The following is a 144,179-nucleotide window of genomic DNA, read 5'->3' on the forward strand; positions in this document are numbered from 1 at the left end:
CTGGGTCAAAGGCAGGCGCCAAACTGTTGTGCCACCCAGGGATCCCCTAAGGATTTTCTTTTACTTTCTTTCTTTAACGCCTTATTTAATCAGTAACCAGAATTTGCCAACGTGTGACTCTTCCCTAAGCCTCATCCGTGCAGGGCATCTATCCTATATTCTCCATCCCGACTACCATTACTCCAGTTGGGGCCTTGTCATCAGGCTAGAATTGCTGTTTAGCCCCCTACGTTAACTGCCCTTTTCCAGTTTTGTTCTCTTCAAATTTACCCTTCATGCTACCTCCAGACAGATCCTTTTAACATACAAATATGACCACACCATCTCTCTGCTTAAAACGGTTCATTTGTTCTCCGCAAATATAGATCAAACGCATTAGTAGGGCATGGGATGCCCTAGATAAGCTGGCTCTTGTGTAATTCTCCAGCCTCACTGCTTGACACGGACTCAAGTCCTAAATCTAGTAATACCAACTGCGTTGACTTCCCAGTACCACCTGTTGGGTACCGTCGCACGCCCTCCTAGTGTCTAGGCTCATTCTGTTGCACAGAGGTGTGGACCCAGGACTCCTCCACCACACTTCCCCTGCACACCTCCTTCACTTTCTCTAAGAGGCAACTCGGTCCCTCTTTCTCCACGGCCTTTCTTCATATCTAAGTTTGATGAACTAGAGAGCCTTTCAGCGATCATTGTATCCCGAGCATAAATCTAACGGAATGTTCATCTAAATAAATACAGATAGAAATCAAATTATATGAAATACATAAATGAATAGATTTAGCCCATAGGACTATATGCGTGAAATATATGAATAAATACGAATATAAGGCATGGTTCAAACGTCCTAGTTCTATCATGATTTACAGAATGTATTCATATCCATCATCTACTTCGAGCTTTATTTTTTTGTTTTTTTTTTTTAATTTTTATTTATTTATGATAGTCACAGAGAGAGAGAGACAGAGACATAGGCAGAGGGAGAAGCAGGCTTCATGCACCAGGAGCCCAATGTGGGATTCGATCCCGGGTCTCCAGGATCGCGCCCTGGGACAAAGGCCGGCGCCAAACCGCTGCACCACCCAGGGATCCCTCGAGCTTTATTTTGTGAGGAAATTTAAACAGGTATCATTTGTTTTCCCTTGCAGAATGATGAGATCTCAGACGGATTTCTGAAAACTACGAAGTAAGCAAGTGGCAGATAGGAGTCCAAAGTTTAGAAGAAGTGATCCAAGTCTAGTGCACAACACAATGTGCGGCACGCGATGGGCATCCAGGAACTGGCCGGGGCCATTATCATTCTTACTGAGGTCTTGACACTCCATCACCATCACCACCCCCACCACCGTCACCTACCCGCCCTCTCCCCAGCGCTCATGTGCTCGGCCAGCAAACCACTTGGCTTGTCTTGGGGATGAACGACCAGTCCGGTCTTCTATGGAACAGACTTACGCACCAGAACTGACTCGAAATCAAGCCCACTGTTAGAAGAAAGGGTGGGAGATGATTGTTTTAGGGCCACATACTCTTACCCTAGTTTCTCCAGGAGGCATTTGATCTTCTCATCATTATTCTATCTTGTTAATAATCACTGGGCTGGCGCTCTACGACTGGCATGGTTCCCTGCCCTCCTGCTTTTTAATTTTTTTCTTCATGATTGGCTTATTTGCGAGTGTTTTATGGGATACGAAGGAGCGTACCAGGCAGGCACGCAGTTTGTGGGAGGGGACCTAGCCTGATTGAGCTGCTGGGGGGGGCGAGGAGATGTGACGCAGAGGGTGGTGGGGTAGGGGGTGTTGGGATGTGTGCCTGGAAATGCAAGTAGGAGGCAGATCTTGGCTTGGGATAGACCCGTGATGAGATGGTATTGAGTCAAAGCTTCCCACGTGAGAAGAGGCAGCACCTGACCCTGAGCTCTGTCTGCAGCTCTCGCCTCCTCCAATCACTGTGCCTAACTAATGCAATTCTGGGAGAAGGTCCAATGCAAATCCTACCCTCCCTGGCCATTCTGTTACCCAAGTCTTAAGCCAAGACCGGCATTCTTTGAAAGTGGCTCAACAGTTGCTATTAATCTCCTCCAATATTTAGATTGAAATCCATTCTTTGGCATTCGTGTTAAAAAACCTGATCCAAATTATTAAGGCTATTTCTTAAAAGCCCAGCTATTTTAAGGGCAACTTTCTAGAGTCTGTGGTGTATTTGCATTCAGCAGTCATATTTTCATGAACTAAGTATCGAGACTTGTAAACTGACCCCCACTTTTTAAAAAAAAATGTATAAGTTTATTCATTTTTATTAGATAAGGGGAGAGTAAACTTAGCCTTTGTCGACCGACTGCTACGGCGGATACCTTCCATGACCCACCCAACATCTTCCTTGCCCTGGCCCCATTTCCTTTTATTACTTGACTGATAGAACACTATCGATTCAGAGGTCTGGCAAAGATCTCTTTTTTCTCACATAGGCTAGACCCCTCCTTGCTGCAGCCCAGCTGACAAATCACGGTAATTTTATTAACCTTGACCATTGATTGGCCTAACGGGGAAGATGTGACCCAGTTCTGGCCAACGATCTATAAAAGGGTACTTTGGTAGCAGAGGGTTCTATTTCTGAATACAAAGACTAAATCTCCTGAAGAGAAGACTTTTAAATTCTTCTTCTTTTTCTTTTTTTCCTTCTTCCTTCTTGAAACTGAAGTCCGAAGGTACAGAAGTCATCGTGTGATCATGAGGTAACAACTTCAGAGGATGAAAGGGAATGTGTGAGGCTGCTAGAAAGAAGTGAGAATCTGAGCTTATGCCATCATTACTCATCTAATGTCGGCAATTATATTTCTTGGCATTTTGTTTTCAGAAAAAAAAAAAAGAGAACCCTATTTGTTTAAGTCACTGTGTATGTGTGTTGGCCCCCTGTTACGTGCTACTGAAAACATTCTTATATGATAATTTTACTAACTGACAGGTATTTTACAGACTATTAAATCCTTTGGACACTTAATCCTCACAATACCCATTTGACACAGATACTTCTATCTTCATTTAACAAATGGAAACTGAGTCTTAGAGGAAGTGCCAACGTTCACACAACCAGAGAATGATAGCGGAGACATTTGGACCCAATCCTGTGTGAATTCAAAAATTCAAGCCCTCCCCATTACAAAATTTTGCTTAGTGATAAGCATAAAGTCAAGCTTATTTTTAATCACACAGTCAAAAAAAATCTTATTTATCTAGAATCATTAACTTATATGAAAGCTGAATTACACTGAAATAAAAAATGATTTTATTAGTACGATGGGGGAAAGCTGTTGCTTCAGAGGGGAAAATAAATACCTTAACAAAAAAAGAAACCAAAATATGATCTGGACAGTGCATGATCTTGGGTCAGGTCAGGTGGGTCTGTGTGAGCACACGTTGATGAAAAAGACTCCAACCTGATCAGGGCATCCCGTACCCACTACTCTCCAGCCCCCGAGCGGGGAACGTCATCTATAACATAGCATGAGATTCTCATGACAACCCTCTGAGGACGTGGAAAGATCATGTCCATGCTTCTGCTGAGGAAACGGAGGCTTAGTGACCCTAAAAATAACCCCTCAAGGTCATGCAAGTGTTTAGGGAGGTATTTAAAGCAGAGGGTTGAGTCCAGAGTGCACACTCTCCTCCTCTGTGCACCAGAACCTCCACGTGCACCATCACCTTCCTTCCCAGGAGCCTTGGTCAAATGACCCGAGACGCCCAATCATCTCCTCAGCCTACCTCTTGGTGTTTGCCAACGTCCAGGGTAGCAGGAAGCAAGATAAACTGCATAGGCGTCACGAGCTATAGTGAAAAAAAAATCAGCTTTAAAAAATTAATAATAATTAATAATAATAATAATAAAACATCAGCTTTAGGACAAAAACCAAACAAAGAAAACGTTGGTTTGAGTCTTGACACCGTCACTCATTACCTGTGTGACAGTGGGTAGTCCTCTGGGTCCCCCCATCTGGACGTCGGGCTAACAGCGCTGCAGCGCGGAGCTGTCTTGGGATTCTAAGAAGCTCATCTCCTAAGTCGGTCTCTCCCGCCGTATTCTCTGCATTTGCTGCGGCCGCTGCGTCACTTCGGCGGGATCGAGATGCTAGAACTCACTCTTGAACGCTTAAGAATTAGGAAGCACTTACAAGCCTGGACCCGGCTCATATTTTTCCCTGAGGGTAGTTCTGTAACCTACATTCTCTTCAGTTTTTGCTGCTTATTTATTCCCCGGAGGATCATAGAGTCTATTTCATTTGAACAGATTATATTGGGGCTGTGGGATCCGCAGCGGCCAAGAGCAGCGCCGGTGGTAAATGAAGGGTGAGCCGCAGGCTCGGCAACCCCACAGGTTGGACACGGCTTCTTGCACAGCGGGCCCACCCGGCTGAATACATCACAGAAGGCCACACATAGGCGTCTTGGTGGCCCAAAGCTATGGTCTTTAAATAGCCATGACTTGATTGCACAAAAATCACCCGAAAATGCGTGAAAAATACAGATTCAAAATATTCAGATTATTTTGATTTACTAGTTTCAAATCTAGATGATATTTATTTCTAACAAGTGTATGATATAAATTACTATCCAGACATATTTTGGAGACACTGGCTTAAATTATTATTTTTTAAAAGATTTTTATTTATTTATTCATGAGAGATACAGAGAGAGAGAGAGAGAGAGGCAGAGACACAGGCAGAGGGAGAAGCAGCCCCATGCAGGGAGCCTGACATAGGACTCGATCCCGGCTCTCCAGGATCACGCCCTGGGCCGAAGGCAGGTGCTAAACCCCTGAGCCACCCAGGGATCCCCACTGGCTTAAATTATAATGTGCCTTTTATCTTGCCCCTTTCCTCCTTGTTTTTTTTTTTCTTTTTTTTTCCTCTTTTTTTATCCCTCCTTGTTTTGATGCGAGCATTAATGTATCCTCGAATAAAATGGTTTCCCCTTTCCCCACTTCCTTCCACCAGAAAGGGTGGTATAAGGAGAGCAAATAGCATCACATAAGTGAAAACACTTATAAAATATCAGGGATCAATAAGACAAATGCCAAACAGGCCAGTGAATTGACTAATTACCCCATGTTCCCAATAAACAAATGACCCCTGGACGCAGTATCTAACTCAAAGGCCTACACATTTCTTGCCTTCTCCAGGGCCTTGGGAGTAATCGTGTATGACCTTTTCACGAGCAGACAGCTGTGTTTATCTCTCATTTGGGTTTTCTCCATGAAAACATTATCAGAAGCAGAATCACTGCTACACACACACACACACACAAAAAAAAAAATTTCACCTTGGCAACCAGCAGGAGCACGAGCTGCGATGGGAACAATAAAGACCCCCCATTTCAGCAAAACCCACCAAGATTCCCAAATCCTTGACCTCTTCCTTTTATATTAGTTCAGTTGCAGCCAAATTCCATTTGGCCGTAGGACCTTTGGTGAAAATGGACTATCACACGGAATCCCGATAGACACAACGTGAAACTGTGAAGCAACGGGGAGGCCACAAAACCCGCCTCTTCCCCTCAAGACACCTGCACGGACACTCAGCCTTGGCAGTGACTCCCATCGTTTCACGGTATGAGGACAACTGTGGTGAGCCCAGCCCGGCCTGTCTTCATTCCCTCCAACCGGAAGGAGATTTCGCATCCAAAGACAGTGTCCCCGACGTCTAGGATTTTTCCGCTCCTGAGACCGTCGTAAGCGAGGATCCATCCGTGCCCTCTATTTTTCTATTTCCCTTCTCATGCTCCCAAACCTTGGTTAGTAACATTGCAGGCTTGTTAATTTATCCCATTAAAAATGTACAGTTCCCCGTGCTGCTCGGTTCTGAAAACAATTTGACGACTTCTTTCCCGAGCTTGGAGACCCTTTCCCTGCCCTTTTACTGACGCATCCGACCTTGGCCACACCACCAAGGCCGCACGTCAACCAGTCCCTAAATCAAAGGCCCTCAAAGTGTGGTCCCCAGACCAGCAGCATCAGCACCAGGCGTTGAAAAGCAAATGCTCGGGCTGCCCCCTAGACCTATTGAGTCTCGAGCTCTGAGGGAGGGACCCGGCCCTCGGTGGTGACTGGGGTGCACCCTGACGTTTAGGGACCACTGCTCGGAGTCACTGTCAACACATCCCTATCACGTCTCACTGGGAAAGCAGTTGCTCAGGACGCCTGGAGGCTCCGCGGTGGAGCATCTGCCTGCGGCTCAGTGTGTGACCCTGGGGTCCTGGAATCGAGTCCCGCGGGGAGCCTGCTTCTCCCTCTGCCTGTGTCTCTGCCTCTCTCTGTGTCTCTCATGAATAAATGAATAACATCTTTAAAAAAAAAAAAAAGCCAAAAGCAGATGCTCTTTCAGCACCGTCAGCAGAACTCGTCACTGTGCTTGTCACCAGGGTCCAATCTGCCATTTCGGCGTTAGCCTTTCTCCCTCGCCGCTAGATCCCTGGGGATGGGGACAGTATCCTGCTTACCTTCGCCCTCATACTCCCAGGGCCCGGTACAGTGCTTAGCACATAGTAGTTGCTCGATAGATATGTTCAAATAAACTAGACCGCTTTGTGGCCGTTAAAGGTCACTTCCTCTCAGGTCTCAGGCCCTTCCTGTAGAACGAGGAGGGTCCACCAAAACCTAGCGTGTGCCCTCTACGGGATTCCAGCAACCATCAAAGCTAGTCGGAATCACATTGGAGACTCCCAAGGGGCTAACCCTGCGTGGAAACAGACCGTCCTTGTCCTTGCTTGACTATGTCACGGAGAGATGGCGCGGCCTGACTAAGCACATCGGCGCGTGTGCACGTGTCCGTGTGTAGGTCTGTGCGCCACCATTTCTGTAAAACTGGAAGGACAACTGGACACAATGTGGTCATGTCATCCAACGCCTGTCTTTGTTCTTGGAATCCTGCTTCCTGTGCACTTGATGGGTCAGGGGAGGGTCTAGACGCACATTTCTAGAGTTCTCCCCCCGCAAAACTGCTGTAGGCTTTGTAGCAGGAATGAAGACTAAGACGCGGCGGTCTCCTCTGGGTGGGCCCGACGTGTGCCGTATCTGGTGTCCGGAACGAGCCCCCACAGTAACGCCCAGTGGGAAGTGTGTGAGACTCGTGTCCCCTTGAAACACGGAGGAAACACTCACCTCTGGGGGCTGGGGTGGGGCACGGAGAGGGTGCTGAGCAGCCGGGGGTGCGGGGTGGGCACAGCCCCTGGGTGGTGCACAGAACAGCCCTGGGAGCCACCGGGTCACCGCTCGCCACCGCGCCTCCTCCTCCTTGGGGCTGGTGCTGCCATGGGCGCTGCTTTCCCCAATGCCCTTGGCCTCTCTGGTGCTGGCGGAGCTCAGGGGGCTGCGGCATCAAGGCCACCTGACGCCAGCAACTGGGAGCCATTGCATGTGCGCCTGCTTAGGGACCTGGGGGCTGGCTGCACGCCTGCTTAGGGACCCGGGGGCTGCACACCTGCTTAGGGACCCGGGGGCTGCGCACCTGCTTAGGGACCTGGGGGCTGCACGCTTGCTTAGGGATCGGGGGTGGGGGGCTGCCCGCATGCTTAGGGACCTGAGGGCCTGCATGCCTGCTTAGGGACCTGCGGGGGTGGTGCGTGCCTGCTTAGGGACCCAGAGGCTGCGTGCCTACTTAGGGACCTGGAGGCTGTGGGCCCCAAAGGCCATGGCCACACCTGTGCCCCAAAAGCCACGGCCTCACCTGCAACCCAAAGGCCATGGCCTCACCTGCGACCCGAAGGCCACAGCCGCACCTGCGCACCACACCTGCAGTGGCACCCCTTCCACAGCGTGCACGTCGGGAGCGCGCTCCATGGAGGGCCCCATGGGAGCGCAGGCTGGCCCTGTGCTGACACAGCACAGCCTGTGGCCCCTCTCGGGGACTCGGTGCTCGACAGCAGGACTTTGGAACCACGTGGCAATGGTGTCTGATGACCTTGAGAGTGGCGCTCAGGTCGCTTGGACCAGAACTGTTCCTCCGCCTTAGTTTTTCCCCTTCCCCTTAATTTGAAGTCCTGCTTCTTCTATTCGCCCCAAGAAAGCCGGGCAGAGAATGTCGGGGCCATGACCATGCGGACCGACTCCACATTCTGGCACAGACTGGGGACATGTGGCAGGTGTAGGTGACTTCTAGGCCTCACCATCCCCGGGGACGGACACAGATGACACTGCAAGGTCCGTGGGGCTCCAGGCCGAGGTGAGGCCTCACAGTCCTCAGCGAGGAGCAGGAACCCTACAGGGATGGCTCCTTTCTCATCCCCTCCTCTTCGACAGCGATTTCACCCATTAGGGATCCATTTGACTAAAAGACATCTATGTAAAAAATTTCAGTGATCCTGGGAAGAGTGAAAGAACTCCCTTATTGGAATGACCCTGCACCATCCCCCCACCCTTGCCTGTTTCTTTTCTTAAAACTGAGCTATAGGGGATCCCTGGGTGGCGCAGGGGTTTGGCGCCTGCCTTTGGCCCAGGGCGCGATCCTGGAGACCCGGGATCGAGTCCCACGTCGGGCTCCCGGTGCATGGAGCCTGCTTCTCCCTCTGCCTGTGTCTCTGCCTCTCTCTCTCTCTCTCCCTCTCTCTCTCTCCCTCTGTGACTATCATAAATAAATAAAAAAAATAAAAATAAAAATAAATAAAACTGAGCTATAATAAGTGTGCAGAGTTACACTAATTTCCATGATTACAATGATTCAACAATTCTGACCCTTCCTCAGTGCCCTTCAGGATGAGGTGCTCTCAACCCCTTCACATGCGTCATGCATCCCCCACCCAAGCCCCTTGGCGATCTCCAGTTTGTTCTATTTAAGAGTGTGGGTTTTTACTTTTTCCATTTTCATTGGTTCTGTTGCTTAAATTTCATGTATGAGTGAAATCACGATCTTTGTCTTCCTCGGACTTACTTGGCTTAGCGCCATACCCCCCTCCCGTGCACCCACAGTGCTGCTAATGGCAAGATCCCAGGGCTGGAAAACACACAACATTCGTGGGTCGCATATGTCCCACGTCTTCCTTGCCCGTTCATCACCTATTCCTGTAGCCACGGGGTTGCTTCCATGTCTTGGCTGCTGTAGATTATGCTGCTTTTTGAATTAGTGTTTTCAGTTCTTTTGGGTAAATGCCCAGCGGTGGAATTACTGGATCAATCACATCGTAAGTCTATTTTTATTTTCTTTGAGGAACCTCTATGCTGTCTTCCCGGGTGCCTGCACCAGCCTGCTTTCCCGTAAGAGCACGCGGGCGTTCCTTTCCTCCACATCCTTGCCAACGCTTGGTCCTCCTGAGGTCTCTGATTTTAGCCATTCTGACATACATAAATGATGTCTCTTTGTGGTTTTATTTTGCATTTCTCTGATGATTAGTGATGTCGAGTATCTATGTGTCTGTTGGCCATCTGTATGTTTTCCTTAGGAAAAAATGGCCATTTAGGTCTCCTGCCCATTTTGTATTTGGATTATTTGTGGGTTTTTTTGATGTTGAGTTATAAAAGTCTTTATATGTCTTGGATTTTAACTGCTTATCAGATATATCCTTTGCAAATATATATATTTTTAAATATATTCAGTAGGTTGTCTTTTTATTTTATTGGTTGTTCCCTTTGCTGTGCAAAACCTTATCTTGGTGTAGTCCCACTAGTTTAATATTACTTTTCTTCCCCTTGCCTAAGGAAACATATTTAGGAAAATCTTTCTACAGCTTATGTCAAGGAGGTTACTGCCTCGGTTTTCTCCTAGGAATTTTAAGGTTACAAATATCACATTTAGATCGTTAATCCATTTTTGTATATGGTGTAAGTAATTGGTCCAGTTTCATTCTTCTGCGTGTAGCTGTTCAGTTTTCCCAGCACCGTCTGTTGAAAAGACTTTCTTTTCCCCGTTGGATATTCTTGTCTCTTTTGTCCTAGATGAATTGACCACATAAGTGTGGGTTTATTTCTGGGCTCTCTGTTCTGTTCTAGTGACCTATGTGTCCATTTTTGTGCCAGGACCACACTGCTTTAATTATTACAGTTTTGTGGTAGACCTTGAAATTTAGAATTGTGATACCTCCAGCTTCATTCTTTTTTTTTTTCCCCATGATTGTGTTGGCTATTTGGGATCTTTTGTGACTCCATATACATTTTAGGATTGTTTGTTCTAATTCTGTGAAAAATTGCTGTTGGTATTTTGACAGGAGTTGCATTGAATCTTTTGATTGCTCTGGGTAGTATGGACATTCTAACAATATTGGTCCTTTCAATATGTGAGCCCGGAATAAATTCATTTATGTTGTCTTCAGTTTCTTTCCTCAGTGTCTTATAGTTTTCAGAGTATAGGTCTTTAACCTTTGGTTAGATTTATGCCTAGGCATCTTATTATTTTTGGTGCAATTGTAAATGTGATTGTTTTCTTAATTTCTCTTTCTACCTCTTCATTGTTACTGTATACAAATGTAAGAGATTTCTGTATATTTTGTATTCTGCAATTTTACTGAATTTATTTATCAGTTCTAGCAGGTTTTTTTGTGGAGTCTTTAAGGTTTTCTATATATAGTAATCTTTGCATGTCATCTGCAAAGAGTTTAACTTCTTCCTTACAAATTAGGATGCCTTTTATTTATTTTTCTTGTCTGATTGCTATGGCTGAGGCTTCCAGTACTATGTTGAATAAAGGTAGGGAGAGTGTACATCCTTCTCTTGTTCTTGATTTTAGGGAGAAAAGCTCTCAGTTTTTAACCATCGAATGTGATGTTAGCAGTGAGGTTTTCTATATGGTCTTTATTATGCTGACGTATGTTCTCTCTAAACCTGCTTTGTTGAGTTTTTATCATAAATGGACGTTTTATTTTATTTTTTCATAAATGGACGTTTTACTTTGTCAAATGCTTTTTCTGCATCTATTGAGATGATCACATGGTTTTTATCCTTTCTCTTGGTTACTGTGTTATATGACATTGATTGATTTGCAAATATTGAAGCACCCTTGCATCCCTGGAATACATCCTATGATGAATGCTTTTCCCAATGTATTGTTGGATTTGGTTGGATAACAATTCATTGAGAATTTCTGCATCTGTAATTGCCAGAGATATTGGTGTGTAGTTTTCTTTTCTGTAGTGTCTTTATCTGGTTTGGTATCAGAGTAATGCTGGTCTTGTGGGGTGAATCTGGAAGCCCTCATTCCTCTTCTATCTGTTGGGATAGTTTGAGTAAATGGGTGTCAACTCAAAAGGTTTGGTAGAATTTGGCTGTGAAGCCACCTGGTCCTGGACTTTTGTTTGGTGGGAGTTTTTTTTTTTTTTTTAATACTGATTCTGTTTCAATGCTAGTAACCAGTCTGTTCAAATTTTCTGTTTCTTCCTGATTCAGTTTCAGAAGATTATATGTGTCTAGGAATTCATCCATTTCTTCTACGTTGTCCAAGTTGTTGCCATATACTTTTTCATAATATTCTCTTATAATCCTTTGTATTTTTGTGATGTCAGTTGTTATTTCTCTTCTGTTGCTCCTGATTTTATTTGAGTTTTCTCTCTTTTTTAAAATGAATTTGGTTAAAGATTTACCTATTTTATTGATCTTTTCAAAGAACCAGCTCCTGGTTTCATTGATTTTTTTTTTTTTTACTTTATTTCTGCTTTAACCTTTAGCATTTCCTTCCTTCTGCTGACTTTGTGCTTTGTTCTTTTTTCCTCCTCACTTCTTTAGTAAGGTTAGGTTGTTTATTTGATATCTTTCTCGCTTCTTGAGGTGACCTGTATCCTGCTATAATCTTCACTCTTAGAACAGCTTTGGGTGCCCCACAAAGATTTTACTTGAACCACTGTGTTTTCATTTTCACTTGTCTCCCTGTATTTTTTTTTTATCTCCTCTTCAATTTACTAGTTGAGACATTCATTGATAAGTAGCATGTTATTTAGCCTCCATGTATTTGTGTTATTCTCAGACATTTTCCTATGATTGATTTCTGATTTCATACCATTATGGTCATAATAGATACATGATATGATTTTAATCTTTGTTATTTTAAAGATTTTATTTATTCATGAGACACACAGAGTGAGAGGCAGAGACACAGACAGAGAGAGAAGCAGGCTCTCTGCGGGGAGCTCAGTGCAGGACTTGATCCCAGGACCCTGGGATTATGATCTGAGCCAAAGGCAGATGATCTACCACTGAACCAACCAGGTGTCCCTTAATCTTTGATTTGTTGAGACACGGGGCACCTGGGTGACTCAGTAGTTGAGTATCTGCCTTTGGCTCAGGCTGTGACCCCGGGGTCCTGGGATCAAGTCCCATGTCAGGCTCCCAGCAGGGAACGTGCTTCTCCCTCTGCTTGTGTCTCTGACTCTCTCTCTGTGTCTCTCATGAATAAATAAATAAATGTTTTTAAAAATAATAATTTGTTAAGGCTCATTTTGTGGTCTAACTTGTGATCTGTCTGGAGAATGTTCCATATCCACTCAAAAATAATGCATATTCTGCTGAGTTTGGATGGAATATTCCGAATATATGTTAGATCCATTTAGCCCAATGCATCATTCGAAACCACTGCTTCTTTGTTGATGTTCTGTCTGGATGATCTATCCATTGATGTACGTGGTGTGTTAAACTCCTCTATTATTATTGTATTACTGTCAATTTCTTCCTTTATATTTATTAAGAACTGTTTGTGTATTAAGGTGCTCCCATGGGGGATGCATAAATATTTACAATTGCTATATCTTCTTATTAGATGGTTCCCTTTCTCATTATGTAGTGTCCATCTTTGTCTCTTATTGTAGTGTTTGTTTTAAAACCTATTTTATATGAAATAATTATTGCTACCCTACGTTTATTTTCATTCCCATTTGCATGGTGAAGTTTTTCCCATCCCTTCACTTTCAATCTGCATGTGTCTTTAGGTCTGAAATGAGTCTCTTATAGGCAGTATAGAGACAGTTCTTAGTTTTTTAATCATTTGGCATCCTGTTTGATTGCAGCGTCTAGTCCACTTACTCTTCAAAGTAATTACTGATAGGTATATATTGCCATTTTGTTACTTTTTATTACAGCTGTTTCCATAGTTCTTCTCTGTTCCTTTCTTGCTTTGCTGCTCTCTTCCTTTGTGGGTTGATGACTTTCTTTAGTGATATCCAAAATGAAGAGAAAGGTATCCCAGCATATCTCTTACAGGTTTTTGATTTGTGATTACCATTAGGTTCATATTTAACATCCTAGGCATATAGCAGTAAGCCCATTTGAAAAACACTACATATTTACTCCCCTACCACCATGGTTTATGTGTATGATATCATACATCCTTTTGTGAGTCCTTTGACTGATGTATATATGAATTGACTTTACTGTTTTAAATGCTTACCCTCCTTAATGGTTTTATGAATAGTTAATCTACTTTTATTATGTTTATGTTTACCTGCAATATTTTTTCTCTTTCATAATTTTCTTACTCCTACTTATGGCCTTTTGTTTCCACTCATAAAATGTTCTTTCATGATTCTATGAGCTTTATTTAGTGGTGATGAGGTCCTTTGACTCTTGTTTGTTTGGGAAACTCTTCATTTCTCCTTCTATTCTGAATGATAGCTTTGCTGGATAGAGTACTCTTGATTGCAAGTTTTTTTCCTTTCAGTACTTTGAATATATCATGACACTCTCCTCTAGCCTGCAAAGCTCCTGCTGGAAACTCAGCTGATAGCATTATGGGGTTTTCCTGGCATATAAGTTTTCTTTTCTATTGCTGCTTTTAAAATTCTCTCTTTATCACTACCTTTTGCCATTTTAATTATTATGTGTCTTGTTGTGGACCTGCTTGGATTGATTTTGTCAGCTTTCTGTACCTTCTAGACCTGGATATCTGTTTCCTTTCCCATATTGGGAAGTTTTCAGCTATTATATTTTTCAAATAAATTTTCTATTCCCTCTCCTCTCTCCCCCTTCTAGGATCCCTATAATGCAAATATTATTATGTTTGATGATGTCACTGAATTACCTTAACCTATTCTCATTTTTTATTTTTCTTTTCTTTTTGCTGTTTAGCTTGGTTGCTTTCCATCACTTTGCCTTCCAGATCACTGATCCATTCTTCTGCCCCCTCCAATCTGTTACTGATTCCCTCTAGTGGTTGTTTTTGTTTTGTTTGTTTGTTATTTCAGTTACTGGGTTTTTCATTTCTGATTGGCTCTTTTTTATCTTTTCTAACTTCTAACTTTTTGCTGAAAGTCTCACTGAGATCCCCTTCCTTTTTTTTTTTTTTTCTCTCAAGTCCAGTAAGTATCTTTATGTCCATTACTTTTAAGTTCTCTTCAGGCATATTATTTATCTCCATTTCACTTAGCTATTTTTATTTGGTTTTGTCCTGTCCTTTCATTTGGGACATACTCCTCTGTCTCATCATTTTATCTAACTCTCTGTGTTTGTTTTTATGTATTAGGAAAGTCGGCTACATCTTCTGATCTAGAAAGTAGTAGCCTTATGAAGAAGTTGTTCTGTAGTGCCATGTAGTGTAATGTCTCCTGTTCACCAGAACTAGGTACCTCAGGAATGTCTCCTCTGTGGGTTGCATGAACCCTACTGTTGTGACTGAGCAATTTTTGCCTCCAACCCATATGGCTGCCAGTGGTCCACTTTGCCTGTTGTGGACAGAGTTTGTGCCCTGTGCTGTTAGGGACCACTCTGGAGCTTCTGTGGGCTTGTAGTTGGGCAATATCAGTAGCCAAACCAAGTGCCTACCTCCAGTCCAGGACTTGGGGCTGCAGTGGTACTGCACAACCACACAGGATACTCTCCTTGCCTTGTTCCCAGAGAAACTGTAGTTGGTTGACAGGGAGAGGGGTCAGATTAGATGCCTGCCCCCAATATATCTGCTGGGGATGCAGTGACCCTGCACTACAAGGCTCTCTCCTTGTGCTGCCCCTTAAAAGATTGTGATTGGTGTGTAGGGCCAGAAACTAATTAGATGTCTGACCTCAGTCCATCTGCAGTCAAACTGATTTGTGTGGTTGGTTACCTTCCCCTCTCCTCAGGGCAGGAGTCACTTTAGAAGGGTGCCAGTCCCTGCAGGGGCTGTTTGTAAGATGTCGCCTGCAGGGGCTGCTTTGAAGGGACTCCTGTGGAGTGGGGTGGGTTGGATGGGGCAGATGGAAGGAGAAGAAGCAGGCAGGGTACATGGCAGGGCACGTGGTGTTAGCAAGATGGGTGGAGTGTGTTGCTGCTAGTCTCAGCAAATGCCTGACTATCTAGGCTGGGGAATGGTGGGAAAGAAATGGCAGCTGCCTGCTCTTTTATTCTTGAAGAAGTCTTCCAAATACCCTTTCCTCTCCAGCACAGGTTCTAAAATTAGTAAATAAATTTCCTTCCCAAAACCTGAGGTGCTTTTCAAACTCTGCTTCTATGCTATATCTCAGCGGGATTGTTTTATTATGCTGGCTCTTTAAAGCTGGGACTGTTTCCTATTTCCCTCCAGCTTGTTCAGAGCCAAGCCCACTGAGTTTTAAAGTATCTAAAGTTAAGCTCCACTTAATGTAAAAACTTGCAAAGTTAAGCCCCACTGGTTTTCAAAGCCAAATGTTATAGGGACTTGTCTTCTCAGTGTAGGTACTCAATGTCTGCGGTCCTGGCATGGAGTCAGCTCCTCTCCTTTCTCCATGCTTGTGGTGTTTCTACTATTTGCAGTCAGGCTTCACCAGGAATTTGATTCCCAACTGCATCTGTGCCCCTCTGTCTGTTTTCAGTGCAGCCTCCTCTTTAGGACCAACTGTGGCAAGTCTGTTCTGCTAGTCTTTAGGTCATTCTCTGGGTTAGTTGCATGGTGTGGCTGTGATCTAGGTGTGTCTGTGGGATGAGGTAAACCTAAAACTCTCCTACTCTGCCATCTTTCCAAAAGTCCCTTCCTTTACCTATTTCGAGAACCACTTTCATGTGGCCTTGTTATCCCAAGTCAGAAGTGGTTCCTCCCTGTTCTGAATTCTCCTATCATACCACAAACTGGATACTTAATCCAATAAAAACTTACAGTTTTTATTACAAACCCTGCATCTCTGAGACTACTTTATAAAGTTATTAAAGTAAAAACTTGAGTCTCACACATTATCTATGATAGTACTTAGAACAAAATATCAGTGATTGTTGAATTACTTCAGGCTGATTTGAATTATCTTAATTGGATCAGCTTAATCCATATACTTGACCAAGATCTGTTGTATTAAAGAAATGGAACTTTCTTTGGGGAGAAGAAAGAGCCCATTCATATATGAGACAACTGGGATTGGACTGGGTAGATAGCCATTGAGGATAAGTAGTTTGGGGAAGTATTGGTAACATAACCATCAGATGTCTGAGATGCTTGAGTGAGAGTATCCGGAGAGTGAAGCATAGCTGGTGTAGCATATGAGGGTGATAGAAGGCAGGTTACCTATGAGAATCTTGCCCAAGGTACACCCCATGCTCAGCACCTTGTTGGGTTCCTTTGGGGTTGGTGCAAAAATGAACACAAGGCAATGGTCTAAGACCTCAATCTTTTGACTAGTAAGAACTCTTGCCTTTTCCAGAATCTCTCTCTCTAATTATCCTGATGAGGAATCTCTGAACATGTGGGGAGATGTGATTCTCCACAATCAGGGTTACTGTTAGTGGTTCTGTAGCCCTTCTGCTCTGTCAGCTGCTGCTTCCACAGTCCCTCTCAGCTCATTCCTAATAAGGGGCTGCTGCTGGTCCCTCTATGGGCCTGGTCTGGACTGCTGGCTTCTGGTGTGCTTCTCCCTTGTTAGCAAGCAGCAAATGTCCTCTGCTTCTGGAAATCAGCTCCTTCAGGCAACTAGTGATATGGTGCCAGTTTCATGCCACTGCTCTCTCCTTCACAGAACACCTGGACGCTGGAGACAAGAGCTTCAGAAGACCATCAGCCTCACTGCAGGACTTGTTTCTCAGGGACGCCAGCAAGGAAAGCACATGGGGGAGGAGGGAAGGCCCTGTTTAATGGGTATTTTTTCTAATGTTGAGTTTCCTTCACCATTATCTCTCTATATACTTATGCCTGAGTCCCAGTGCTGGCCAGATCCATGTTCTGTGTCTCAGGCCTTTGGAGTCCTATGTACATGAAAGAATGAGCATCTTTCTCAGTATCCACACTCTCTGACAGCCAGGAAGCTCTGTCTCCCTGGAACATACCAACAACTCCAGTGTGTATGTGACCGTCAAACAGACCATCAGTCTGATCCACATGCAAACACTTGTCTGAGTCCTCCAGGAGAAGGTGAGGTCCTTGAGGGCAGAAATCGTGTCTATCTCAAACTTATGATTTAATTTCTAGCATTTGCCATAATGCCTGGCATCCTGTGGATAAGTACACAATACATATATGTGAAAGGAAGAATGAAAGCAAGGAAAGGACAGAGAGAGGAAAGGAAATCTATCTGGCTCTTGTAAATGAAATTCAGCTTTGCTATGAAAATCTTTTTGAGAAAGTTAGGGTTTTAGTTAGGTCTAGCAGAATGATTATTTTCTGATATAAGGGGCTATTTTTGGTGTTTCATCTATAACTTTGTATATCAAAAAAATAGAAGAAAATTATGCCCTTGAGTTGGACAAATTTTTCAGTGAAATTTGTGCATGTGTGCAATTTGGTTGCAGAGTTATATCCCTTGTGGCTTATAGCATATTAAGCTGCTAAAAGCTATTTATATCAACAATGCCTCTATTGTCTGAGATGCAGGTGTGGATACAACACAGAGCAAAAATTAGTCAATTTTTTTTCTTAGTCAAGAATAAATTTCAGCTCACAAAATGTAAACTCCACTTAAGGATTCATTCACTCACTCAAAAATGATTTCTTAAGCATTAGTATAATACAGATACTGTATTAGGCACTGAAATATATGAATGAAAAGACATAAGGTCTTCCCCTCAAGATCTTTTACAAGTTCTATTGCCAAACTCTAAAGCGCTGTCTCTCCATAAATTTAAATCACTCTTCCCCTCAGGGGTGACTCCTTTATGCTTCTGTACAATAGAGATATGAGTGCAAAATGCAGTGATGTCTTTTCATCCTATAGTCAGGTCTGATTTCACCCACCCTAGCCGTAGCTAGAACCACTATTTTGTGAATGTGTGTGTCTAGCTTGCTCTTCTCTGTCTGCCTGGCCAGGGAGGTATCTTCTTGCTATCTTAAATCATTAAGGATTATCATAGGAAAGCCAGTGGTTTGGTTTTAGCCATTTACTCTCCATACTGAAAGAAAAATAAAAAACAGAGATCTAATTTACCAGAAGTTACCGGTAGTATTACAGTCCAAACTCGGGGCTTTTAACGACAAGCCCTACTTTTCCAAGGACTTCACATTACTTTACTAAATGACATAATTTAGCAGCCAGAGAGTGAGTACCGAAATTATACCTCTGCCTTATCAGCAAGTCAAAGGCCAGGGCAGATGAAGACTGATGTTAGAAAATGGAACCACAGGAGAAGCTGGACAGACAACTCTGCAGTGAAAGTTGTGAAAGTGTAGCTTTCTGTAAAGTAAAAAAAAAAAAAAAAAAAAAAAAAAAGCAAATTGAAGTGTTTAAATGGACAAGGTTTAAAGGTTTGGAGAAAAAGCTAATAAAGGTACTTCTTGTAGACAACAACAACAACCCCTTCAGAGGAAAGTTTAAGTAGGTTGGTATTTTCAAAGTATGTTATACATGCAAATCTAACTGATTAAGGAGAAAACAAAAGGTGACATTCTGCATGGCACTGATTTATGCTCTGCTTAATTCTATGGTTTTCATTTTTTCACATGTCATTTTAAGGGAAACAAAGAGCTTCTAAAGAAATTGTAAATTCTTTTGACAGAATATGTTGATGTTTATTCTGACGGAAAACAACAACGCTGTGCTGCTGATAAGTTTCATAAAAGAGCGAAATCACACCCCATACCCAGACAGTACATTGGCATCCCAACAAAATGAAGGAATCACTACTGAGTGTACTCCCTCAGAAAGTTCACTTGGGTCTGTAAAGAGATTGGACTTTACAGTTTAGCAATAAAAGTTGTTGTAAACTACCTGCATTAATTGATTGATTGATTGATTCCAAAGAAGATTGACAAGAAAATGAAGTGATATAGTAAAGGGGTCAACACAATGAATAAGTAGTAAGATTGAGAGACTTGGTCCTCCAGTAAACTCACAAGATAGCTGGGCAGAACTTATATGTAAATAAGTATAATATAAGACAGACCAAGAAAAAAGAAAAATGAGTATTATGGAAAATCAATGTTATGAGAATGCAAAGAAACATCACATATAGCTAACGTGATCCAGGGAAACTTCATATAATGATTGAAGTTTGAGTTTAGACTTAACAGGTTATGTGGATATAGAGATGAGAAGACCAGATGAGTCAACAAGAAGAAAGAGAAGAGGGTAAAAGTAAGGCAATGGGAGATTCCATGTATTAAAAACGAGAGGTTTATTGTGGGTAGTTTTGGGAGACAAGACTACAAATGCAGATTGAGTGAGATTATAGTGAGATTATTGGTGCTTTCCAATGTTTTTTCATGTCATGACACATATTGGAAATGGTTGTGTGTGTGCGGTGCAGGAGTAAATGGAGGCTCTGTTCATGACCGGAGGCCTAATGGCTCCCCAAGGGCTGATGTGACTGCATAGCTCACATACCCATAACCAAATCACAGAACATGACTGTGTTCTTAGTCACCTGCTGGGAAACAGAGGAACCTGAATGACATTTAAATGATAACATGCTATCCTATATTGATCCTTTTGGGTTGCCAAACTTATTTCCTGTACCCATTATCAGAATGTAGGTAGGCAATATACTGGGTGGTCAATGACCTCTTCCTTATTCTAGCAGAAGACAGAAGTGTCATTCCGGAACAATTGGTCTAGAAAGTTTCTGGATTTGGGAACAGTAGGTACAGCTGAGGCCAAAAGTAAGAAACCATACTGACATGAATGGTCTAATCAGAGTCTCCGTCACTCATTTAGTTCTCTGAAGGTTGGCAGACAAGCTTTTCACCCCAAGTAGATTATTGGGTTTCTAGCTTGGAAAACAAAATAGCCCAAGAAAAAAGATCTGCAGATATTTATTTTGGAGAAACATATCTCCCCCCACCCCAGTGAAATACACCAGAATGTGAGCATTCCTCCCCTACTATCCACAATTTTTATTCTTTAGTATCTCACTGTGATATATGAGTAGATAGCTAAATACTACGTGACATTTTAGAAATGCCTCTAAAATGAAAGACAGTGACCTATAAACAAACAAGTAACTTAGAGTTTCTACAGTAGTAGTGACAGTCCAGAACAAAGCAAAACAAAACAAAAAAATAGTTGGCCTGGGTGGGTCAGTCAGGTAAGCATCTGCCTTTGGCTCAGGTCATGATCCCAGGGTCCTGGGAGAGAGCCCTGCATTGGGCTCCCTGCTCAGCAGGGAGCCTGCTTCTCCCTCTCTCTTTGACCCTACCATGCCTGGGCTCGTGTTCCCTCTCTCTCTCTCTCTCTCTCAAATAAATAAAATCTTTAAAAAAAAAAAAAAAAGAAGAGAAAAACCAAAAAATGAACTTCAACAATAGAAGCCATAGGTTTTAAGATATGAAAAAAAAATCCTGTGAAAAAATAAAGACATCAAGAATACTTGAGAATTAAAAGTATGAAAGAAATATATTTCATAGATAGGTTGACGGGTAAAGTTAGGAAATGCCCCAAGAAAATTAAACAAAAAATTAAAGGTATTGGAAACTGGAGAAAAATAAGAAATTTGAAAGATCAATTTAGGAATTTGGTTAATAGGATATCCAAAAAAATTAAGCTGGGGGGTGGGAGGAAAGATGAAATTAACATTAAAAATCTCAAACAATTTCCCAGAATTGAGGGACACCTATTTTCAATTTGGTAGGGAGCATCCAAAAAACCTGCATCAATGCACATCAACAATATCTTTTTTTTTTTTAAGATTTTTTATTTATTTATTCATGAGAAACACAGAGAAAGAGAGGCGGAGGGAGAAGCAGGCTCCATGCAGGGAGCCCGATGTGGGACTCTATCCCGGGACTCCAGGATCACGCCTTGAGCCGAAGGCAGACGCTTAACCACTGAGCCACCCCGGCGTCCCTATCTTTAAAACATTTGGCATAACACAAAGATCTTACACACTTGTGGAAAGGAAAACAATAGGGATCAGATACATGGATTAAAAAATTATAACCCATAAGATTTCCAAATAGTAGCATTATGGATGAGAAGATACCGTAGCTATCAAAATTCTGAGTAAAAAATTATTTCCTCTCTGCAACTATATACAAAACAAACGTACCAAGTTTGAGGGTGGAAGGAAGGCATGTTCACGTAGGCAAAGCGTGCACTCTTTCTCAGGGAAACATTGAAAGATAAGGCACTGGTTCGCTTTGGCTGCATAACGATATTGCCAAACTTAGTGCAATATTCATTTTCTATTGCTGGGCAATAATATTACCACACATCTTGTGGCTTAAAACTACATATACTTATTCTCTCACATGTTCTGTGGGACAGGAATCTAGGCGTAGGACTTGGCCGTGTCCTCTACAAGGCTTCAATCAAGATGATGACCAGCACTCTCATCTAAAAATCTGATTAGGGAAATATTTCCTCTTAATCTCTCTTGCTCGCAGGCAGCATTCGGTTAGTTATTTGCAGATGCCGGACTAAGGGCCTTAGTTTCTTGCTGACTGTCAGCCAAAAGTGCCTTCAGTTCCTTTTCATGAGGTCCTCGCCATACACTACAGCGGCTTGCTTTTTGTTGTTGTTGTTTGATTCTTTCTGTGTTGTTGTTGTTTTTAAATCCAGTAAAGGAGAGAGCCTTCATGCAGGACCTGCATTATAATCCTATGTAATGTAGTCCTGGACCTGACACCCCTCACCCTTGCCTAGAAGCAAGTCACTAGGTACCTTACACACAGAGGCATAAATACCAGGATATGGGGATCATAGTAGCAACCATTGAATCTCTCTGCCACGGATATTTTTTATCAAAATGAATAGATTAAACCAAAAAAGGATAAAAGTATAGGATCCTGGATTAGGAGACAAGTTAGAGGAATCCTAGAAGGAAGATAAAAGGGAATCTCAGGGTGACACAGGGATGCAGCAAACCTAGACTGCAAATGGTCTGAACTGAATGAAGAAGAGACAGGGATCCTGGGAAGATATCACCATAAAAAGATAAAAAGCAAGCAAACAAAACCAAAAACCCCAATAGATTAGTCAACTATTTAGGTAATATTGAAAGTAGTGTCAGTCAGTGTTGTGTTGTGGGATAGTTTGCAGATAAATTAGTGACATATAAACAGAAAACTGAGCAAATGAGAAAAAGGATAATTAACCTTAAGAAAAATTAAAACTTGAAGAAGGAAAACATAATCATAGTATACCCCATAACAGAGCTATGGACAGTCAATAGTTAGAATAATATAAATACTAAATTCATATCCAATCTAAAGGGTAACAGATTTGTTCAGAGGTTGAGTAGAAGGAAATTTGCATGGGTATTTGGTGACAGGAGGGAAGTGAGAATCATAAGCCTTGTCTCACATAAGTGCAAAATAAAAAGATAATTTCAAAAACTGAAAAATAGAAGAAATGATAGCATACATATTATTTTTAAAATATGATATTATTATATACCAGAAGAAACGGCTAAATGTGCTTTTGGGACTTGTCCCTATGAGAACTGGGGGAATGAAAAAGCTGAAAAAAGAAACTCCTGGTTTTCCATTATAAGCCTTGAAGTATTAACATATCTTAACAATATATATATCCTCATTACTTAGATAAAAATCAAATTAAAAACTTTGAAAACAAGGAACAACAAAAGACATACCGTGATTTTAATACAGTCTTGCAGAAGAATTTTAAACAGTCTTTCCAGAATAGCACCAAATTACCTTTTCCTTTCTCCCAAATCCTTTTAAGAATTCTGGTGTTACCAGTAATGGATTATAATGAGCGGAGGCCTAGGTATGAAGTCTTTTAAACCTTAGCACGACTCTGCACTGGGGAGCAGAGGACTGTAGGGCTAGGTAAAGCCTCAGTCACTGTCGACTACTCGATGAGCTGGAAAAAAATAGGCTGTGGGGCTGGCCCGGGAGAACAGCAGCTTCACAAACCTAAGTGTGGTTGCACCTTCATCACTGGCAAGAGAGAGCCAGGGAACTGAATTCCAAGAGAGGACACTATGGGAAGAACCTTCAGACTATTTGCGGAACGATGCCAGCCAGTCGCAGAGTAACCAGGAGCAGAATATAGATCCTGGAGGGAGGGAGTAGGCAAGAGTCACAGAAAGGCCAGAGTTCCCAGGTGAAACCCAAGATTTTAGGAAGTGTCGCTGTTCAGGGGGAGTCCCGGGCAAGAAATGCGAAACCACTCCTTGGTCTCGGCTGAATGTTCCTGCTGACCTCCTGTGGAGGGGGCCTGTTGCACTGGTTCTCAGGTGTCTGCCCCGGTGGAGTTGCACCATCCTTACCAAGGGGCCAGGCTGAGTCATCTCCTGCAGATTGCCCTACGTGGCTTTTGTTTCCTGAAGGCCTCCTGCCCAGCTTTAGAGGATGAGGCCTCTGCATCTCCAGCCCCAGAGCAGAAAGCACCCCAGATCATTGAGAACTGCGAAACTCCAGCATTAGGATAATACAGCATATAGAACTCATGACTTTTTTTCCCATGATTCTTTAGTCTTTCAATTTTATTTTTTTTCTCTTTCCTTTTTCCAACCAATTTCTTATTTTATCAACTCCTTTTTAAAAATTCTTTTAAATTATTAAAATTTCATTTTAATTTTTTTATAGTCACATTCTATCCTTTCATTGCATCTAATTTTATATTTGAATGTATATAAGTTTTTCTTTCTTTATGATTTTGGGATGCAGTTTCTTCTAAAAGACCAAAATACACCCAAAATCTAGTATATGGTTCTGCTATCTTTACCTGTCTGATCATATCAATTTTTCCTCTTTTTTCTTCTTCCTCTTCTTCCTTTTATTTCTTTTTTGTTAAGCTCTTTAAATTTTAATCTTTACAGTAACATTCTATCCTTCTAATGTATTCAGTTTTATTTATGTATGCATATGATTTTCTTTCTTTATAATTTTGAGATGTAATTTTTTCTAACAAACTCACCCAAGTATACTCAGGATATAGTATATTGCTCTGTTCTGTTCACCTGTATATAATCCTTTTTTTTTACTTTTAATTTACATTTTTAATAGTTATATCCTGTTCTTTCATTGTATTTAATTTTTTTTGCTACATATATAAGTTTTTCTTTCATTACAATTTTGGGATCTAGTTTTCTAACAAACAGACCAAAATACACATAGGATTCAGTGACATGTTTTATTCTATTCACCTGTTTCAAATCTAATCTGTTTTGTGTATATTTCCCGGGGGTCATTGTTGCCATTTTAGTATTCTCTCTCTCTGCTCATCTATTCTACTCTGGACAGATTGACAAGAAGGGAAAACTCACCTCAAAAAAAGAGAACAAGAGGCAGTACTGATTGCCAGAGACCTAGTCAGTATGGACATAAGTAAATTGTTGGAACTAGAATTAAAAATAACAATAATGAAGATACTAGCTCAGCTTGAAAAAGCATAGAAGACACTAGAGAATCCATTTCTGGAGAAACCAAAGGACTAAAATATAGTAAGTAGAGATCAAAAAGCCTATTAATGAGGTGCAATTAAAAATGGAGGCTCAAGTGCTAGGAGAAATGAAACAGAAGAGAGAATTAGTGATATAGAAAACAAAACGATGGAGAATAAAGAAGCTAAGGAAAAGAGAGATAAACAACTACTGGATAGGGAGGGAGGAATTTAAAAGATATGTGATATCATAAAGCAAACCAATATTAGAATAATCTGAATCCCAGAAGAAGAGGAAAGGAGAGAGAAAGAAAGTATATTGGAGGAAATTATAACAGAGAACTTCCCTAATCTGGGGAATAAAACAGGCATCCAAGTACAGGAAGCACAGAAAACTCCCCTCAAAACCAATAAAAATAGGTCAATACCCAATCATATAGTAGTGAAACTTGCAAATCTCATAGACAAGGAGAAAATCCTGAGAGCAGCTCAAGACAAGAAGTCCTTGACCTAGAAGGGTAGAAACTTTATACTGGCAGCAGACTTATCCACAGATACCTGTGGCAGGCCAGAAAGGACTGACATGATACATCCAGGATTCTAAATGAGAAAGCTATGCAGCCAAGAATACTTTAGCCAGCTAGAATGTCATTCAAAATAGGAGAGATCAAAAATTTTCTAGGACAAACAAATTAAAAGAATTTGTGATCATCAAACCACCCCTACCTACAAGAAATATTAAAAGAGATCCTTTAATTGAAGAGACAGCCCAAAACAAACATAGACCAGAAAGGAACAGAGACAATATATAGAAACAGTGACTTTAAAGGTAAAACAATAGCACTAAATTCATATTTTTCATTAGTTATTTTGAATGTAAATGGGCTAAATGCGCCAAGCAAAAGACACAGGGTAGCAGACTGGATAAATAAGCAAGACTCATCCTATGCTGTCTACAAGAGACTCATTTAGACCCAAAGATACCTCCAGATTGAAAGTGAGGGGATAGAGAACCATGTATCATATTAATGGATATCAAAAGAAAACTGGGGTGGCGATCCATATATCAGACAAATTGGATTGTAAACCCAAGACTGAAATAAGAGATGAGAAAAGACACTATATCATACTTATAGGGTCTATCCAACAAGAAAATCTAACAACTGTAAATATTTATACCCCTAACATGGAGCAGCCAGTTATATAAACCAATTAATAACAAAATTAAAGAAACACATCAATAATAATACAATAATAGTAGGGGATTTTAATATCCCACTCACTTCAATGAACAGGTTATTTAAGCAGAAGATCAACAAGGAAACAAGGGCTCTGAATGACACACTGGACCAGATGGACTTCACAGATATATTGAGAACACTCCAACGTAAGCAACAGAATACACATTCTTCTCAAGTGCATATAGAATATTCTCCAGAATAGATAACATACTGGGTCATAAATCATGTCTCAGCAAGTACCAAAATATTGGGATCATTCTCTGCACCATGCTTTAAAACTGGAACTCAATCACAAGAGAAAATTTAGAAAGAACTCAGATACATGGAGGATAAAGAGCATCCTACTAAAGAATGAATGGGTCAACCAGGGAATTAAAGAAGTATCTTAAAAATTCATGGAAACTAAAGAAAATGAAAGTACAACTGTTCAATACCTCTGAGATGCAGCAAAGGTGGCCCTAAGAGGGAAGGATACAACTATACAAGCCTTTATCAATAAACTAGAAAGCCTCAAATATACAACTAAACCTTACATCTAAAGAAGCTGGAGGAAGAACAGCAAATAAAGTCTAAACCAAGCAGGAGAAGAGACATCATAAAAATCAGAGCAGAAATCAATGAAATAGAAGCCAAAAGAACAGGAGAACAGATTAATGAAACTAGGAGCTGGTTCTTTGAAAGAATTAATAAATTCATACCTAGCCAGACTTATCAAAAAGAAGAGAAAGGACCCAAATTAAAAAATCATGAATGAAAGCAGAGAAATCAGGACCAATACCAAGGGAATTCAAACAATTTTAAAACATATTATGAGTAACTATGTGCCAACAAATTAAGCATTCTGGAAGAAATGGATGCATTCCTGGAAACTTATAAGCAACCATAACTGAAACAGGAAGAATAGAAAATCTGAACAGACCCCCAAGCAACAAGGAAATTGAAGCAGTCATCAAAAATCTGCCAACAAGTAAGAGTCTAGGGTCAGATGGCTGCCCAGGGGAACTCTACCAAAACTTTAAAGAAGAACTAATACCTGTTCTTCTCAAGCTATTTCAAAAAATAGAAATGGAAGGAAAACTTCCAAACCCATTCTATATGGCCAGCACTACCTTGATCCCAAAACCAAAGACCGCCCCCCGCCAAAAAAAAGGAGAATTACAGACCAATATCCCTGGTGAACATGGATGCAAAAATTCTCACCAAAATACTAGCTGATGGGATCCATCAGTATGTTAAGAGGATTATTCACCACAACCAAGTGGGATTTTTTTCCTGGGCTGCAAGGGTAGTTCAACATCTGCAAATCAATCAATGTGACATACCACATTAATAAAAGAGGTCAAGAACCATATGATCCTCTCAATAGATGCAGAAAAAGCATTTGACAAAGTACAGTATCCTTTCTTCATAAAAACCCTGTGCCATGTAGGGATAGAGGGAACCTAATTCAACATCATAAAAGCCGTCTATGAAAAGCTGACAGCGAATATCACTCTCAATAGGGAAAAACTGAGAGCTTTCCCCTCGGGTCAGGAACACAGCAGGGATGTCCAGTCTCACCGCTGCTGTTCAACATGGTACTGGAAGTCCCGGCCTCAGCAATTAGACAACAAAAAGAAATAAAAGGCATCCAAATTGGCAAAGAAGTCAAACTCTCACTCTTCACAGAAGACATGATATTCTATATGGAAAGACTCCACCCCAAGATTGCTAGAAGTCACACAGGAATTCAGCAAGGTGGCAGGATATAAAATGAATGCACAGAAATCAGTTGCATTTCTATACTCTAACAATGAGATAGAAGAAAGAGAAATTAAGGAGTTGATCCCATTTAAAATTGTACCAAAACCCCTAAGATACCTAGGAATAAACCTAACCAAAGAGATAAAGGATCTGTACTCAGGAAACTACTGAACACTCATGAAAGAAATCAAGGAAGACACAAAGAAATAGAAAAACGTTCCATGCTCTCAGATCAGAAGAACAAATACTGTTAAAATATCTATGCTACCTAGAACCATCTATACATTTAATGCAACCCCTATCAAAATACCATCAACTTATTTCACAGAGTTGGAACAAATAATCCTAAAACTTGTATGGAACCAGAAAAGACTCCAAAATAGGCAAAGGAATGTTGAAAAAGAAAACCAAGGCTGGTGGTGTTACAATTCCAGACTTCAAGCTCTATTAAAGCTGTGGTCATCAAGACAGTGTGGTACTGGCACAAAAACAGACACAGAGATCAATGGAACAGAAGAGAGAGCCCAGAAATAGGCCCTCAACTCCATGGTCAACTGATCTTCAACAAAGCAGGAAAGAATATCCAATGGAGAAAAGACAGTCTCCTCAACAAATGGTGTTGGAAAATTGGACAGCTCATGCAGAAGAATGAAACTGGACCATTTCCTCACACAATCCACAAAAATAGATTCACAATGGATGAAAGACCTAATTGTGAGACAGGAATCCATCAAAATCCTAGAGGAGAACACAGGCAGCAACCTCTGTGACCTCAACCACAGCAACCTCTTACTAGGCACATCTCCAAAGGCAAGGGAAACAAAGGCAAAAATGAACAACTGGGACTTCAACATAAAAAAAACTTGCACAGCAGAGGAAACAGTCGGCAAAACCAAAAGACAACCAACAGAATGGGAAAAAATATTTGCAAATGACCTATCAGATAAAGGGCTAGTATCCAACATCTATAAAGAACTTATCAAACTCAACACCCACAGAATAAATAATCCAATCACAAAATGGCCAGAAGACACGAACAGACATTTCTCCAAAGATGACACCCAGATGGCCAACAGACACATGAAAGTTGCTCCACATCACTCAGCATCAGGGAAATACAAATCAAAACCACAATGAGACACCACCGCACACCCATCAGGATGGCTAAAATGAACAAATCAGGAAACAACAGATGTTAGTGAAAGGATGTGGAGAAAAGGGAGCCCTCCTGCACTGTTGGTGCGAATGCAAGCTGATACAGCCACTCTGGAAAACAGTGTGGGAGTTCCTCAAAACGTTTAAAATAGAACTACCCTATGACTCAGCAACTGCATGACTGGATATTTACACCAAAGATACGAATGTAGTGATTTGCAGCAGTACCTGCACCCCAAGGTGTATAGTGGCAGGGTCCCCAGTAGCCAAAATGTGGAAAGAGCCCAGATGTCCACTGGCTGGTGATGGATAAAGAAGATGTGGAATACTACTGTGTCATCAAAAATGAAATCTTGCCATTTGCAATGACGTAGTTGGAACTAGAGGGTAATATGCTAAGTGAAATAAGTCAGAGAATGACAATTATCATAAGATCTCACTCATACATGGAAACAAAATAGAGGATCACAGAGGAGGAGAGGAAAAAACAAAACAAGATGAAATCAGAGAGGGAGGCAAACCATAAGAGACTCCTAATCATAAGAAATAAACTGAGGGTCACTGGAGGGGAGAGGATGGAGGGATGGGGTGTCTGGGTGATGGACATTAAGGAGGGCAGGTGGTGTGTGAGCACTGGGTGTTATAGAAGACTGATGGACCACTGCCTTCTACCTCTGAAACCAATAATATATGTTACTTAATTGAATTTAAATAAAAATTTTAAAAATTAAAAAATTAAAGAATAAAAAAATTATACTTCTAGGAAACGAGACAGAAGAAGGAAGGCAAGTCGGATTCTTTAACACAAAAAATTATTCATAGGCCTTCCTTAACTGTTACCCATCACCGTGGGTCAATTAAAAAGAAAACTTCAATCCAAAACCAATCATAGTGTGAAACTGATACCACTAATTGTTTCTTCTCAGTCCCTGCCTCAATTAGTTCAGAAATCTGGGTAGCCTGTGGGCTCTGGCTTACTAATAGAGCTCATCATTCCATCCAATTCTAAAGTACCGGAGAAGTCACAGACCGAAAAAGAAAAAAAAAATTTTCATTAATTACAATAAAATATTTGGTAAAACAATGTTATGCAGATAATGACGGTGAAATATTTCAACAGCATAACCTTAGACTTCTAGATATGGAGGAAAAGAAAGAACCTTTGAAAATACAACATAGGTGGAAATACCTCATTTCTATTCAGGTTGGGGGGGAGGCTTTATTGTGAAGGTGGCACTCAGCTTGGAAACACGCATTTTTTCAACAGAAACGCCGAGAACGTTTATAAAGCAACCACTTCAGGAATAAAGATCTACACTGGAAGGGATAAATCCCCAAAGCGATTGCAGTTAAAATTCCAAAGCCCGGAGAGTAAGTACGATGCACAGGGGAATGCCCTGTAAGAGGTGGGTCTCCCCCTTGCTGTGTATCGCCCCGCTTAAAACCCCACATATGCAATAGAGGCGTTGAAGAGACCGTAGGCTACCCCTGCCACGGGGTGCTTTGGATCCATTTTTCACAACGTATCTAGGCTTCCCAGCCTATAAGCACCACGACGTGTCAGTTGGGCAAATCCTGCGAGGCCTTAATCTCTGACACACCAGTTGAGCATGAGCCAGGAGACATTATAACGGCCTCGAACAAAGTCAGATCAAACCTACCCAACCAAGCAGCAGTGACAGCAGTCTAATTAAAGGCCATTTGGAGGGAAGACTTGACTATTTGGGAAGCATGGGAATGTGCAGTGACAGGTCCACGGGCTCCAAGGATCAACGGAGGTTAGGCCTTCACAGGACTGCGCGGGCTCCTGCTCCTGACCCGGATCCCCACTGGCAGGCCGTGCACCGTGATAACCTGCTGCTATTTCTTCTGCTGCTTTCAACTCACTGGGTACAGTGTCATCACAGAGAGGGAGAGAGAACAAGAAGCTGAAAATATCCCTTTAGAACATCAGCACCGATCGGGACAGGTATTTTTAGTAGGCTGATTGTCTGTCAAATCTAAGTCACACGGCATGCCACTTTAATGATCTGAGAGCTTGCAAGTCCCTGAAAAGTGACAGCTGCAAATGAGAATTTAGGAGGTTCCACCAGGCAAGCAGAACATTGATCACGTCTATTGGCAGGAGCCCTAATCAAAGCAAAGTGGCAGTGGACGTGCCCAACGTACAATCCTCCTCCAGGTGATGAAGTACTTTCTGGCCTGGCATTTCCAGAGCTGCTGGTTAAGGGCTATTACTATCGGAGACGGATAACTGTGTTCGAGAGCCCGTCGTGCCTTTACCGTTTACTACCTTTAAAATAGTTGTCCTTCTTATGAATATGTGATGCAATAACATTCCAAACATCGATAAAATGTGCCCTGCTGCCCATTATGTTCTCCAGGAAATTTTAAATGGGAATCCGCAGTTCATCCATGCACGTCTGTCACTGACAGACCGCACGCAGTAAGCTTCCAGGTGCCCATTCTCCCTAGTTCTTCTCCAGCCCCCTGGCCCCCTGGCCCATTGGACTGGTCATCTATAGTCTTATGATCAAGAGATCTCTTGCCTTGTTTCCATGTTACCCATCGAAATACGTGAAGGAACATCAGTGGAGAACGCGTCTAAGGTTAGTTTTCTTTGTTGAATGGACAAGAAGCCTTCCAGAAGGCTGCATAAGGGAATTGATAGCTTGGGTATAAAGCTCTGTGCTACATCTTGGTTGCTCTCAGAGGCATTAAAATCAAGCTAAGACCATAATAGCAACGTTCAAAGATGCATCGGAGCTCATCCGTCATGTCCTGTTCTTCTCTACGATGACCATGGCTTTACCATTTCAATTTGATGATCTTTGAGTCCAAATATTATGCCAACTGCTTTCAGATTTCTAAGCAGGTTTCCTTGCCTTCAGATATTTCCTTGCCCTGCTGGGTTCCGAGCAGTTCCGCCCTGAACTTTGGTTGCCATGTTACCCTCCTGTAATCCATTGTGCTAACTCCTCTTCAGATTTTCCATTACTGACCCATTGCTCTGGAGCTCTCCTAACTCTCTTAGAACTAAAGCATAAATTTTCTGTAACTCTTATTGCATGAGTTCCTACTTATTTATGCAAAACACTTGTTTGCTCAGAACCATATCAACATAATATACTCCTCCACAACGGAACAAAAATTATACAGCATTTACAATCATAGAATTCTTTATGAATTCTCTATGAAAGTATTTTCTTGAAAAATGAGAATACTATCCCTTATCATTTGTCAGAACTGCTGAGAATATCTGAAATATTAGGTAAGCACTCTTTACATAAATTTATATTAAAAAGTATAATTACCAGAAATTCTGCAAAGCACGTTTATCAATGATCACCATGTAGATTGCATTCAGATGTTGAGAATTTCTGATGATCTCGAGTGTAAAGCTAATCACCTAACTGGAAATACTTATGCTTTTCTGAGAAAAAAATTGAGATCTACTTCCTTTAGTATTCCCAGGGCTCCAGTACATTTCCTAAATACTTTCCTTCACCAGATTTCTGAGAACATTTTTTCTGGGGTAACTGGTATACCCCTTTCCCATAGAAAACATATACTGAATTTTGATTCTAGACAGAAAGTCCTCCCTGATCCCAGCCCCCTCCTGTGCCTCACCACTGATACTTCTTAGCTCAAAGAACATTCCACTGCAATGTTTGGAAGCAGTAATTTTGATCTGAACTCTTTACAATTATTATATTATTACCAAGATGGGAGATCAATAGACATCCCTGATTTTTATTCTAATTCCTTGCTCCATCTCTGAGGACTTAACCAACTTTGGGCCTTATTCCAAGCTTTCTCTCTCCTTGAGCGTCAGCCTCTCCTTAAGCCTTATCACTACTCTGGCCCTAATCTTCTCCTAATCCCTCCTGTCCCTGATTGCATGAAGACATGAACTTCTGCTTTATTCCATGAATCTGTAGATGTGCAATTCTCACGTAGTTTTCCTGTTATGTCTCTACAGCTCCCAGCTGCAGAATATCACCATCTATTAGGAAGAGAAGGCCTCAGTTCAGTTTCCTATTAGTTTCTATCCTCACTTTAGCAGCTCCAAGGCACCTCCATACTCTCTATGCCAAGTTACTTCTGGTGGTGTTTAGGCTACGCTATTTCAAGACCTGCCCCAACCCACCCTCTGGGCCTCCCTCTACACGGCCTGTCACAATTACATGTGCTGTCTTTCCCTAAGAACCATCTATCATCTCTACCTCCACTGTAATAAACAAAGGTTTTAAAGATCCACTTGAAAATCAAAGATAGACATGAAAAGTTCTACAGACCTAATTTTTGTAACACTGATCTGGGAAGGAGAACAAGTGGAAGAAGAAAGGGTAAGCCCTTACTCAGAAAATATTCAGTACAGTTATTGAAGCAATGGGGGGAAATTCCATTTCATTCTATAAATCATCCCATAACTATCACTCATCTCTTTGTTTAAAAAAAAATTATTTATTTATTCATGAGAGACACAGAGAGAGAGCAGCAGAGACATAGGCAGAGGAAGAAGCAGGACTTGACGCCAGGACTCCAGAATCACGCCCTGGGCCGAAGGCAGGTGCTAAACTGCTGAGCCATCCAGGGATCCCCTATTCCTCACTTCCCAAACACTTGGTATATCCCTCTAAGCACTTATTTCATTCTATTTTAAGTGGCCCGTCCAACTGCCCTCAACAAGGTGAACTTCCACTTTATCTTTGTATCCCACCTTCTAGTATAGTGCATGGCATGGAGCCTGGGCCCAGCAAATAAACACTTTCTAGGGAATATTTTCAGTAGTCATCAGTCTGTAGAACTCCTTCAGGTTCTCCTTCACACTCCTAGTAAGTTACTTTTGAAACTTTTAAAGGTGGAATTAGTAATGCCATACAACATGAGATATCTGAGAAGGGGCTTAATTAGGATAATGCAGAAGTTCACCTTGGAACTTTGCATCCTTTCATATCTTGCTGCAGGAAACTCTCTTGGTCCCTATGGCCTCTGTACTTATGTTCCCTCCTATTATTTTTATTCCTTCAACTACAGCAGTCTCTCTTCGATCCTTCTAAGTCCTAAATCCTACTGTGCTCCTTCATGTCAATAATGTTATATCAAGCAGAAAAATAAGATATCAAATTGGTTTCTTTGAAGGGAATCAAGAATGTTGGTAGGCATTCGGAGGCCATATCTTCCTCTTACAGGGTAAGCTTGATGTACTCAGGTGTCTTGATGCTTTTGCTTGGTGGATTTATGGACCTTCTGACTCAGCATGTTAATTCTGGAGAGACTAAGATCTTTTTAGAAAGATGGTGTTCGATAAATTGTTCCAATGGCCAAATAAGGATAGAAGAAGCATCAGCATAAGTAAAATATCTTTGCATTAGGAAAAAAAATAAGATAACTCTGCAGCTGGAAGGGAAAAATGCCCAATACATATTCAAATTTTTACTTTCTTTTATGGAACAACACAGCATTATACAAGTTCTCATAGCAGTGCCACAGCTGGCACCTCCAGCAAAGCCTGGGAGGCTTTTGTTCTTCATATTTCAAAAAGTGGCCCGTGAAAACCTAGCATCAATCTCAAGCAACTGCGATTGGTAAGGACCAAAAAAATGTAGAGCTTTATTGTTTATGAAAGTGCTTTTTTCAAATAAGAAGCCTCATTTCTCAGAGAGGAGTTTGCTTGTTTGGCCGCAGCACAAGAGATTTCTAAGAGAGTTGAACGGGTGGATGTGGATGGAGTCCTCTGTAGGTCAGGATGGTTTCATTGTCCTAAATGAGGACCTGGCCTTCATTTGCTCCTATAGCACTTTCCAACTACCAGTGATGGATTTAATACAGACTGTTCTATGGATGTGGAATTGTTGGATATTCCACTCATCATGGAAGGCCACAGAGCGTGATTTAAAGAGATGTTTCCATGACTGCAAACTTTCTTCTGGAAAAATAGATAAATTGTGATGATTGTGCTTTTTTTTTTCTTTAACCTCAGGAATGGGAAGAACTATGTATAGTGAGAGTATTTTTTACTTAAAAATATATTTATTTAAAAGTATTTTTAATATGTATTAAACAGATGTATTCAACAAAAACTTATTAAAACTAGTCTCATTGTATTCCGGTCACATTAACAATGATCAGGGAGATTGGTACCATGTTAGAGAGACTACAGTGAAAAGAGACTCTCCAATTCCATTGGTGGGAGTGTAAATTAGTACACTCTCCTTCAAGAACAATCCAGAAATGTTTATTATTTATTATCCTCCTTAGTCATGTTCATCTACTTCTAGGAATGTTTCACACGGATATGCTCACATATGTGCAGAAACATAGGCTCAAGTGTCTTTGCTCACTGCAGAGCTACTTGTGGTGGCAAAAACCTGGAAATAATCTAAATGTCCATCAATAGGAGGTCAGCTCAATAGATTACGATACATCTATTTAATGGAACAATTTGCCTCTGTTGACAGGAATGAAGTAAAAATCTATATGTGTTGATATTAAACTAACTCTGAAGTGCACTGTTAAATGGGAAAATCAAGGTGCCGAGTATTGCCCATTGTAAAATAATGTGTAAAAACAATGGATATGTGGTTCATGTGTAAATACACTACGTCCAGGAGGCAGATTAAGAAGCTGATAATAGTCATTGTCGCTGGAAGGTGGACTGGTGGTCGGGCATGGTGGAGACTTAATCTCACTGAACATGTTTCTGTACTGTTAGCTTCTTTGCCCCTGTGTTTGTTTTACATTGGGTTAAAAAAAAAAATCTAGCACACAAAGTTTTCAATTTATATGGAAGAATGAAAAAAAAAGATACCTCTTATCACAAAAATGTGATCCTAGTTTTGTATCCTTAAGCTCAGAAGAGTTGTCTCCAACAAAGAATAAACAGCCTAAGGAATGTTTTGACTGAAAAAAAAAATTGTGTCTTTTTGGAATTCTAGAAAATCAGTAAAGCTTAAGGGTTTAGTGAACTTACACAGGATCTTCTATCTCTTAGCCTTTGGGACTCAGCTTTTCTCCTGTAGGGTAATTCTGAGTAGCATGGATATCGCCTGCACACCTGTACGTTGCTTTGAACCACTACGGGCAAGAAGGTGTATTCACTGAACAGGAAAACGCTCTACTACCTCCAACCCCTCACCTAGAACTATTTAAACTGTGAATGGTCTTAAACATAAGATGCATATTTTGAGAACAATTATGATGTAAGTCTTTGAATCTTTTTCTTTTAGAAAAAGAAAGGAGGATAAATAGCCAGCGGAAGTCATTATAAATTAGCTACTTTGACTTTTTCTACGCATTAGCGTTAACCTGGCTAATGTGGGCCAGAAGTAAGCCAAAAGAAGCATTTCTTGGCTTTTGCCTGTTGGGATTCACTATTACCAGAAAAGGACGTGACCTTGGCCTGAACTTTCTAGGCTATAAAATCAAATTCCCGTTGGAAATTATAAAACACTTAAGGTCGCACATAGATAATATCATAATACTGGATGTGCCGGCAGCTTCCCAGTTTAATCAAAGTTACAACCAGACAGACCTCTGTTTAAGAGTTTCTATTAATCTACCACAGACTTATTGTTAGGTTTTAAGGCCTGGAACAGAGTTCTTCACAGTTTTTTAAATTAAATTACCAGCAAAGTACTCCTTCACCATTACTTGTCAGTCACTGTCTTTGTAAAAATAATTGACTTTATAAATAATTCAGCTCTGTCTATTATTTTCATGAATGAATGCAAGAGCTCCATGAAGCCTATTTGTATTATTTATTTTTTTTAAAAAGCTGAGATGATTGCTTAGATAAGGCATAGAGGAAGAAAAGCTTCCCCATTTGATTAATTTAATGCAAAGATCAAGAACTGAAAAGAAATGATAAAATCTGTTTCTTGTTTTGTTATTTTTGTTTTCAGGCTGTTTCCTTCTCGATAATTAAAAAAAAAACTAAAATATTTAAATCTGCCCTTTCTTTTTTATAGTACAGTCTAAAGATTTTTCCTTCCTTTCCTTTCCTTTCTTTCTTTCTTCCTTTCCTTTCTTTTCTCCTTTCACTCATGAGCAATTCCCAGCCATAACACAATCACCCTCTATTTTAATAATCCCTGATTTAAATTCACTCTTATAATTCTTTACTTCTAATGAAGTCCTATTTGGATACCCAAATTGACACTTGTAAATGTACCTTGTTCTAAGTTCCCATCTAAAGTCCTTTCCAGTAGAACAATAAATCGCAGGCTTTAGGGGCTCCTGGGTGGCTCAGCCCCAGGGTTGATTTCAGCTCAGGTCATGATCTCGGGGTTGTGGGATCAAGCCCCGTGTCTGGCTCCAAGACAGGCATAAAGCCTGCTCTCCCTCCCTCTCTTTCTAACCTTCCTCCCCCTCCCCCTTTCTCTCTCTCTCTCTCTCTCTCTCTCAAAAAAAAAAAAAAAAAGTAGCCTCTAATCATTCCTTGCATAAATTTTCAAATCATTCTGTGCCTCGAGAAGTAGCATATTAGTTTTCTTTCTTTCTTTTTTTGCATATTAGTTTTCTATCACTGTCAGAGTATAATATTGTTTAGTGCTCTTAATATATAAACTTACTGTCTTGTATTATCTCTAGGCCACATAACTGACATGGATTTCTCTGGTAAAATGGAGCACCGTTGTTCTTACCAGGGGGCTATAGAGAGGGAAAGGAATCTGTGTCCTTTCCTTTTCCAACTTCTAGAGGCTCCTGTATTCCCTGGCATGTAGCCCCTTCCTCCATCTTCAAAGCCAACAAAATTGACCTGACTTCTTCTCACATCACATTATTCTAACCTATTACTCTGTCTGCCTCATCCACTTTGAAGGACTTCATGAATACACTTGGGTATCCAATTATCTTGGATCATCCAAGATAATTCTAGCTGAAAAAAATAATCTTACCTTAAATTTACAAGTCCTGGGAAAGAGGATGTGGACGCTTGAGGGAGGGGCATAATTCCACATCCCACATAGGTCGTACCTTGGAGAGCATGTGGGCTTTAACGTCAGGTGGATCTACGATAGCACCCCAGTGTAGCCGCTTACCAGTGAATGAGCTCGGCCAGATAACTTAATCTCTCTGAGTCTTAGTTTTTCACTTACAAAATGAATTTAGTACCTACTTTGGATTACTTGTTGGGAGGACTAGATATAATATGGAATGCCTCAATCACGGTAGACTGTCGATCTCAATTTATAATATGCTATTTTCTTTGACCTTTGCCTTCTCTTCCAGGACACATATTAGCCAAATGATAAACACCTATTGATGAGTGGGTGGTCATATTATCAGATGTAGGGAAAAGTAAGAAGGACATGCAAAAAAGAAATAGAAATCTGTGTATGGAAAGGAAAGGTGCCTTCCCTTCAATAAGGTCAGTGTTGGTGGGAGTGGTGCAAGAGGAGAGTAATCACTATATTAGACTGGGCTCCTCCTGGGAATATAAGCAGGACAGAAGCTCCAGAAAACAAAACAAATGTTCTCTCTTATTGGCCCAGTTAAATAAAACATGGCCCATCTGACTCCATCTAGTACCTCCTCAATTAAAAACACTTAGAAGACCTTACTAACTTCTATGTAGGAGACGTGCACAGCTACTCACCAACATATATTTTCTCAAAAAAAAAAAAAGTCTTGGACAAAATGCTTAATATGCTTGACAATCACATTGTATTAGATTGTATGCTCTAAAATGGCAGGGCTGGGTATGTGTTATCCAATGCAAATTTCCTGACATCCTGCCCAATGCTCGTCACATAGTACACACTCAGTTAATATCTGTTGGATAAAATGAAAAGAAGCAAGCAAAAAAGGGGGGGGCAGCCCTGGTGGTGCAGCAGTTTAGCACTGCCTGCAGCCCGAGGTTTGATCCTGGGGACCCTGGATCGAGTCCCACATCAGGGCTCCCTGCATGGAGCCTGCTTCTCCCTCTGCCTGTGCCTCTGCCTCTCTCTCTCTGTGTCTCTATGAATAAATAAATAAATAAAATATTAAAGAAAAAAAGAAAGGAAAAGAAGCAAGCATAAAACCTGGATATTTTTCTAGGTTTGCTTGGATTACGTATTTGTGAAACCAGCTGGTATCACTCAGCTGTTCGGTTTTTACCTCTAAATACTTGTACTAGAACCTTGGATCAGAATCCATAAAAAGTTTCATTATCAATAGCAACGATCATTTATCAAACACCTACCATATGCAGAGACGAGAGTCTTACTTTTGCTCTCTAGTCAAACCCTGCGTGTCTGTGTGCCAGGTACTCCTTTCCACAATTCAGAGCTAAGTTGGGAGGTCACACAAGACATTTAATATCTCCAAGGTCATCCACTTCTTTAACGGCAGAAACAGAATTAAGCACAGGCTTTTTACTATCCCAAAGATGATGCTGCTTGACTCAGCTCTGCCACTTCCCAGTAGACAGTCCTTTTTGAGCACTTGTATAGTGTGATGGGTGTGTCCTACGTGCTGGAAATATGAAGTTGAAAACAGAAGTATAGCATTTTCCCTTAAGAATACAACTAATATATTGTGATGACAACTATATTAGCAGTATCAACGACGTATTTGGGGGAGCAGAGACGTGACCGTAATCATTTAGCATTCGGGGAATTAGGAATATTTCCCCTTCCTGTTCTTTACATGTGCCATTTCCTGTTCCCAGAAACCGTTCCTCGTCTTGCTGCCTCTGCTTTGAGATCTCAATATAAATATTGGCCATCCCAGCCGATTTGTGACATTGAAAACTAGCTTCAATAATCCCGCTCAATATTCCCGAAGAACTATACTTTCCCAGTAATTATTGTTCAAAATTATCGGGAACGCACCACATCCAAGTCTGCGTGCCCAATACGGATGGTGTTATCGGGTCATCACGACCGCAGGAGGGCTGGGAAAACGGCAGCTCATGGGGAGTTAATTTTTTTCTCATGGTCACACAATCAATATGGAACGGAGCCGGTCTGTGAACCTCGACACTTCGTCTAGGTTAGCACATGTGATGCCCCACGGACCACACGGGTATCGCCGGCTGAACCGCATATCCGCTCTTCTAGGACAAAGCACAAAGGCTGTGCGGGCAACAGTCTGGTTTATCTCGCTCACTGCTGCGCCCCAACGCCTGTACTTGTGCGAGGGCAAAGAGCGGGAGCAAGTAAACCGGGTCTTGAAGGGTGAGAAGAGCTCGCCAGGGTTTGGGGTGGAAAGGACCTTCGGTACCACTTGGTGGGCTGACCGGGGTTAGGGTGACTTGCTGCGGATAATCCTGGTTTCTCTGCCCTAAAACAAAAATCAAAGGAGGATGAACTGACTGAAAGGTGAGGAACGATAATATGAGTTCAAAAGCCCAAGAAGAAGTAAGTCTCAGGTGGAAAACAGCATCCAGGAATACGCAAAGCCCAGGTCGGGTAAAAAGGGCAATGTTTAGGGGGCGAAGGAGAGCTCGGCGACACAGTGTCGGGAATCTGTTGTGGCCTACAGCCCTCCCCAGCCCTGTCCTCACACTTGGCCCCTGGGCTCTGCTGGGGTTTGGCGGGGACCGGAGGGCGATTCGTAGCTCCCCTCGGTTCTTGTCAAGAGGGCCCCAGGCCAACGTGTGGGAGCAACGGTAAGTCACACAGCCCAGTTCACGAGGGAAAGCACCAGGAAAACCTTCAAGAAACTACCTTTTCAGGTCTTTAGTGCATCGCGCGCTTAGAGGAAGAACTTCCTTGGAATTCTCAAATGCCTTGCAGATGCAGGGGGACCGTAACTCCTGCAGATGAGCTCTGGTCCCTGCGCTGGCTTTTTGGCACCGCGTGGGAGAGGCGACCTGTGCACCGAAGGGTGCGCCCAGAGATGAACTCGGCTGCTTCATTCAAAGGCATCTTCAGAGAGGAAAGGGGGGGTGGACCCGAGTGAGCGCGCGCACCCCTTTCCACCACCTAAAGGCTCTTGTACAAAGCCGTGTGCCGCACAACCGCACGTGACAGTAGGAATTCAGGTAGCAGGGGACTGAAGGATAGAATTAATGAACGATATTTCGGAATTAATAGCCTGTATCAACACCGAGGTCTCAAAGAAGACACATTTTCCTCCCTGGAGTTTTTTAAAGGCATTTGAAGAAACCGAGCAATCTGGGGAGCACGACCAAACCCCTTGTCCTCTTGTAGATGTAGGGGTGACGCCGGAGCACTGAGCAACAGGCCTGATTAAAGCCCGGGGGGAGCTTGTGCATCACCAGAATTTATAAACTGGCTTGGAAAGGAAGGAATAGAACATCAGTATGTCGCCGCTTGTCACCAGTTTTTCTCCCCTTGCAAAGACACGACTCATCCCTTCTCCTATAACGGGTGTGGACTCCTGAGTTAGAAGGAAGACTGGGATCTTCGAAGTCCCGACAGGTGAGTAGTGGGAGGCGGGCAGGGTGGTGTCCCCCGGGGCAGTGGTGCTCAAGGGGCTGAACAAACACGGGCTTTGGAGAAACGGTAGCCGAGGCCCGGAAAAGATGGTGCGTGGCCCTCAGAGGAGCAAGCTGGCAACGTCCACATCAGGAATCAGTCGGTGGGTTAGCTTAGGAAAGGGAAGTTAAGAGAAGGTTAAGTGGCTCACGCAAGACTAAGTGGTAAGGCCTGGGACGGGATTCACTGGAACACGGTTCCCGCTTTCCAGAGGCCTAGTCTACTGTCATTCAAAATAATAATAATCATCATCATAGTGTAAAACAGTCACCCCAGCAAGACAGACATCGTAATAGTGAACTGACTACAGGAACTGGTGGGGGGGATCCCTGGGTGGCTCAGCGGTTTAGCGCCTGCCTTTGGCCCAAGGCGCGATCCTCGAGGCCCGGGATCAAGTCCCACGTCGGGCTTCCTGCATGGAGCCTGCTTCTCCCTCTGCCTGTGTCTCTGCCTCTCTCTCTGTATGTCTCTCATGAATAAATAAATAAAATCTTAAAAAAAAAAAAAAAGAGTGTTGGGTCTGTCCAGGCACCAAGTCATGGAGGTGGATGTGGGTCCCCCCGGGAGGCAAAGGGAAGAGGGGTGTCCCGGGTATAAGCTGGGCAAACACACCCGGGGAAGGGGCAAAGTGACATGATGAGGGCACAGCAGGGATTTTCACGGAGCCTGTTTGGGGACGCGGGGCTGCAGAGGGGCCTGGAGAGCCAGAGGCTGGGCGCGCTGGTGGGAAGGCTTGCAATGAGACCAGGAGCTTCAAGGTGGCAGGGGTAGGGGAGCAGGGGCAGGGGGGCTGGGGAAAGGGGGTGGGGGCAGGGGGGTGGGGGACAGGAGGACCGGGGCAGGAGGACGGGGACAGGGGTCTGGGGCAGGGGGCCGGGGACAGGGGAGTAGGGGGGCCCGGGGAGCATGGGGGCGGGGGGTGCTGGGGCCAGGGCAGGGTCCAGGGTGCAGGAGGGCAGGCAGGGCAGGCACAGGCTCTCCCGCCAGCGGTTCTGGGGAGCACCCCCTCCACTGAGGCCTGCCCCGCGAGGGAAGCAGAAGCACCCACAGGCTGTGGCCCCGGCTCCAGGGGGAGAGGACTCAGCGGGGGAGCATCTGCCTCGGCCCAGGCTGTGACATCGGGTTCCCACAGGGCGCCTGCCTCCCCCTCGGCCTGGGGCTCTGCCTCTCTCTGTGTCTCAGGAATAAATAAATAACATCTTTAACAAACAAAAGTCCTTTGCAGCTGGACTCCATTTCCAGACCCCGTATTCTGGCTCTGGGGTGCCCCCTAAGCCCCCCACCTGCTGTGTCCCTGCTCCGTCACCTGTCAAAGGCAAACAAACACCGAGTCTGAAGCTGTGTCGGGTGAAGGCACAACAGTCGGAGCAGCCGGGTACCCAGCAGGTGTGCGGGGACGCTAACCAGTTAGGGCCGCAGATGAGCTGGCCTCCCAAGCTCTCTGAGGACGGTCACCGGGTCCTACTACTAGAGTTGGGGACGACCGTGCAAGTGGGGCTGCCTTCTCCACCCGAGGCAAGAATCGGCTCCTGTGGTGCGAGCAGCAGCCCCCTCTTACGTCTCCTGGAAGTCAGCTGTCAGCCGAGGGTGGGATGGGGGCTACAGACGCCACCAAGAGTCCCTAGAATCACGGGGACTCTCATCTTGGTGGTGACGGTCCTGTATGTCTCGTGTCTCTGTGTCTTACTTGTTTTGACCGCATCCTCCCAGGCCCAGAACCGGGGACTGGAAAGAAAGCGGCTCTAACTGGAGGATGTTTTGCTTTAGGACTTTGTGTAAGACCCTGGAGAAGGACCCCCGTCAGGGCAGTCAGTGCGGGCCGCTCACCCGGAGCGAAGAGTGAAGGCGGCGCGACACTGTCAGTGCATGACCACGGTCGCTGGACACTGGGCGCCAAGCCCCCAGCCGACGGCTAATTCTCTACCTGTTGAGATCCTACACTTCCTTGGTCACTCCGTTTAGGAAGCTTCCCATCCTCTCCTCCGTGGCTTCCCATCCTCTCCTCCGTGACTTCCCATCCTCTCCTCCGTGGCTCCCCATCCTCTCCTCCGTGGCTCCCCATCCTCTCCTCCGTGGCTCCCCATCCTCTCCTCCGTGGCTTCCCATCCTCTCCTCCGTGGCCAATATTCCTCCCTCTGTGCCTAGCACAGCGCCGGGCGCTCTGCCTCCCCTGTGTGCCTCCTACTAGAAGTCGTGCTGCACGTGACCCCCCCCCCCCGGGTTGCTTAGCTCCCGTCTACCCCACTCCCAACTTTTAGGGACTCCGCACAGGGAGCGTCCTCAGACGTCCCGCCATGTGAATCTACAAGGCACACGTTGCAGGCAATGGTGCTACCAGGAGCCAGACGCTATGGCCAGGAGCAGGGTCTCCATTCAGTGTTCATCCAGGAGCATCCACGAGGCACCTACCCGGTACCCGGTCTTGGGGAGGATGAAAGTCGAGTACTCCTGGTGCTCGGGGGATGTGCGCCCCAACGGAGGGACACCAGGCTGCTCCAGGACATCGAGCTGGGGGCACAGGGGCCATAAAGGCATATGGAAGAAGCGCGTGCCCTGGATGGAGGCGTTCCGTAGGGGGAGCCGTGTTCTGGCCCCAGTGTTGCTTCCTCATCTTACAATGAGGGGTTGGAATAAATCCACGGATGCTCTTGGGTCGTGAGCGTATCCGTCCTATGGATGCGAGATCCACCGACTTAGCTGACCTGCACAGTCGCTTCCTTGTCTTCTTGAGCAAATAGTAGAAGTGTTGGCAACACGAGCCCCGTTTCCCCTCTCAGAGCCGACCGCGGGCCGAGATAGGAACACCCCTTGGGTCTGCACCTGCCCCCAGACACCCACATCCTTTTACTTGCTGTTATGCGGGAACTAAGTAGCAGGTGCCATTTTCCATGGGATGGCAGGTCGCCTCCTTGGGGCACTTTAGGATGAGCTGAGGTCTAAGGCCGCGCTCGATGTGAGTGGTCTGGCTCAGCTGCAGCCCCTGAGTGACGTCGGGGCTGGATTGGGATCGGCCACGACCGAGCTCTAGCTCCTGCCCTCGAGGGAGGAACTAAGCGGAGAACAAGTATAACAAACCACCGAAACCGCGTGTGCCAAGTGCCAACCGGAGGGGGACGTGACACGAGGGAGCCAGCACGGTCTCCGGGAGCCCAGGGGCACAGCAGCACGTGGCCAGGCGGTGGCCGGCCACGGGCCCACAGTCGGTGGTTGCTGACCAACCTGCTGACCAGCGTGGAAGGGGCTGATTTGTAAGAGAAGGAAGCTGCACGTGCAGACACAGGGAGCGGAGTGACAAAGCGTCCCCTCCCGGGAGCCCAAATGACTTGCACACAGAATTCACACTGGGGAGAAACGAGATACAAGGCTGCGGAGGCAGGGAGAAAACCCAATAACGTGGGATCCGGTGCGTCACGCTGTGGTCTAACGTATTCCGGAGATAATAGGTTACCACGGTAGGGGGTTAAGTAGGGAGCACAGGGGAGACCTCTCTGGGATGAGGCGTACTCAGCTGGGATGACCCTCGAAATCATCCCCTGCCCTGTCCCTGGCAAAATGCATCATGTGCTCTTGCCCCATCTTTTGTTCCAATATGTGGAAACCTGGGCTCCTGCACCGCTCACCGGGGTGAGGACTGTAGATATTGGCTCGCCCGGACCCACGCCTGAAGCTGACAACTCAACGACCTTTCCCTGAACCACCGGGGCCGTATAGAGGCAGGGGGCACGACTGAGCGAGATTCAGGCCACTATTAGGCAGGGGAAGAGGATACTGAGAGGCAGCCATCAAGGTTCACCTGTGACGGTGATGCTTTGAGTAAAAGAAGTGTCATGAATAAATCAAGGAGAGGCCCGACCGAGACATGTTACAGAGATGGGAAGATCAAGACGTGGTCATGGATGCAATGTGGGCGGGGGCAGAAAGAAAGGATTTGAGGAAGCATTTTTCAGCTTCCTGACCCGGATAACCGGGATCCCTGGAGGACAAGCATACTCTGACGTAAAAAATAGAGTTAACTTCTGAGCCTGTTAGGTCGGCCCTGACTCTTAATTCTTTAAGTAATGGATAGGAAGAGTCCGAGTCACAAGGGGGTAGGACTAAAACCAAAGACTGGGAGCATGATGGGATCACAGCTGGGATCCACCGAGGACAGGGTTGGGTGAGAAAAGCGACTTCTAGACAATGTTACAAGAAGCTTGGCCTTAGGAGACATGATGCCTGCAAGAGGGCAACTCTCACCTCAGAGACTAGAGAGATCCTACTTGTCTTCACCCTCAAAACCCAGGGATTCCAGTCGAGCAACTGAGAGAGTGGACGAGCAGCTTTATCACGTCCTCTCGGTGCTCCCTTGAGTGAGCTAAACTGCTTTATGGCTGCAACTGGTGCCTGCCCCCTGGGAGTGCACGATGCTGCACTGGTGTTCCGTATCCTCGGGAGAGGGATCGTGCCTAAAACATGCCCTTATCATCCAGGGAACCAGCGCGTTCCGAGGGTGCACAGATGTCAGGGGGCTGCCTGAAATTTGTCTCATGCTTGATAGGTGGCTCGTCTTGTCAGGATATTAAATATTACAGAGGTAGCTCATCACCGCAGATTAATGAAGTCACCAGAATCATTTAGAAAGCAATTGAGTGACTAATTTTAATTAGAAGTTTGATTGCTGCTATTGAAATGAAACAAGAGAAACGCATACCCCTCCCCCGCCCGAGGGTTTTTTCCCATTGGAACGACAATTACTATGTCAATCTTTAGTTCATTAGTGGAACTTTTCTAAGATTAAACATTAGATGGTTTCCAAAGAATAGAGATTCTTAAGCAGGGAATTCAGGGATCTAATCAGGAAAATTTCTGGAATCAAAAGACTGGATAGAAAATGTCATTTTTCTGAATGTAAGGTAGTATGATGAAAGAAAAAAGTAGGTGGTATTAATTTTTCTGGGAAATAATATAAGATATTTTTTAAAACAAAATAGGATTATAAGTGTGCTGCCAACAGGTTGGGATGTTTTCTCCAGATTGGCAAGGAGACAAATGAGTGTCCCTGAAAAGAAAGAGATCCATTTAAAAAGAAATAAGGATGAAATCTGAGAATATAAATCACAAAGAAATTTTGTAACTAGATATAAGATGTTGATTAGAGACCAGAAAGCATCATTTGTCAACGTTTATCTTCATATGGAAAGAGAGTACGAGATAAATATAGAGAGAAGGAGGGGGGAGCATGGCAAGAGGCAGAACAGGGACTGAGATTATATGCAAAATACTGATTTTGCTCAACAAATTCAAATATTCTGGAATAATGACCATTCTCTGGACTCCACGTGGCCTATACCATCCAACTCCAACTATTTCCTTTTGCTCTGAGTTCATATTTGTAAACAATTTTACTTCTAATTCAGCTTCCCGGGCACCCTAGGACTTGGTGAGGATGGAGAAGGGAAGAGACACTATTGAGAGACTAACAAAACCAAAATACTGTTTTAAGTTTTTGTATATATTGTCATGTTTAAAGGCACCTCGGATAATGGTGATTTTTGTCACTAGAATGTGTTCTCCATTTTATATTAATAAAAAAACTTAAAAAAAAACTTATGTGTTTAAATATGTGATTCTTTGAGTTAGTTCAGAGTGAATCAATCCCAATGAGTGAACTTGTAAAATCAAAGTTAACGATAAGACATCAATCCTAAGGAGATATCAAAAAGTTCTCAGGGTCCATTGCCTGTTGCAACTATGGCAATTTTGCAAGTATAACTTTATTGCCTCATTGCCGCAAAACGAATCATATATAGAAATGTGTCATTATTGGGAAATTTCTCAAATACTAACTGGAATTCCCTGCTAGTATCTAAATGCTTTTTTGCAAAGAAGACAAATGGTTGACCAAATTCCCTTATATAATGGAAGGCAGTAGTATGTGTGGCAAACACTATTAGTGCTAGTTGACCACCAAATTATCCATTTCCTCTCTGTTAGAGAGAATCATCTGTAGGGAGCATCAAGGTTCCCAGTTTACAAAAAAAAGAGAAAAAAAAAGAAAAGAAGAAGAAAGAAAGAAAGAAAGAAAGAAAGAAAGAAAGAAAAAGAAAGAAAGAAAAAGAAAAAGAAAAGAAAAGAAAAAGAAAAAGAAAAAGAAAAAGAAAAGAAAAAGAAAAAGAAAAAGAAAAAGAAAAAAGAAAATTCCTGGTCTTCCTTATACCTAAGCCTGTCCATGTTACACAATCTTTCTGATCAAAAGAGGGGAATTACTGTAAATTTTCTAGAGAGTTTTATAATGTTTTTAGACTTTTTATGCCTCTAGTCTTTTAGTCACAAGATTTTTAAGGAAGGTATCTGCCCTGGGCTCTTCAGTACGATCACCACCTGCACAGGCTCACAATTTACTCTCTCCGCAGCTCTTGTAAATCAAAGTGGGATGATCAGGTCAGGACCAGTGCATTGCACAATTTCCGTGGACACTGTAATCTATCCAAACAGTGTATTCCTTATCTCTAGAACAGGTTATAACCGAATTTCACAGAACCAAACTGTTGTAATAATGCACAAACGTCTGCAAAATTTCAATAGTTTTTTTTTTTGGATAACTAATCAAACTAAGGTTTACTTTAAGGGGGTGGGGGAGACGTTGAATTTTCATAGTAGCCTCTTTGTCATTATTCTTAAATCCCTCATCCACGACTTCTAATTCGAATGTTTTTCTTGAGATAGAAGTCTCTTATTTCAAATGGTTTGGATGTTTCTATACTTCCAAGAGGGATTTATCCTTTATAAATGGCACCAGGAACAGGTTTTGAAAGCTGAGTTGGAGAGAATGTAAAGAAGATGTGAATCTGATGGTGGGTGTTGCATCCACCCCGAGCTGTGGATGGGCACAGACTGACGTACATCTCATGAGACTTGGCATTAGCACACACTGTCTCTTCCACAGTCCTCCTCATCACCATTGAAGAGGTCACAAATCTTGAAGTAAGTCCTAGTTTTCTCTCTCACACATTCTACGACCCGCCCAACCATGAATTACATCATCTCCAACTACCATTTCAATCTCCATGTGAGATTTCTGGATGTAGTTGTGCTTCCTGACCTCAAACACACGCCAACACCAGGGTTTACAGGACCATCAGGGTTAGATAGCTGTGGTCTTGCCTCTCTGCTTTTACTCACTGCACCAAACATTCTCTTGTAATAGCTTAATACGGTATCAAAAACACTGGGTTTGAAAGATGGATTGAAGTCAGATGGTATAAGAATTATTCCCGGCTGGGCAGCCCCGGTGGCCCAGAGGTTTAGCGCCGCCGTTGGCCCAGGGCGTGATCCTGGAGACTGCATGGAGCCTGCTTCTCCCTCTGCCTGTGTCTCTGCTTCTCTCTCTGTATATCTCATGAATAAATAAATAAAATCTTTAAAAAAAAAATTAAAAAATATTAAAGAATTATTCCAGGCTATCTATGGACGTAGAAATATCTCTGATTCATTTTATAAATCCGGCCTAGTGTTGATACAAGTAGAATCTCAAAGGTCCTGAATCAATGTCTACAGGTCCAGGGTAAACCCTAATGTATGAGAATGGCACCTGTGTCTCCTGACAGCCTCCCTCCCCACCCTCACACTCTCAAAGATTATTTCCTTTGGGAAGTGATGTGAAAACCTCTGGGAAGTTTTCCAGCTTTTCTGATAAAGGCACCCTCCCTTCCTCTTTCTTCTCCCTCTTCCTGGAGCATAAATATAAGGCAACTCACTCTAAAATTATATAGTCTTATATATTATTTATGGATATATTATTCGATTACTTGAATTTTATTTTGCCATATCAATAAAACCTGAGGCTAATGTTACTGATGTGTAGATACGTACACATCAAGATTTAGGGAGTCGTACCCCCTGAGGAACTGACTAGGTTAGAGAACTATCAATCCCTTCATTGCTAAATTAGCTTTTCTGCATTATTTACTGGATTCTATCATCCATAATAATTCAGTATCTTTATCCAATCAATGTTTGGAGTAAGGGAAATAAATTTAGTCACCATGATCTGCTTTTGATAAACATAAAATACCTAATGGGAAACGATTTCTCCTGGATTCAGAAATCTTCATGTCTTTAAATTCCAAAACCCTTCCAAGTCTGTTGTGCTAAATTTCTCAAGCTAAACAAAGCCAGAGTTGGTAATAGAGATGCAACACAGAAAATTTTGTTTTGGAAGGTCAGGGTGAAAATACATTCAGCATCAAGTATACCACACTTGGTGGCTTTTGAAGAAAAATATACTTTAGGTCATTGAACCTATTGCTACAGATTTAATATATTCAATTATTTAGAGTTTCTGCACTTAGAAAGCAACTTCATGGTCAGAATGAGAGTAAATAGACAAATGTTAAACCCTTCCCATCCCTGTAATCCCATGTCTACAAATTCTCAAATAGACTTAAATGATCATTTAAAGGGCATTGCCTAACTTCCATCATGGTGGATGATATTAGGCAGTAAAGAGTTTGATGGCTGAAAGGTGTGCATCCTCCTTTATCTGTTGACCCCATGTTGCTTAGTCCTAAAAAGGAAATCCCAACTCCAGTAATATCAGATGTCAGTACTCATTAGCGTTAAGGTGTCAGAGAAGTATCTGCTCAAAGCAGTTCAGTACCTGACCAGCTAGAAGATTTGTAGAGAGAATTATTTCTTGCACGAATCATAAAGTCACATAACTTAGGGCAGTGGAGATGGACAGAAACTTCAGAAACATCTAATTCAAACATCTCCTTCAATAGATATAGAGGCATGATGTGTCTTGCCTAAATTTACATGGCAATTTAGAGGACAATTTGGGCTTACAACTCTTACCTGTTGAATGATTCCAAACGCAGTGCTCAGTTTCCTCTCTTATTGCTTGCTTTTAACATTTTAACTATTTTTAATTGACATATGGTTGACGTATACCGTTGTATGAATTTTAGTTTTGCAACATAATGATTTGATGTCGGTATATGTTATGAAATTATCACAACAGTTGATTTAACACACATCACCATAAATAGCTATAATTATTTTTCTTCTGATGAGAACTTTTAAGATCTACTCTCTCAGCAACTTTCAAAAATACAATATTGTTAACTATGGTCACCACGTAACATACATGATATCCCCACGACTTATTTATCTAATAAACATAAGTCTATTTTAACCCCCTTAACCCATTTTGTTCACTCTTGCAACCCTCGCTTTTGATAGCTTGTTCTCTGTATCTGTGAGTTCTTTTGTGTTTTTTTTAAATTTTTGATTCCACATATGAGATCATACAGCATTTGTCTCTCTCTCCCTGACTTATTTCACTTAACATAATGTCATCAAAGTCTACCCGTGTTGTTGCAAATGGCCAGATTACCTGTATTATGTCTGAAAAATATCCGTGTGTGTGTGTGTGTGTGTGTGTGCATCACACTGTATCCATTCACCCATCAGTGGACTCTTAGGTGGTTTCCTTTCCTTGCCATTATAGATAACGCTGCAATGAACATAGGGAACAAGTATCTTTTTGAGATAGTGATTTCATTTTCTCCAGATAAACACCGCAAAGTGGCATTGCAGTTTTCGATCTTTTATTACAAAAGCAGAGACCTCAGAAGGGAGCCACCACGAGTTCAGAAAGCTCCCCCCAGAGAGCCACCGAGAGCATAGAAATACATCATGAAGGCATGCTGGGGTCACATTGGATAAGAAGTCCCAAAGCTTGAAAGAAAAATATAATTAAACCCTAAAAATTTAATGGAAACCTGAGGTAACTAAATCATTTATTCTTATTCCATTAAAAAAAATTGACCTTGAATGCTATTTTCAAATAAAGTTTTTAAAAACATAAAAAGAAGCCAGTGACTATTTTCATTTTATAGAACTAAAGAGTCTATCACTTAATTGAAAAACACTTTTATTATAAAATAACCTTGAAAAAACACTTAATGTTATGCTTATTTTTAACTGGGCTTTTTGCACTGCGTTTCCATAATCACGAACAGCTTCCTTTACTTTTCCTAAAACTACCTAGTTTTAGACAATTGCATGTAATAACCCTCTATTTTACAATGGAGAATTATTGATAGAAAATACCGTTGAATTAGACAAATGCTACCTTTTACAAATTTTTAGCACATATTTGTCTTTTAGAAAATCACCTAAAAACAAATATGTATACTTTTTGCAGAGAATTATACTGGAATGATTACCACCATCTAAAAACTGTTTAAAACTAGAAAAGAATTGAAGACATCATCAGGCCCAGCCTCCCTAACTTCAGTAAGTCAAGGATTAGCAGCACTAACTTATACTAACCAGTTTATTTGCTTCTCTTTACGTAGGATCTAAGCCTGTGGTACTGTCAGTGCTTTTTCTTCGAGGACTCAACAGAGAAACTTCCTTTCGGTCTCAGTATCAGAAATACTTGTATTTCTTTCTAGCAACTCATCTGTTTGGAGGCCATAATACTATTTTCCCTTGTTTCCTGATTTGGACTTTTGTAAGAAGTTCCACACATAGCTTTCATTTACACACTCCGTCCGTCACCTCTTGAGGTCCCACTATACATTAAGGGCTCTCTTAAGCATCACAGACTCACACAGAAGCAAGGGCTGTGCCCTTCTGGTCTCAAAACCTAATGAAGACAAACCAGCAAATAACAGAAAATCCCTTTGCTTCGTAAGCGATTGCTGTGGGAACCCTCGGGAAAAGCATCTAATTAAGTCACAGGCACTAGGGAAAGCTTTTCAGGGAACGCACACCTACACTGAACTCTGAAGGGTGAGAGAAGCTCGTCGTTTGAATTCTGAGGATAAGTACGGAAGTAAGGAGAATAGAACTTTTTACCAGAAAGAGAAGGTGGAAAGCCCCAAGTCCCAGAGGAGAGCAACAGCATGGAATGTTGCTGGAGGAGAAAATGTGGGGAGTGGGGCGATAGCTAGGTGATGAGGTGGAGAGGGATGGAGACACCAGTTCTTACAGGGCTTCACGCGTCTAAGGATGTTGGATTATGCTACAGGGAGGTGAACAACTGAAAACGGGGAAATGACACTATTTGCATTTTTGGAAGATCATTCCGGTTTGGAGATTCGATTGGGTAGGAGAAGGGAGATTAAACTCAAAATGCTGGGAATAAGTTAGGAGATTATATCAGTCTTCAAGCCAAAGATGAAATCTTAACAGTAGTATGACAGACAATAGGGGAGAGAGATTAAAGAGGTGGAGTGGAATTTATAATGATTTAGTGAGTAATTGGATTAGAATTGTACATATGAATATGATAGTCTATCATCCTACGAATGGAAAAGCACGTCTGGCCTTATATTTTCCTTTCTGTTTGTATAATTTACCTTCTATTACAAAAGAATTGAACGAAGGCTTGCCCGTTTATCTGGAGCATCTAGGTGTCTGTACAAAGTCATTTTGGTTATTTTCAAAAGATCCATTGACCCAAATAAAATGCCCGTACACTTATGTCTGAAATTCTACAATTAGAGTGTCATCCCTTTTGTTTAAACTAGGCACGTTGCTTATAAAATACCTTATAAATCATTAACACCTCCAAGTAGATGAGTTTATTATCCATTTTCCTGAGGAAGTATATCACCATCAAGGAGACGCTAAGTTCACAGAGAGCGGACTCTCCCACCCAGTCTCCTTTCTCCTGTTCTTGCCCTATTTCATACGGTGCATGAACAGCAAATACGGGCATCACGTTAAAACACAGATAAGATAATAGTATTCCTCTTCTCAAAACACTTAGATGGCCTCGCATTTCACTCTGACTAAAGGTCAATGTCCTCCAAGGTCCTATAGATTTGGTTCCTTCCCTTGGTCTGCTCCACCCCATTACTTGCTTACAACCTGGCTTTCTTGTTGTTCCATAAAGACCCCAGATATATTCCTGCACCAGGACGTTTCTTTCTTTTTCTTTTCTTTTCTTTTCTTTTCTTTTCTTTTCTTTTCTTTTCTTTCTTTTCTTTCTTTTCTTTTTTTTTTTTCTTTTCTTTTCTTTTCTTTTCTTTTCTTTTTTCTTTTCTTTTCTTTTCTTTTCTTTTCTCTTTTCTTTTCTTTTCTTTTCTTTCTTTTTTTCTTTTCTTTCTTTTCTTTCTTTCAGGTTGTATTTATTTATTCACGAAAGACACAGATAGAGAGGCAGAGACACAAGCAGAGGGAGAAGCAGGCCCCATGCAGGGAGCCCGATGTGGGACTGGATCCCAGGACCCAGGATCACACCTTGAGCTGAAGGCAGTTGCTCAACCACTGAGCCATCCAGGGATCCCCACATTAGTTCTTTCTGTTTCCTCTGTTGCAATGATCAGCCAATTGCTTGCTCCTTCATTTTATTAGGGTCTTAACCTATATTTCCTTTTTTCATTGAAGCCTTCTCCGATCATCTTATTTAAAATCTGACCCTTTCCCCATACTTCCTACTTATTTTTCTTCATGATACTTACCACCATCTAACATACTATCCTTGCTACTCACATTTGTTTTGCATTGTCTGATCCATCATTGAAATGTAATCTTGCTGCACCCCCAGATGTATACCACTGCCTGGCCCATAATAAAGGTCAACAAGTACATGTTGAGTTTGATTTCACGTCATCAGAGGCCAGCCCTGTGGGTCAGGACATATTTGCAGACAGAGAAATGGAGTATCACCAAGTATACCAGTAATAGAGTTGGGATAAGGACACAGTCCATTCTTGGTCCATGACTTTTACCATCACATTAGTTCTACTGTCATATCGTCATTCTTTCCTCCATGGTCCTCATACTTCAAATAAAATTCTGATTGGAACAGTTCACTTGGAGGATCCAAGACACGTTTCTTTCCATCTCCATATGTAGACAGATTTCCAAAACATTGTTCCCCAAACACTATCTTTTTTTATGACAACTTTGGCTCAGATTTTCTATGCTGGCCACACCAGTCATGCTCAGCTGACTTCCCAAGAGCTGAGAAGAGTCTTGTGAAGGGACTAACCTGGGAGGGAATCTGCCAATTCCATTCTGCCTCTGATCCCAGGAACGATTCCTATGACTGCCAAGCCTTTGAGTTAGGATGGTTCCCTTGGGACACCTGGGTGGCTCAGTGGTTGAGCGTCTGCCCTTAGCTCAGGGTGTGACCCCGGGGTCCTGGGATCAAGTCCCACATCGGGCTCCCTGCATGGAGCCTGCTTCCCCTTCTGCCTATGTCTCTGGCTCTCGGAGTCATGAATAAGTTAAATCTTCAAAAAAAGGAAAAGTTCCCTCTATTTGGCCTCTTTTGCCATCTCTGATCATGGAGAATAGTCCCTGACAATGAACACTACTGATCTGAAAATTAAAATCTGGACATCTCACTATACCTATATTCCAGTTTTGATCCTGAGACCATGAGGTCACGTTAGCCCACCCTTCACATTCCTTTCCCCTCATCACTAGCTCCATCAACTTCATCTCTCTGCCCAAATGCCTCTTAATGGGGAAACTTAACTAATTACCCCATGGAAGGACCCTTCTCCCCCACCACTGTTACTTTAAAAACCTCTCTGGTTTTTTTGGTAGCACTTTCTGTTATTTGAAGTGTACACACACACGTCTACACATATATACAATATATTTTTGTTTACTTGCTTGTCAATTGCTTCACTACTAAAATGTGTTTTCTACAAAGGCCAAAGTACCTAGAGTATTATGTGATATAATTCTCATCCCCCTCCAGACTCTGTCCACCTTATGGAAAATATTCTTATTGATCTTTGGGTTTCCTTCAACTTCCTCTTATCCTTAGAATCTATGGAAGGAGATGACTTAATAATTTTTTAGTATATAACATATACTAACTGTTGCAGTAGACAATTTCATACCTAAATTCACTGAAAATTCCTAGCTACCTCATAGTTTATTATCAATAAAAATATTGATTTTTTTTTTAAATCTCACAGATGTGATGTGAATTAAAAGAAGAGTCTTGTCCAAAACAGTGGTAAAGCCAATTTTTATATTCAGATCTTGATTCTAAGATAATGGTTGTACTGATGACGATGATGAGATTATGGTCACGATATAAACATTTCTTGAGTATTTTACATGTCGGACTCTACTAGACTCTTTACCGACACAATTTCCTTTAATATTAATAATAACAGTAACACCTTAGGCTTAAAAAATGCTAATTCTAAACAGTCTATATTATTGTTAACTAATCCTCATAAAATCCCTATGAGTCTGTGGCAGAAACTGTTAGCTGATCACAAAAAATCATTTCCGTCCTTGACACTTACCGAAACTAAATTCCCGCCGCCCTAGCTCCTAAATGAGGCCGTGTAATTGAGTTGTAATCAGTGAACCGTGGGTGGAGGTGGAGCACCTCCAGGCTTAGCCGAGAAGAATCACCTCTGTGATCCTTTCATTTTCTGGTTAGTGGAATAGACACAACTCCCAAGGCAAGCTTGGAAGCCATGTATGGAAGATGCCAAAGCTGCCATCAGCTTGAGCCTGTTGAATGACTGTGTAAACCAGAGACCCAATCTGCCCCCGCATCTCTGGCCTTTGTTATCTCCATCTGCATTCGACTTAATTACTAAGACAAGCTGCTGAATTGGGTGGTTTATTTTTTATAGTAGTTAGCTTACTCATTTCTGAGGTCAGTAGTGTTCCTATCCATGTTTCACAGATGATAAAATTGAGGCACTGAGAGTTTAAGTAAGAATTGCAAGTAGTTATTATCATCCTTATTTTATAAATAAGGAAACTGAGTCTCAGTGAAGTGGAATATCTGACTATTCCATGTCAGTCGGTTTTAGTTAACAACACAGAACCCACATAAAGTTGTCCGATAGGGGATATTTAGCGCGCAGAACTATTCCCCAAGGGGTTGGAGGAGCTGAAAGGGCACATAGGAAACAGTGAGGCAGCCCAGAGCTCAAGAATAGCAGGACACCATCGGCAGCCCTCGCACTAATGGGACAAGGAGCAGGTGGTGTTCTCAGAGCCAAAGTACTAGGGTGGGCCCCTGTTAGCCAGAAGCGTGATGCCGCATGAACTATTAAGAAAACAAAACCACTTACTGCCTAAAGCACAGGGAGCCGGAGAGAAGGAATCTGGCTCCTTCTTATTTCCAACGTTCTCCCAATGCCCACCGTGAGCTGATCCCACCCAGAATCCAACTGGTAAAAGAGCATGTGAAGCCCGGTTTGCTGAAGGCAGTGCCCTTGCAATACAGAATAGAGCAGGGGAAGCACAGGGAATTGATCTAAGAGCAAATAGGCAAGTGACCAGAATATCAACCAAGGGCTCACAGCCACTAGGTGCCAAGCCTGCGACTGGACCTTAGAACTGGATACTCCCCAAGACACCTTACACCTGGTCTTTCCAATAGGCTATGCTACCTCTCAAGTGAACGGAGTCCTTTCTTTGTATGCAGTGTATCTTAATGTTTGTTTTCATTTTACCTTTTAAAAATCACTTAGCTAAAAAAAGATAAACAAAAATAAAAATCACTTAGCTCATATGATAAAAAGACTGTGTTTAAAAAGAAAAAAAAAGAGAGAGGAGATACAGAAAAGTGATTGGGTGTCCTTTCTGCACCCTTCCAGATAGTTCCAGGTAAATATTAAACAATGGTATGGATGTCAGAAAATGTCACCATGAGAGCAGTAAGTAACTCAGCCTAATGGTGGCCTTGTTGTTGGACGAACGTGCTTTGGAATATGTGCCAATCACATTTACTGACTGGTAATATTTGAGATAAAATTATTTAAAACCATTGAGCTTCCCTGACTTGTAACACAGGGATGCTCGTGCCAACTACCCATAGCATTCAATCCAGTAGCAGCTATTGCTGGGGGGGTTGGATCATTCAGGAAGCAAAGACAGGCGGAACTGGGGTGCGATGTAATGCAGTTGAGAGCATACCACACACCCTTTCTTGAAGGCATTCGACACATTCAGCTAAAATTCAAAGGATGCAAAAGTCAGGGGTTTTGTGCTAGATGGACTCCCTCAAGTATGCTACAAACACTTGGAATGTTGACAGATTTGAAGAGAAAATTTTTTGTAGATGCTGAAGCTTCAAAAATTCATTTTAGCTCACTCTTGGTGATAGTACTTAGGAATAATTTCATCATTTGTAATGAACTCTCAATAGAAAATGAATTTCAAGTGATTATATTCTAATGGAACAGTACAGAGGTTTATATAAGCACACTGAAGAGGTTATCAAGAACTTGGGTGAATTTAAATTATTTTGATATTTTTTTCACTTTGGACTGGAATGCAATATTAGCTAAAAATTCTCACCTAAATATGCTTCCAGTATTGTGCCATGGTAGGGGTTCTCTGATTCTTGCCTTGCATGATTTGCCATGTGTTAAGTAGGTGCTTTAGGTGATAAATTCCCCAAGATGGAAAGTAGATAATGTGATAATTTATAAGAATAAATTGGCAGATAGGATTTTTCTTAGTTTGACGTTAATATGAATTCAAATTGAATGTAGCTGTTGGAATCCCCAGGAACCACTGAATTCAAGTCTGATTCCAAGAGTACAGAGGCAGCATGAACACCCTCTTCTTTGAGACACTTATAGTCTCACCATCACAATGCATTTTTTGCCTTTAGGCATGCTTTGGACATAAGAAATAACTTTGTTTTCCCCATTCTGCATTATATCTGCTAGTGGGGTGAGTTACATCCACATGCCATTTTTGGCATGCTCCTGTGCCGTCCAAACTACAAATGCCCATTTATCTACCCTGAATGTTGACCCACTATTATCTATCACTCTGACAGCAAGGCTGTTCTAGTTAAAAGAAGATAAAGACACAAGGGAAGAAACAGCAAGAGCAAGAGAGAATTTCATTATACCAAGAGTGGAGCAAATCTGGGCTGTCCATCCAAAGCCTTCAAAGGGCAGGTCCCGAACCAACAGGGACAGCCTCTGCACCTACATTTCTTCACCAAATGGAAAATATTAAGTCTTTTAGAGGCCAGCATTCTCCTACGTTTGGTTTTTCCTTTTATTAAGATGAATGTCTTAGAGCTGGGTCTATGGTTAACGAGGACCACTGATCTCCCAAAGGAAGGTTTAAAGCAATAGTCAGGAGACAGTCAACCTCTTCATAAAGTCACCGTAGCTGGAGTAGCCATTCTATTTCACTCCAAGTTCAGTATCCTAATGGACCCCACTAACCGAGGAGAACAAAAAGGAGACAGTGCTCTAGGGTCCTATGTATCTTTCATTCACACACGCACACGCACGCACACACGCACGCACCAGGCCAGCGCTATACGCCAGCCACAGTCCTGGATACCTGGAATAGATAGGACAGTGAACAGAAGAGGCAAAAATCACTACTCTTGTTGAGTTTGCATTCCAGTAGGAGAAGAAGACAATAAATAAGATAAAATCTGTAATAGTTTGAACGGAGATATTAACTGTGATGGAGAAGTTAAACCAGAAGGTAGATGGAGAGTATTGGAGATGGGGCGCGTATCCACTGTCTGAAATCCCAGCATCACCGTCATGTTGATAAAAGCTATAGGACTAACTGGGAGTCAGTCTTACGATGTGTACAATTTTAAAAAAAAAAATATGGAGTCTCAAAGTGCTTGTCGAAGATGGGCCCTACTCATTTGATTACTAGAAGTTTGGCAGTGGTTCATAAACCCTTGCAGGACAACATACCGGCTCATTTTATGAGAACTCAGAGGACAAGGCCTGGGCGTGCCCGTGACTGGTGAGGTGGCCAGCTCCCGCTCATCTTTCCCAGCCTGGCCTGGCCTGCGACGTGACCCCATCCCCAGCTGGACGGCCCAGTCACACGACCGGGTGCACACGGCGGGAATAGCACGTATGGGGAGCAGCTGTCTTCACCCGGCTGCTTGAGGGCTGCGGGTCGGGGGTCCGGGATCCCCAGGCCCGGGGAGGGCACAGCGCTGCACCGAATGGCTCGCAGCCTACGGCAGCAGGTGCCCCTGACCTTGCTTCACAACACCGGATGCTTATCTCGGGAGTTGTCTGCTGCAACCTGCCATAAATTCCACGGAGCATCTTTTTCCCATCACTGTAGTGCTATAGAACTCTCTAGAGACGCAGCCCAAGCGCCAGGGCTGCCTGCGTGGAAGCCTATACCCATGGCGCAGGGCTCTACTGCTCGGCTCTTACCAACAACTGGTGGGTTCCAAGCCCTCGGCTAACGAGTCAGAAGCCACATGTGTGCAACACGCGCTTCCAGAAAGTGGAGAAAGTGGAGCCCTACCACATGGGCTGCCTCCTTCGTGGTGGAAAGTCTAAAGTAATATGCTTTACCCTTTAATGGAAAGGGGATATTCCAACATGCCCTGCGGGACGGACTCTAAAACCTTCACTGACCTTGCAGGACGCTAAAACTCCACAAGATTTATTTTCCAGACTCTTCTGACATACAGAAGCGCTTCCAACGTACTTGCCATGTCTTTTTTATCTGGTCCGATGAAGACGCTGCCACCGATTCAGCTAACTAATGGAAGATTCCATTCAGATCATCCACGTCCCTTTGGGTTCTACTAGGACAGGCCCAACGAATTGGCATAGGCTTGGGGCAAAATCAAAAATGCAAAAAACATCGTTCATCTCTTGGGAGTGCAGGCCACTTCCGCTGCTTCTCCCCGACAGAAACTGGAAAGAACGCACTGGCACGGTCGGCGGACCCACATCCGTCCTGAGACAACGGCAACCTGCTCTTGCAAAGATACCCCATCAAGCGCAGCAGCTGCAGTCGAGACTGGGACTTGGTCACTTGTTCACATGTCTGATGCTGCACTATCATCCTCCAGAATCATTCTGGCTGTTTGGCTGGTTGGTTGGCTGGTTGGTTGGTTTCATGGCAAGAATGCTGACCTAACTGGTAAATATAAGGGGATCGTCATCCTTACAAACCTTAAAGGTTTTCAGGTAGGCATTATTTCTGCCATTCTTCCACACGACGAAGTTGCCTTTATTTTGCTTTGTTATTATCTTTCCCGGAGTCGGAGAGTTCCGGAGCCTTCCGTTTGGATTTCCCCTATAGAATCACTGACTCCACAGGCCAAAAAACCTAATGCAGGACTTGTGCCAGCTATCAGGTAAGCGTGTCCCAGTTACACATTCAAGAACGAGAAGAGTGGATCTGCCGTGAACAGGATGCCAATTTTTACCCAGACCCCATACATATACTCCCTGTCCTATAAGGAGGCATGATGACATGGGGTCCCTAGGCCTGAACATCAGCTTGGGCTCCACACCATGCCCTGTGCCCCGGTACACGGATGCCTAAGTAAATGGCTAAAGATCCTTTTAAGAAAGGACAGAAGAAATCATTACTGTATAGAGTCACTGAATATTGCAAGATCCTTCTTCCTAGGGATTCAGTATCTCCTTTAGTCATTAAGTTACGGAGTTTTAAAAAGGCTCATGTCCTGAAACCACGCAAAGGATGGTGGCTTCCACCGGGGAGGTTGTCATCACCCTCCTGCTCACCCGCCCTTGATCTCCTTTGCTTGAGTACAGTGAGCATCCCCCTCGTGGGCTGCCCACTTGCCTGCCCTCGGGAATGCCATGCTCAGTTCCCATCGCCACAGCCGGGTGCCCTCCAGGCCCCCTTCCATGTCTTCCCAACCAGCTGCTCGCTCTGCTAACTGCCTGCATCTCCTTTCGACGATCGGTGCCTCTCTCTGACCACTCTTATTTTGAGGTCCTGTCATCTCAGTCGCTGCGGGGAAGCTAGCTCCGTGATAGCTTCTCCCAGTGTCAGTCCGGGCCCTGGAGGGCAGCCACCCCTGGGCTTCTCAGTGATGCTGGTGACCTGCGAACCTGCTGCATCCTTTTTGCTTTGGTAAGCGGAGCGCCCCCTGGGCTCTCCCGTCCGTCTAGGTTGGCTGGTGGAGCGTCCAACTCTGCAGTCACTCTGGCATGCACAATTCTCTAAAACCCTGGATCCTTTTTCACCATTCAGTCTTTCTGCTCCACTTAGTGCAGGCCATGGCCACCTGCAGACTTTCAAGAGCCATCCTGGCAGCATGTTAGCAATATCACCCAGGACCCTTACCTGGGTATTAAATCCTAGATCATGTGGAAGTGTTCCTGTTTATAAACACTCATCCAGCTTAGGAGCTGTAGTATCACTAACTCATGGATTCCAAGGTCTCCATAAGTGATATATCTATTCCCCAAAATTGAAAGTAGAAAATTTATGGAGAAGCACATAAGGGAGGATTTTATGGAATGGCCCAGGAGTGACACTAATTACTCCCACTCATATTGCTTTGGTTGGAACTCAATCTTATGACCAAAGCTCACTATTAAAGAACCTGGGAAGTATAATCTAACTTCGTACTTAAGAAGATGAGGATTAGCCTTCACGAGCAGCTAGCATTTCTACTACAATAGCATAACCAGTACTCCCAAGATTCCCGGGAGCTATACGGCCCAGAGAGCAAGACTGGGTAAACACATGCTCCATAGGACCGTGAGGGTTTACAATACAAATGTAGTTCCCACAAGCCAACATAGACCTCAGACAGAAATGGGTTTGCAGGTTTCCTAGCTCCTCTCCATGTAAACCTACCTTCTAACTTGATCCTCCGTGTTCCAATGGCAATGGCGAGGGAAGGCCAGGACGAGGAAGAGCAAGATAGTTACTGAAAAGCAGCAGGTACATGAGAGGGGAGATGGAGAGAGGGAGAGAAAAAGGAGGAGGAAGGAAAGGAAAGAGAAGAAAGAGAACATTTGTCCCAGTGCCTAGAGCTGATAGGCAACTCACATAAGGCCTTCCCAAGACAGAGTCCATATCTCCCACCAGCAGCCTGAGAGGGATTCAAAGAGAAGAGAATTGAAGAAGAGAGAGAGAGAGAGAGAGAGAGAGAGAGAAACAATTGCTGCCCAAGTCCAGCTTCTTAACCTTCTTTGCTCAGTCCAGTAATACACTATCTCCTAGAAATAGGATTCAGCAAAATATCCTTTACCTTAACATTGACTCATTCTTTGGAAGAAAGAGGAGAAAAGCATGATATCCTCGAAAGGGCACAGCTGAACTGCAAAGTGTAAACAAGAAAATGATCAATATCAGTTAATTTGCCTACTACTGTGTCCCCTTAGCCTAAGGAACAAGAAAGTCATAGTGATTCTGTAGTATTTTTGTGGCCTGTAGAAAACCAGGTTACTTTCAAGATTATCCGAAAACCCATTGCCTGTAATAAAAGCTTTGTTGGCATGGTTTTTAAAATATGCCCTCAAAGAAAAAAATTCCAACAGTGACAATTCAACTGATTAGCAACTATCTAAAATTTTAAAATGTACTTCTACTAGTAATCACTTTGCCAATGGTGGCAAGAGTATGGTGAAAATAGCACTTGCATGTTAATGCCCGCGGGTGTTATGTTGATACAGGACAATTTGCAAGATACGTCAAGAGCTTCAAAAATATTCACATCCTTTGAAAAGACCCCCATACTTTTAGCCACTTAGCCTCAGGTAAAAATAGTAGATGCACTTTAGGACATATGGACTTAAGTATTTATCAAAATCTTACTTATATATTTTCATTATTCAAAAAAATACAGACTAAGAAGTACATGTCTTATTCTAATAAGACAAATAACAGAAACTATGGATTGGGGGAGGTGTGTGAGATTTTGCATTAACCAAAATCTCATTCTCCAGAAATAATCACTGTTAATATTTTCTTGCTTTGTTTTCCAGATTTTCCCCCAGGTAATCAGAAATATAAATATATTCCGAAAAAAATAGAATAACATACTTTTTTTCAGTATTTTTTTCCATTTTGTAGACAATTGTCCTCAACTCTACAACACTATATATAAATTTACATCGTTTTATTTAGGAACCACGTGGCTTTCTATTGTATGATCAAGCCAAAATTTTTTTAACAACCCAGTGTTGTTGGATAATTTGGTTGCTTTTAATTGTTCATGACTATATAGGACACTGAGATGAATATTTATGCACACACCTCTATGGATACCTATTTAATTACATCTTTACTCTCAAAATTCCTTGAACTCTATATCCCAGAGTATAAGGCTCAAAAATTTCCAAGAATTTCTTGAAAGTGCTGAATATTTAGGGTCTTTGATAAATACTATCAAAATATCAAAATATCTTCAAAGGAAGTTGTATCAATTTAAAATTTCACTCTGTGAAAAAAAAAAAAAATTTCACTCTGTGTTTCAAAGTGCCTATTTCCCCACAGTCATGACAACAGGAGGTGTTTTAACCATTTTAAGTTTCGTAATTATGACAGGAGCAATTATATATCATTATTTTAATTTACATATTTTTATTATTACAGCATATGAATATTTTACATAAGTCTGTCATATTTTTATGAATCATCTAAACATCAAATGTAGACCTTTTTATATTTTTTTGCCTTATTGATTTCTAAAGAGATCTTTAGGTAGTTTTATTTGTCTTTTTTCCTTTAAATGTACCAATTATTTCCCTTCTGGTTTCTGCTTTATTTTCTCACTTAGAAAGACCATTCTATGTCAAGATTATATAAATATTCACCCTAAGATTCTCTAACCCTTTTATGATACCATTTTATATATGAAATTACTAATCCATCTGTAATTTATTTAGGAATAAGATAAGAAGTAGGCTCTAAGTTATAATTGTCCATTTGGCGGGGACGGTACTGGGATGGTCTTTTTAGTCCAAACAATTATGAAAGACTATTTTATTATATTCTAACTTTGAAATAATTGTAAATAACTTGCATATCCTACAGTAAAAGATAATTAAATTATCTCCTTGATAGTGTATTGAACTGTAATTAAATACAATATTCATAATTAATTTGCAATTATCATTTAAAATGCTTGTATCATATGATAAGTGGGAGGTAAGAAAGGAATTAAATTCTACAAACAATAGGATTACAACTATATTCTTTTTTGAGTATTAAAAAAATTCATATCTGGGGAGAAAAACATCCAAAAAACCCCACATAGATAAAAATAATAATTATTTCCATAAGTTAAGAACATGGCAAGATGGGAATGTCCCTGCTTCTTTTGGGCTTTATGATTTTTTCTTTAGGAGTATGTACTCTTGTTACAACAACAAAAAAAGGATCTCTCATTTTCTTTAAAAATACGATCAGTTTTTCTAGGGAGACTCTTTTTCTATCTTCAGGGGAAAATATCAAGAAAATGTGAGTTAAAAGCTCTGGAGTTTTCAGCAAAAGAAGGAATTCAGGCATTTTGGTAATCTCTTTCTCCACTAGGAAAGTTTCCATGCCAACATTCTATTGGGGAGGATAAATTAGCATCTCACAGCTTAGATCAGCACCTCTGAACCTTCTCTCCACCCACAACCATTTATCCTAAGGGCTCCCATTTCACCTTATCATGGCAAGCTCTAACACTTGCCCAAGGTCTGAGGGGGTCAATTTGCTGTAGAAAATCGATTAGATGCCATCCCTACAGAGTACTTAAGTTTCAAGAGAGCCTTAAAAAAGGCTTGTATGGAATTGTTCACATGGTGGCTTTAAAGGGGTACGTGCTTTGAGGAACTGTCAGTACTGGAACTGGTATTGATCTACTCCTGGCAACAATTTACTGAAATTACATAAGGTGCTTTGTACAATTGTGAGTGTGGTGAAGAGAAAGAGAAACATAACTAGACCAGAAAGTACCTCTTAAAGGGGATATAGTGCTCTGCTCTACCCAGAAAAAGATTTTGGTGAAAAGCTCAAAGCCATAGTGTAGAAGATTGCATCGGCTGAGTTAGTTTTCTTTTCCTCATTTCTCATTAATACCTTTCCAAAGCTTACACTCTTTTTTGTTTGTTTCAAGTTCTTATTTAAATTCCAGTTAGTTAACATATAACGTAATATTAGTTTCGGGAGTAGAATTTAGAGATTCATCACTGACGTATAACACCCAGTGCCCATCACAAGTGCCGTCCTTAATGTCCATCTCTCATCTAGGCCATCCACTGCCCGCCCACCTCCCCACCAGCAACCCTCAGTTGCTTCTCTAAAGTTAAGAATCTGTTTTATGATTTGCCTCCCTCTCTCTCTTTTTTCCCTTATGTTCATCTGTTTTGTTTCCTAAATTCCACGTATGAGTGAAATCATAGGGTAATACACTCAAGCTTCCAGTCTTAATGGAAAAGCAGTAAAGTGGCCACACTTCCTCTTGGTCAAATTCACCCACTTCGCTTTATCTGGAGAAAGAGTGATCTTCATCTGCCCCAGCCAACAGAAATTCTTACTTCCAAGTCTCTGGTTGGGAAGAAGAAAGATCAGTGATCCCAAAATGTTTGCTCTGCTTTCCACTTGAGTTACCCCAACCTAATGAAGTAGCAGGGTAGGAGACTGGCATTTAAAAAACCACCACCATGGTAACAGAATACAAACTGAATTAGAATAATGGTTTTTTAGGAAGTGAGGGTGGCCCAGTCAGTTGACCATTTAATTTGACTTGGGCTCAGCTCATGATCTCACCATCAGGAGATCAAGCTCCAAGTCTGGCTCACACTGGGCATGGAGACTGCTTAAGATTCTCTCTCTCCCTCTCCACCTGCTCCTCCACCCCCTGCCCTTTACACTTTCTCTATCCAAATAAAGAAAGAAAGAATAATTTTTTACCTATAAATTTATAGGAATTAACAGAAGTGTTAGTGAAGAGCCATATACCTGTGAGATCCATGTAAGTACTGTTTGACTCCTACATTGGACCATGCATAAAAGGGGAAAAAATACCAACCATGAAATAGACTTCTTACTCCTGAGACCCTAGCAATCTGGAAATAAAGGGAACAAAATTCATGGAGAACCTAGGTGGTCAGAGTCCATGCTGTAACATTTGTTAAATATTTTGAATATCACTTCAGCTTTTCAGGCTCTAGACACTGCTAGTTGCTTTTCATAAACAAAAAAAAAATCATCTCATTATTTTATATGTCCTTAATATTGTCATGCTCTTGCTCAAAGACACATAACTACTAAAGTATAGAGATGGAAAGTGAATCCAGGATTTTCAAGTAAAGATGATGAACTGAATGTACATGTTCTTTTACCCCCTTTCCAAACTCCACTGAACCCACAATAAAGGAGTTTTAGGCACAAATACACAGAAAGGGGAGAAAAGTGGAGAGAACATCAGCAACAGAATTATACAATTTTTTAAGATTTTATTTATTTATGTATTTATTTTTTTAAAAAGACACATTTATTCAGCGTCATGATCAGACTATTACATTTAGCAGTCAACAGCATGGGTGCAAAAAAAAAAAAAAACAAACTACATTAAAACCCTTTGTTGGAATACTTTACACTTTCCACAGAACAGAAACCAAAATAATCTGTTATACAATTAGTCACAAATACAGTCCTCGAGTTTTTTGCCCATACACATGAGTATTGTCTAAGACATGTCTTCTTTGTAGCAGCGAGGCCCTGCCACCACTGTGACTGGCTGAGGTCACAAATCTGCTGTAACCTGTAGCTTCCCTGTCACTTCTCTGGCTCTCCTCTCCTGCTAAGCTTTGTTTCCTGGCAGTAATGAAAACCTTCCGCCACTGCCATAGCTGCTGCTGCTGCTGGAACCACCACAGCTACCGTGATTGTGTGGTTTGGCAAAGTATTGGCCTCCACCACCATAGGGGCCAGAGCTTCTGCCTATAAACTTTCCTCCTTTCATGGGTCCAAAATTTGAGGATTGATTGTTGTAATTGCCAAAATCATTATAGCTTCCACCACCTCCAAAGCTGCTTCCATCATTACCAAATCCGTTCTGGCCATCCCCACTGCCACCGTATCCACCACCACCTCCACTGCCACCGAAGCCACCTCGACCGCTGAAGTTCCCTCCACAACCAAAGTTGTCATTCCCACCAAAACCACCTCCACGACCACCACCAAAGTTTCCAGAACCACTTCAGCCTCTCTGGCTGGATGAAGCACTAGCCTTCTCTTGCTTCGATAGGGCTTCCTTACTTCACAGTTGTGGCCATTCGCAGGATGGTATTTTTGAATGACAATCTTGTCTACAGAGTCATGGTCATCAAATGTCACAAAAGCAAAACCTCTCTTTTTGCCACAGCCTCGGTCAGTCGTGATCTCAATCACTTCAATTTTCCAACACTGTTCAAAGCAATGTTCTTCAGTGTCTTCTTTAATGCCACCAACAAAAATCTTTTTCACAGTTAAGTGGGCACCAGGTCTTTGAGAATCTTCTCTTGAGACAGCCCTCTGGTTCCACAACTCTTCCATCCACCTTGTGTGGCCTTATGCTCATGGCTGCTTCTACCTCCTGCACGGTGGCATAGGTGACAAACCCAAAGCCTCTGGAGCTCTTGGTGTCTGGATCTCTCACTACCACACAGTCGGGAAGCGTTCCCCATTGCTCAGGATGGCTCCTCAGACTCTCATCCGTTTTTCAGAGCTCAAACCTCCAATGAAGAGCTTCTGCAGCTGCTCAGGCTCTTTGGGAGACTCTGACTTAGATATGATGGTGATGGGAGGGGAGACCTTAGGATGCTTACTCGGTGGTATCCAGGGGCAGAAAGGGGTTTTACTTATTTATTTTAGAAAGAGAGCAAGAAAGAATGAGCAAGGGAAGGGTGGAGGGAAGAGAGTGTGAATTCCAAGCAGATTCTTGGCTGAGTGCAGTGCTCAGCTCGGGGCTCAATATCATGACCCGTAAGATATGACCTGAGCCAAAACCAGACAATGAACTGAGTGAGCCACCCAGGTACCGCCCCCCAAATTATAGAATTTAAACAATAGATGAATGAAGGGTAAATAATTGAGGAGATTTGGGAATGGTGGGTCACAGGCTAATAGAGGTGTGCTGAGAACCCAATCAACTTGGGGCAGCAGAACTTTCAAAAGGCTCAGGAATTGGCAGCTTGAGTACTCTGAAAGAGGGGGTAAACAGGGGCTACATTAGGAAGACTGCTTGAAAGTCTGTTTAGGGATCAGTTATAAAAATCAGATCCCTTACAGCACTCCATGCAATCAGGCAACTAGTTACTACCCTTTCCTTGGCAAAAAACAAAAAAAAACAAAAAACCCGAAGGTTTGTTTTCTAGAAATATAATGACAAAATCTTTGTAATGTCTAACTAGATAGAATTGGGGTTTGATGTGCTGCATGGTAAAGAGGAAATGAACATGCATTGTTCATTTGGATGTTGAGACCCTGAGCACCCATCCCCAGTGCTGGCAGGAGGGCCTATACCTGGATCCCCCAGACAGGAAACTGGTAGCAAACTCCCTAGGAAAGTGCTCAGCCTAAGAAGAAGGACTTGACAATCTTAACATTGAAGCATCATCAACTGAATGGGCCGGCTAGGCCAACGTAGTGAAAGTCACAGGAATAATGCCTATGTGCACGCGTACAGCCCTCAATCTGCTTTTTAAATCATAGATTATCAGATGTACAATAGTTCTCACAGTACGGTTAAGTACTCTTACCTAAATTGCTACTCCTGTGTGATGTGTGAATGACTGTGCCTGTGTGATATGTATTGGATCCTGATATACAAAGTATTTATCGAGAGTCATAGTCAAACATTTTTGAAAGTCGAAGCTCTAATTTGAATGATAACTAGAAAAAAAAACTGATAAAAAAAACCAACCTGGAAGAATCAGAGTCTATACAAGTAGAAGAAAACTTAAATGGATTAAGAATAAAAGACCCTTAGTATATGCAGAAAAATTATCATCACATTAATGAAGTAAGTTACAAAAAAGCAAAAGAAACACTTATAAGATCAAAAAAAGCCTTTGGAAGTTACATAGTACCATAAGTCACAATAGTAATTTTAAACTCCATAAAACAGTAGGGATCCCTGGGTGGCGCAGCAGTTTGGAGCCTGCCTTTGGCCCAGGGCGCGATCCTGGAGACCCGGGATCGAATCCCACATCGGGCTCCCGGTGCATGGAGCCTGCTTCTCCCTCTGCCTGTGTCTCTGCCTCTCTCTCTCTCTATGTGACTATTATAAATAAATAAATAAATTTAAAAAAAAATAAACTCCATAAAACAGTAGGAAGACAATGTGAAAGAAATTTCACAAAAAGCTAAGTGAAATATCGAAACTTTATTGAGCAGTTATTATTTTTTAACATGTATTAATTTAAATCCTCACAATAAGCCACGGGGTCGACACTGTTATTATCACTATTTTATGGGTGAGAAGACTGAAGCATAAAGAGGTTAAATTATTTTAAAATGTTCACTCAAGTAATACGTGGTAGACCCGTAACTTGAACCAAGTTATTGCAGTTCTCTCTGCAGATTAAAATTCTGAAATTATTCTGTCCATTCTAGTCCTGATTTTCTGTCCCACTCAGATACTTACTGAGCATTCTGAAAGTGTTTTGAGCCCTTTTCATAGATAGATGGACTATGAGTGCATTCTGCAAATGCACACCCGAAGCCAAGCACCTTGCTAGGCTATGAAGATAAAAGATGAGTAAGCTGTTATTTCAGTTAAGTTATATATATAGTGAGAGAAATCCACGTATTTCCCTCACTGCTGTAATTCTTAATTCCAGATTTATTGAGATGTACTATGTACATATAATATTATGTAAGTTTCAAGTGTAAAATGTAATAATTTGATACATATATATGTAATATATATAATATATTAATATTGTATATATAATATAATATATATAATAATTTGATACATATATATCATATGCATATATATATATTGCAAAATGTCCACGGTAAATTTGATTTAACACACATTTCATCTCATATAATTACCATTTTGTTGTTATTATGGTGAGAACATTAAAGCTCTACTCCCATAGCGACTTGCAAGTACACAATACGGGATTGTTATCTATTATCACCACGCTGTACCTTAGATCCCCAGAACTTATTTTTCTGGTAACTGAAGGTTTATACTTCCCACCACCATCTCCCCATTTCCCCCACCCCTCAGTTCCCGGCAACCCCTGTTCTACTCTCTGTTTCTAGGACTTTTCGGTGTCCATATAATTAAGACCATATAGTATTTGTCTTTCTTCATCTTATCTCACTTAGCATAATGCCCTCAAGGTCTATCCCTGTTGTCCTAAATGGCAGGATTTCCTCTTAGTGGTTGAGTAATGTTCTGTTTTCACCTGTCCGCGTGCACACGCACACACACACACACAAACACACACACATACACACGTCACATCTCCTGTATCCACTCACCCATTTACAGACACAAGACACGTTTCCACATCTTGGCCTCTGTGACTAGTGTTGCAGTGAACATGGAAGAGCAGATCTCTCTCTAATATAGTGACATCATGTCCTTTTGATATAATGTTTTTGAGAAAAGTAACTTATTTTCATCACCTAAAGCTCACCAAACAACTTTCTGGGCATAGTAGAGACTCAGAAAATGTTTATTTTTAAATGAGTTGAACATCCCACTGAGGTAAAGCCTAAGTAAAACTATAATGCAGAAAAGGAATTGATTAGATTTGCATCCTCCTAAAACTAGTAAACACCCCTAATTGTTTCGATGCCTTCCTGGCCAGGATAGAGCTCAGCCCGCCTCCCATTTACCTCACTGCAGTGTCTTCAGAAAGCACCGCATAGGCCAGCTCATCTAAGCACAGGGCACGAGCGTGTGGTCATGAGGCCCTGGCTCCCAGATGTGGGCTTCAGTCCCGGTAGGATTCCAAGCTGTATGTCCACACGGGAGACTTCTGGGTCTTCATGCCCTCAAGGAGTCCATTCATTCAGCCCCAACTCCCTCACCAACTACCCCTCCTACTTAATCAAATTTGGCAGGCAGCTGGTCGACCCTCTGAATGAAAAGCTTTATGTATTTTCTCATGAGGATTTCAACCTCCTGGGACTCTGCCTGGAGATGGAGAGGCTGGAGTCACACTCTGGATCCTTTCTTATTTTTATGGAACAATAGATGTAAAAATAAAGTGGGAAGATGATTATTTGCTCAAAATGCAGTCTTTAAAAAAAGGTCCCTCCAAAAAAAAAGCCCCAGAAGAGAAGAGACACTTCACCTGAGTGTCTTAAAGGACAATACTGCAATTCCACTCCCGGGACATGGAGCTTGCTACTGACCCTCCCTGCTCCTCACCGTTCGACTGGGTCTGCCCTCCAGTGGATGAGGCGGTGGGGCCGCAGCTCCTTCAGAATCTCTTGTATGGAGCCCCAGATTTTCACGGTGGTACGTGGTACCTCCGAGACCAAATGAAATAGGGGATTAGGAGAGACCGAGAAAGCAGGCCCAGGGAATCCCACCCCTCCACCAATCCGAGAAACTCTGTGAACTCTGTTAACAAATAACTTTCTTATTTGTTTAAAGTATCACTTGTGGGAGGAAGATTCTGCTGCAAAAGAAAGGGAAAATACCATATTCCATAATCTCTAAAATCCTCACCAATGACTCTGTACTAGTTCTATGGACAAAGTACTTCTTAATCATCTTTATTTTGAAAAAAAAAAGGAATTATTCAGCCTGTCTTAACATTATTAGGCACCTCTCTCTCTCTCTCTCTCTCTCTCTCTCTTTCTCACTCTCTCCTGTTTTGAGTTACTCCTTTGAGTGTAGGTGACTCAGAAAGAGAACATGCTCAATTGATACTTTCAAATGAATGTTATTTACCTGGTGCCAGGACAGTCATTTTAAATCATGAGTATATCCCATAGGATAGCATCCCTTATCAATACAGCAGTACACAATCCGTGTATTTTGAGTGAGAATTTGTAAAGCCAGGGGTTTTAGTTCAAACGACTGAACCCACAATAGGGAAAGAATGGAGAGAAGGAAGACAGCAAGAGAAGGTAAGAGAATGAAACATGGGAGAGTCGGATAATTACCATTCTAGAGCATTATATAGCATTATATATTGTTATATATTTATAGCATTATATATTATAATTTGCACACCTACTCTGAGCAAAGTCCCACAAGATGTAACTGGCATTATCAAGACTTGAACCCTACCTGGAATAGACTCTTACGTCTATCTTCTTTCTTCTCCTCCCATTGAGTTTATATGTTATTAATAAACATTACACATCCCAAGGCAAATGCTTAGTGTGAATTTACCTCTTCACTATGACTTTTCTGGTTACTTTCATGATGATATTGAGCAAAATTTTTATTTAAGATACTTTTTAAAAATATTTCATTTACTTATTCATGAGAGACACACAGAGAGAGGCAGAGACATAGGCAGAGGGAGAGCAGGCTCCCTGCAGGGAGCCCGAGGTGGGACTCGATCCGGGGACCCTGGGGGTCACACCCTGAGCCAAAGGCAGACACTCAACCGCTGAGCCACCCAGGCACCTCTATTTAAGATACTTATGGACTTCACTTTGGTCACAACCTCATCAGTCTTCTGTTTCAAGCACTTTTCTCACATATTCATGTATCTTTTCTATGCAATCTCAGTCTCTTCCATGGTTTAATCTAGAACCTATGTTCCTTCCACTCTCAACTCTAACTGCCACTCAGAACTCCTGCCTAAAGTTCTAGACCCATGAGTGTCTTAAAGGACAATAAATTCAACGCAAAATCCATTGCCTTCTCCCAAACTTCCCCAAACCAGCTCCTCTGCCATTCCCCACCTCAGGTAACAGCACCACCATTCATAAAGATAGAAACCTCAAAGTCAGTCATGACTCTTACCTCCCCAACTTTTCATGTTCAGTCATATCAGTTTCTCCCAAAGTGACTTCTAAATATCTCTTTTTCTTCTTTGTATCTCTACTAGTATTGTCTGGTTGATGTCATCTTCCTTTCTCTCAGAGTATGATGATGACTTCAAGCTGATTTTCCTGTTTCAAGTTTTGTTCCACTTAGTTCAATTTCTCAAAGAAAAATTGATTATATTCTATCCCTGTTTCAAACTCTTCAAATTGGCTATTCTCTACCTCGTGAGATTTTCTTTTCCCTTAGCCTTCGGGTTACATGTTTCTTGGTTCCAACCTCTGTAACAGTTCCTCCTTATTTTTATTCATTGGCTTTATTTCATTTCCCACTTTAAGTGTTCTTTTCTTTTCTTTCAGAAATTTTCCTGTTTGTTCTACACTCTTCTCTTTATGTTATCTTCTTCTTTTACATGAATTCAACTACATCTGTGGACAACACCTGCATCTTTATTTCTAGCCCTGACATCTCACTCGAGCTCAAGCTCTGAATTTCTACCTACCTATTGAGCTCATTATTTTTCCATAAAACCCAACCTTCTGAATTATCAGTTCCAAACAATATTACAGGTCATCTAGTCTCCAAAACCAGAAGCCTAGAAGAAAAACCAAATCTATGTTAATTCTTCAGTCCCAGAATCAAGCAAGTCATCTACTACCTTCAAAAGTCTCTTAGGAATATCTTCAAACTCTAGACTCTTCTCCATCCACTTTGGCACTTTGTCCAGGTCTCCACGATCTTTTACCGGAAATGTGGCAACTATGTCTCTGAATAGAACCTCTCACTTATTTACATGTATTCACCTATACCAATGTTACTTTCCTCAAAAATAAATCTAGGCAGCTGAGTTTGATCTTTTAAAAACCTACAGCTACTCTTAATTATAAACACTATAGAATCAGATTTATCATACAGGGTCCTTCACAATTGCCTTTTACTGAATAAGGACTGTTGCCTCTGCCTCTTCCTTCACCCAACACCACTGGCTGTGGGAAAGAAGCTTGGGCAATTTGGACTAATCAGAGTCTAGAACAGTGATTGGTTACTAGGGAGTGAATTCATTATTTGTAATGGTTATTCTCTGGCTACTCAGCCTTCACACCCAGCAAGGTCTTGTGCTTCACTTTCTCTGCACTGGGAATTAAGTGAGTAAGGTGAGTTGGACACTGGTTTGTAGAAACAATCATGTCAGGTTCAAAAGGGGAAAAACAAAAACAAATAAAACAATAACACCACCAAAAAAACAAAACACAACAGAAAACAAGCAGGTGGCCTTAATCCTAACCCATGCAATGTTCCCCAAATTAGGTTTTGCAAAAGAGTACTAAAGTAGTACCCTAGATGTCAGTCTTTGCCTAACTATTAATAAATTTTAAGAGTATGTATGTATTTGCATACATGTTCACATATACATACATATGTACAGCTATTGTCCTTCATGTAGTCCTTTTGGTTAAAAAACACATGGGACAAAGGGAGAAAACTACAATAGTTTTCTTGGCACCACAAATCAAGAAGTAATCTATTTTTTGTGAGGCCAGGCATTTATGTAAATTTGAGGGCCTTTGCTCAGAAAAATTTACATAATTTATAAACACAAAATCATGATAAATTTTAAAATTTAGAAAGTTGAAAATCTAAATATAAAATATAATTCAGAAAATTAATGTTTTTTTTATTAACTAATATCCTTTGTTAATTTCTATTTTTCTAAATCTGGAGGCTGGCTGCAAATTCTTTGATTGCAATGATTTTTAACATTTTCTGTGGAATGTCAAGGTTTTCTGGATAGAAATTCAGGATGGTTTATCTGGATTTCATTATTACTATTATTATTATTATTATTATTATTGATAATTTAGGAATGCTCCTTTTCCTTTCATCTATAACTTTGTGGTTCTGTTCTGGTTCTACTTCTGGCTCAGTAGCAAGCCGACTGAGAACTCAGTCCTCTGCTCTCCCTGGGTCTAGCACAACCCAGGCAGCTCCTCACTTATCTCAGCACCCCTCCCTTGATCCCATAATGTCCTATTGTGATGATCCTGGAAATAGGGGAATCAAGTTGCCATAATTGGAATCAGAGCGACCTGGGATCTAAGATAGGATTGGGATGATCAGTGAAGCATCCTGGGTGCAGAGTGCTGATGAAGACCAGGGAGAAGGAGAAGTAGTGCTGGCAACCTTCTGTCTCCACCCAAAGTCCCAGGACCATCATCAGGGGCAGATTTCCATGTTTTCAATACCCCATTTTTCTGTTGATTCCTATCTTCTTAGAGAAAAACACATGGAAAAATAGAAGAGGAACACTCAAACAAGAGGTCCTGAAACTTAAGCCTGTATGTTTCATAGATTTACCCCTTGCAAATCTCTTCCTACTGGTTCTTTTTTCAGGCATGGGAGTCTCTCCTTGCTTTTCTCTATTTGCCATATCCCGGCTCTTTGTTCCATATGCAGCTAACCTATTAGCTCATCTCTGGAGATGCCTGCTGTGACATGGCATCCTATAGTATTTTCTCATACTTTTATCAAAATATTTACCATGGAATATTGTGATTTATATCACTATATATGACAAATGTCTACCGCTACATGTCTACCTCTCTCACTAAATTGAAATGTTATAAAGGAACTATGTATATTAATTTTATATTCCTTGCCTTTACAAGCTCTGTTACAAAGTCGACTTTTAACAAAATGATTGCTAAGTGAAAAGTAAAATGTCTTATCTCCAAGTGTTACCACCTCTAAGTTTCTGTGACTCGTTCACACAGAATTAATCCATTATGTCCAGCAGTGTATACATATTGAGTTCTTAACAAATTATACAGCAGAAGTTTGTGTATGGGGCACTTGGGTGGCTCAGCGGTTGAGCCTCTGCCTTTGGCTCAGGGCATGATCCCGGGGTCCTGGGACCAAGTCCCACATCGGGCTCCCCGCAGGGAGTCTTCTTCTCCCTTTGTCTATGTCTCTGCCTCTCTGTCTGTGTCTCTCATGAATAAATAATAAATAAAATCTTTTTAAAAAAAGAAAAGAAGTTTGTGTATGTATTTACCATAACCACTAGAGTATTAGAGTATGAGGAAAAAATCTAGCTCTTGGTCTTTTCTCTCAATATCAAACATAACAATTGACATGGTAATGGAATCTGAATCTATCTTAGATAAAGGAATGTGCTACTTTACTGAGATAGAAAAAACTGGCATTAACTGAGTATGCATTGGGTACTAAAACTGTTCCAGGTGCAATATGTGAAATATTTCACTTGATCCTTATAGCAACCTATAAGCTAGGATTTATCCCTCTTGTAAAAATAAAGAAACAGTAGCTTTGTGAGGTTCTATAAACATACTAGTCACGGATCCCTGGTTGGCGCAGCGGTTTAGCGCCTGCCTTTGGCCCAGGGCATGATCCTGGAGACCTGGGATCGAATCCCACATCAGGCTCCCGGTGCATGGAGCCTGCTTCTCCCTCTGCCTGTGTCTCTGCCTCTCTCTCTCTCTCTCTCTCTGTGACTATCATAAATAAATAAATAAAAATTAAAAAAAAAACATACTAGTCACATAGTCAACAAGTAGAAGAAAGGGAACTCAGACATTGGCGGGCCGAATCTATAATCCCTGCTCCTAACCCCTTTATCACACTGTCTTCTAAGACATCAGTATTCAGTGGTCCAGGTCACTATACGACCTATTTTTACTGTTGCTCATGATTATTGAATGTACTCTGTGACTTTTAAGTCATGTGCCATAAAATATCAGTCAGCTAGAAAGCTCGTAGCATCTAGCTAATTGAATTTTTTTTTAACATTTTACTATCCATTCCCCTGCCTTTGTAAATAGAATACAGAATTCAGTGGAATTCTTATTTTCAAATTTAGAATCTCCTAGGTTCCCAAGCACATAATTTTAAATCTTAGTAATTACTGTTCCACGCATAACTGTAGGAAATCTAGAAAATTTTCTGGATATTAGATAAACTAGAGACAGAATGAAATGATTCAGAAGGGATGCTATAGGTTCTAAAAATTGTGACACATGAGGAGTGTCTCAAAAAGCCTTATGAGAAGACTTTGGTTGCCGGTTAAGTTAATCATGACATATTAGCATCATTGGTCCACTTAGTGCAGCGCTTTCAGGTCTCACCTGCTCATTCATCCATTCACTAATTCATTTCATTTTTTTTTTCTTCATCCTCCAGTCTTGTTCCCCTCCCCCCATGGCAGCATTCTAATGAATTTAATATATATTCTTTTCTTTTTATATCCTCTTGCAAAAAAACATATTGGCATTTTGTGCACATATATTTCAAGTTTACGTAAAAGGTATTTTATTAAATATCTTGCTCCTTTCACTCAGCACAATTGGTCTGTGTACTAATCTGTTTGTAACCGTGGCATAGGTCTTCATAATGTCCATCCACTTATATTTTATCTATCCATTTTCATGTTGTAGGCCTCTGGATTTCCTCCAATTCTCTGCTATCACAAATGACCTGGAGTTAATATCCCTTTCTCTGTCCCTTACAGACTTATGTAAGAATTACTTTGGGTCATAAATGCAGGCAGATGGTGGTCTTCAAAGAGTATACCTAAAGGGCTATCATGGACTCAGTCTTTGCTCACTAGTGAACCCACAATATCTAAAACAGTGCATATTTGTAGAAGTAGGCCTCAATAATGGACTCTGTTCTGTCTTCAGATTCTGTCTTAACAGACGAATAAATGAACGAATATTCTGACCCCTAGAGCTGACATTCTAGGAGTGGGTGATAGACAGTAAACAAATAAATGCAAATGCAAATAAGGTGATAAGAGCTATAAACAAAAATAGAGCAGAGCATAAAGAAAAAGTGTGACGAAGATCCTCAGTTTAAATATGAGGTCATGGAGGGCATGTCTGTTAAGATGATTTCTGAGCAAAGACATGAATAAAGTGAGAAAAAGAACCATGGGGATAACTACGGTAAAAGCTTTTCAGACACAGAAAGCAACAAAAGGAACGACCCTGATATGGAAGTGCTCTTGGTATGTTCAACAAACAGCTCAGAGGTTCAGAGGTTAAGAAACAGTTTGAACAGCACAGTGGAGCTAGATTAGAAAAAGTTAGGGGAAATGATTGAAGAGCTGTACACCCTGGTAAAGACTTCAGGCTTTATTCTGTAGGACAGAAAGCCACTGGAAAAATTGAAAAGACAAGTCACATTATCCAACAGGCTTGTAAAGAATCACTATGGTCTCTGTGTGGAGAATAGACTGTAGGGGAAGCACATAGTGGGTGATGAAGTAGAAGGCTAGAGCTATTTTCCAGCCGAGAGATGCTTGCATAAGGAGTAATGGTAGAGGTATTGAGAAGAAGCAGATGCGTTCTGGATACCCTTTAAAAGTGAAGCAAACAGAATTTGTTGTTAGAATAGATGTGGGACGTGAAACAAATAAAAAAAGAACTGAGTTGAGGATATCTCCAAAATTTTGCATAAGCAACTGGGTAAGGAAGAGGAATAAAGAACAGATTTAAGGTAGGAGTTGGATCGGGAACTTAATTCCAAATGAGTTAACTAGGAGGTTAGATATAGGACTTAGATGTATGGGATCAGGGGAAAAATCTCAGTTTGAGTAACACTTCTGAGAGCCACCAGCATACAGAGATAGTTTTTTTTTTAATTTTTATTTATTTATGATAGTCACACAGAGAGAGAGAGAGAGAGAGAGGCAGAGACACAGGCAGAGGGAGAAGCAGGCTCCATGCACCGGGAGCCTGACGTGGGATTCGATCCCAGGTCTCCAGGATCGTGCCCTGGGCCAAACGCAGGCGCCAAACCGCTGCGCCACCCAGGGATCCCCAGAGATAGTTTTTAATCTCTGGGACAGAATGAGATGACCTAAGGTATGAGAATAGATAAAGCTGATCAGATGTCCTGGGATTTGGAAATTCCAAAGATAAAAGATTCAGGTTAGAACAAAAACAAGCTACTAGCAAAATACAAGAAAGGCTGGGAGAATATGATATCCAGGCAGCCAAGTTAGAAAATCCAGATAAGCTTTTGAAAAATCAAATAAGATAATATCTGAAAAAAATGATGTTAGAGACTGAATTGTGTCCCCCCACAATTCATTCATACTGAAGCCTAACCCCCACCTAGTACCTCAGAATATAACTTTATTTGGAGTTACGGTCTTTTAAGAAGTAATTAAGTTAAATTTAAGCCATTAGTATAGGCCCTAATCCAATATGATTGGTGCCCTTTGAGAAGAGGAAATGTAGACATAGGCATGAACAGGGGGAAGATCATGTGAAAACATAAGAAGAAGATGGTCGTCTACACGCCAAGAAGAGAGGCCTCGGGAGAAACCAACCCTGCCAATACTTTGATCTCAAACTTCTAGCTTCCAGAACTGTGAGGAAATGAACGTGTTATCTAAGGCTCCCGTCTGTGGCCTCTGTTGTGACAGCCCCAGGCAATTAACACCGCTGCTCATGTAGTTAGTGATGTGGATGGAGGTCACTGGTGACCTTGAAATGAGCAGCATCAACAGGTAAGTGGACACAGAAGCCTGACCAGGTTTTATGACACCAGCAGAAAGCAGGTAAAATATGTCCACTAAAGAAACGTTTGTAAGGAGATAGATTTTCTTTTTTTGGCATTTATGTCATTTCTAACAGCCTAAATGCTGAATGGGCTACGTAAAGGGGCTGGGACTCAGTTTATGACTAAGAGCAGAGTTTGGACAATTACTATGCCATTAATTCCTTTTTTTTTATTTTGAAAGTCTTACTTTATTATTATGTTAGGACAATTATAGAAGGAAACTTTAAAATAACCAGATCACTCATCTTTTAATCTATAGAAGTGAAGACTATGAGGAAACATATGATATTCTGTTGATTGGGTTCTGATTATTTTCAGCTTCATTGAGATATAATTAACAAATAAAACTGCAAAATATTTAAAGTGTACAATGTGATTTGATATACATATCCACTGTGAAAGGACCCCCTGCATCAAGTTAACTGACGCATCTATCCCCTCCCATTTTTACTTTCTCTTTTCTTTCTTTTCTTTCTGTTGTCTTTTGGTTTAGTTTGGTTTGGTTTGGTTTGGTTTGGTTTGGTTTGATAAGAACATTTAATTTCTATTCTCTTACCAGATTCCAATTATAAAATACAGTACTTCAATTACTGTTGCCATTAGATTCTCAGAACTTTCTCATCTTATAACTGAAAGTCTGTACCCTTCTGCCAATCTCTCCCTATTTCCCCCAGCAACCAGAGAAAGACAAATACTGCATGGTATCACTTATATGTGGAATCTTCGGAAAAAAAGGGGGCGGGGAGAGAAATCAGACTCTGATTAATTACTATACCTTCCACAGATAATGGGACAAATTTCAAAGGCCTCTTATGAACCTCTTATGCTGGCTCATTTTCAGGTTTATAAGGTTAATTCCTAACTTATATCATGATTTCCAGATACCAAGGGTTCATTCTGTCAAAAATATTCTGCTGTACATAAATATATATATTTTTTTCCCCAAACATGAGTTCAAGAGCACAGTCTTTGCTGGTGTATCAAGTAATAATTTAGAATCAGAACAACTTTCAATCGGTTTGTTCATTCTACTCAGCCACCTTTGTGAGCATTAAATTCCTTGGAAGCAGAAGAGAAGATTTGTGTTCTTCCTGTTTTTGATCCCAGAATTCATTCCTATATGCCCGGAATGCTTCTGATGCACGGAATAATGACACTACTCACTACTAGGATTACGTTCTCTTTCAGAGGACATTTTTGAATCAATCAGAGAAGAATGTTCTCTTTTTCTTGGTGGGTTCCAACTTTAATACCACATCACTATGCTCCTGGCCAAAAACATGAAAATAAAAATAATAAGAACTCCAAAGTTTTAAATATCATCTGGTATTCTGTTACAGCAACCTGGTCCGACTGAGACAGAGGGTGTCAGTAGTGGCCAGTAAAGTGAGGATGTTTGACTTGCTGCTTGGCCCACGATCTAAAGGCCGACCGTGTTACCCAAAGAGACCCTGTGCCTCTGAACCATGGATGCAAGTTGAACATGCAGGCAAAGATCCTCCGTCTTTGCTTCTAAACCATGACCCCAAACTGACCCCAGTATTTCGTTCTGGAATATGGATCAGGATGGTATAAGTAAGACACTGAACTGAGAAGCTATAATGAATATTGTTGCAATTTGGAGGGTCCCCGAGGACCTATAACTTAGGTCAATGTTACCCTAGTTGACTCCTTGAGGCTGGGCTTGAGGTATTACAGCATGTAGTTGAATGATTCATAGTCACCATAAAATGTTTTTAAGGACTTTTAAGCCTGACTGGTCTCTTGTATCTCATGGAGGTCACAGCTATAAGAAGGATATAAGTAGGAAGCTTCACACGCCATTAAAACCTTATCTCATTCCACGTAGGAGGTTATTACACAAAACAAGGACTGTTGTCACTACCTTTGACAACCCTTCTGTGAGTAGCTAGCCTTTTTTTTTTCCCCTCACAGAGCAGCAGAGGTGACACTAAGACAGAAGGTGATAAATTAAAAACATACTTTGTTCAGTGTTTCAGGCTCCATGGTAGAGGTAGAAAGATGTTCAATAGTTTTGGAGTTAGAAATCTGGATTCCAACCCATCTTCCCTAATTCCAATTGAATAGTTTATTTATCTATTAATAAAATATTTATTTAAGCCAAGTCTCAGTTTTTCTAGCTACAAAGTGAGGGCAATAGTGAGAAAAAATATCTGTAGAAGATCTAGCACAATCATTACTATACATTGATACTCAACGCTATTTTTCTCTTTATTCTTTCTCTATTTAGATAACTTTTTGTGGAAATCAAAAACAATACAAAACAAAACAAAAAGCGACAGATTCCATGAGGGCTGAAAAGGACAAAGAAAGATTAGTTATAACAAAATTCCATACTCAGAACGTCTTCCGTGGAAAATAACCTTAAACATTATCTACATACTCTCAGAGTATGAAATTTTGTTGTCTTTTTTTTTTTTTTCTCTTCTCAGTCTTCCTGGAATCTGTAGCTCTCTCCCTCTTATTAGATTTCCACAAAAACTTATCTACGGTGTCAATTTTTTTCAAGTCCACCTATTTGAAACTATGCCTTCAACCATAACTGGAACCCACATCACAGAGGAAAGGAACTGAAATGCATGTAGCCCATGAAAATTAGGTATGTTCTAGAACAGCCCTGCTCTAATCCCATTCTTCACGTTGCCTCCCTACTCTGTGTCTGACATGAGATGATAAAATGATGGCAGATATTCAGCTTTTGCATGTTCTGTAACAGTTTATAAAGCTCTTTTTACTTGTGTCTTTTTTAACAAAATATTCTTGAGAAATCTATGAAGTAATCAAGGCAGATAGTATTACTATCTCCATTTAATTTCATTTATTTTTTTAAAGATCTTATTTATTTATTTGAGAGAGAGAAAACAGAGGGAGAGTGAGAACCAGGCTCCCCCCCACCAGCAGAGAGCCCGACGTGGGGCTCGATCCCAGGATCCTGAGATCGTAACTGAGCCGAAGGCAGACACGGAGCCCACGGAGCCACCCAGGCGCCTCATACTACCCCCATTTTAGATGAAAAAAAAAAAAAACCCAGCCTCAAAAAGTCAAAGTATCTAGCCCAAGGTTAGGTGCTGAAGCCAGGATCCAAATTCAGGTTTAGTTGATATTCAAGCGTAGTCTTTGTCCTTTTTTGCAGATTTGCCTTAGAATCAGTTAAATCCCCTAAAGCTTCTTTCTCCCTTGAGTGCTCTTAAGTCAGCTTCCCCACATACAGAATTGGTATAGGAAAATGCTGAACCTAAGTGAAAAATTTCATGTGTATCCCTTTCTAAATTTCACCTTGATAATCTCGAACAAAATTGTAGTCTAGGAATCCCTTTGAATCTTGTACCCAAAGTTTCTTTTTTTGTTGTTTTTTTTGTTTTTGTTTAATCCTTCCCAGCTTTTGTCATCTACAGATTGACCAGCTGGCGGGCCGAAATGCCTCCATCTGGTCGTTCCAAGGGTTACCTGGCGGTACAGATATGGGAACAACATCCTGTAGCGCATCATTGAAGAGACGCTTCAAGTTCCACACCATCTACTAGTCAACATGAAATACAGATTAATAGTTGAAATCATGGGTTCTAGAGTCCGGAGACCTAGATTTTATCCCCGGGCCTGCCACCTGTGGCATAAATTTGAAGGAATAATTTCACATGTCGAAATCCTAAGGGCTTTCATCTGTGTGATGGAACTAATAAGATGTCCTCACGAAACTTTTTTGAAGAATAGATTAAAAAATAAATTATGTCATAAGCAATAGCATCATGATGGCACATATTCAGCTTTTTTAATGTTATTATTGTTCTGATTGACAATATACCTTTTTTTTTTTTTAAATGTTTTCTCATCTCATGTGTTTTTACAGCCCAGTTTTTAGTTCAGGTCATCCTGCTACTCATAACATGTCCTTCACCCCATTAACAGGGAGGTGTGGTCAACCTGGAGATGGTCACCGGATCCTCTCTAAGAAACACTTTCCTGCCTAATTTCAGAGAGAATAACGAGCGACTTAGAACCGCCTCCAGCATTTTGCCTGGGCCTCAGGGCCACCCTGCCTGGCCCCCCGGGACGTGGGCCCCCCTGGGACCATGAAGACGCGGGCACCTCAGGCCACCAGAATCACGCAGACACTAGTCTTCCCAGAGCCCCAGACAGGTGCGGGCGTCCCAGGGCCTCCCCCTCCCGCCGGGCCGGCCTCAGTCCCTACACCTTGCGTCAGCATCTGCTTCTGCAGGACTCAACCCATGACCCAGGCGCCTCGCGTGCTCCTGCGCTCCTGCACCCCCAGCACACACACAAGCACGTGCACACACGTGCACACACGCCGCCAGTAAGCTGGCACGCAAACACGAATGGTTTTGTTCAACTTGATTTTTACCTGAGAATCTCTTTTCGTGACCTGGCAGTTACCAATTTTTCCCAAGAACTGACACGCAACTGCTGAGCAACTCCCCAAGGCCTCGAACCTTCCCTCCCTTTCCCGCCTGCCCTGTCCCCCTCTACCCCCTCCCGCAGCTCCAGTTCAGATCTTCATCTTCGCTTCCCTCTGCGAGGACTGTCATAGCCAAGTACTGCAGACCTGGTGTCTGAAGCAACAGAAACTTATTTCCTCACACTTCCGGGGGCTGGAAGCCCCCGGTCAAGGTTATGCCCTTAGGTGATCCCCTCTTGGATGTGGGCTGGATCGGACAATTTGTGTCTAATGAACAAAACATGGCAAAATTGATGAGCTTTCACGTCCAAGAGTAAGTCACAAATAGACTCTGTTGCCTGCCTTGCGCATCCTCTCTCGTTTGTTCTGCGGGAAGTCAGTAGCCCCCCTATGGAAGCTCATGGGTCAGGGAACTGAGGTCTTCCCACCCAGCCACCAGAGGCCTGAGGCCCGGAACCAGTCACGGGAGCGAGCATGGAAGCCTTGAGATGACTGCAAGCAGGGCCAACAACTTCCCGCCAACACTTTCAGCCTCATTAAGTACTTTGAGCCAGAGACACCCCGTTAAACTATACTGGGATTTTGACCCATAGAAGCTTTGAGACAATAACTGTTTTGCCGTTTCAAACTGTAAGTCCGGGAGTAACCTATTCTACAGTAGCAGACAACTAATCTACCGTCTCTCCTCTCTCATCGACATTACTACGATAGCCTTCAAACACTTCTCTTTGCCCAGAGACTCGACTCCTCCCGTACATTCTTCATGCAGAGTCAGAATTATTCCGGCATAGGTCAAATCTGTTATCTTCTAACTTTAAAAAATCACTAATTCTTAATTGCCTCTTGATTAAAGTCCAAATTCTCACTACGGCTCTTCAGAATCTGATCTCAGTCCCTTTTCCCCGTCACTATCTTCTATTATGTCCTTCCAGAACCCTGCTAGGTTCCAGCCAGAGCAGAACAACTTCTCGTATTTTCTATTTCATGCTATATTCTCAGTTGAGCATGCTGATATCCATGCTCTCCTCCCATCAAATTCCTTATCTTTCAAGAAAAATTTCAAATGACACCTTCTTGACAAATGGACTCAAAATAACTCTGACGAAATGAATTTCCATTATCCTCTGGGTTTCTCCTATCCATTGATTTTATTTCAACGATAGCTCCTATTTTAGTTCACCTTGTATTGTAGACTAGGATATCCATATGTGCTTGCCTAATTGAAGAGCCTCTCTGAAGAGACCAACTCTGTACTAATAATCATCTTTTTTTACCTCTATATTTTCAAAAGGGTATTTTGCTTCTGGTAGGTAATCACCAGTCAGCTGATCCAATTAACTTTAAAATTATCTTAGGGAAAGATTTATCTATCCATGGTCTATGTCTTGCTTTCCTAAATAAAATATTCTAATATCCCATAAGCCACTCAGTTTATACCTAAATCTGGGCTCCTTGTCATCCTACTAATTATAAAATTTGCTTTCCTGTCCACTCAGCCTAGGGGTTAATCAAGGTCAAACAGAAAGAGAGTAATAGTGGTGCCTGGGGACCTCAGTCAGCTAAGGATCTGACTTCAGCTCAGGTCATGATCTCAGGGTCCTGGGATCAAGCCCCACATCGGGCTCCCTGCTCAGCAGGAATCTGCGTGTCCCTCCCCCGCTGCCCCTCCCCCACCATGGTCTTGCTTTCTCTCTCTCAAATAAATAAAATCTTCTTAAAAAAAAGAGAGAGAGAGAAAGAAATGTAGGGGTGCCTGGGTGGCACAGTTGGTTTGAGCATCCAACTCTTGGTTTCTGCTCAGGCCCTGGTCTCAGAGATTGAGCCCCACGTGGGGCTCCACACTCAGAGCAGAGTCATCTTAAGTTTCCCTCTTCCTCTGACCTTCCCCCTGCACATACACACCCTCTCTCTTAAAATAAATAAATCTTTTTTTTAAAAAAAAAAAAAAGAGAGAGAACAATGTATATTTAAAAGGTAGAAGTAAAATCACATGAAAGAACAAGAATTTTTCATCCAATTCCTTTTCAGCATGGTGGTGAGAGGAAAAAAAAGAGATTTAATGTAAAATAGACCTAAAAAAACAAATACTAGAGACATCTTCCAACTTAAGGTACGTTGGTCTCAATTTCTTCAAGTGGAAAAATGAAAGCAATCAGAATAGCTGGGATGTAAGTTGTGAGGGAAGTGAGAGAACCTGGTTAAGATATTCCACAAGGAGGGGTGTTCTTTCCCTTTACTTCCCTGAATGGTCCTGGAACTTTATTTCCTTTCCAATTGTTTCAAATGTTGTTCGCTGGCAACCAAATAAATCTTAAAAATATGCAAGAAGTAAATGAGAGGGAAAGAAAGCTATGGGGGAAAGTGGGGAAGAGAGGAAGGGCCAGAGAAGAGGAGGAAATAATGGAGTACCCACAGATTTATAGGGATACTTATGCATTTTATATTCTCCAGCACGGCGTGGGGACACTTCGGTATTACGGAGAACCATCCCAGCTACGTATGACATGTAGAGAAGTCGTGCTGGCAGAGCAAGAAACCCAGCAGGAAATCTTTGTCATCACCTGTTGTAGTTTTGCAAAACCCACGGTCACTATTTAAAAAAAGAAAAAATTGAAGTGGTGGGTTTAATCTGCCAGCTAATTTCCTTGATCTCATAGAGACTTCAAATCAATGCAGAAAAGATCACATCACGCAGCATCTTAACTGTAATTTTCAAGAAAAAATCCCCAATTTTATACTCTGTGGGGCTCCCAAAGAAATCTTGCCAGCAAATGGGTTTCCTCCTACAAAGACTGATAGAGCGCAGGGCCCTGAGGCTGCACAGCACTAAAGAGAGTGAACTGGTGGTGCTTCGGAGCTGAGTGAGTTTGAGGCATAGAAGTAAGAACTGACGATAGGTACAGCTTGAGGTTCTCCAAACTGGCCTGTTCCGTCCTCTCTAAGTGCATGTCATGCTGCAGTATTGAATTATAGCTTTTTCATTCTAGCATCAGGGGTTTTTTCACCATAAAATCGACTATTCTGTTTAAATGGCACATTCTACTCTATCTAAAAATGGAAACTCAGAGAAATATGCTATTTGAAGAATCATAAAATTGACATTTTTTAAAAAACTCATTTCTCCTCCTATAAGCACGAAATCCTCAAGACGATCATGGGAAGAAGTATTCTATCCCGTAAATGAAATAGCATCCTTACTTATTTTATGGATGACAAAATTCAACAACTTATAAACCAGCAACAAATATTTCATGGAGACCTTCAGAAGAAGCTATAACTCCCAGGGGTAACCCTATTATACTAAGAGACCCCATTCGTTGTGCTACTTCATCTCTAAAGCGTCAAAAGCTGTCGGGCAGTTTCCCGGGATCTGGACTCACCAACGTGCCCGGAACCGGGACAGCACGAGGGGCTAGGTGAAGGCGATGAAGCGGGGGGAAGGCCCGTATTCTGAGGTCCGAGCCCTGGCCCAGAGCATGGCTGCAGAACTGCCCCGCGACAGACGGGGGGATAACGGCGACACAGCTGGAGAAACAAGCAGCTTTTCCAGAATATGCAATTCTTCCTTTTGATTTTCTCTACTCCAGCCCCAACCCCAAGGAACTCGATGGAGTTTTCTGGACTTAAAAGCCCAGTAACTCCTACTCCTAATCCATAGCCGTGTCTTCTAGGATAAAAATGAAAGTTTTACAATAAGGCTGGTGCTCCGAGCTCTGTGCCTGTACGGGGGCCATGCCCCAGTTCTCTTCTGCTGCTTAGCCACAGAAGGAGACATGTGACGCCGATCCACGCATCTGCTGTAGCCTACGGCCAAGCCCAGCCTGACAGCCAAGATCCGCAAACCTGGTCCCTGACTCTCAGGTCCATGATGAGAAAAATAAGTATTTGTTGATACGAGCCTCTGAAATTTTAGAGGTTGCTCGCCATGTAGTATCACTGCAGCAATATCCACTACACTGCCACAGCAATCTTCATGAAAAATAGTAATTTCCATGCTTACACCTTTGAAAATGTATCTGAACAACAGAGAAAATTCCAGAAACTGCTCCATAATAATGTAAGGAGGCTATATGCTGCTATTGGAGAATGGTGTTCTTATCTCTCCTACTCTAGCTCTCCTAAAGACACTTAGATAAGTTTCTAATCAATGATCCTAGGGGTGAAAAAACTACAGTCAATAGAAACACAAAGAAATGGAGACGTAAAGTGAGTAATGCCCTTTACAGCCATGATATTGAAGCATCGTTACTGACCTCGGACCGGGTTGACTATTATTGAAGAAAAGCATTTGTGAATTCCTTTATTTGAAAAAGAAAAAAAAATAAAAAAACGTTTGTCTTCTTTAATAGCTGAATTATTTCTACCTCCCATTGACGGAACCATTTTTCCTTCTTTTACTTTCATTAGATACTTTGAACTGAGATGAAACCTGTGTATCTGAGGATCTGAGAAAAAAACATCGTAGTTGTTTTTACTGTGAACTATGCTTTAGAATCACGTGAGAAGCTTTTCTTAAAAAATACAGATGCCTAGGACTCTCTCCCAGAAATTCTGATTTTATTGTTCTGGGTAGAGCTGGGGCAAAGGTACACTGTGATGCACCTTCTAGGTGATTCTAACAGGTAGCTGCGGTTGAAAACTACCATCCTTTAAGGAGGTAAAAGACTGACCCCCTCAAAAAAAATGTTAATAAAAAAAGTCCTTACAATGAAAGATAACATTTTAAAGAACACTTTTAAATAACAACAACAAAAGTCTCAGGAAAGCATCCTGGCTAATAAAATGAGAAGTTAAAAAAATAATAAAAATAAAATAAAATAAAATAAAATAAAATAAAATAAAATGAGAAGTTGAGTTTGCCACCTTTTTGATTAACACCTTCGAAGTAAATCACCAGCTGAGTGATGAACACATCTCCCCCATTCTAACTAGGAGAGAGCTGATCCTGACAGCTGGAAACTGCAGTATCTTTCATATTCCTCATTCTTAATCACTGACTCAAGACACGAAATGGATTTTCTTTATTTGAAAAGTCTTTATGATGGAGTCCCTAATCATCAGTGAACTACGTGAAACCATGGGATTTCAAGCGTTGCTTTGCAGATGTGGAATATTTTCTGGCTTTTGGAATAAGAACAGGCCGTTGCCCTTTGGCGTTCAAAATATTTATCACCTGTTATCAGCTCGGAGCCACAGCGACATTTCTGGCCCATCCATGTAAAGAAGGTTCTGAGGAGCTCAGTTCCAACACATGACCGATCAGGGCACAGGGGGTTCTTCCTAAGTGAGATCTGCTATGTAGTCTAAGCACTTGTCACCAAGCTTCCAAGACAGTGAAAGAAGGGACATGAATATAATGCCACACATTTACTGATTACAATTCAGGAGACCTCGAGCTGGAAGGTGTCATTTGCAGACTGAAAATTAAGTGCTGAGCTTATTTCAGAGATCAGTTTTGTTCGCATACTTTTCCTCTACGTTATTTCCTAAATTCAAGCACCAAATTCTAAAGATTCTCCTCCCTCTCCCTCTCCCTCCCTCCCTCTCAGGCCTGTCATTCACGCACAGCTTTGCATCTCCAACACAGTCTTTCTGCCCCTGGTATCATCTAGTTCTGCATCATCCCTGCTGTCATTCCAATGCATTTTCCATACCACCTCGGGGGTTAGCTTTGTAAAACCTAAACATGACTTGGTAGTGCCATTCACGAAACTGTTTGGGTTTCTTACATCAAACAGTATCAATTCCAAAATTCAGAGCGTCGCATATATGCTCATTTACAATCTGGGCCCAACCCATTTCCAACATCACCTCTTTCTGTCCCGTGCACCCTGTAGTTACCATAGCACGCCTGCTTCGTGGTTGTTCAAAGGGTGCGGTTACTCAGGGTCCTGTCCCCATATGGGCCCTTCACTTGGTTTAATGCACTGTTGTTGCCTTCTTGGAATTCTTAATAATTTTATCTTTGAACTCTTGTCTATGTAAGTCCGGTAGACCCATGGGGTGGGTACATGAACAGGGGAGACACACATTGCGTATGTCTGCAGTTCTTTGCTCCTGTACCCACAGGTAGCATTTGTGATGCCCCCAATAAGCACAGAATTCCAGGGAACCCACAATGGGTGGGGGTTCAACAGGACTCAAAGGAATTACAAGCTGTGTGTGTTTTCTTTTTTTTTTTTTTAATTTTTGTTTATTTATGATAGTCACACAGGGAGAGAGAGAGAGAGAGGCAGAGACATAGGCAGAAGGAGAAGCAGGCTCCATGCACCGGGAGCCTGACGTGGGATTTGATCCCGGGTCTCCAGGATCGCGCCCTGGGCCAAAGGCAGGCGCCAAACCACTGCGCCACCCAGGGATCCCAAGCTGTGAGTGTTATATCTAAAAATAACAGGTTCACTGAGAGCTTGGAGAGCGCATGCTTTGTGTTGGAACAAGAACTTACTTCAAATGCAAAAAAAAGAAGGCAATGGTATTCTGAAAAGCCCAAACCACCAAGAAATCCTACTCTACCCTTTCTTATTTGTGTTACTTCCCTTTATTAACTGGCTACGTCTTGAATGTGATGATATAGGGGGAAGGCAGAGACAGGGAAACCTTTAGTTGCCTTTCAGTGCTTTTTACTCAGCAGCACGCTGAATGTGCACTTATCGAGATGTGAGAAAAGAAACAGCTGAGTGAGTTTTGTGTGCCATTTCGATTGTTATGGTAAGAACACATTATACATGCATGTTCTTGTTCCTTGTTCCTGAAAAAATTGTGTAATTTTGGTGATTTCATGAGTGAGATGCTATTGTATTTACACTTAAAGCTGGCACTGCACGACATAAAATGAATGGGAAAACTCAAAATATTAAAATCTGTATTTTTCTCCAATTAGGACAACATTAAAAGCCAAATTTAAAAAACACCAAGACAAGTCAAGAGAGAGTCTGCAAGAAAAAATTTTCCCAAGCCGCTAGGATAAAGTTGGGCACTTTTTCCCCCACTGTAGACTGTGAAGCCCTTGAAGGGAGGGCCTGGGAACTATGAGGGTATCTACCACACAAGAAGGCATTAAAATCAGATATGTTGACTAAATTGTGGTCAGGCAAGCTAAGTCGAAAGGGCTTTGCGTCCTAAGATCTGCCCTAGAATCCTACACTCGGGGATCGTGGTGCTTCTGTCACTTGGACTCACACTGCCGGTCTAATGAAGGCCCTTGTAATTTAAGACAGTTTTGTGCTTACTGAGTCAAGACCCCTTCATATTTTCCTTCGGAGATGAGAGTGTGGCTGGTGCAGCCAAAGGTGATCTTATTTCCAGCCATTAAACAATGCTAATTTCATGGGCCACGGAGAGAAGCAGCTTATGCAAATGACTATGATTTTGCCCGCATACAGTTTATTGATATGAATAGGTTAGCAGTTCATGATCCGCAGCCTTCCCCAATAGCCGTGATTCAGAAGGTCAAGGTTATTTTCTTTTTCCTGAAAAGAGATTCGTATTAATGTGCAGATAACTTCCCGGAGGTAGGCTCAGGACCACTCATTCTAAATAGCTACGTCTCCCGGATGAGAAGTCAGGGAGCTGCAGGGCACCGATGAAAAGAAAATGCGAATGTCTCCGTGTAATCCTGTGGGATCCGGAGGGAGCACAGGGTGCTACCTGCTGGACCCGATCCGACTCTCTAACCTATCCAGAAACCTTCACTCTAATATATAACAGTCCTGAGAATGGAAATACAATTCTTCACAATGAAAGATGCTGATGGTACTTCTTGTGCTCCTGCGAAGCCTTAATAGTTTCCATGCATCAGAGGGACGCGCAGGATATGGATCTCTCATGTTGGTATCCGGGCAGCATATAACACGAAATCCATTCGGGAAGAACGAAATGAAAGATCACTTAGCCAAAATAGGTATTTATCATATTGGAGATGTACTCATCCTTCTTCGTTGAAAGCCATTTTTCCTAGAGAGAATACTGCCAACGTGATGGCCCTGAAATGTCAGTTTTTGTGTCGATTCAGTAAAACTGGGCTGGGGTAGGTACGTCGCCTGGCTCTAATCAGGTGTCCCTGGAAATTAAACTGTACAGTTTTAGATACTTGCTAAGGTACCTTTTGAAACCATAAAATGGGTTTTCTCAATTGAGAAATGCCTGAGAATATATATGCAGATCTACTTTTTTAAAAAAATGTTTTATTTATTTATTCATGAGAGACACAGAGAGAAGAGAGAGAGAGGCCAAGACACAGGCAGAGGGAGAAGCAGGCTCCATGCGGGGAGCCCGACGTGGGACTCGATCCTGGGTCTCCAGAACCAGGCCCTGGGCTGAAGGCGGCATAAACCGCCGAGCCACCCGGGTTGCCCCAGATCTACTTTTTGATTCCAGACTAATAGCCTGATAGTCTGACAAATCAGGATGATCAACCTAGTCCCCAAATATAAAGGTCGGAATTCTCAAAACTGAAAGGGAGAAAAGCATAGATTATTCAGTCCATCTCCTTAGCGATGCTAGAAATCTCTCTACAGGAGATCAACTGAGGAAATGTAAATAGACAAAGCACGCTCGAGGAAGACACATACAATTAATAAACAGAGTCCTGCCAATTCTCCTTTCAAGATTTTACCTGTTTAACTTTCCACATCAACTTCCACAACTTGAGGAAGGTCAACATTGAATCACATCTGGATTCCTTAAAAATTCCCTTAACGAACATGCCTCCCGACAGCCTTCTTCCAGTTTTACACACTCACTATAACCAAAGTACTACTTTTATTGCAATTATGATCAATGGCCTGCAAAGCTTAAATATCTGCAGTGACCTTTCCATTGTCCTCAAAGTTCCAGATCCTAAATGTGGCTCTGGAGGCCCTCCTGGCTCCTAGTACTGCTTTTATCTAAAGCTTTAGCTCCTATTACTTTTTTCTAAATCTAACCTTTGTCCTCTAAAATTCAGTCGGTCTGAACTCAGATCCCAAATCACCCCTCTCTACATTGTGGTCTGGCTAACCTCTACTGAAGAGACAAGTAGCCCTTAAAAATGATGAAGTTCAGAGAATTTCCTGCCCTCCAGATTAGATCCGCAGGACACAAATACTCTATCACCTTATATCTCCCCTTTCATAATACTTACCACAATGAGGATTATTTGTCCAATGCCTGTATTTTCTACTGTCTTTAAGATCCGTGAGGGTAGGTATAGACCTGGTTTACATAGGTCTCCATAACTAGCATCTAGCAGTGTTGGACAAATAATAAGTGCTTACGATTTGCTAAGTTAATTGAAAAACCAGGTTGCAAATGCTAGCTGAGGTCATACTAGGGGGCCGTGAATGCCAAGCTAGACATTTTGGACTTGATTCCATGAATGAAAAGAAAGTAAATGTGTTTGAGCAAGGAAATCACAGAATAAAAACCATTGTTTAGGAACACTAATCTAACAGCGTTCTGGAGAATGGTCACAGATAAAAGGCTACTACAATAATCCAGTTGGGACGAGGCAACTCATAACCTAAATAAATTGTGTAGGGGGTGGGCAGTGAGAATGAAAAAAAAAAATAGAAAGATGTCACAATTTCACCTATATGGCTTGCTCTATTTCCTTAGGCCACTTTATAAAATTTTTGTTTTGTGACAGTAACGTGAGAATCATGTCATTGGCCACCAGAGCTCAGTTATCAGTGTGTAAGTGGGGGTCAAAGCTACGGACTTTAATGAAATCAGCCCAGAAAATAGTTTTCAGGCAAAGACCTGAAAACTAAATATTTTGTAATTCCCTTTGATTGACCCTCTCCTCCTACGTTTCCTCTGGTATGCCCTCTAGATGTCTTCCCATATCTACATATTTATATCTGCATATTATTCTTAGAGTTTTGTTCTTCCCTATGCTCTATACTCCCAATCGGTCATCAAGCCAGCCATCAACACCCACAGCTTCCACAATGATTTTCAAATATTTTCCTATGTTCCCCTGTCAGACCTAAACATTGAACCGCCTACCAAATGTCTCCGTTGAGGTATTACACAATCACCCCTGACCCAGTATGGCCTGAATTGTATTTTTTATAATTTTTTTCAGTTGTGAATAGACATGGTAAAATATAAGTAATATGAATATACGTTTGTTAATAGTTTGTAGAAATTTATAAAAATTGCTTCTCTCTATAGCATTTAGCACTGAGTATCCTTTTGCCTACTTACTGGTAAGGAAATAAGAAGGCAGAAGGATAAGACAAGCACTTCTCCCCAAGGGACAGAAATTGGTAAAAGGTAGAAACATAGTATTTACTCTAAAGTACTAATTTGAGAAAATACCAACATTCCTTCTGAACTAAATTTAGAAAGGCTATAGTTAAAAAGCCTGAAAGCTTTCCCTGAAATGAATCCATTTTTAATGTAATTTCAAAAGCCTATGTTATTCTTAAATAGTGTGCAAATGGAAGCTTCCATTTTCTTTATTAATGGACTCAAAATACTCAAAGTGGCTACTCTTGCTATTGAAAGATACTAGATGGCCAGGTATTGATCCATGGGAAAGGAAAGGAAAGGAAAGGAAAGGAAAGGAAAGGAAAGGAAAGGAAAGGAAAGGAAAGGAAAGGAAAGGAAAGGAGAGGAAAGGAAAGAGGAAAGGAAAGAGGAAAGGAAAGAGGAAAGGAAAGAGGAAAGGAAAGAGGAAAGGAAAGAGGAAAGGAAAGAGGAAAGGAAAGAGGAAAGGAAAGAGGAAAGGAAAGAGGAAAGGAAAGAGGAAAGGAAAGAGGAAAGGAAAGAGGAAAGGAAAGAGGAAAGGAAAGAGGAAAGGAAAGAGGAAAGGAAAGAGGAAAGGAAAGAGGAAAGGAAAGAGGAAAGGAAAGGAAAGGAAAGGAAAGGAAAGGAAAGGAAAGGAAAGGAAAGGAAAGGAAAGGAAAGGAAAGGAAAGGAAAGGAAAGGAAAGGAAAGGAAAGGAAAGGAAAGGAAAGGAAAGGAAAGGAAAGAGGAAAGGAAAGAGGAAAGGAAAGAGGAAAGGAAAGGAAAGGAAAGGAAAGGAAAGGAAAGGAAAGGAAAGGAAAGGAAAGGAAAGGAAAGGAAGGAAAAGAAGGAAAGGAAAGGAAAGAGGAAAGAAAAGGGAAAGGAAAGGAAAGGAAAGGAAAGGAAAGGAAAGGAAAGGAAAGGAAAGGAAGGAAAGGAAAGAGGAAAGGAAAGGAAAGGAAAGGAAAGGAAAGGAAAGGAAAGGAAAGGAAAGGAAAGGAAAGGAAAGGAAAGAAGGAAAGGAAAGGAAAGAAAGAAAAGAAAAAAAGAAAAGAAAGAAACTACTCGCTTTTCAAAAAAGCATTGATTTTCAAACATTCCATCTGCTCAAATATTTGTATTTGTCTGAGCTGCTCAGTCAGCGTAGGTAGCTGTGTGTGTGCAGATGTGTGTACCCATTTCGCTTCTCCGTTCTGAGAGGTCCAACCTTATATGTTCCATCTGCGTATGTCTCATGCCGAGTGACTCTTGCAGAGCTCACATGATGTAATCAATACAACCAATGCGGTTTGGCTTTTCTGTGCATAACTCAGACCCCCACCCCGTGTTTGTCGAGTGGCTGAAGCCCTCCAATTGACCGCTATCCCTGAGTGATCAGCTCGCTCCTCACAGAACAACCCATTGATCTCCTTTCATTCCTCAATATTTATCTTTATTTTTTTCTGCCATTTTCCTGGCCACTTGGCTTACAGCCGAATCCAGAGATTCCATGCTCTGTCCACAGCTTGGGACTGTTTATGCTGCTTCTATTGCCTAAAACGTCCTGAACCACATCCCTGCCACTCTGCCGTGAAAACTAATCTATCATCCAAGCACCACTCCAAACACTGCCACACCACTGAACCCCTCCCTGGTCACTCTATTTGGTACTTCCTCCCGCCTCCAAACACGTATTTGCGTCTTTCCTATGGGACTTTTCTTTCCACCTGGCATTCTAATTTTCTAGTTTAGCGTGCCTTCTAGGATACAAAATTCTTAGAGGCTGGATCCACAGCTCAGTCACTTTTGTCTTACTCTGTGCGTTGCTTTTACACATAAATATATTTTTTAAAAAGAATTCTTTCTATCCGTTAAGAGAATCTCTTGGATTCATTAAATCAGAAAATACAAAAGGCAAACACAAACCTCTCTAACTATAGTTCACTGGGGCTATTCACACGAGAGCATATAATCCCTATATTCCTGAGGATGCCAGTATGACGCAAGTCACGGGAATAACTGATGTGCATAAAATATACCCTGAATCTAAATACTTTAATATGTTATTATTTATTAATCATATCTTAATAATACTAAACTATACTGGTTCACTACATACACAGGGAAACTTTTAATAAGTAGTTATAATATTAATACATTATTCCTTGTTCAGTTATAATAATCCAATAAATTTTCAGAAAAATTTAACATTTACAAGGCATTTTTATATCTACTAACACTTAATCTTCACCATGAGGCCAGAAGATAGACAGATGTTAAATACACCAGGTTTTACAGAAGAAGCTGAAACTTAGTGAGTCAACTAAGATGTTCCAAGGTCACACAGTTAAAAAGTGGGAAAATCAGGGTCTAACTTAGTGTCCAGCTCCAGTGACTAAAAGAGACTTCATCTCCACATATGGCCTGATGAGACACTGAAAAGCTGTAAACAAAAATACATGAACAACAAATGAAAATAAATGGTATTTTTTTTTAATTTTTGCTGATGAACAGAGAATAGAACCTTTTGACATAAAGTGACCAGGGAAGACAGAAATGGTTATTTTTAGGCTAAGGCCTAAAGAATAAGAAAGAGCCAGATATGAATAGAAACAAATAAAACCAAAAAAAAAAAAAAAAGGACATTAAAGTATAGAAACAGGCTTGTGCAAAGGCCTCAGGAAAGTTCTGACTTCTTACCATGGCACAAAATACCCTCCGTGAAGGGGCTTCCCGGCACTGATCACGTGCCAGCTGTTCTTATCCCTTCCACCCTTCACATTCAAAGAAAACACCCTCAACATTTCCTGAACTGCATATTTCTTTATGCTTTTGCATATGTTATATCCTCTACCTGAAATACCCTTTCTTGGCATTTCTACACAGAAGAAAAATGTATTTATTCTGAAGACCTATTCTCAGGTAGCATTAGTTCTCTCATAGATTCTCTATCTTCCCTCATTCAATCTAGCTGAACGAGTCTGTCCTGTATACTTTATTTTTTAATTTTTTTAAAGATTTTACTTATTTATTCATGACACACACACACGCACACACACACAGAGGCAGAGACACAGGCAGAGGGAGAAGCAGGTTCCATGTAGGGAACCCGACGTGGGACTTAATCCCGGGTCTCCAGGATCACGCCCTAAAGGCAGGTGCTCAACCACTGAGCCACCCAGGTGTTCCCATCTCCTATATATTTTAAAATTCACCATAATTTTTATTATCATTTTTAATGAGGAATGATTTAAATGAAATAACATCACCCATCTGAAGTATACAATTCAGTAACTTTGAGTATATTCATGGAATTACAGAAGCATCATCACCATCTAATTTTAGAACATTTCCATCCGCTGAGAAAGAAACTGCAGGCCCATCTACATTCCTTCCCCATGCCCATCTTCAACCCTGGGCAATCACTAATCAACTATCTCCATAAGATTTACCTTTTCAGGACATTTTATATAAAGGGAACCAGATAATATGTTTTCTTTTAGGTCTGGCTTCTTTCACTTGGAATAATCTTCTTTCTTGATATTCGTCTGAGTTGCAACATTTTTCAGGACTTCCTTCCTTTAATTAATGAATAGTTTTCTGTTGCATGAATACACTAGATTTTGTTTATCCGTCCACTGGTTGATGGATACTTAGCATAACCCAGCTTTAGTCTGTTGTGAGTGACGCTGCTATGAACCCTCACATGCAATTCTTTGCAAGCGGATATGTTCTCACTTCCCCTTGGTAGATATTGGTATTGCGGAGTCACGTGGCACCCCAGCTTTCTTTTACTTCTATGCCTTCTGCACGTTCCATTGCTACGATTGATTTTTGTTTTTACGTATCTCCTTTCCCCTCTCGGGCTACAGGCCTCATTACCACAGGCAGCCCGGCTCAACAATGTCCTTAGCCCCAACAACAGCAGCTATAGATAGACAGTAGGACCTCATACATTTGCTAAACTCTGATTCCCAAATCCCACTCTTCAGGATGGAGGCATTCATGCCTACAGCTGCACTGAGTGCTGCCACTGAGGCTCACAGATGACCCCTCCCCAGGAACTACCCTTTGCCAAGATGCTGATTTGCACAATGGTTTTCCCTCTCCCTGGGGGCAGCGTGGATCCAATGGCTGATCTACGTGAGGATACAAAGACCTGATTTCTTGCCTCCATTAGGGGCATGTCCTGAGGACATTCCAGCTCCACAGCATTCTGTTAAACCAGCCCCGGCCACTGTTCAGACCCTCTTTCAGCCCAACCTCTCTCCTGTTCTCTAGGTGTGCGGTGGCTGGGAGCTCGCCTCAATAAACCTCCTGCAAGCAAATCTCAGTCTCAGAATCTGTTCCCTGGGGAACCTGACTGCCCACCTCACCTGGTGAATTCAACCAAGAAAGTCGGCTGTCAAGAAGGTGATAATCTCTAATACCCCTTCTTTCCTCACAGGCAATTAATCTCGTCAGTTGTGTGTGATAGAGCTGTGACCTAGATGTGATCTACGTCCGCCTGACCTTTGAGGGCCAGATAAGATCAGTTTAAACCCCTCCTCATTCCACCCCACTTGAAAATCAAAGCTCTGTCTGACAGTTTTATAAAGTATTGACGGATAGAATAGTAGTGTTCTCAGACTGTCACGGTCCATTTAATTAGTTTGCATATTTTACATATGCCTATGTCCTGCCTAGTGTCTTTATTTTGAACTATATCACTCTAGACAAAACTTGCCTCAATTTTTACAAAAACCACAATCATTGATGAACTGACTTTGTTGAGTATTTGAGGACATCAAGAAAAGATTGACTTTTTTCTTTTTTGATGTTTTTTTTTTTCTTTTTTTTTGCAAGTAGGATTGACATTTTAAGAAAGCAAATATTTTCAATTAACTATTAGATTTTCCTGGCCTTGCATTTTCCTTCGGCCTTCCCATCAGGATATTTTTTACATGGCCATTTCATTCCAGGGAGTGTGGTGGGATTATGTCATTTTACTGGCATTTGTTTGTAGGACTACCTCTTGTTTATGACCACTGCTCTTCTTTTCTTTTCTCTTTTACCCTATCTCAGGAGCATATTCCTCCCATTTTCTTACATAGACAATAAGTAACTCTTTATACTCATTGCCTTTACACTTACATACTCAGTCTCTGTATCCCAAACAGCTTTCAAGACCTTCTCCTACACAAAGAAGGCTATCTTCTAAAAGGAATTCTAGTGCCAGCCAATAAAGAAATATATTTTCCATCTTCACTATATAGAGATGCATTAATTCATTCTGGGAAAACATTAATATATTTATATTTTAATATTTCTGATTAAGGCATTAAATAACCTTCCTGACGTCTATACTTTGGACACTATACTAAACCAGGGCATGCTACCTTAAAAGTCTTGCTATGTTTTGGATAAAAGTACTGTGTCAGGGGTCCATAAGACCCTTTCAGATTTGATAATTCACTAGGGGGAGTCCTGAGACTCAGAAGATGGTAGGTATACTCATGGTTATGGTTTATTACTGTGAAAGAATATAGATAAAATCAGCAAAGGAAAAAGGCATAGGGGGCAAAGTCTGGGAAAAGCTAGGCACAGACTTCCGAGTGCTGCCTCCTAGTCGTCACCCCAGGATGCACTTGATTCTCCCAGCAATGATGCATGACAATACATGTAAAGCATTGCAAACCATGGAAGCTCACCCTAGCCTTGAATCCAGAATTTTTACTGGGATTTAGTGAACTACTAAGCAGGGAGCACCTGCATGACTAGTTCAGCTACTCACATTCCAGACACCCACCCCCACAAAGCAAAAACAGGTATTCATCTTTAATCACTTTGTTAACATAAACTCTCTGGTCAAACTGCTACAGCGTGCCCCAAAACCTCAAGTATACAAAAACACTTCTCAGGCAGACATTTTAAGGGTTCAGAGCTCAGCTCCCATGGACTGGCCAAGGTCCAATCCTGAAAACAGCATTTTCTGGAGAATTTGCAGAATTTGAGCAACCCAGGTCTGCTGAGTTTAACACTTTCCTACACAGGTACTATGTGACTGAAGAGTCTAATCTCAAGTCTCAAGTTTCTAAAATCCCATTCATTCCATTTCATTCATTCAACCAGGCATTGTGATAGGACAAATATCTCAGAAATGCATCAGAAGTCAGCCATATGGTATGAGTCAGTTATCAGCCAAAGTCCCCGAAAGAAAACATCCACTCCAGAAACTAGCCACGCACCTGTTCAAAGTGGGGGATAACCACACATTCTGAAACTTTACTGATGGGAGTGCAGATTGGATCCCACCTGATTCTATTGTGTATCTACCAGTGTCCTCTCCACCTAACCCTGTTCTTTGTTTTGTCCTTTTGTGTCCATCATGGTAAATGCCACCAGCACCAGTAAAAATACTGAAGCTTTATAAGGTAGGGAAGAGTATGGAGGTAAATCAACACTTTTTCAGAGGCGTTGCCTTTTGTACCAGCGCCCTGAGAGATAAGGTCAGTATCCCCTTTGTAGGCCACAGAATTTGCTAGGACTTGGGAGTCTGTCTACATTCAATGCTCTTTGTACAAAGCAGATCAATAAAACTGACCCTAGCAATGTAGGGCAGAGACAAAGGCAAGCAGCACCGGCTTCCTGCCGGTGTAACTAGTAGACCGACCGTTCTCACAGGGCTTCACTGGCTGAAATCTGTCCTTGCCCCGTCACTTCCTTCCCTTTCTCCTTCTTTCCCTCCCTCCCTTTCCTCTTCTTCATCCCCTTCCCCATTCTATCTCTTTCTTTATCCTTCACTTTCATCTTTCACAAGTATTTACTGAGCTCCACTATGTTCCAAGGACTGAACTGTGCACTAAGACTCTAACGACAAGTGAGACCAACAAGGCCACTGTCCTTAGGAAACTGACTTTCTAGCAGGAAGGAGGCTTCTGAAACACGAAGGCTTCACTGGCCAGCTGCTCCTCACGTCCAGCTACCTGCTTTCCCCTCAGGCTTATCTCCGGTCACTGACCATCACCTTCTTAGTGCTTAGCACCTCCAGCCAAACTAAGTGAGGGTCCTGACTTGCAGAGCCCCCCCCCCCCCCCCCCCGTGCAGTTTCTTGCTCTAAGCTTTCCATGTCTCGCATTCTGTCTTTCAACACCCTTTCCGCCTCGCCCCTTGCATTTGCCCTAGCTTCCTCTATAAATCTTTCAGGTTTCCTCTTGGTACTGACTCAGGAAAGCCTTCCCTGCCTCCTAAGGTCAATGCTACTTCGGAAGTGCATCCATGTTGATGTGGAAGCCACAGGCATCGCAGCAATCATTGCAGGCTCCGTGCCTGAGCCACACAGGAAAAACCTCTCCTCTGACACATCAGATACACCCACAGGAAGCCATTCCTTTAAATTCTTCTAATGATAGTATACACTTGAGTGATTTCTGCAGCAAATAACTGCTCTCTCAGGAAATAGGAGAATGTAAAACAAACAAAGAACCAACACCTCAGTTCTGTGGCTCTAGGGGAAACAGGCAGAGAAAATTCTCTTTTTATGAATCCATTTCCCCCATTCTTCCTTCCCTTTAACCTCATTACTTGTTTAATTCTATACCCCACGTACAAATGTTCTCTTCTCAGAGTCTCACACAGTCTTCTTGTCAGCCGCTGTATCCTTGTCCTGTGCTGATGCGATGACAAATTACCATAAGCTTTGTGGCTCAACATAATGCAAATTTATTTTCTTACATTTATGGAGGTCAGGAGTCTGAAATGGGTCCCAGCAGGTTAAAACCAAAGTGCTAGCAGGGCTGTGCTCCTTCCGAGAGAATTCATTCCCTTGTCTTTTCCAGCTTCCAGAGACCGGCTGAATTTCCTGGTTCGTGGCCCCTTCTTCCATCTTCGGTCAATCTCTCTCTGCCTCTGTCTCTGTCTCTGTCTCACTTCTGCTTTCACGGACACATCACATTCCCTCTCGTTTAAGGACCCTTGTGATTACATTAAGCACACTCGGATGGTTCAGAATAACCTCCCTGTCTTGAGATTCTTGACCTAATCACACCTGCCAAGTCAGTTTTACTATATAAGATAACATGTTCCTACATTTAGAGAGGAGGACATGAACAACTCTGGGGACTCTTAGAGGACTGCCCACCACAGCCATGAATGGTTTCCTCTGTAGCAGCTGGAGACATTCTTTCTACCTCCTGCCATGAAGGGCTTTTAAACTACCGTGTTCTGCTCTCATACTATAATGAGCGATGATGTGAATTAGTCTTGGCACAAGCTTAGTGTGTTGGTTTTGGGTTTGTTTCTTGTTTCTTCTTCCCCCTGCCTCATTGGCCTTTCTACTAATGCACTGCTACCCCCTGGAGGAGGCCTGGCTCCAGGTTACTACATATGTTGATCAAGCTGATGCGGGCCTGCCTGATTCCTTCAGTCTCTTGGAGCAATACTCATACTGTGACACTTTGATCCTCTGTTGTAACCTAGAGAGTCAGTCTTAGTTTTTAATCCCGCCCATTCCGTGAATATGCTGCGTGACTGTTGGCAAATGAATTATCCTTCCCGGGTCTTAGTTCTCCTCATCAGCAAAACAGAGACAATAATACCTACCTTGCAGATTTCCCGTAAAATGGAGGTAACACTTGGAATGCCCCTTATGGGCTAGAGGCTGAAGGAATTCTGTATATTATTGCTGTATTGATAAGCATAACACACAGGAAAAAACCATGAGGTATTAGAGCGAGAAAGTGAGATAAGGTAAGGTGGTGCAAGGCCTGGAATGACCAGATAAACAGGTAATGTGCTACGTAAAGTCAAACTTTAAGGCTTTCCTCAGCCCACATCCCTATATTTTGGGAGCCCTACTCCTGAAGAGTCCCTCTCCTTCACCTCAGACTATTTCTCAAGTCTCACTCCATACCAGCTTTTCGTGAGCAATCGGAAGATCAGCAGTTGTCTCAACCTACTTCTGAAACCACAATTCACAGGTGTCTGCTTTCTCAACACGATCCAAAGGATGCCCTGATAGTCAGTCCCCTCCTCAATACTGCCAGTATATTGGGCCCAAATAGGTTCTTGGTTTTTTACACAACTAATAGTACCTAGCCCTAGAGTAGCCTCCTATTCAGAACAAGGAGTCGATTAAATGCTCACTCGGGTGCTATAGCACTTTTATTTATTTACTTATTTATTCAATCAAATGTTAAACCAATTAAAAAGAAAAAAGAATTCTACAAGGCTACTTCCCAATAACTATCCCTTCTGACAAGAATCTCATTTCCAAAAGTTTAAAAGTAAGAATAACCAATCTAGGAATTTTCACAGGACACTGGTGTCTCATATTTGTGCCTCCCTCATAGCTTTAAGCTCAAATACAATCAGTTTGCAAGTCAAAACAAGATTTTAGCAACTGCCAAGTCATCTTGGCATCTGAAAAATCAAGCTCCGTTCTGATGTTTGCTTCATAAATTAGAACCAACAATAAAGATTCTGGAATCGGGGCTTAAGTGGCAATTTTGTTGATGATGCATGACGCAGAACAGAATGCATTTTGTTCGGCCACATGGTGCTGTCTTTGCAAGGCTGGCAGCAATAGAATGTTTTCTGTTAGGATGTTAGCTAAGGTTTGTAAAAGGCCACCGATTATTCACCTTCTAGCCAAGGAGATGTTTTTCATAGCTATTTATATACTTTAATCCTAAATGGCCAAAATTCCAGGGGTTATCAAGGGCAACAGGATCTTTAACAAGAATAATAATCCGAACTCCCTTCCAAATTACACAGATAACTTACACGAAACCAGATGCAATTACTCTGATAAGCTTTGGGGAAACGAGTTAATTCATCATTATCAAATGACCAATGTGAGTCAGAGAAACACCCAACAAATTGCTCAAGGTCACATAGGTAACCTCAGACCTCTGACTAGGAGCCATGGTTCCTAATCCACTCCTTCATTTCCAGCTACTTAACCCCAACCACAAATGCAATGGTTTGTTTCTCATTTTGAAAAGTTGTAATTTGAGTCTGGATCTTTGCTCAATAAGACCCCATTTTGCAACTTTTCACTTCCGGACTTCCCTAAGGTAATCGTATCCATATCTTTATTTCTTCATACCATTGTTAAGTCCTATAATCTGTTTCCGTAACTTCTTATCCTTACTAAAATTAGCCCCTAAAGGCCTCCAAATTTGTTTCTTTTTGGCAACTCAAGAAATATATATCATCACTATAATTTCAAGTTCCACAAAAATGGAATTTGACTTCTTTCCGCTCAAAACACATGCATGGTTCCCTAGAGGTGATAATCTCTATTTATTATTACATTTAGTGACTCCTTCCTTTAAAAAAAAAAAAAAAGGAAAAGAAAGAACAAAAACCACCAGTGGAAAGCCATAAACAAAATTAGAACCTGATTTAGGATTAAAAATGATATTAGAAAAAACAAAAGATTTATAGGTGAACCTTGGCTCACCTGAATACTATCACAACTAATACAAGTTTCTATTGGTAGAGAGCAACCCTAAGCCACATCCCAATTTGCCGCCCCAAATCAAGAGGATTCAGCACCTAGCTGGTCTCCCATTTACTCAAACTCCTTCTACATCACCTGCCACTGGAATATGTTCTTATCCTGGCCTTGCTTTCCCTACCCATCATGCTTTGGAGAACGCTACCATCCATGGGTTTGTTAGATTCTTTGAAGACAAAGCATTTATCGTCTTCACAATAGCATTGTATCTAACCAAAGGACATCATTTCACAATGAAAATTGGAAGGCAATGGCTAATGCCCTACAGATAACTGGAATTATTAGCAGCCTATCATGCAAAAACAAACAAATAAATAAATACCGCTAGCTTCATTGAATGGTGGAAAGACGTATGTAAAACTTTCCTACTGAGACACCTGGGTGGCTCAGTTGGTTAAGCATCTGCCTTCAGCTCAGGTCATGATCCTAAGGTCCTGGGATCAAATCCCGCATCAGGTTCCTTGCTCATCGGGAAGCCTGGTTCTCCCTCTGCCTGCCCTCTCCCTGCTTGCTCATTCTCTCTTTCTTTCTCTCTCTCTCTCTCTCTCTCTCTGACAAATAAATAAAATCTCAAAAAATAAAAATAAAACTTTCCTACCAAAAGACTGACCTGTGAATTGCTGTGTAACTTTAAAGTCACAGGATTTGAACCAATGACCCATCAATGATGCAGCTTCTTCCAACAGCCAAATAATATAGGTCTGAGAATCGATCATTTTCAGATTTTGTTTCCCATCCCAACAACTGAACTCTGCTGGCCTATATTTTTTAGTTCCCAAGAGAATGACATATCGCATTAGGCACACAATAATGCTTACGTCGAATTGCAGTTGGGATCGCCACCTGGACATTTCTAGCTTCTTGGGGTATTGATGTAATCACTGGGAAATAGTTCCGCTATTGGCCAGACTGGACACTAAGTCTAAAGAGGTAATTGGCTTCTACACTACTTTGTGCTTGCAAGAAGTATGGCTAGACCCTGGAACTGGAAGACGTCCTGGGCAACTCTTTGTATCATCACATCCAAGGGAGCAGGTTAATAGAAAATGACCTCAATTTCATATTGGCAAGACTACCAAGGACTCAGATCCCAAAGGAATGAAGATCATTTCTCTTGAAGCAGAATTCCTGTCCAGCTGCAGTGCTGTCTGAAAGTTAAAGGATATAGGATGTGTGGCGCTGAAAGACACCAGTCCCCTCCCTCTTTTTGGTTTTAAACACAAGAGCAATGAAGGTAGTCATTACTAGTTTAATCTTCTTTTTCAACTCTTATATATCGGGGATGTGACTAGTGTTGACAGCTACCATTTAGTTTATAGGTTGTGAAACAGTAAGGAGTAACAGTCAGACGGTATCAGGATGGATCTAAAGGAAGAATTAACATCACCTGGAGTTTGTGGAATGAAGATAGAGCTTTTAAAGGGATTTCATGATATAACCACTGAATGAAGTGGTTTTATGTCATTTTGAGCTTCTTACTGTGGACAAGGTAAATGCATTAAAGTTGTGTGCTTGATTGCTGGATCATGTGAGGTGATAGCATCTGTAAAACTATTAGGAAAAGGAATAGTTGAGAATATTTTTAGCCCTCTTAATTTGCACATAGTCTATCTATTTTCATTCTCCCTAGACAACCTACATGCTCCAACTGAATTCAGTATCTTTTTAAAAGAAGGCATTAGAATGCTTATAGATTGAGTATGGTGAGTAAAAGGGGGAAAAAATTGAAAAGGCACCTGTTTACTTTTCTTAATCCCATGTCCTCAGTCCCCAGACAGATTTTCCTGATTTCAGTATTCTTGCTCAGCATGTAGCCTGCAGCAAATTGACGGCAATGACCCGTCTAGAACCAATACATGACTATTGCTTGGATCCTGTTACCAGTTGCTTACCTAGTTTTTAGGAAGGAAATGGAGTGGGGCCAATTTGTGTCTTAAAGCCTCCCCTTAAGATGTGCCTTGCAGCAACCACCCCTGACTTAGACTCAGCCTTTCCTGAATGTGCCGCTTCCCTTTCCCTCAGTCTGGACCATTAGGACAAAGCTAACTTCTCATCTGGCTTGCCTCTCTCTCCCAAGATGGAAAGCACAGAGCCTGACACAGGGCTGGATCTCATGACTTTGAGATCATGACCCGAGCCTAAATCAAGAATCGGGCACTTAACTGAGCCACCCAGGTGCCCCATGCACTGTATATTTTAAGTAAGAGAATCAGAATAATCCATCCATCTCTTCTTCAAGGAGGTGTAGGTGAGAAATATAAAAGCATCCCACAAATAGATCCCCATCAGACAGGCTAATAGCTGCATTTACTATTCCTGCTTCTGACCAAGTTCAGCTAATCACAAACACACTTTACACAATGAAGGATGTGAGAGGATGGAAGTCAAAGGAGGAAGTACACTAAACGGGCTCGTTAAGTTGACTGCCATGCCCAGCTTCCCTCTTCCAGCTGCAACTGTACCCAGGCTTCCTACTCCGGGAGGCAGGTATGGCCTCTGTGCATCAAAAGTAGGCATATGATCGAGACACAGATAATCCACAGGCTGAGTAGCAAAGTATTTCATGGCCTGTTCCCAAAGATGGTTGAAGTTCTCACGAAGGACGCGTGAAAAACTGGACTGAAAGAATAAGAATTGGCTAGTTGGGAGCAAAGAGAGATTTGCAGGCATTTGGAACACAGCTAAGTCCTATTATGTCTGCGCACGAGGACAAAGATGCCCAAACTCCTGCTGCTAGTGAGCCACCACATATACTCAGCACGACCTCTGATCTAGACGCCAAACAACACGACGAGTTCCTTGACCACTGAGATTCTGGATCTGGATTTTCCAGATTTCTCATGTTCCTCATCTGTACAGATCTTTATTTGAGAAATCTTGAATTAACGTATATCCTATGCACTAAATAAGCCTAAATAAACTGATGTTTAAAAAATTCAGTTGAGCTCATAGTTATAGTTAGTTAGAAAGAACTTCCTAAGTTTCGAGCTTTGTCTTAGATGCTGGAGACTGGAGATACCGTGATGAAAAGTTCACTGAAAGCCTCTGTGTCTGTTTCTCACTGTCCAGCATGAGAGAGAGAAAATCTCTGTATTATATTAACTTTTATGTTCCAGACACTGTGCTAGGCGTGTACTATAGATTAATTTTATCTTCACATAACTTGAAGAAAATAGTGTTGTTGTTTTTTTCACTTGGCACATTGGGAAAAGCAGTTCTGAGAGGTGAACTTGCCTAAGATCACAAAACTGGTGACGAGCAGAGAGAAAGTGAAAAGCTAGTTGTTGTCCATTCAGATTCAAGGCGTCCACACTATTCCTTGCTGCCTCCCCCAGGTAACAACAACCGTTTGACGTATCATCTGTGCGCTAGATGTTTTACACGTGTGATCTCATTTTATCCTCACAGAAATCTTACAAAGTTAGTATCACATCTCTACTCCTATTTTACAGCGGAGAAAACCAAATAGTACTACAGAGGCTATAATATAGATGGTAAAGTGATGTGTTTTGTGGAGTTACGGCAAAAACTGAAGACTGCATCCGTTTGAAGAGAATTTGGAAACTGGAGAGGCATGGGGAGGTGGGCACCAGGACCAGCTAGTTTTGCTTCTTAAAATGTTCCCTCTGTGTTCATTTCTACCTAATTTAATTGCAAATCCCTTTATGTCCTGTATCTTAAACATCTAGGCATTTATAAACTAAGCACATCATAATTAAATTTAACTACAATTCAGACTAGCTGAAGCCTCATCCTAGTAAGGATATTCCCGTATCCTTACTCTACGTAGAAGCCTAGTGACTTAGTTTGGTACTTTGAGTTCTTACTGACTTTATTATAGATACAATTGCTTTAGGAGAGAGATGGCAACCCAGACAGTTTGAAAAATATGCTTAGTATCTGCGTTTTGATTCATGAATCTCAAAGAGAGGAAGGAATAAATGAAACTTGGATTTGAAAGCTAATGAACAACAAAAGAATCAAGGGACTCCCCAGGCAAGATCGCCAGCAACCTAGACATCTGTTTATATATTAATTCAACATATGGCTCCTGAGTAATATTTACAAGCTGGGCACATCAGTGAATGTCCTACTTCCCAAAAGCATGTAACAGTGCTCTAGGACCTCACATATTTAATTACATCTTCCCCCACTCATCCTGTAGTTGAAAAAAAAAGTATTTTTTAAGTAGTGTTTACGTTTTCCATTATTACAAACTAACGCCACATGTAATTCTCAAATGTTCCTTCTGGTTGGCAAGACACACCCAGGAGGTTAACTTAACTGATATAATTTAAATCAAAGGCCAAGCAACTTGACATTTTAGTTAGCCTCGGCAGGACTGAAGTGGGAAATTTTGTGATTTTAAGTTTATTAAAACATGGAAAATAGTTCGTAGCTTTCCAATTTCCTTCTCCTTAGCAATTTCAGGTTCCAAGGAAGTGAGGGTGAGAAATGGAGAGCCGGACAGTACACAACGTTTCATCCTTCTAGGCTACTAGACACGACATCCTTCGGTCTGGGAAGTTTTCCTTTCCCTCCCTCTTCACTTGCTGAGGTTGAGTTTCAACACAGGCTTCTCCGAGAGGAGCATCCGCACGTCCCTTTGCTCCCCAGATCCCGGGAGGTTTCACTCCCACAGGCCCCCATTGTCAACAGTTAACAAAATGATCACGGAACTTACTGTGCTGCACGGCCACGGTTTCCATCTCTCTTTCACTAGACTGCGAGATTCTTAAGATTAGGATGAATTATTTTATCTCTTTCTTTGCACACCTGGAGCACTCGATAATTGCCTACAAAGTAAAAGAGAGAGGAGAGAGGGGAAGTGACTTGTCAAAGATCATGCAGTTGGTGACAGAGTTAGATCTGAATCTGAAGCTTTTTCCATGAACATGTCAGATCTCACTGTAATGTATTTTCAAGATAAAACAGCAGACTCTCATTGGATATTCTTTCATTATAGACGCGCTGTCTGGTAGGTACCTCTCAAGGTCTCATGTTTCAAAGGTATTGTTTATATTCTTTTTAGCAAAAAAAAAAAAAAGTGAACAATGCATACATTAGCAGTTTGGTTGACAGGCAAAGTGATTTAAGCGGTAGTTGCCAACCTCGTCTTATATAAGGAATTCTCTTTAATGCAAGACATCGTAAAAGGCTGGTACATGATAGTATCTGTACTTCTGGTGTACATTGATTAGGAAACACACACACACACGCACACGTGTGCGGCTCCTTGTACTCCTTGTAACAATTCTACGGTGTGTAGAGAACCATAACCCAGAGGCTAAGAATCACAAGTTTATTGGAAAGATCACCAAGTTGAAAGTAGAGAAATTTGGCTTCTGCTTCAACTCGGCTGTAGCCTATATGACGTTGGCCTGGAACCTGCCCTCTCTGAATCTCATATAGCTCTTTCACCTACAAATGAGGCACTGGACTAATGCCTACGTCAGGCTTTGCACTGCACGACTGCACAACCCCAGGAGTGACATTCACATTGATTACAATGCAAATGATGTCCCTTGGGGTACAATGGAAGAGCCCTGCTTAAGAAACTCCCAGCCCAAATAGGCTCACTTCTAGATAGGCTCTATTCTAAATGGACAATGGGAGAAGATTTCAATCACGGTTCCTAAAAGTGTCAGCAATTCTCATTACCCTCTCATAGTCTTTCACAGCCAACCTGACAATTCAGAAATCCCATCAGGAAGCCCTCTGGTTCTGATCTCACATTGATACCTTTTCTACGAACCACCCTGACACTGATCCTTTTGTATTCCTACTGCCGCCCCTCTCATCTCTTCTCTTCCAAAACACTCTGTATAAGCAAAATGACACAGAACAATTCTTTTGGAGTCCCCCGGGGACCCCCCTAAGGTTAATCAGGCATTCTCAAGGGGTTGTTAAAAGCTCTGATGCCTTCTTCCAGAGCCAAATGTACATGTTTTCTCTGAAACACATCTGGCCCTTGTGTCAGTTCCAGAAGCAATGATCAAATGATCATGGAGATTAGAAGAGATAATGACACATTAGCTCATCGTCTCTGTTCCTCTGGCACTGCTCTGGACAGGAGCTCCTGCCCTCCTACTCCTCCTTGTGGCTCTTACCATTAAATGCTTTGGAACATATTTCTTATTTCCCCTTAAAAACAATTCCTGAAGGATAAGCCCCAGACTTGCATAAAAAGCACACTAAGAAGGAAAGAATATGAAAAGGAGAGAAGAAAAGACAGTAATGAGAAGAGAGATGAAGGGAGGAAGGAAGGAAATGCAACGTTTCAGGCATTTCAATCAAGTTTCAGTTACGTTATTTTATTTAATCCTTTCAGCTATCTTGTAACTTATGTATTGCTGTTTTCCTTATCAAAGCTCAGAAAGCAATGCTCTCAGGTAATCAGTGCTCACTAAAACACGTGCATAAAGTTACGCAGATTTGAAATAATTATTTCAGGTGGTATCCATGCCTTGCTAAAATACCAAGGTCTAGTAGAGACAAGGAAAAAAATGCTCATAGATTTTTTTTTCATCCACATTTATTTATTTGCATTGCTTTGACCGAACCTCATCATTTGACACATGATATAAATGAGGCCAAAGAATTCTAGAATAATATCCAAAATCATACAGTTATTTATTGGCAGGGACAAAACAAGTACTGTGGCTCTTTAAGTACCAACAGCTTGGTGATTTTGTGCACAGTGTGGAATAGTCTTTACGGTAAGAATGTCTCGAACCTAAATTCTACCTCCAGAATTTACCAGTTGCTTAATTTTGAGCAAGTTTCTTGGCTTCTCTCCATGGGTTCTTGTTAGTTAGAAACAATAAGAAAACTCATCATAATACATCTGGAATTTGGAGTGGTTTATGAAGACTAGAAATACTCTGTGCACAATGTCTGGCACATAGAATATGTTTTCGCTGGAACTTTTTGGAACAGAAACTGACATATTTATAGTCTGTAAAGATATCAGGGACACTCTCATGAGTACCAGAGGGCAGAAGACAAAACAGAATGGCCTCATAAACCCTGGTCCTTTATGGCCAAGGTTTTAAGGCCAAGTGTCCTTTCTCCATCTCTCAGAAGACTCCCCTTAGCTCTTCTCTTTGCAAACCCTACACTTTTACGCTCTGCTAAATAGATTCCATTTCTGCATTTTATACGTGCTCCATTCTGACCACCCGCTGTGGCTGTATCCCAGCTTTCAGGTGCTGTGTTAACCACTTCTTTGACAGAACTCACAAGATAGGTAATCGGACTGGTTCTTACCCAAACAATCAATTGGTGGCTTTAAATCACAATTCCATCGCATATCCAACTAAAAGTAACCAGTTAGGAAAAAAACATGAAGGTCAGAATGCATCACGGTGAAAAACTCAGGTTCTATGGTCAGACTAACCTGAGTCTGAATCCAGATGGTTCAATTTTTTATTTATTCACTGTGTGACCTTGATTAAACAGCTTAACCTCTGAGAGACCTCACCCTTAAAATGAGAATACTACAACCACTTTCTTCAGAAGGTTGTTATAACAAATAAAAGAGATCTATGTAAATCATAGAGCACTTTAGTGTTGAAAACCGTTGGCTAGTACAGGTTGTACTTCCAGGCCTGTGAGAAAGAAGTTTCTCCCCTTCATCTTTCCTGTCCATCTTTTAGTTCTCAGCTTGGCTCTCCTCCAGAGCGCATGATCTAGAACGCCGTAGGCTAGTGTAAGTGCTCCTCTCTTCCACTCCGGTTCCTTAACTTTATCAAATGTATACCTCACTGTACTAAAATCACCTAGTTAACCACATTTTGTTTGTTCAGCTGTATTAAGTGATAACTGACAAAACCGTAAGCTATTTAGAGTGACAACATAGTGGGCTGATACACATATGCATTGGCAAAGGATTCTCTCCAGGTGTTAACTAACACATCCATACCTCATATACTTACTTTTTTTTTTTTTTTGTAATAACATTTAAGTTCAAAAAAAAAAAAGAACATTTAAGTTCTACTTGCCTACCAAAGTTAAATCATACAATAAATTATTACTATACAATAAATTCACAACTAGTATATGAGATATTCTAGGGCTGGGAATGTGGTCTAGTCACCATTATATCACCAGATAGGACAGTGCTGCATGCAGTAATACCCAATATATACTTATTGGATTAGTTAATTGATGAAAAAACATCATGAAATAACACCTCATGTCAGAAAAGAGGTATATCGGATGATATGATTTTGGAAGGAAGACAGAAGCACGCTCCGTCTACGTCATGAATGAATACATTCCTGCTGAACTTGAGAGCATCTCTTTCTATTTGACAGTGTTTCTGATTAACTGTGTGACTCCAGTTGGAAGTGCCCAAGCAGAGAAGCAACAGCTAATAGATTCTGAAACCTCATCTAGGCGATGACCACATTATTTGCTTCTGTCATTGCCCTCCTTTCCAAAGTGGCCAAGATTCCCACTGAGGAAGAGAACTCAGGAGTTTATACTCACCTTTGTCAGCAACCTCAAGACCCACCCCCTCCTTCAAGGTTCAAGGATGCCACGTCAGTGCCCCTGTCTTCACACAAACCAGCTGCTTGCCTATCATCGCCTCTACCTCTGATAGGTTCAGAGCTCATCCAGCCTCCACTGTGGGGCCTATGCTGAGCACTCAAGACACCAGGACAAGAAACAGACTCACTGCCCTGAGACCACACTTCTGGTCTCTCTCTGTGAAGACCAGGGAGAGAGGCCATGACTTTGGAGTGGTATTTGTCTTTTAAATATACAATAACATATCTGTTCAGTCAAGAGGGCTGAATGTGAGGGATTTTCCGGAGATTAACGAGTCGACCGCACTATTGGCTTCTACTCAAATTTATCACAGTTTTCCCCAACTACCTTGCCTCAGGTTGGAATAACTGTGGCAAAATGAAAGGACGGAGCACGGACCAGGGACAATGAATGGTTTATGTATTTCCTAATCGGCCGTGCAGTAGGGATGCAACATACCACGGACATGACCCATATCGTGGCTTTACTAAATGCGTCCCCCCCCTCCGCCCCCGCCCACCATCCAGTGTCGATTGTGGAGCAACCTGTGTGTCCACCTCCACAATTAGAGAGAAGCAATAGCTCTACCACAGGGTCTAACTTTCTTAAATGTGGAAACAGAACTCAGTGTGAACTGCTCTGACTTGTCTTTTTATCTTTTCTCAAAAGGATTTAATAGACTGGCTTTGCAATTACCTAAATAGTGGATTAAAAATACATGAAAAGCACTGTGCAGTCTCTTCTTTAACAAACATTTATCACTGGTATTTTAGAAGTCTCATCTCTGCAGAATTCAGGCCACGTTCTAGACATTACCTAATGCAACCTGCCGTCACTCAGAGATATCAGGGATCCTTTCTGTTTTGCCTCTTGGGAAACTAAAACATAAAACCTTTTTGGAAGATATCTGAGTCAGAAACACAACAAAAACAAAAATCACAGAAACCCTGGAACCCTCCCCAGACAGTTGCAGCAGAATGCTTCCTATAACGTCCCTACCAGTACTCTAGCTGTCGCAACACTACAACGCGGAGACCACACTATCCTCAGGACATACCTATCATAACAGATCATCAAAGCAGCACCTTTATTTAGTAAATAGGAGCCTTTTGAAGTCCTGCTAAGGAGGGTGAGACTTAACTCTGGGGCTAAGGAGGTGCCTTAAGGGACAGAAATGCAGTAATTTTGTAATGCAGTATTTTCCAGAATGTGTTCTGCCAAAAAAAAAAAAAAAAAAAAAGCCCAAATGAGGTTCCATGAGAAAGGTCAAATAAATATAGAAATCGCCGCATGTATATTTAGTGCCTCCTTTAAAAATTTACACCAGCGTACAAAGGAATTTGAGAAATTGTAACCAGTAGAAAAACATGCAAAAAAGATACTTAACTAATCTTTTTTTGGGTTCTTTGATTATAAGCGACAGATACGGCCCTGGTTCGTTTAACCAAAGGAATCTGTTAGAAAGAAACTCTGTAGAAAGCTCATGGATTCCAGCAGGGAATAAAAGAGTCCTCTGGAAGGACGGGGGCCAGTCAAGGAGGATCTGGGCATCTTCACGGGAATTAATGGACTTTCTGTAGGCCACGGCTCTCAGATACCCAGGCTCCAGCTTTCGTCTCCTTTCATTCCTGTGTTTATATTTACTTTACCTGAATAGAAAGTCTGACTAGGGCCGCCCGGGTGGCCCAGCAGTTAGCGCCGCCTTCGGCCCAGGGCCTGATCCTGGAGACCCCAGATGGAGTCCCACTTTGGGCTCCCTGCATGGAGCCTGCTTCTTCCTCTGCCTGTGTCTCTGCCTCTCTCCCTCTCTCTGTGTCTCTCATAAATAAATAAATAAAATCTTAAAAAAAAAAAAAAAAGAAGAAAGTCTGACTAGCTTAGTTCTCTGCCAAAGAGTTTGCCCTGAGTTACATTCTAACCTTGAGCAAATCGCCAAAAGAAGTCATTACTATGCATGATGGACAAAATACTTCAATAACTGTAACTCTGAAATTATAATCTAAACAGAATTTTAGGACTTTTACATTTCATGGTGATCTTAAGAAACCTCCTGAATGTTCTGGGTTTTCTTCCCCCAAACCATTTCTAAACTGTGCTGTACTGCGAGGCTCACTCAACGCAGTTTAGTTTTATTTTCCTCTGTAATGTTTTTCCTTGTGAAATCTGAAATGTGGTCAAAATAAAGTGAAGAGAGACTTAACCTCTAAAATGGAAACTTCACTGGAAAATTCCTCTCACTGTAAAAGCCAATAATAAAAAGTAAATGGAAAAAAGAAAATGGAATCTTATTTTATATTTGGATTTCAACTCCCAAAACTATATGCCTCCATCAGTTGGCCACACTCCAACATTTGTTTGCTGTCACAGCAAAAAGGATTAGTCACTCTTTGGGCCAAGTTAGGCTTAACCATTCCTGTAAAGGTCCAATGAAATAAGTACAGCAGGCAGGAAGCAGTGGGAACGCTCCCCACCCTCTCTTTCCTCTTCTTCCCAAAGAAAAGGAATATTAGTCAGATTCCAAGTCACCGGCTGGGAGGCATTTATGGATGATAGAGGCCGCCACATTATATGAAAATGAGTGTGGCTCTTTTCTCCTCTGCTTTTATCCATACAACCATTGCAGCAAAGTGACCCCGGACACTTTTTTCACTCGAAAAGAAGCTCGGCTATGCCTCTGATACTTTCCCACTTCTGTACTCTGTCTGTGGGTTGCAAGTTTTTTCTGGCTGTCATGCATGTTCTTATCTCTTGCTTTGTTCCATGTAGCCAGAGACAAAAGAATACCATGGCCTTTCCCCCTTAGGACAGGCCCAGAGTGAGATAAGAATCTAGTATTATTAGATGGTAGAGACAGGTCAACCCCAGGACAGACTGCCAACCCGAGCAGACCTGGACATTTCTACTTAGAAGATTGAACCTACTAAACTGAGGTGTGACTTTATTTCCATTTACTAAGGTTCTTGTTTTTATATTCATTTTTTCAATAATATTTATTAATAGAGATCTTTAACGTGGGGTATAGGATGCCATCATATGTGGAAACATGACTCTTGACTTTGGAGAGTATACAACAGTTCTGTGGAAGATAGAGAAATCAACCACAGGTAGAAAGGAAGATGACATTCTGAAAAATAACCAAGTCTTTTTGTGGTTTGTTTGTTTTCTTTTTTTGGTGCTTTTTGTTTTGTTTTGTTTTCCTCAAACTCATCTTTCTTCCCTTGGACAAGTGTGAATCAGCTTAGAAAAAAAGAAATCAATTCAGTTTCCGAATGGATTTTTTAAAAGCTCATTGTAGGGAGAAGAGTCCTGAAAGACAACGAGAAGAGGTTCAAAATAAAAACTTGCCTCTGAATACCAAAAGGAGGCAACATCTTAGGGAGGTGGGTGCAAAGTTCATCTATAGCTTCATATTAGAAAGGCAATCAAGGAGGAGCCAGGTTTCATCTGGGGTAGGAGCTCCACAGCTGGGACGGAAAACGAGTGAGCCTTTGGTGGTTGTGCATTGCTGAGAAGAGACCTTTAGCTCGGCCTCCTCCTGAGCCAAAACCGTAGATAAGTTAGGCTAGAGCAGGGCCTTGCTGCCCCTGTTGCCCTCTGGGAAGAAGTTGAGGCTCATAGGAGAGCTAAATCCCAGCATGTTTCGACAGCTCTGTTCTGGCTGTGGTTGAGTACGGGGTCCTGGGTAGGTGAGCCTGGGGGAAGCCTCACCGCATGCAGCAGACCACAGCAGGGCAGAGAAAACCGACTGAGTTTGAAGGCAACCTCCACTTCCTGCAACCACAAAAAAAAAAAAAAAAAGAAAGAAAAAACCCAAGTCTTAAAAACAGGTCAGTAGCCCCTCGGGGTGGAGATTGAAATGAGACAGAGGGTATGGATGTGGCAACCAGAGGTCACTGTAGGATCAGGAGTAGTAGCAGGAAATGCCAGCACCAGGAGGAAAAAGGACAACAGGTAGATCTCAGCACAGGTTATAGAGAATAGGGAATCATTGTAAACAAGGTACCCCCTTCCCCATGAGGCCCAGGAACTCCTATGTTCCTAAGAAAAGGAGATAAGGGAGGGGAAACTCTTGAACGGAAAGAATTCCATTTATCTGAAATTGAAAAAACAAAAATCTGGAAGTGACTTGTGGCAAGGTTTAGTTGTGCCACAGACAGAAATGGAACCACCACCACCCCCCAATCCCTGTTGAACAGAAATAAAGAAAATCACGTTTGCACACATCTGAACTTTGTAACTCTGAAAATTCATGACCATGCAATTGACTTTTACAACCTGTGAAATATTCTATACAGTAAAAGTACAGGGTGTCACACAGGAGGTCTAGTCTGGGGCCTCTAAAAAGGTTTCCCTATGGAACTGACCATTGAGATGAAGCTTGAAGGATGTAGGCATTAAACATGTAAGTGGAAAAAGAGAGTAGCTGCTTAGACACATGGAATGGCAGGTGCAAAGGCCCCAAGGACAGGAGGGATCTGATATATCCAAAAAGTGATGCTCAGTGCAAGTGGCTGTAGGATAGAGAGCTTGGAGAGGTAGGAGACTGGTTGTAGACCTGGGGTATGAGGACGGTGAGGAAACGTATCCTATAGGAACTTGTCAGCCATGTTATGCGTCTTGATTTTCATGCTGATGACAAGACCCCTTTGAAATATTCCAAGTGGGAGAGTGACACAGATTTGTCTTACAGATGCTGTACTGTGGGGAATGAATTAGGGGCAAGAGCAAAACTGAGTATTTAGCGGGTTATTACAGTGGAGTAGGGATGCGATGACAGAAAGGAGGTGGAAAGATGTCGATAAATTTGAGAAAAAAAGCAAGTGCTAAAAATGAAAAGGACTTCTAGACATGGATTGCCAATGAGAGTGGGGAAAAGGCAAGAGACTCAGTAAGGAGAGTGGTGGACAACCGTGTCCGGGCTCACCTGGAAAACTTAGTGCTATATCATGAAAACCATTTTCTTCTCTCTTATACACACGGTATTAATCCTGAAAAGATTGAGGGAAGAATCATACGACTTCCTAAACACAATGGCTTATAGCTCAAAGTCCAAAAAGCAGTTTATCTAAAAGAATACTTAAAATTACCAAAGCTAAAAATTAATCATCTTATAGTTTAATCAAACCATTTAAAAAAGGTTCACCTTAAATTTCCAGGTCATTCTTTTTAGATGTAAACTATAATTTCCATTTCACTTCATTTTTCTATTCTGTTACATAAACCAAGATTAGTCCACACATGCATACACATAGAAACCCTCAAATACACAGATTCATCACATACAGAGGTAATATCATTGCTCTTTTTTTTTTCTGGCCTTCTCTCTGGTTTCACTTAACCCTCTTGTTTGTTTACCCAAACTTTAAGAATATAAATATGCTCAAATGGAGTATAATACCCTGCTTCTTGTCAATGTTCAGGAAATGGACTGTGTGCTTTCAAAACTTCTTTTCAAAGTGGGAAAATAGACACATCTGTGGAGTAACAAAGACACACATTAAAAATTCTATGCTTGTCTAGACATAATCAAACCCGTTTCATAGTAGGTGTTAAATACTTCTAATTAAAGTAATTTAAGATTTTCTTTTAAATTCAAGAATGGTAGCAAAATGTTAACGTTCAAATATAAAAATTCTTATATTCTTCAGGATCTACTTTGGTCTCCAGAGTAACCAGATTACTTATTTACTTATTGGAGTGACTCTCTGCTAATTTATATATATCTATATATTTGTATACGTTTTGACAGTGAGAACAGATCTTTCTTTAAGTCGTACGCTAACATCTTCCTTCTCCATGTTTCCCCTGATGTCTCTTCTTTCTCACAGTCTCTTAACCAAAAAAAGATTGATCTTTTCCAGGTGGCTCTGACATTTCCCAGAAACACTTCAGTGGGGATGATAGACTGGAAAGAGAAAAGTGAACTGCTTCTCTCTCACAAAGGGGGTAAGGCCACAGAATTTGACATATTATGATGTCACTTGCAAAAATTGGATAAAGTGCATGACTTCCTTCCCGTTAGACAGGGTAGCCACCCTTCCTTTCATCTGAGCTAAAGTATTACTACCTGGAAGCATTTATCTGAAGATAGCACTACACAGAACAGCAAAGATGGTTCCATAGGATAGATGTGTCTGCCTCCATTCACGGAGGCTGGTTAAGAATTAGAAATGAGTCATATTCCAAGTCCCTTTCCACCCCCCCCCCATCTTGTCAATTCTTTCTTGATGCTTCAGCGATATCTCACTGCAACTCCTTTTGTCGGTTATACAAAACATACCCTTGTAAGTCCTCCTCATTTTTTCTTGATCTCAAACCAGAAAAAAAAATTTTTTTCAATGTACCATTTAAACAGAAACCACTGTTGAACAATGGAAAGAGAAAGATTCAAGAGGACTGGGGGGAGAGAGAGAGAGAGAGAGAGAAATAGAAAGCAAGCTTGAGGCAAAATGGTATAGAATCTTAATTCACCTTGACGGTTACTCATTTCAAAGATCTGGTGAATTTTCTAAGACAACCTGATAGAGTTCCCTTCTACTACAGTGTTAGAGACTTAGATTCAGCTCCATCACAGGTGCTGGGGACTCAGAAGATTTGTTTGTTTATATAAACTGTTGGTCAGAGGAATCTTTCAGGGAGGCATGTCTTACTTCTCATCTGGATTCCAGTTATTATTTCATCAATCCCACCTGGTATCCTATAACCTTCTGATAGCAGTCCATGGAGCATAAATGTAAAGAGTACAAAGTCCATAAAGTCCATAGAGTATAAAGAAAATGGCTACCTTGCTTCACAGTTTTGCACAAATCTGTTCAAATACTTTGGTTTTTACTGCTTAGTTATTTTAACTTCCTGCAAATTCATTCATAATATAAAACTTACTCTGTCTCAATTATTCGGTTAGGCTAGGTTATGAGGTTAGAATAAGCAACTCCAAAGTATCAGTGGCTTAAAATTAACACAGGTTTATTTTGTGTTTATGGTGCATGTTTAGTGTGGGCTGGCAGGTAGGGCTCTACTCATGATAAAGATTCGGTGACTCAAAAAAAAAAAAAAAAGATTCAGTGACTCCGTCTACTGGAGGTTTTAGCATATTAAGACGCTACCTACCACTGCAACAGAAAGTCTTGAGGAGTTGCCATTTGGAGCTGAAGTGAGAAAAGAGGGAGGGTAAGAAGGAAAAAGTAATTCAGTGCAGAGGACACCACAGGAGCAAAAATCTCCAGGTGTGTAAATGACTGGCTTGTATGCAGATCGGGAATAGTTTGATATATAGTCGGAAATGTCCAGAAGAAGCCCGGAGCTGGAGTTTTTCAGGTCCCATTTAGTTCACAGATGTATTATGTTTGACTGTACAATGATTATTAAAATTCCGAATCAGCTAGCCACATTGAAACGTGCGTGGAGTAATCCCCAACCTATAATACATGCTATATACATATTTGCTATTAATATTTAAAAAAACACTATTTCTGATGAAGCTCTAGACTTCCAACTTTTCCTGAAGGATCAGAAGTAGGAAACCATTGCAACAATCTAGTGGAGAAGCTCCTTCAGGAAGGGTGTGCAGTCTCCTAATCACCACGCCCCAGGGGCACCGTTCTTAGGTCTTATTCTAGCCACGTCAATACTCACACTACTCGCTTCATCCCTGTGGCCATTTGTCAGGTTAGACATTCAAGTTCAATGTCCGTTGTTCACAGAGCATGTTGTTAACAGCATGCTCCTGTATGTCATTTTTAGGGACTTTGGACTTTTTCATAAGGACAATAAAGAACCATAAAAAGATTTTAGGGTAAGGAATGACACGATTTTATCCATGTTGTATTAAGTTACATGAAATTGTCTTTTCTTTTTCGTGCTCTACTCAAAAATAGTCAAATCTTAGCAATTTCCTTTGATTCAGCCTAATAGAAGAATCATTCGTGTTACAGATGGTAAATGAAACGGAGATGGGAAAAACTGAAGGCAGGAAACCAGGTAGGAAGAAATTTATAATCACCTCAGTATGAAATGATGAAGGCCCGGTTTGGAATAATGGCAGTGGGAATGAAAGAAAAGAACTGAGATTTTATGCAGATATATGAACCAGTGAGACCTTTGCCTTCTGACTACCTGGTTCATACCTTCAGAAAGAAAAATCAGAATAAAATGGAATATTTTTAGAAAGTAAATTAAACATGCTTAGCTTCTTATCCATGAGATATATATTTTTAAGGCTTTCTCCACTTTAATTGAAGATTGTTTTGTTAGAAACCATTGTTACTTATGAAAATGAGTACACCCAACCCTTCAAATGTGTTGGCACAGAGAAATGTTGAGGACTAAGCCACTTTGGGGATTGATTTATTGTGGACTCAGTGAAGAGACACGAGTAACTGATGGACATGGGGTTTCAGCTTTGCTCACTGAGCAGATGATGATGCTTTTAATTTAATTGAGGTGGTCCAACAAGATTTTTTTGTTGAATGTCAAACATATTTGAGAGTCTGACAAAGAGTTATATCCTCTCACCTTAAAAATAAGCTCATTTACACAGCAATTTGGCAAACGATTTCCAACAGTTAGCAGAATTTTGAAGTTCACTCATCAATTCCCTGGGAAATAGGAACCCCTAGGGTTCTAGGAAAAAGAAGCCCTTCAGAATATACACTCTACTGTCTTTGGATCGAAAGATTACCATGCCCCATGTTAGCTTTTTTTATGAATTGAATTATTTCCAGGCATGAATATTCATTGGCATGATGTTAAATATCAAATGGGGAAAAGTAGAGAAAAGACAGGAGGAAAGAGATCCTTAGATCCCCTAATCAGACTACCTTGCCTTAGGATCTTTCCCCCTCTTTGTTTACATAGAAACTCTAACCCCCAAGAGAATAGTGTGGAGGGCCTTCCGGCTCAAGAGCACTCTTAAATAGGCACCAAATACACTGACTTGCTATCCTGAGGATGATAAAGAGGATTCTAAACCCTATTCACTCCAAAGTTCAGGTGTAGTTGTTTCTTTATATGTCCCTTACGTCTATTTTTGTCTTGTTTTGCTTTGTTTATAAGCATATTTAAAACCGTGCTTACCCAAACCAGAACATCGGCTCTTGCAGGCCCTCAAATTGAAAGTGAATAGATATTGCACATTTATCATCATTTCTTTTAGGACAGAAAAAGAATCTTTCCAGTCTTCACCCTTTCCCACCTGCCTGACCATCAACACCATATTACATTGGGCGGCTTCTGCTTTACCTGGGGTATAAGGCCTACCCATTACATCTCATAACCTCTGGGAGTAGTCAAAGTCTAGAAGGGAAGACAAGTTTTGTCTACTTTTTATGGTTACTGAAAGGTACAAATAACAGCCTACAAATTATTTGTAAAACTGCTTTTAGGGGTGCCTGGGGGGCTCAGTCAGCTAACCGTCCAACTCTTGATTTCAGCTCAGGTCAAGATCTCAGGGTTGTAAGATGTAACCCCATGTTGGGCTCCATGCTGGGTGTTGCACCTGCTTAAGATTCTCTCTCTCCAGGATCCCTGGGTGGCTCAGCAGTTGGGCACCTGCCTTTGGCTCAGATCATGATTCTGGGATCCCAGATCGAGTCCCACATCAGGCTCCCTGCAAGGAGTCTGCTTCTCCCTCTGCCTGTGTCTCTGCCTCTCTCTGTCAGTCTGTGTCTCTCATGAATAAATAAGTAAATAAATATATTTTTTTAAAAAAAGATTCTCTCTCTCCTTTTCCTTCTGCCCCCCTAAAAAAAAGTATGAAATATTAGGATATTTTATATAAAAATAAATATATAAAAATATATTTTTATAAAAATAAATTAGGATATTTTATTATAAATATAAGTAAAAATAAATATTGGGAATTAGTCCTGGGTATAAGATATGACTGAGGTTTACTTGAAATGATTGACTGGATTCGGGATAAGAGGCATGAGGAGATTAATCCTGAAGATCCCAAAGCAAATAGCGGTGAAGAAATTATCAATATATAGGGTGGGGGGCACAGACTGGGGTAGGAAGGATATTCCCTGAAGGAAGAATATTTCTGGGCCTCTTATTTAATACTGCTGATAAAGGTTAAGATACCCTGCAGAAGGGTGGTCTTTTATTTTTTATAAATTTATTTTTTATTGGTGTTAGAAGGGTGGTCTTATTTCAAATATGGGAACTCTCTTCTTACCTGCATTCTGCAGGGTGAAGGTCCTACACCAGCCAGGCTAGATTACTCCTAACTTTTGTGATAGCTGCCTGGAAAATAAGAATCTATATCACAATCTTATGAACATCCTCAATTGTGGCCAGTCCTCATGTTCTGATAATTTTAGAAATATCCAGAAGTTCTTCAGAGTAGAGTTACTGAACCTCTGTTTGCATGTCTACCTCCATGCTTGACTATCACGTATCTACGTTCAGATATCATATCACAATTATCTCTGTATGCCCCACGTATCTAACAGAACTTTTTTTTATTACAGTGTTGAAGCTAAATATTTTAGTATTTTAAAAGTTTGGATCATATCTATTTAATGACATGCTCTATCTTAAAAAAAAAAAAAAACTTATGTCTTAATGTTTTCTAAGAAGGACAAACACTTCCCAATTTAGGGCAATGAATATTCAATTGAATTCAACATATATTGAATAACTTCTTTTATAGATGAAACAGTGTCATTTACTAAAAGGGATACATACATGAATAAAGCATTGTTTCTGTCCTTGAGAAACGAACTTTCCAACAAAAGAGTTGAAATTCGAAAATAAGTCAATCAATCCAACCAATTATCATTTTGGAAATGTTTAAGAGATTCATTGATCATGAGAGCGGAGCATTCTTTATCTACACCCTTTGAGGAAGGACTGGATTTCTGATAATCCAATCATTTTAGAGTGACAACAGTCTAGCAAGTGTCCCAGTAGCATGGTTGGTGGAATGTTGTGTCAGGAAGTTCCTGGTAGCTAAGTTATAACATCGACAATGACAAAATACCCTCTTCTATTTAAATATTTCATATATAGCTTCAAACAGAAAAGGAAAAGAGAAGCTAAGTTTCTCCTTGGAATATGCATGCTATTTTATGGGGTATATTATACATAAAAAATGCATATGCTCTAACAACATCCTCGGTAATTTTCTGAGTCCTACTGAGAAGTAAGTGCTTTGAGAACTTGACAAAGGGAAAAGAAGGGAGTTTGGCAAGAAGAGTTAACAGAAGTCACACCTCGTCAGTGGGAGTCAAAATAATACAATTTACATGATTCTGGGAACCAGGGGGTTTCTAAGCAGCCACCAATAATGCTACATATATTAGTCAGCATGCCAGCCCCCTGGTGAACTATCAGTTTGTAGATGAAAGAAAACACTGCCTCAAAGTAACTTAAAATTGCTGTGTGGGCAGGGTGATGAATGATCACCACAGATTGCTGCCCCCACACCTCTTAATGGGGCTTCATAAAATGCAGCTCCATGTACAAACATGCCTTATTTAAAAAATTCTCAGCCATGAGGAGGTTTTAGTACTCATGGAATATAGATTCTATGTGCTTCCTCTGTGTCGCCTGCTGGATGAGGCTTGAAGCAAAATAGATGAGCTCACCGAAAGGTCCCAGTGTGTCAGGGAAGAGCACAGTAAGGGGCAAGGATCTGAGAACCTCGTCTTATGATGTTAGGTTGATGCAGGTGCACATGATCTGAGAAGGGGGGTTTGAGTGTCCATTGGAGCAGTTCTTTCTGGCTAAGCCTATTTCTATCTAAGGGTGCTAGTTTAGTTGTCCTTCATTCAAGTCATATTTTCAAGGATTTAGTATGTGGCAGGCAACCAGTAGGGTACCTAGGATAAAGCAATGAATGAGATCGTAGCCCTGCAGATCTTCTAGTCGTACTTTCAGAGAAGGAATGGAAATATGGCACACTAAATGGCCCCACAGCAGAAACACAGAGTTTATGAGAGCTCAAAGGAGCTGCTAACCTACAGGTGAGGGTCACAAGAAGACTCCTGAGAAAAGAACGTTGAACCTAGAACCAAAAGGATAAGTAAGCTTTATATGGTGAAGGGTGGCAGAGGGAAGGACATAGAAGGAAAGTCTGTTGCAGAGACAGGAAACCGCATGCACACAGGCCAAGAAGGGGAAAGCATGGTGCGTTCAAAGAAGTAAAAAAATTTCAATGTAATTGGATCAAGTATTATCTTTGCTTCTAGTGATGGGCAGGAGAGGAGAAAGGGCAGTTTCCAGAGATGAAGTTGTCAAGATAAGCAAGGTCTGCCTATGAAGAGCCTTGTCGACCATATTAATGAATGTGGACATGTTCAATGGGAGGGCTAAAGGGTTTTAGCAGAGCAGTGACATCATTCCTCAAAACGTGGTATAGTACAGTGTCGTGACCACAAACCCCAGAATCTGACTTTGAAGTTATGCAACCTCTGGCACTCAGTAATGACTATTTAACCCTCAAAAAGAAAAAAAAAAAAAAAACAGGTACCACATTCTGTTGTTTTCTGTGTCAAAATCAACAGGCTTCATTCTCTCTTACTTCTTAAAATCTCACCCTTGGCGTAAATTCCAAGAATCTAACGACATTCGAAAACTTGCTTCCATTCCTCTTCTGAATCCAAGGTAGTTCTGTGCCTTGACTCTTACCACATTCATAAGAAGCCAATGGACGTGACTTTGTAAGCACGTCCCAGGACAGTCTTCTGAGTCCAGCATCTCTGACAAGGTACAACCGTTAACCAGGAAAAAACAGAGTTTCCAAAGCTTGTAGAGCCAAAAGCTTCCTAGTCTTGGATATTTTAAGTGAACTCTCCCCTCTTCCAATTCCCAGGTATCCGGCAGTCATTAGCTGCCTTTTAATTTCAGAGATGCCCTCCAACAGCATCTATGAGTCATTAACACAAAAATAGAACCTAATGCATATTAAACCTCTTGATCTAACTACCTATTTACAGAAAATACAGAAAACAAAATAATGTTTTATAGGACATCATGGCGATCCAATCATCAAAACCTAGAAGATGGGTGTTGTCAATATCAGCCTACAGAATTAATGATACCATTTCTTCACCAAGTAAATTTTTAAGGGAAAAAAAAGTGAGGAAGAAGAGACATGTATAGATTAAAATAATCTTAAGAGACACACCAACAAATTCAATGTGCAACATTTGTTTGGATCCTGATTTGAACAAACCAACCAACTCCTAAAAAAAGAAAAGGAAAGGAAAGGAAAAGAAAAGAAAGGAAAGGAAAAAAGAAAGAAAAGAAAGAAAGAAAAGAAAGAAAGAAAGAAAGAAAAGAAAAAAGAAAGAAAGAAAGAGAAAAAAAGAAGAAAGAAAGAAAAGAAAGAAAGAAAGAGAAAGAAAGAAAGAAAGAAAGAAAGAAAGAAAGAAAGAAAGAAAGAAAGAAAGAACCACCACCACCAAAGCAGTTCGGAAAATGTGAATACTGAATACTTACAATATTAAGAAATTATAAATTGAAGGAGTGTGGGAATGAAATCGTTACTATATTTTTAAGACTTCTTATATCTTAAATATACTTTCTGAATTACTCATGAGTCAAATGATATATGAATTCTCTTCAAAATAGGAAGGAAGAGATATAGATTAACAAGATTGGCCCTTAAAAACTACTAAATTGGCAGCATGAATGGATGGAGTTTATTATTCTATTCTACTCAATTTTTCTACATCTGAAGTTTTCTGTAATAAAAAGTTACAATGCTCCCAAATATAAAACTGCTTTAAAAAATAATTAGAAGCTCATTCGTTCAAAATATACTGGACCAGTACCACTCAAAAGCAGCGCATTTCCCGGAGCCCTGGTGCAAACGTAAAAGGATTGCTAAGCCTCTGGCTACCATCACGGTGATAACGGAGTTTCAGGAGTCTGCACAGGTGGGAATGGACCGGGCCCAGGCAAGAGAAGTACTACCCCCGCCCCCCTTGACCCGGGAGCTCCGCAGAAATGCAGGATCTCAGCCCCCCTCGTGGACCTCGGGCATCGGAATCTGCATTTTGATGACCTTCCCCGGGACAGACACGCACATTCAAGTCTGGGGCTCTGTGAGCTCGAGGCCAGGGAGTACTGCCAACGTGTGTGGGTGAAAGAGGAGGAGAAAGGAAGCTACGATCTATGAAACTGTGTCATTTATATAGCAGATGCCATCTCATTTATTCTTTCATTCAACGTATATTTATTTTTCTTAAAGATTTTATTTATTTACTCATGAGAGACCCAGAGAGAGGCAGAGACCCAGGCAGAGGGAGAAGCAGGCTCCATGCAGGGAGCCCGACGCGGGACTCGATCCCAGGTCTCCAGGATCACACCCTGGGCCCAAGGCAGGCGCTAAACCTCTGAGCCACCCAGGGATCCCCCACATTCAACGTATAATTCCTGAGCACTGGCTACGCGTGGGGCATGGTTTTATGTGCTGAGGAGACTAGGAAATAGCCAAAGTCACTAACCACATAGAGTTTAGTTCAATAATGACTGACTCACTCATACTGAGTGTTAAAAATCGCGTTAAGCCCTTTCGATGTATAGTTCACTAGAGAAAAAGAGGTCAGCTGCTGACAAAAAAATGTTTATAAATCATCAGGTCAAAACATGATATTAAACACTGAGCGGGTGCACCTAACCTTTTTTTTTTTTTTTTTTTTTACTTTACAAAACAAGGTGAAAAAGTCATTCATTTTTAATGATGGCAGGAATAAAACTTATTCACGCATTATATGCACGTATTGTGATTACCGATCAAACCTTGATTACTTTTTCCAACCTCAGTAGATGATTCGGAAGGGAGGATAATGGGTTGAAGTGGAAGGGTGGCAGTGCTGGCAGGTGATGCCTAAGGAGGTCAAGACCAGTCCAGCTAGGTGTGGATGGCCCATTGGATCAACATCAAACACTGAGGTGCCCCTAACCTCAAGAGCAGAGCTGACTCTCGGCACTCCTAATCCATCGCCGTTGTCGCCCTGCCCTGAGGTCTGGCCCAGGAGCCCAGGGCGCCTCGACGTCCACGTGCTGCCCTTGGGACCTGCCATCCTTCCCGGTCCCTTAATTCCTAGAGTGGTGCTCACTGCGGCCCGGTTCCGCACAGGGCCACATAGGGACGCAAGGGACTAGACTGAGAATCTACTCTGTGATGGGCACCTTATGAAAAGCACTCATTGAAACTCTCAAAACACCACCACGAAGTAAATCTCTCTCACATTTTACTGAAAAAAATTACAATTCAGACTAAATAATTAGCCCAGAGTCAAAAATCTTCCAAGGGGTAAGTCTTCTATATTCAAAGCCCAGGGGTTCTTCTGATTACTATGTATCGGTACCACCTGCAGGGCGTCTGCTAAAACCCACACCAAGGGCTCCTCCCCGGGGTTTCTGAGTCTCTGGGTCTTGGCCGGGGCCTGAGAACTTACATTTTTAATAAGATTCCCCACCCCACCCCCAGGGGACAGTGAGGCTGCCACTCACACTCTGAGGACAACAGCTTTAGTGCACATTTAACTTACCTCGTCGAGTCTCTTCCCTCTGCTGTAAAACAGGCCTTCACAAATTTTACAGAAGTGATTTTGTCAGTTAGCATGACCCGAGCGTTCGTAACGGACACACTTCGAAATGCAGAATGGCTCAAGCCCAAGAGGGAAGAAATGTCCAAAAAAAGGGGATTTACTTCTCACTCGTGTGACAGTCCCGGGCTGGTGGCTGTGATAATAGGACAGATACGGCCGTCCCCCCACCAGTGGACACTCGGGGACCCAGGGTAAAGAAGACCGGAATCTTTGGCCTATGGCTTCCAATGTCACTGGGCCGCCCCCATTCCAGCCATCCAGAGGGAGAAAAAGTATAGGATTTCTGTATGGGTCAGTCTGGGAGGGCACAGGGGACACAACACTTTTGCTAAAACCCAGTCCCACCGTCACATCCAGCTGCCCTGGACGTGTGCCCGAGAGGGAGAGGAAAGGGGTCTAAACTAATGTGCTATGGAAGAGAAAATAATACAAGTCCTGTTCTAACCGGCTTTGGGGATCATAAAACACACATGAGAGAAACAAATTTTTTTTTAAAAGGCTTAAAATCATGCTTTGATTCTTTTGTAATTAAAAGTTAAAATAGTCAAGGTTGGCTATTGGAAGAAGACAGAACTTAGGCTATAGCTCAGTAGACGCCGCGAAATGAATGCACTTGGGGAGGGGGGTCCCACTGCACAGATGCTCAGGTACCATATTTAACCAGCTACCAGTCCATTAGGTGCTACTTTACCCAGGCAGTGCTTCTGGTCCATCAGGCTATCCTGAGAGCGCGAGACGCCTTGCTCTCCTACTTTCCTTTGTGTGAATGTGCTTTGAGATACCGCCAGGGCTATGGGTACCCCGCTGAGAATGAGAGAAGTCAACCATTAAAGTTAACCTATTACCCAAAAATACATTCCTCCAAGGCTGAAGTGTTGTTGAAATGCTACCTTGTCACGGCTGGACAGGTGTGATGTAGCACAGAAGGCACAGAGGCTGGAGTTAGTGGCACCTGGGACCATCATACAAGCTCTGTCCCTACCTGCCCCAGTCACTGATTGGACTTGACACGACTCGTCAGCACACACACGGGCCGAGGAGAATATCAATCGGCTTATTTCCTTCATTCCGTCAGCAAACATGTACTAGCTACCTACTCACATCCTGAGGTTACAGAACACGGTGAGTCAAGTCCCTCTTGAGGGACTCCTACGCCTACGAGAAGAGCAGACCCAGAAATGGACATTTATGACACAACGTGGAAAATGCTCAATGTAAGCACAGAAGAAAACACCCTTAATCCTCCATCGGGGATTCAGAAAAGCTTTCACCCGAGAGATAAGATTTGACCAGGTCACGTTTAAGGAGTCCAAGCTCAAGAGTGGGCTGAGGGGACCTAAGGCCGAAGGACAGTCGGGCAGGGTAAGCCATAGCAAGCAAGGTGTGCAGCCCTGCCCAGGTTGCTCACATTCAAGAAATAGTGAGAAGATGGGTGTGGCTGGAGTGGGTCAGGGAGGAGGCAGGGGGCGGTGGGGGGAAGCACAAGGAAACCCACTGGGGGAGGACGGCAGTGCTGATACCGTGTCAGGGACCATGTGAACATGTTGCAGTCTATCCTAGAAGTGACAGAGAAACACCAGTTTGAGGCAGAAATATTGAGGTCGCGTTAACTGAAAAGAGGATCCTCTCATGTTTGAGACAATGCGAGTATGATCAATAACTCATGAAACTGGCGTAGAATAACGTGAGAACTTGACTGTTCCACGGCCTGGGAGCCATGCAACCTTGGGTAATTAGCATCCTCTAGGAGGCCCCTTATGCATAAAGTGGATCCGACAATAGTTTACACCTAGATTTTCTGGAATCGAGTCTGAATAAAACAAATACCCATCGTGGTAGTGGTTTTCTAAGTCTAGACTATATTCTATGGACTCACAGGCATGTACTATTATTAACAATAACATCAGTAACAAGGTTATATTTATTGAGCCCTACAATATTATATGTATGGTGATATTTACCTCACAAATATTTCAATTTTTATCTTATCTCTAGGGAACAGATAGTATAATTGTCATTTTCTATGTGAAAAGAATGAGATTCAGAGATTCTAAATACCTTGCCCCCAAGCAACAGGCCAACTATCTGGTAAGGTCTAGAACAGAAACAAGCATTTGCTCCATTCTACTGTACTATTGCTTGGCTTTAATAAATGACATCCTAGCATCCTTCTGCAAATATCTAAGCCAAGTATATTTTTGAGTGCATGGTATAATTAGGCATACTGTGCCACGGGGACTAAAACAAATGCTGTCCTTCCTCTTTTACTTGCTGTCGCATGAACCAGTAAAGAGGCAAAGATTTTGTCCTGCAGGAAGCTGCTCACAGCTTATCCTTTCCCCCTCCTTCCTACCGGGCACCCAGTAGGCCACCTTTCTTTCTGCTCTTGCATTTTTCGTCTTTGGTGCAACAAGCACACAGCAAAGATGTGCTACGTGGACCATGCTGCCATTTGGGTGGATTATTGTCACAACCTCTACTAGAACTTGGCCTTCAGGCACATGTGAGAGAGTCTGTCCATTTCCAGGGAAGGGATCAGGGAGCAGATTGCACTGGGACCCCCATGACTGGGACTTTGGACTCCGGGCCCTGAGTCTGGAGGCTCCCGATGCCTTGGCTACCCAATGAGATACCTGCTTGCAATCTGGCAATTATTTCGATCATCAAGACCTCTCAGTGAAAATTTTCATAGAGGGAAAAGACTGAGCGGTGGGAGTAGGGCCTAAATGTCCTCTTCTGAACCCATTAAATGTTGGGGTCAGAGAGATGAACCAAGAATTCCAAATTTCTACCCTCCAGATGTGCTCATTCACCACCGTGCGGTGATGGGCGCATCAGACAGACACGACTAGGCTCTAGCTCCTTCTATGACTTCTAATTGTATAACCGAGGGCTGTTTATTTAACTTTTTTTCACTTTCAGTTTCCTGACTTGCAAAATGGAAAAAGAAAAAAACTTACTTTTTAGGGTTGTCGTTAAAATTACGTGAAATAAAGTCTGTCGAGCACCTGGTAGAGTGCCTGTCATCCGGAAGGTACCCGATAAGTGGAGGCTCCCTGTCCTAATTATCATACAGCAATGACGCATTTCCTCAGGCTGCACTGATCAGATTTAACCAAAGAGTGGGAAAGTCTCCACTTCAGAAGCTGCTCTGAAGACACGACTTAACGGCTTGAAAGCATTATTTATGAAAGAAAAATATAACACGAGTTATCCATTGTTTTCCTTTTGAATTATTTATGAAGTGCTCGGTAATAGGCGCTCAGATCAGTCCGTATAAAAGCACGAGCTGATGTGTACTGTGCTATGCTTAAAAAAAAAAAGTTGAGTAGCTTGAGAAAACATTATTTCACGAATTGTATTCTCGCTTAATGACTTAATCACTAAGGATACGCGTCAACAATCACTCTAAATAAGCGCTTGAAAGAAAAATATACCGTTTCTCACCACCCACCCGACAATCTGTAACTTGGCTCTTTGGAATTAAGTGGTCATTTAAACACACACACAGACACACACACACACATCCTGTGGCAAAGCCTTAAAAAGCCAGAAAAGAGAAAGGGAAGAAAGAAACCCACCTCACGTCGTGAACTGAAAGCAGCAGCACCGTGTAGGCAGGACACCCCGTCCAGGCGCCCATGGAACGTCCTCAGGAGAAAACACTCCCCACTGGGGAGAGCGGACCGAGGCCACATCTAGCTTTCATCTACCTGCTTGGGCTTCATCATCCAGGAGGTCATGAAAGCCCAGGATCATGGGGTAACCTGCTTAAGGTCATGGAAGGAGCGACTCTAAAGAGAGCCTCCCCTGTGCTCTGTGACACGCCGCACCCTCATTGGGGCCCACAGTCGGGCTGGCGGTTGGCTTCGCGTGTCATCCAACCCTTAACGGAGGTTTAGACAAGGGTGACCTACCGATCAGCTTACGGTTCCCATAAATGCCATCACTACACCCTTAGAGAATTTTCCGAGGTTCTAAAATTTATTAACAAGGGAACTTTGCCAAAAATTATTGACTGACCACGTAACAGCCGCCTGATTCTGACCAGCACAGCCTTGCACTTGTCCAGAGTGGGTGGCAGGTGCTCAAGGGTTAGTGAGTTTAGGATGAAACTTCAGGGCCCCTTCACTGGCACAGCTGCTTCTAAGGCCCGAAGAAGGGCCCTCGCAAATTTGTGTTTAGGATTTTATATTCCTTTACTTAAGAAATCTTCAGCTTTGGGGTGCCTGGGGGGCTCAGTCAGTTAAGTGTCTGCCTCAGGGTCCTGCGATCGAGCCACACATCGGGCTCCCAGCTCAGTGAGGAGTCTGCTTCTTCCTCTGCCCCTCCCCCTGTTCCTTCTCTCTCTCTAATAAATAAATAAAATCTTTTAAAAAAAATAAATAAAAACCTTTACAAAAACTGAATCCATCCCTGCACTAAAGGATACTGAACCTTTGTCCCAGATCTGAGAAATGAATCATGACTGCTAAAGCCAGAGAAATTGTAGTTTTCTTCACCCCCGTAGTTCGGTCTAGAGAAAGTCTACTAGAAACTTCTCGAAATATCACTGGTCCAAAATAAAAGAAAAAGCCACATAAGGAAAAAAACCTCTCTGCACCATTTACTATGTAGCATCTCTCCTCTTGTTTTAGACCTTGCGGTACGAGGCCCCGAGCTATGTAAACATCTTAGAACCATAAAGAAATGCCAAGAAATTACACCCAAGCCAAATGATCATCCTGCTATGACAGACCAACCCTGGGAACCCCAAAATTCCTCGTGAAGAACGGTCATGACCACTGCTTGTAGATATGATCACCACCTGTGTGTGGTCCGCTCACCAGCTGCTGGGCCTTCAGGACCACCTGTGGCTGGTAAGGATAGAGCTGCTACGATCACGTCTGTGTGTACACTCCCGCCTCGGGCATTCTCTTGGGTACATACTTTGAAATGGAACTGATGGGTCCCATCCTAATTATATGTTTATATATTAACCTACCAAACTTCTTTCCAAAGTGGTTGTGCGATTTTGCATCACCCACAACAAAGGATGAGAGTTCCAGTTGCTCTGTATTTTTGCTACTCCGTGATAATGTCAGGCTTTTTCATTTGACACATCCTACTGTGTGGTTGTGGTTAGATTGGTTTTAACTAGCATCGACCCAATAACTAATGAGGTAAGCATGTTTGCGTGTGCTTATTTGCCATGCCTACATCTCTCTTTGCAAAATAGCTAAATCTTCAGGTTTTACTGTCTTTATTGAGTTGTAAGACTTGTTTATTCCGATTATAAGTTCTTTGTCAGATGTATGTTACGCACATATTTTCTCAGCACGCGGCCTACCTTTTCAGATTTTTAACAGTGCATTTGGAAAAGCAAAGTCTTCAATTAAAAAAAAAGATACAATAAAACGTGGTTTATGTGCTATGCTTTTAGTATCCTATCTAAGAAATTCTTGCCTAACCCAAGGGCACAATAATTTTATCCTATAGTTTCTTCTAGGATGTTTATAATATTAGCTCTTATATTTACACGTATAATCCACTTCAAGTTAATTTTTATATATACTGTAAAGAAAGGGCTACAGTTTGTTTGCACGTGGATATCTGATTGCTTCAGCATCATTCATGGAGTCTTTTCAATATATCCGTGAATTACCTGTGTCTTTGTCAGAGATCAACAGGCCTTCCATGCTGCGCCTACTTCTGAGCTCCATTTTATTCCACTGACCTCTATGTCTGCCGTAGGTAACACCACACTGCCTTGTGTGCTGTAGATTTATAATAAGTTTTGAAATCTGTTAATATATGACCCTCAACTTTGTTCTTTGTCAGAGTAGTTTTAGAAATTCGAAGACTTCCCTTTACAATTTCATATGAATTGTAGACTCGGCTTGTTAATTTTTATAAAGAAAACCTGCTGACATTTTGCCTGGGACTGCATTGAATCTACAGTGAAATTAAGATAGAATTGACATCTTGGAAATACCATGTCTTCGAAGCCATTAACATGATATATCCCTCCTCCATTTATTTAGGTCATGTTGAATTTCTCTGCAATGTTTCATGGTTTTCAGTGTGGCAGTCTTGTACATATGTCACTAAATTTACCCCAAAGTATTTCATAGTATTCCATGCCACAGTAAATATTTTTAATTTCCAATTGTTTGTGTTAACCTGTACACATAAAATTGATCATTGTCCATTGATCTCATATCTCATGAATGTTCCAAATACGGTTATTAATTCTACTAGCATTTTTGTAAATTGTTTCAGATTTTCAGCAAAGATCATCATATCATCTGCAAATGAAAACAGTTTTACCAAAAAAAAAAAAGAAAGAAAAAAAAAAGAAAACAGTTTTACCATTTTTTTCCATTATAGATACCTTTTACTTCTCATATGGCCTTAATGTGCTGGCTAAAACCGAAGGTTAAATACAAGTGGTGAAATTCTTGCCTCATTGGAGGAAAAAAAATCATTCTTCAATCATGATGCTGGCTATAGGTTTTTAATAGATGCCTGTTGTATAGATTAAAGAAATATCTCCCTATTCCTAGTTTTTGAATTTTTTGTAATTAATGGCTTTTGAATCTTGTCAAATGCTTTTCTTGCATCTGTTTGAGATGATCCTATGAATTTTTAGTTTTCTGCCTTTTAACATTTTAAACTTGCAATGATCGATCCTTGAATACTGAAATAGCAATGATTTTGGGGAGAAAATGTACTTGATCAGGAAATATTATCCTTTGTATGTGTTGGTGAATTATGTTTGCTAAAATTTTGTTAAAGGGTTTTGCACCTATGTGTATTAGGGTTATACATTGTTTTTATTGTAACATCATTGGTATCAGTTATAATGGTGACCTCAAAAAATGAAGTCAGATTTATTCTCTCCTTTTCTATTTTTTAGAAAAGTCTGAATTAAATTTATATTATTTTGCCCTAAACATTTGATAGAATTTATTAGCAAAGCAATCTGGGTCTGCAGTTTTCTTGGTGATTTTTTTTTAACAAAAAACTTAATTTCTGTAATAAATAACGGGCTATTCAGCTATTTTTTCTTCAGTGAGTTTTGATAGATTATACCTCTTGAGGAATATGTTCATTTCATCTAAATTGGTAAACTTATCAGCATAAAGTTTTTCACAACATTCTTTTATTACCTTTTTATATAAGTAGTGCTATCGCTTTTCTCATTCATAATACTAGCAGTTTCTTTTATTCTTTTCCTCATAAATTTGGCTAGGGAGGTATCAATTTTACCAATATTCTCAGAGAACTAACTAACTTTTGGGTTGACTTGTTTCTTCTATTGACTCTTTTTTTTCTATTTCACTGATCTTTTTTCTCGGATATTTATTAGTTCCTTTCATCTACTTGATTTGAGTTTCATCTGCTCTTCCATTTTTAGTTTCTTAAAGTAAAAGCTGAGATCACTGACTTGAAATCTTTTATTTCTTTTTCTAATGTGGACATTTAGTGCTATAAATTTCCTTTTAAGTCTTACTTTAGTGGTATCCACAAATTTTGATATATTGTGTTTTAATTTCCATTCAGGATCATTTTTTAACTTCCTTTTGAATATTCTTTTAATCTATGGGATATTTGAAAGTATACTATTTAATTTGAAGTATTTGGAGAGTTTCTGGATATCCTTATATTACTGATTTCTAGTTTAATGCTGCTTTGATCAGAAAACATTCTTTGTATGACCTGATAGTTTTAAAATTTATAGACTTGCTTTATGCCAAGGATATTATATAAGAAAATATATATATATATATAGTAAAAATAATTAGAAGCCAAGTCACATTTCTGTGGATTATCAGACATTAGCTATCCATAACATATTCTAGTAATAGAAAAAATTTCATCCATGGAGTATATTGTGAAACAAAGGATTTATGTGAACTTAGAATTTTCATTTATTTTTTTTTGTTTTTTAAATTTATTTAAAAAAAATATTTATTTTTTCTTTAGAATTTTTCAATAATATTTTTTCAATAATATTCTGAGAGTAGTTCCCTTGCCTCTGATCAAGCTTCCCGATATGAACATACATGTAGAGTATACATGTATGGTGGAAGAGTGGCACTTGGGAGAGTATTACCCTCAAATGAATAAAATTCAGCAAGACAAAAATAATTAAGCACAAAGTTAAAATAGCCCCCAAATGGCATTTTTTCCTAAAGGCAGGAACCAAATAATATTTTTACAAAGTCTTCCCAATACATTAGGCATTACACTGTGATTAATAAGAATATTCTAATTGCCAGAAGTTACCAGCTTTGCTAAAAGGTCTTAAGTTAGAAGAGGATACTCTGAGGAGCCTGAAAGCGTGTCCTGGAGGACTAGGAATTTTGAAAAGATCATACCAGTAATCATCTCAGGATGCATAGGGAGCCTTGCAATATATCTTGTATTTTCTCAGTACTAAATGTAAGGTTAAAAGATGAAAATTCCAGAGAAGACATCAAAGAATTCTAAGGCCCATGTCACATAACTGAGTGGATTGTTTTTCCCCAGTGAATTGACCTTCTACAAGCAAAATTCTTCTGGATTAGAAGCATCATTTTTTTTTATCATATAGCCTATACTTTTAAAAAACAGCAATGTTAATTTAAAGAAGTTATCAGAAATCATAGTTCAGAAAATCTCCTTATAGGAAAACTGAGAATTGGTATGGGGAGATAGATGTAGTGGGAACATGGGACCCCAAATAGCGTATAGTCCAGGACAAAAAGAAAAGAAAGAATTTTTAAAAGATCTGGAGAGAACTGCCTCCAGCCGCTCCACCCTGGAGCTGTCATCTTTTGGCAGAGCTACGAGATGTCTCTCCCTGCAACGTGCAGCGGGAAAGCAAGGGTTGTCTGTGAATCATCCTGGCAGCGGTGACTTACTGAAACACGCAGAAGCAGCAGCCCCGCAGAAGATATATTCAACTAATAAAGAAGAAAGGGGACTGTATCTTTCTTTGTTATTAAGTAGATAATACATGTGCAAAGTGGTACAGACGATTAGCTTCTCTTAATAAACAAAACCTCCCCGATTGGCTGTGCTGAGACCGCGCGGACCTTCAGACAAAATAGCATCGGGTGGAAACAAACAAATACCCACTGTGATGTGATTTCTGCCCAGAACACTTCACAAACCCGCAGGTCACGTGTGACTCTCAGTTTTCTGTATGTAAATCAGCCTCCAAGATAGCCTGTGATCTGACCCCTCTGTGGCTTCTTGGGGATCCTAAACCGCTACAGTGTGATTTACCTAGAACTCGCCAGACGCAGGTACATCATCAGAGGTTGGGAGGGGATCCTCAAGGGCCCAGGGGTCACCGTGAGGCTGAGGGCATGTTACTAATCACTGTGGACGTGGGACGGACCTGGTTGACGCAGGGCCTGTTCGATGTTCCTGCCTCATTGCTCACAAGACCCCACGTCTCAGATCCCATGTACTACCAGCCCATCCCTAAACATGCTGCTTTCTTGCTTCTTCGTCCTTGAGGATGTTATTCTTTTAATAAGACCATTTCCTTTGCCTCATCCTTCACGATACACCTCATGTTAGATCCTCTCTGATGCTTCTGTTCTCCCCACACACCCCCAGTTTAATTCTGAGCTGCTTAGACTTTGCACTTACCTCTCACAGAAATGTATACTGCAATTGCTTCCTTTTACCAAATGTTTCCCTTTTGAAACGACTCTTGTTTAATATATTTATATTTGTTATATGCCTACCTCTTTCCACAAAGGACTTGAGGTGGTTTATAATGAAGGATACTGCAATCAAGTATTTAGATGGAAATAGGAAACAAAAACCAAAGAAAAGAAAAATATAAATATGCCAAATATAAAGAACAACAAAACCCCCCTGTTTGGGCTTCAAATATTTCAAGAGCTTCTCGGAATCTGCTAGTAAAAAGATTCTCTTCAGAAAGGTGGAAAATATTGTTTCCTTTGGTTCTTCAAAGGAAAACGAAGTTATTCCCAGCAGGGAATTCTGGAGTAAAGTTCACCGTAGGAGACTGTATATAAAAGACCCTCATCCATACAAAAGACAATATTCTCAACATTGATGGAGCACAAAAGCCCAGATGAATCACAAATGACTGTTTCTTATCTCCATCTTCAGCATAAATAAAGCTCACAATATTAAAATGCAATGCGGCGTTGGTGATTCTGCAATAGTCTGAATTAAGATAAGCGAACCAAGAGGCCTTGCGGTGATTTAGTTTGCTACAGGGATAAAACTATAGGGTGTGTGTGTGTGTGTGTGTGTGTGTGTGTGTGTGATTTTATTTATCCATGAGAGACAGAGAGAGAGAGAGAGAGGCAGAGACACAGGCAGAGGGAGAAGCAGGCTCCATGCAGGGAGCCAGACGCAGAACTTGATCCTGGGACCCCGGGGTCACGCCCTGGGCCAAAGGCAGCTCAACCCCTGAGCCACCTGGGCGTTCCTAGGGCATATATTTAAGACAAGTTTCCCCAGTTCTTTCTCCAGATGGTCCCTTAATAAAAGAAGCCAGAATCTCCTAGACCAGCACTGCCAACACTGTCTGGGTATTTCCCCTAAAGAAGGTGGTGGGGTGGGGGATGTGGAAAAATAATTTGACCAACACTGGTTTAAACAAAATTAAACAGACTCCTTTCTATAGGAATTCTGGGAGAATTAAATTTGCAGATATGTTTCATAAATCCCTAAGAAGAGGTTATAATTCATAGTAGCCCTCAAATTTATCTGACACGTAAATGACACAAATTTATACGACACCAAGAAAATCTTTTTTTCTTCTTCTTCTTTCTCAAATAAGCTATTAACTAACGCGGTCTGAGAAATATTGTACTGGGGAACCGGCGCATCAAAGGAAGGGAGGGATCAAGTTCTAATACACCTGCCTGCATAACTAACAGTGGCCCTGGGACCTCAAAAAGTAAAATTTTCAAAGTTGACAACGGAAGAAAGGAAAGTATGGATAGGTGTCGCACTGCACGTGGGCTTAGAAGGAGCAAGACTTGCCGGGACTGTGTTGTCGATCACACTGATACACAACTAACCAGTTCCAAGCAGTATTCTAAGTGTTTTGCATTAAAAAAAAAAAAAAAAAAAAAAAAACTCCTTTAATTGTCCCAACAACCCTGACCGACATTATCTCCATTTTGCAAATGAGAAAACTGAGACATTCAGAAGTCAAATAACTTGCTCAAGGTCACAGGGCTGGGAAAGTGGATTTGAATCTGAGCTATCCGGTTCCAAAGTTTATACGTGTCGCCGTTAACTAGAAAGGCAGAAAAGCCTAGACCATGATAACCTGGCTACGGAGGCCAGGGCTGTAGAATCGACCCGGAGGAGGGCGTCCAACAGGTGAGGAAAGCTCGTGGATGGCTCAGGTGGGCATGAACTAGAGGAAGAGATCACAGGCCCGACTTGAAACCCAATGGGCAGCTCTGGGGGATTCTAAGGGACCGACCCCTCTGTGGCAACGGAGTCCTGTCCCTCGGAGGGCCTCGCTTTCCTCGTATATAAAATAGTGATAAAATAGCCTGTTTTGGAGAATAGCTTCAAGGTCGGAAAATGTAAAGCCCCTTGCACGGTGCCTCGTGAAAGCAGGCCTGCCCTGGAGCCCGGTGATCACCAGCCAGTGCCCGTGACCACGGGGGAAGGACGTAGCTCCGTTTTATACCTGAGTAGAGTAAGACTCACAGATGTCAAAGAACTTGCCTAAGGGTCCACAGCTGGTGAGCGGAAGAGACTAGATCTCACTTGACCTCAAATCCAATGCTCTTAGCTCTCTGAACAAAATGGAAGGACGTTAGAGTTTCTAGCTCACTGGCTATAAAACCTGAAAGCATCAGTAAAGGAAAAACTGAAGTAGAGGAAAAAAATATATATATATATATACACTACTAAGGAGATATGAGCAATCTCTCCAAGGGAGAGAGAAAGAAAGAAAGGTGGAGAGTGGTGCATAGGCAAGAGAGAAAAATCTAGGGCCAACGGAGATCCCATGGCAGTGATCAAAGATTTACAGGAGCCCCCCCCCCAGGAGGCCTTAGGAGGTCCGTAGTGAATCCTGCTGCAATGAATGGGTTTTCACCACCGAAATTTACCGCCGAGTTTCTACACAGGTGCCTACACACTGACGTTCAGGTTCGGAAGTCATTCTTTCTGTAGAAGGGCTGTAGTTGGTTTCTAGGACTTTGCAGAACTTTTAACTATGTAGAGACAGATCAGAAGTAGCCAAATTACTCTTCTTGCAGGAATTCCTCACTCAGTTTAGACAATAGCATTGTTATGGTTTCTGGAAGAATCAGTTTTGCTACCCAATGGGTTGGGTTTTGCTACCGAATGGGTTGGGATAGCAAGCATAGGTTTTTCCCCAATATCTATGCGTGCAAATACCATAAAAACCTTAATTCTAATTTAGAAAGAATTTTTTTTTTTTTTGTATTACCATTCAGTCTGAAAGGCAGCCACTCCTCCTTGGCCATACATTTACTTCGAAACTACCTTCCTGCTATTCTAGTTTCAGTTAACAAGCCACACACTGAAGTGCAGAAATGTTAATGGCCGTATTCATTCCTTTAGGCTTGAACTATTCAGGTGGAAATGGATGAATCTTTGAAAGTTGCTGAAGTGCTTGTAATGTTCCTAAAGAGTCTAACTATGGGGCTACTGTGCACATTTGCAGAATCACAACCACAAAAAAAGAGAGGAAAGGACTAATAGTTACACAATTAATAAGCCTAAACGGATAACCAGTATTAAAAAGAAATCAGATGAAATCAAATCCATTATAAGTTAGTGAATGGAGACGCCCAGGGAGGGGGGGGGGGGTTCAGCGATTGAGCATCTGCCTTAGGCCCAGGGCATGACCCCAGGGGTCCCGAGATCGAGTCCCACATCCGGCTCCCCCCACTCCCAGGGAGCCTGCTTCTCCCTCTGCCTGTGTCTCTGCCTCTCTCTCTCCTCTCTCTCTCTCTCTCTCTGTGTGTGTCTCTCATGAATAAATAAAATCCTAAATAAATAAATAAATAAATAAGTTAGTGAATGTCTATAATTCTTCTTTACAGAGTGGTAAAGAGAAATGTCAAGCTTCAAAAATGGATGAATTACTTTTGCTGATAAAGAATCCATTGCAGTGATAGAAGGTTTATCCATCCTGATCAATTAACCCATATCTAGCCTTTCGATACTGTTACTCATCAAAACCTAGGCTTCAGTTACCGGTTTATATAATAAGTGATGAATCACTATGTTGCACACCTGACACTAATGTAATGTTGTATGACAACTGCACTCAATTTAAAAATAAGTAAATAAAACAAAAAAGCCTGGGTGATGGAGGATGAGCGTGGACGGGGCCTCCAATTCTAAAAGTCCATCATTCGATACCAAGTGACAGACAAAAAAGGAAATCGATAAAATCAACTATCATTGGCAGGAACACAAAAAATAAACCCCAGAGAAAAACATATCTCTTCTTTAGCCAAATCTAATCATGCCTATTTTTCTTCAAGAAAACTTCATTTCCACATGTAAAAGAATTTATAAAATCAGCTCACCAAAAAACAAACACGTCATTGAAAACTAAATTCATCGAGTCTTACTAAATAAACCCTATACATCTTCCTCTTGTTCTTTTCAGAAATAAATGTTAACAGCAGAAATAAATTTTTTCCTCAGTGTGTCTTTTTTTTTTATGATTCAAACTGCAAATAGGAAAAAGAGAAAGAAAAAGAGACATTAACAATGTACGTAAGAACTGATTGTTAATATTAGGACAAGCCAACGAAAGCCTTTGATAGAAATACTAATTACATCATCAAAGCTATAAAACAATTCTGTTGAAAAGACACACCCTCTCTCTGAGTTTCCCAAGTAGAGGGGTAGACGCAGTCTCCCACTTGCAGGAAACTCTAGGGTAAAAGGTGAGAAACAGTGGAAATAGTCATTCTAAGCTTTTCACCTACGCCTGCCTCAAGCCAGGTGCCGCGTCCTCTCTTTTCTGCTTGGAGCCACTGTCTGAAATGGGAGGGGGAGGAAGCGGCCCGCCGGCTTAGGGACGCCAAGTGTGAAGATCTTCCTGGATCCAAAGTGAAATTCCCCAAGGTCAGTTTTCTGGACTCAGGCCTCAGCGATGATCCCACTAGACCCAACGCCATAAGCAGCTTCCCAAATCCCCAGGGAAGTGTTTGCATTTCAAGAGACAGCAAACAGCCCCAAAGTCCTTTCGGAAGGATGCGTGTGTACCCATAGCTGTATCCCCCCCACCCCCGGAGTCGGAGTCGAGGGCCTGTGAATTCTCACTCTGCCTCTTCGTAGTCACCTTGGAAGCTCGCTGATGGTGCATAACAAGTATCGATCCAAATGTTGGTTCCTGGAAACAACACGGGGATGGGAAGGGCTTTCTACACTGAACTGTAGAGAAAACCGTGTCTCTAAGTGAGGATTGCAACTTCCTGTGAGGTAGATATTACGGATAAATCTCATTTTATAGACGAGGAATCAGAGCTCTGAGCTGAATTGACCAATTTTTTAAAAATTAAGAAGCTGGCAGATGACAGGGCCAGAACCCAAAACAATGTCTTTGGCTCTACAGCCCAGGTTCCAGCCAGCACCTCATAATTCTTATTCTCGAAACAGGTGTAAATACCTTTGAAATGAGCGAAAATGATGACTGAGTACCTTCCGTGGGAAACTTTTCTTATTGCCTGATTTTATAAGGTCTCTGTGTCTTGCATTGTCCTCAAGCCATGCTCCAACTCTGCAGGTTGCAGGTAACTGATAGTGCAAATAACTCTCGTCCGTGAACGCGCAAGCGGCTTTAAATGTCAGCACGTTGGTTTTCTTCCCTCACTGCAAACGTCGGTTGTGCATCTGTTAAGCGCATTTAAGCAGCCTAATTGCCTAGAACTATTTCTGTTCGTTGAATTCTTTCAACCAGTTGTAACATCTTATTGGTTCCTCCACTAATTAATGAATTAAGATCACTTACATGTGTTCACATTATACCTATGGTAGCCATGATTTTACTGGTTTGTTTGGTTTGGTTTGTTTGTTTAGAAATTATCCTTTAACACAAAGAAGATGTCAACCACCTCTCATACCCTCCTCTGGGAACGCAAGGAAGTCTCCCTGGGGAGTCTCCAGCACATGAATTTTTGTGGCAGAAGGATGACTTGCTATACCAAATATTGAGCCTAATTCTCAAAATGTGTAAATGGTTCTCCGCTAGTCACTTTAGGAGACTATATTAACTCTTATGGTACAAGGATGTGATGAAACAAATTTAGGGCTTTGTTCCATGGGTCCAGATTAAGAACAGCAAGGGGATCAGAACAACGGGAAGAGGTTCCATTGGTCTTCTCTCTTAATCCCCCTCCTTTTCTCAATCCCAACACTCCTAGAACATAGAATGGTCACGGCCTCACCATCCTTCTCCGCCTTGGCCCCTAGTTGAATACTTGCACCCTGTTCCAGCAGCACCTACTCACAGCTGATCTCTCGGAGTAGCTAAGCCTTTCCTGAAGT

The 144,179-nt window shown here is 41.5% G+C and overlaps 1 long non-coding RNA gene across 2 annotated transcripts; it reads right to left on the reverse strand.

Annotated features, from left to right (window-relative positions):
* Positions 1-2,300: 2,300 nt before the first annotated feature.
* LOC121488031 lies at positions 2,301-114,820 on the reverse strand. Of its 2 annotated transcripts, none has more exons than XR_005986965.1 (4): positions 114,744-114,820; positions 109,244-109,355; positions 3,756-3,818; positions 2,301-2,764 (listed from the first exon to the last, which is right to left on the reverse strand). It is a non-coding gene; the product is annotated as an uncharacterized LOC121488031 (long non-coding RNA). The 2 variants fall into 2 exon arrangements; XR_005986964.1 differs by having other exon boundaries at positions 2,301-2,767.
* Positions 114,821-144,179: the final 29,359 nt, after the last annotated feature.

This window comes from Vulpes lagopus, chromosome 3 (assembly GCF_018345385.1).
Source record: "Vulpes lagopus strain Blue_001 chromosome 3, ASM1834538v1, whole genome shotgun sequence".
Lineage (NCBI taxonomy): Eukaryota > Metazoa > Chordata > Mammalia > Carnivora > Canidae > Vulpes > Vulpes lagopus.